This window comes from Colossoma macropomum, unplaced genomic scaffold (genome assembly GCF_904425465.1).
Source record: "Colossoma macropomum unplaced genomic scaffold, Colossoma_macropomum, whole genome shotgun sequence".
Taxonomy (NCBI): Eukaryota; Metazoa; Chordata; class Actinopteri; order Characiformes; family Serrasalmidae; genus Colossoma; species Colossoma macropomum.
Window position 1 is genome coordinate 8,447,337 of NW_023494788.1, and position 125,000 is coordinate 8,572,336.

General features: G+C 39.1%; 1 protein-coding gene across 1 annotated transcript; it reads right to left on the reverse strand.

The window, feature by feature from the left end:
• Positions 1 to 31,514: 31,514 nt before the first annotated feature.
• si:dkey-106n21.1 (solute carrier family 23 member 1) lies at positions 31,515 to 91,915 on the reverse strand. Its single transcript, XM_036568245.1, has 12 exons — positions 91,797 to 91,915; positions 84,885 to 85,040; positions 72,086 to 72,243; positions 71,771 to 71,942; positions 67,734 to 67,915; positions 62,342 to 62,459; positions 60,845 to 61,001; positions 50,365 to 50,618; positions 47,750 to 47,914; positions 36,695 to 36,803; positions 32,856 to 32,951; positions 31,515 to 32,569 (listed from the first exon to the last, which is right to left on the reverse strand). Exons 1-12 carry the CDS (start codon positions 91,869 to 91,871, stop codon positions 32,382 to 32,384), a joined length of 1,830 nt encoding a protein of 609 aa, XP_036424138.1. The 5' UTR covers positions 91,872 to 91,915; the 3' UTR covers positions 31,515 to 32,381.
• Between the last annotated feature and the right edge of the window lie 33,085 nt (positions 91,916 to 125,000).

The following is a 125,000-nucleotide window of genomic DNA, read 5'->3' on the forward strand; positions in this document are numbered from 1 at the left end:
GACAGACAGACAGATAGTCAGACAGAAAGATAGATAGATAGATAGATAGATAGATAGATAGATAGATAGATAGATAGATAGATAGATAGATTAATAACTACAAATGCATCACTGGTGAAAACATTGACCTCTACAGAAAATATGAACACTGTTTGTAACTTATAAAGGCTAGAAAAGAGCCTGTAAACATTTGAAATAAAAGAGAGAAAGAAATACAAAACAAACAGCAAACAAAAGCAAAAATGGGAGGCGTATCATAACAGAAACAGTATGGTCTCTCTGTTTGTCCACTGTTCAGCACCCAAGTGAAAAAAGAGCCACAGGAAAAAGGAGCATCTGTGTTTAATGTGGATGTGAGTTTCTCTCAGAGCACTTTTTTCATTTTACTTAACTGACTTTACTACAAAAGGCAGAGAGCTTGTTCTCTTCATCACTTGATCCCTACAGAGGAAAATCAGAGCACTACATACAGCACTATGACCAATTCACCAATCCACATTAATGATTCAAGTAAATGATGAGGTTCGCTCATCCCTCAGTGACACTCTGACAAATACAGCAGAGCATCGTGGGTATCTGTTTTGTAAGGTAGGTTATGTCTGCCTATTTATTTTGTGGGACTGTAAGAGTGCAGAACTGTGAGAAAAGTTTTCAGACACAAATTACAAAGTGGCAATTTAAAAAATATGCACTGAATTTTTTTTTTTAATTTATTTTCATATTTTATCAATTCAGTAGGGCCTGTTTATCCAACACACATTGTTCAAATGAAATGAGAGCTTTAGGATTATTATTATTTTTATTTATTTTCATTTGTCTTCCCTTCTTTCGTTCCTGTTTTTGTTATCTCTGTGCTCACTGTTGGCTGCTGTTCTCTATTGTTGATACTTTGTAAACTAGCTTGAGCTTTGGAAAGGGACTACATGAACGAATTTTATCATTATTATTATTATTATTATTATTATTATTATTATTGCCACCAAGAAAAACAAAGGCCTGTGACACAAAGCCTATAAACAACCTAAAGAGAATGAAAGGGGGAGCGAGAGACCAAGCAAAGGTAGCAGTCAGCCTGGGATATTAGTGGAAATGCAGTGCGCAGATACACCAGTTCAATATAAGGGACTTTTGTGTAGTTTATCCTGTATGGATGTTTAATAAATTGTGGCATAAAGAAAATAATAAATGAAACAACAACAGTTAAAAGCACAGTCTATGACTGTTAAGTCCTTAAAATTCCACGCTTATTGCATCTTAAGTCTTATTATTCAGCAACTATGTGGAAAACAATGCAAACTGAGGTATTTTAAGGTTATAGCAATGAGGAACGTTAGAATGACCCCACTGGCGGCTGCTTATGGGGTACTGTGTAATTTAAAATAACAGTACACTTAATAAACAGTTAATGAGTCAACTGTGCACTTCAAATGCATGAGTGATTTACAGTATGCGGAACTGGGCTTATATGGGTTTATGCTGTACTTTCTGTCCATGTAATGTTTCATATTTATATTCTACAAGGGTTTGATCTGGGTGACATACGCTGGTAGACTTTTTAACTCATTCGGAGCCTGAATCTAGCTACAAAGAGATGAGTAGGGCAACGTGGGGGGAAGAAGCCCCCCTTGGATTTATTCTCCTGGAAAGTGTGGTCAGTTGATCTAACTTTAGTGATTGGATAGTAGTGATCTATGCATTTCTATGAAGTTAAACAAGATAAATAGTTCAGATATATACACTCGCAGAAATAAAGGTAGTAAACTGTCACTGGGGCAGTACCCCTCTTGTCACTGGGGTGGTCCCCTCGAGGGTACATCTCAGTAGTTTTACTCAGGGAACATAATTGTACTATAATCCACTGAAATTGTATTTTCTAAGCTGTACTGACTCCACACACCCCGTCTCCTCTCCAGGCTTTTTATTTTATTGTTCTGTTTTAAAACATCAGGTTATGAAAATGTGGAAATATGGAAATATGTACTTTTCACCTGGAAAAAACATATTTAAGGTACATAATTGGACCTTAAAGCCACTGTTTTACCTTTGAGGGAACATTTACATTGTTTGTACCTTGATGAATGAAAAATGTACCTGCACAGAACCTTTATTTCTAACAGTGTACGTTTATGAAGGGATGTGGAAAGAGAACATTTAGTTCTGAGAGAAATCTTTTTTTCTTTAAAGTGGAAGTGTAAAATTAGACCTTTGGGGCAAGGAGTCCCTCCAGATGCTGGGCTAAAGCCCGTCTTCAGCATACAATTTTATATTATTTACTTTTTTTCATAAACCCAAAGTTGTTCTCTGGGGTTTCACTGGCTAGCTAGCATTAGCATTACATGGTGGCTGTAGTGAAGTCGAGTCACATGGTCAATTGAATGAATGCTACTGTTTTGATTAACTTGATATTGTTTATTGTTGATATCGCTGCTGTTGGAAGAAAACCTCTCCATTTTTCAGGGTTTAAAATAATGTGAAAGTACCTGTCGTCCTTTACATTGTGTGTAAATTTCGTGATGAATGTTTCTTATAAATTGTATCAGTAATCTTGTATATTTCACAGTTGAGTTTTCATGTTTTACAAGCTGCGTGTTTCTACACGTTCTACAAGTTACCAGCTCACTTGGTGGCCTCTGGTTTACTGATTAGCCAGCTAGCTAGTCAGCCTCAGGCTAGCTGTACGACATCCAGTGTTGACCAGAGGAGGATGGGTTCCCCTTTTGAGTCTGGCTGCTCTCGAGGTTTCTTCCTCCTGTTGAGGGAGTTTTTCCTTGCCACTCTCGCCAAGGCTTGCTCACTGGGGGCGTGGACCCGGATTCTCTGTAAAGCTGCTTTGTGACAACATCTGTTGTAAAAGGTGCTATATAAATAAATTTGACTTGACCTGACTTGATCTGTAGCCAATTTTTGCTAGACACTGGAGTTGACTTGTTGGGTAGGTATTAAATCATTTTACAGAAGACTAACATGATTAGCTTTATTTAGCCAGCTAGGTGAATCTTCCAGCACGGACAGGTGGCTCATTTACAAACAGACAACCCTCAACCCCAGTACATGCTGCCTCCACTGTGGAGCCCAGGACTTCTACCAACACAGAGTGAGGCATTACTGCCTCAGTGTCAGAGTCAGTAAACTTCCGTCCTCCACAAAATCCTGACACACTATCCTCCAGCTCTGCCATGTTCACTGCTGACTTAAGTATAGCCCACCCCAGACAATTTTAAGGAGTTATCCCAAGTGCCCATATGGACAAACTGTGAGAAGCCCTGGCGCAGACTGCTACCAGTCTTGACCATGGCTAATATAATCTGTCTCACGTGATGCCTGCTTTTGCTTTGCCTGTTGCAAATTTCCAATTCCGACCAGGAGGACATTCACAAAACTTGGATACATTTGGAAGAGACTGCAAATGTCATTCAAAATGAAATAAGTGAAACTCTTGCCCAAGTGGTTTTAAAAGAAATCAGGAAGCTGACTCACCTGAACCAAACTGTCTCTCATCTCTCTGACCTGGGATACAACGCTGACAATTTAGTGTCTCAGTATTGAACGCTTCTCTATGATGGTGTTTCTGTGATGTCTGGGGTGAGGGGCAGTGTAGAGACTTTGCTGCGACAAAAAGTAGGCAAGGACATTCCGTATGTACACTGCTATAGCCACCAACTCCACTTGGCAGTGGTACATGCAGTGCAATTAGAACCTCTTGCCAAGAATCCTCTGAATGGTCCAATTCAGTCCAGATCTCAATACGGTGGCAGGTGGTCTTTTGACACAACTAAATAGACAAAATTTCTTTGAAATTTCTCCTCTACTTGCTTCATGCGCTGAAGCCAGCCAATTCTATTCTGCAGTCACAAACAGTGGACTTGTGCACTGAAGGGGAGGTGGTGACCGCTACACTGGAGGCACTGAAGCAGATGAGATGTGGCTCATTTTGGAAGGAGCATTTTTCTTAATGTGGAAATACAATTCCTCCTAAGAGGAGAATTACAGTGAACTTCCAGCTTGATGGTAATGTTGTCTTGTCATCTACTGGGCATGGTGACTCTGAAGGCCAAACTAAGAGTCCAAATCAGTCTTTTAAAGGAGCTGTGCATTTAGCATTCTTGATAGAGCTATTGTGGAGGTGGAGACAAGAATCTCTCAAAGAAATGTTGTTTTAATGAGGGCCACATCATTTCTCCTGCCAAAATCAGCAACTTTACTTGACTACTCTCTTTTGAAGCCAATTCAGGTGCTTGCAGGCATAGAACAAAGTAGCGTGAGCTTGCACAATGAAACTGCTGTGGTGAAAGTAATGCTGCTCAATAAAATAGCCGCTTATTAAGACATTTTTGCAGTATGCACTTGCATTCAGGAGCACAAAGAGGCTCTCTGCAGATCAATGATGTATTTAAGAAAAGGTATTTAGTCATATTGGCACATGAGAAAACCATTACAAAAAATCTGGACGTGGATCAGTTTGTCGGAATCTGCCAAAGCCAACCGCAGACTGGCCCTGTAATTACTTTCTATACACAAGAAACTGGCACCCTAGCGTCACATAGAAATAACTGCATTGAGCTTTATTTTATTGCTCCCTCATTGTCTTCATATGTTATATGTGGTGAACCCATCATTTACTTCACATCATCTTAGAGCTAAACGCAACATTCAGCAAGTAGCCTGTGTGATTTAATTGTACTCACTAGGCCAGAGGTCGGCAACCCAAATGTTAAGAAGAGTCATTTTGTCCTTTCAACAAAAATCAATCAGCCTTGGGAGCCACAACATTTTATGTTCATTTTATTGAAGTAACGTTTTACCATCTTGGCTGAAAATACGTCTTAATATGTGCTAGCTTAGGTAGTATAGTAGTAGTATAGTATAGGCTAAATAATAGAAATGAAAATGCAGAATTACTTTGCTCTGCTTGAAGCTCTCTCTAAGCTCTTTAAGCTTATTTTGCTCTGCTTCAAGGTCAGCTATAGCTGCTTTTTTTCACATCTCTGGCAGGAAACTTTTCCTCAATTTTCCACCTTCTCATTCTCCAACTTCTTGTTCAAATTTTCCTGTTCCACCTTAAAAGGTGCCTGAGGTGCCAGAAGGCAATTACTGCAGCATTTAACATGGGACTGGAAAATTCAAACAAGAAGCTGGTGAATGAGAGTTCAGCTTCCCGTTTTTAGTGTTTGACAGTTTCTTTATGCAGATTAAGCATATCAGGAAACCAGCTGAGTGCTTATAAATGCAAATAAGTCAATTCAGCTCCAAATTATCAATATTCATCTTAAATCTTCCTCTTTGCCTTTTCTTTAGCTACTAGCTAAGCGAGATTGTTGTCTGCGTTGCTATGTGACCAGCAGTCTGTGTGCCAACCTTCAGGGTTAAAGGGTGAATTAGCAGTTATACATTAACTCTAGCATTTCAGACCATTTATTGTTAAACAATATTAGAACGATCAGCAGCTTTATTTTACTGCAAAGGAGGATTATTTTATTTTTAGCTACAAATCTAATTCTGCTGTGGAGCTGCAACAGTGTGGTAAAAGAGCTGCATGTGGCTCTGGATCCCTGTACTACCCAAACAGAACATTTCTTTATACTGTCTTCATTCTTGCTTACTCACCTTTGTTTTTTTTTTACCGTTTGATGTTTACCCTAGCTAGCTCTCAATTCTAGATTCCTTTATGCACACACACAAATAAAAATACAAATTGTAAAAAAATCTATAATAACAATGTTTGATTGCATCTGCTAGTCACATAGGGCCTGGACATTGTTCTGTCCTTGAAAGAAATATTTTAGTTCTTCATACTAATGTTCATCATTTAGGCACTGCTGCCTGACCCTGTGCATTCTATTCTATTCATAGTATTCGAAAGCGTCACTAAGAAGACCACGTCGCCATGTTGGTAGGCATGCTGTAACTCTGACTGTGCTCTGATAGAGCTCGTCTCATCACCTTCACGTGGCTGACGACCAAAAACAAAATAGATCAGAATGACCATGGAAAACATGAAAACATATGTGCCCACTTTAGATCGGTGGACAAGATCCATTTAGCCTGCACATTTCATTTGCTATCAGCAACAAATCAAATTAAATCAAGGCAATACACTCAAATATAGCAGTTAATACGCTTATTTAGAAAAAGCAACATTTTTGTTGTTGCTCACCTGAATAGTTCAAATGGCCACTGAAGATGACATACCAGTATCACTGTTAACATATGTGAAAATGAGGATTAATGTGAAAGAGTAAAAGTGATGAGTGTATACAACAGTATTAGTATTGCACATTAGGTATGTATAACATAGCAGCAGTCATGTTCGATAGTCCTGGTTCAATAGCAGCAATCATGGTTGATGTGTCTGGTGGTACGTGCAGTCATTCTCCTGTATCATCTGCCAGATGGTAACAATGAGAACAGCCTGTGTGCTGGGTGGCTGTGGTCCTTGATGATGCTGTGTGCTTTCTGCTGGCTTCACTGGTGGAAAATATCCTGAATGGCCTGGAGTCTGTTGCCAGTCATTCACTGCACCACCTCCATTACTCTCTGTAGTGATTTCTGGCTGTGGGCAGGGCAGGCTGCTCTTAATGGTTCACCTGTAGAGGTACATGAGGATGCCAGTGTTCATGCCAATCTTCGTCAACCTCCTCAGGAAACATAGCCACTGATGAGCTTTCTTGACCATGGTGTCCATGTGTAGTGTTCAAGAGATGTCCTCTGTATTGTGTACAATGTACAAGTACTTGAAGCTGCTGAACATCACCGACGTGGATGGGGAGGTGTTCACCCCCTTGCTGTCTCCTGTGGTCCACAATCATCTCTTAGTTTTACTGACGTTGAGAAGTTCTTGTCCTGGCACCAGCTGGTTAATGACTTCACTTCAGGCCCAGGACGCTCGTGTCATCAGCAGACTTCATGATGATGTTGAAGCTGTGCAGCACAGTGGTAAGTGAACAGGCAGTACAGAAGGGGGCTCAGCACACAGCACTGTGTTAAGGATCAGTGGGGAGAAGGTGTGGCTGCTGATTCTCTTCTCACCACCTGGGGCCTGCCCATCAGGTCAAGTATCAGCTGCATATTTAATACAATCCAGTACAGTCCAAGATCAATGAGTTTAGAGGCGAGTTCTGGGAATGATGGTATTGAATGTATTGAATGCCAAGCTGTAATCAATGAAGAGCGTTCTCCCAAATGTATTCCCTTTGTCCAGGTGGGTAAGTGCATCATCCATGGCCCTGTTTGGTCTGTATGCAGACTGTAACTGCTGTCAAGGTCAGTTGTGCAATTTGAGTTCATAATCTAATTCTGTTGGTTGACATAAATATAGGTATATAACAGTATCATGCGCCTGTCCCCCGGGCCCCGATGATGTCCGTGAGAACCTGTAGGAAGGTGGGGCCCGAACAGCGAGCGGTGACGAACCCCGGCGAGGATGGCGGGGAGAGAGCCACGAGTGAGTAGGGGGCGGTGTGCAAATTCCGACTCCCCACTGTTCATTACTGCTCAGTGTTTGGGCCCCACCTTCTTGCAGGCTCTCACGGTCATCACTGGGGCCCGGGGGACGAGCGCATGCCGCAATAACATATGTCTAAAAGGCACTTTTATAAGCTGTAGTGGAACCAGTATTCTTGTATCATAGATTTGGGTTGGACTCTTTAAGTTGGCATGCATTATGATGAGAAGCAGAGCACATGTTAAGCCTAAGGAGGATATTTTAAGTTATGCTGGACTTAAGTGAAGATTTGTAAAAGTGTGAAGTTTCTCCTTTTCCCACTTTGAGTTAATGCGGCCAATGAGGTAGGCAAGGTTATATGTGCATTTCCATATTATGTTTATAGGTATGGGTTAGCCTGCAGCTAAAATGCTAGCGGAGTTCATATAGTAATGGCATATTCACGTTTTCACGAATGTTCAACAAGCTAATTTTCCATAAGTTTATCGGCTTATAGCTTTCAGTTTAATGGATTATGTGAGCTGTATTTGTGTTAAAATGTGAGATGTTTTTTAATGATTATCATTTTATGATTTGTGTTTTTGTTTATTTAGTTCTCACGGAATTGTTTGACGGCAAGGAGCTGATATATGTTATTTTCTTCAGTACCACTTTACAATAAGGATACATTCCTCTATTCTTTGTCTTAATCTTTGTTTTTTCCATCAGTCAGCATTAAATATGTCAGCTTCGTGACAAATTCATATTCATCAGATATGACATCTCACTGCTGCCCTTTTTATTAATGTGTTACAACTGCTTATTATTGATTTTTCTGCGGCGTTTATGACCCAATAAACTCATTTTAAACCATTTATTAACTTTTAATGGTAGTCTTATTTTAAAATGGTGCCTTTTTGTCTTAAAATCGTTCTGAGAACACATCTCTCCTGAATAACCCTTCAGTGCAGAGGCAAAACAATTTTATTGTTTCTGCCTTTTCCCATATTATATGAGTAGAAGGACATGTTCTTCAGATTTACCGCTAACCAAATTGAGCAATGGAGGGGGATCCTGGCTCTCTCGCCGAGGGGAATATTTGTTTTTGAAGTGGGTGTTTCCTTTCTGAGATTTTCTGAGTTTCCTCAGAACATGGAGTGACACATAGATTACACTGGGCTACAGGGTTTATCATAGGATAGTGATTAACTGCTTTCTATTAACGTGATATCTGATATATGAGTAACTCCAAATGGGAGACTGAAAGGATGCAGAAATTTTATGGGTTTTCACTATTCCTCAGAATCAGCCTCACAGAATGAGTTCTGGCATGCACTAAAGTCATTGTTTTCACTGTAAAACAGGTCGACCAGAGATAAGCGGGAACTGGGCGAGCGTTCACTCGGAGACCACGCTGGCACAGCTGGGTGTCTGATTTCACACACTTGTTAACCCCTTAAATGGCCAGTGACCACCAGCAGGCTTAAGGTTTTCTTACACACTTCTATAACCTAAGAACAGCTCAGCTAGTTTGCACTGAAGTCCCTGTAGTTACTGAATAATAAGCCTTAGTGTGTAATAGGCCTGGGATTTTAAGGGGTTAAAAATGTCAGTTGACATGATGGACAGTAAAGAACTCTGGTGATGTAAGACAACCTCACATTGTAACCATCACCATAATAAATACACCCCACCTAAAACTAAAGTGCTTAATCTTGTGAACCTGACGTAACTTTTACAGATGTTAGCCTGAAGGAATATTTATTTATTTATTTATTTGTCACAGTACATAATTTCCAATGCTTTTTACACAACCCTTCATTTATATAACTTTCTGTCAAAATGGCCATGAAGTACGTTATTCATTTTTCATGAGATATTTCTGAGGAGATATAAGACAATCCACTTACATAAGGAAGGAAAACGTCAATGTCAGTGGAAAAAACAGGAGTTTTCAAAACTGAAGGATAAAATCTGATTCTCATCTTTGAGAGAGAGGAGAAAATCAAGCTGCAGTCTGAACACAGCTGTAGTGTTGAGTTGTCTTCTCACAGTGGAAGGATGGACAGAAACACCTGTGGATGTTTTCAAAAGCAGCTTTATTTTCTCGTCTTTCTCAAAGATGAGAATCATATTTTGTCCTTCAGTTTTGAAAACTCCTGTTTTTTTCCACTGCATAGGTTGCTGTAGCAGCAGCGTAGGCATCAGTAACTACGTAGCTGCGCTGGTGATGCGAATTTCAAAAACGGGTTCAGGAGAGATGGAGATGCATCATCTCGCCCTCCAAACTCTACAAAAAGAGTGATACAACAGACACTTTAAAAAACGATTTGAGTGTCCAGAGCGTCCAGACTGAGACACGTCTTTTAAAATCTGATTAGAACCGCATTTCAAACCAGCTCCAAATGTGGTTTAGATCTGATTTGAAACAAATGGATTTCATGTGGTTTTCTGCTGTCCAAACTACACTGTAAAAAGTTACAAAAAGTACTTAAAAATTACTTAATGTCATATTTATGTAGGTTGAATAAAACCGGTTCAATTGCTTGTTACCACATGAAGTAATTTTTTTAAGTAGATCTGACAAGCCACTTTTTACAGTGTATCAAAAATCGATCTGGATACAATCTGGATATGGCAAAAAGGATTTAGGCTGGCAGTCTGAACATAGCTTATGGGTCTGAAAGGATGTGTAGCTGTCAAGAAACCTTAAAGGAAATGGACAAAAGAGAAGAACATTTGCACTAGAACACCAAAACTGGACATCTAAGCTGTGGTGTATGTTTTTATTGACTGATGAGTCCAAATTTGGGAAAATACTGAAAAATGTCATTTATATTTAGTTGTGTTCCAAAAAACAAAAAAAACAAAAAACCAAGCATCTCCAAAAACATAGATTTACAAGAAAAGGCAAAATGTGGTTTACTTTTAATGTAAGTGAAAGTAATCAGTTTTTTCCAGATAATTTTAGAGCATTTCTATTGGTCCATTCATCATAAATTTTTTGACACAACGTACACAATGTAAAGGGCAGCTGCTGTGTTCAAATAATAGAGAACAATAAAAATTGAAAAAATTCGACATTATTTTTTTCAGCTTTTTGTTCTTGAAACTGAAAAAAGAATAACTTGCCTAATAACTGTTTGGGAAGTGTCTGACTTTTGCACAGTACTGTATAAACCATTTATAAAAAGCTTCATATTTGCAGGATTGAGCTTGTTGCAGTTAACTCTGCTCTTTTATCTAATTACTCAAGGGTGGCGTTTTATGAGGAGAGTAAATAAGAGTGATGAGACAGGACAGTCCTGCCCCACAAGTCACTGAGAGTGATTTATTGTGAATGATCACAGTCACCTGTCTCTGATAAGGCTTGTAAGAAAGATCTTGATGGAATACCTTGCTAAAAAGGCAGGTACGTGCTTTAGGCTTAAAGATTGTTATCTCTTTAAACTATTTGATGTATTTTGTAAGTCATTTAAAAAGCACTAAGAGGTCACTGCAAATGTATAGGTGTCCTTAACTGAGCACTCTTAAAATAAAAGTACCACACAGGGTTTTTTTTGTGTGATACCATAGATGAACCATAAATATGTTCCTGAGTGTGAAGAACTTTTTAAAGGTTTTAAGGAAACTTCACATGATGTTAAGGTTCCATACCAGGGTTGCCAAATCCTGTTCCTGGAGGCCTACCACCTTGGAGAGTTTCAGATCCAACACAGCTGGCTCTAATTTTCAGATGTTCCTGAAGGCCTTCATTAACTGGATGAGGTGTGCTAGATAGGGCGTTGAAGCTAAAATCTGCAGGGTGGTAGGTCTCCAGGACCACCATAAGGGCAGCTCTAATTTATACTAGTTTAAGGGGGTCTCCCTAGAAACTTTACAATGTGTGGAGGTTCTTTATACAACCTCATTTCCAAAAAAACTGGCATGCTGTGCAGAATGTAAATAAAATTAGAATGCAATGATGCGTAAATCATGTAAACCATATTTTAAAGGAAAATACTACAAAGACAACATATCAAATGTTGAAACTGAGAAATTTTATTGTTTTTTGAAAAATATATACCTATTTTTAATTTGATGCCAACAACACGTTCCAAAAAAGTTGGGACAGGGGCATGTTTACCACTGTGTTTCATCACCTCACTCCATAAGCTTTTGGAAACTGAGGAGACACTGCTGTAGTTTTGAAAGTGAAATGTTTTCCCATTCTGGTTTGATATAGGACTTCAGCTGCTCAACAGTTCACAGTCTCCTTTGTTGTATTTTACATTTCATAATGCTCCAAATGTTATCAGTCAGTGACAGATCTAGATTGCAGGCAGGCCAGTTTGGTACCCGGACTCTTTTAATACAGAGCAATGCTGTTGTAATACATGCAGAATGTGGTTTGACATTGTCTTGCTGAAATAATCAAGGCCTTCCCTGAAAAAGACGTCATCTGGATGGCAGCATATGTTGCCAAAACATGTATATATCGTTCAGCATTAATGGTGCCTTCACAGATGTGCACGGGACCCATGCCATGTGCACTAATGCCGCCCTATACGAACATGAAAATTGGCTTTTGAACTGTGCACTGATAAAAACAAAGTGGTCTTTAGCCTAGAGGACAGTGTCCATGATTTCCAAAAAGAAATTCAAATGTTGATTCGACTGACCATAGGACACTTTTCCACTTCCCCTCAGGCCATTTTAAATGAGCTCAGACCCAGAGAAGCTGGTGGCATTTCTGGATCCTGTTTATGTACAGTTTCTTCTTTGCGTTTGAGTTTTAATTAGCATTTGTCGATGCAGCGATGAGTGGTTTTCACAGATAGTGGTTTTCAAAAGTGTTTCTGAGCCCACGCAGTGATTTCCTCTAGAGAATTGTGTCTTTTTTTAATGCAGTGCTGTCTGAGGGCCCAAAGATCACGGCCAGCAAATACTGCTTTTTGGTCTTGTCCCTTGCATACAGAGATTTCTCTGGATTCCCTGAATCTTTTAATGTTATTATGTACCGTAGATGATGACAAGCAAAAGTTCTTTGCTATTTTATGTTGAGAAACGTTATTCTTGAATTGTTGCACTATTTGATCATGCAGTCTTTCACAGAGTGATGAACCCCTCCTCATCTTTACTTCTGAAAGACTCAGCCTCTCTGGGATGCCTTTTTATACCCAATCATGTTACTGACCGTTGTCAATCAACCGCTAAGTATTCAAGTGTTTTTTTAGCATTATACAACTTTACCAGCCTTTTGTTGCCCCATCCCAACTTTTGTTGGAGTGTGTTGTTGGCATCAAATTTAAAATGGGCAAATCTTTTTCAAAAAACAATACAATTTCTCAGTTTAAACATTTGATATGTTGTCTTTGTACTATTTTCAGTGACATATAGGATTTAAATGATTTGCACATCATTGCATTTCATTTCTATTTACATTTTGCACAGCATCCCAACTTTTTTGGAAATGGGGTTCTTTCAAAAAGGTTCTTTGCAAAAATGTCCATTGAAAGGAACCAAAAGTGATTCATCTATGGTACTGCAGAAAGAACCCTTGCTGGGACCTTCATTTGTAAGAGTGTACTCTCTCCTGCTGCCCATCCTCTCAAATGTGTGGAAAATCCATGAAAACAGAAAAAACGAACAGCCTAATTGAGAGAATAACAACACTCTTGCCACATCTGGAGAGCTTTACGACTCTTTACACCTTTAGGAAAACATCAGACCTTCTGTTTGTGTACTTAGTAATTTATCGAGGCCTCACTTTCCAAACAGATTAAATCTGGTCTAGACTAAGAAGGATTCCTTTAACTCTGAGCATTGTCTGCATTTCGCTCTGCTAAATCAGATATACCATGTGAGTGAGCTTTGAGCTTTGAGTAATGTAAGCTGTAAACACGAGAGTGATATCTCGCCTGCTCCATCTCTCTGGCATGAGCGAGACATTAGCAGCTACAAGTTGGGGTCTGTGGGGTCATTTCTGGCAGGAGAAGTGTGCAGGAAAGGCCCGCCCCACTGTGTGCTGCACATGCTGTTATACTTGGCTACAACTTTAAGTAAATCTGTAAAACAGACAGATAGAAAAAAAGAACATAGAAAGCCACACCTTAAATACGTTCTTAAAAAAGATTCTATAGTAAATACAGGGGTTCTATATAGAACCATGAACACTGCTTAAAGTGTTCTTTGCGTGTTGTATATGGTTCTATGTAGCACCAAAAATGGTTCTGCTGTTATGATGTCAAGCTTGTAACAATAAAAGAACCATTTTTGGTGATGTAGAACCCTTTTCAAAAAGGTTCTATATAGAACCGTATACAAGATGTTTTAGATTTTAGATCTGAAAATTTCTACAGGTGTTTCTGTCCATCCTTCCACTGTGACAAGACAACTCAGAACTATGGCTCTGAAAGGATGTGTAGCTGTGAAGAAGCTGTTACTGAGAAAAGAACATAGACAAAAAAAGAGGAAAATTTGCACCAGAACACAGAAAACTGGACATCTGAGATGCGGAATTAGGTGGAGTGTAAATATATCATTGGGATCTTCTTGGATTGTGAGAAGCAGAAAATGCTAAACCAACTTCTATGACCGAACTTTTGAGGTTCTGATGCCTTGAGACTCGACTTGTCAAAATCAAAAAAAGACTCGCAACTCGACTTTGACTTGGACACCAATGACTCGGACTTTGAATTGGACTTAAGCCTCATAACTCGGAAAGACTCGAGACCCAAAGTGGAAGAGACTGCAGACGGGACTCTGCACAGCTGCCTGCTTTTCATGTGCATGGCTTATGATGAGCTTATGTCAGAGGACAAGTGAAGCGTTAGATTTTAAATTCACCTCCATAAGAAACAAGAGAAGCATAAACAGCATCAATAAGCCCAGCTCAGCACTTAAACTCTTACAGGAAAAACTTACCAGGCTAACGAACCATTTCCCTTATGGTAGCGAAACAAAAGAAACACAGCTCTCTTTGTTTGATCAATTTTAACAGCTTCTGCAGGTAAAACAAGCGCAGTATTCAACATGAGGCTGACTTTTTATTCACCAGCTTCTTATTCAATTTTTCTGTATCACCTTAATTGGTGCAGCAGTTGTAATTCCTGCACCTTTTAAGGTGAAACGGGAAATTTGAATAAGAAGTTTGCAAATAAAAGACAATTCCAGTTTCATACATTCATCATCATTTTGCTGTCTTTTCAGTAAACTTTGTTCAGTTTGGCCATTTTGGTTTCTGTTGTCGTCTAAATTTATTTCAAACTAGTGGTTGTTTTTAGTGTTAGTGCTAGTTTTAGTGTTGAGCTAGTTTTAGTTTTAATCCAACACTCCCAAATTTCCCAAAATTCATAAAAAAATATTAGCTTCAAATATAAAGTTATTAAGTTCAATTGTACTTTGGGTACCACTTTAAAATGAGACTACCCTTATAAAGGTTTATGAATGGTTTAACCCATTAGCTTGTTCATGGTTGTTAGTTAAGTCGCAAACACTTTAAAAATCATTAATAAGCAGTTATAACACATTAATAAAAATGGCAATTGTGAGCTGTAATATCTGATGAATATGAATATGTGATTAAAAGGACAGGTTTAATGCTGACTGATAAAGAAGGTAAAGTAAGATCAGTAAAGATCTAAATCTGAGGTTTAACAGAATAAATAAGTGAGCGCTCACTATTAGGCAAACAACAGGCCTCTGTGGTTCTTTTTATATATGTGTTGAAAATGCTTATTAACGATTTTAAGGTCTTTATGACCTAATTAATAACCATTATTGAACTCGACTTGCTTGTTACTAGCACCTTAGTGACTTTGAAAAACTGAACACAAGCCTCCTGAAAAGAATGGAAGCTGCAATAAAAGCAAAGAGTGAACTCACTGACAAACGTGTTATTAGCTGTTGAGGCTTCTGTGCAATTTTCTTGTCAATGTTTTCTGCTTTTTGTTCCTGACATTAAAATATGTAACTTGTACTTCAAGGGGAATTCCACAGATTTTTCACATTTTCTACATTACATCTTTAAGACGTAAACACTCATTCATAGAGGTTTAGTGTGAAAAGCTTCATTCTAGAGAAACATGCTGAGTCAGCATTGTTGACAGTGGTCGTGATGGGAACCAGACATCTGAAACATTTAATTCCTGTAAAATCTCCTTCACACAAAATGGTTATGAATGTGCTGCCTGATGTCTGACACATTGTGTTATGATACCTTTGGCCTAAAATATATTATTTAAAATCTATTCATGGTGGAGAAACACATGCAGCGTGGGTGTAAGGTAAAATAGTCCCCAAAGAAAACTTAACTTTTCAGATTTTTCCATCACCAACATTACATACAAAAACTCAGAAGACACACGCAGGTTCACTGGTCAATTCAGATAGTACAGAAAATACCTTTAATTGTGTGACATCGTGACCCCTGGTTCCTGTCACCACCACTGTAAAGAAGGCTGTGTCAGTAAGTTTCCCTACAATTAACCATTTCACATCAAACCACTCTGAATGACATTGTTTACATCTTAATGACTGTGAAATATCAATGGAATTTCTCTTTAATGACTGTTTTGACTGGACATTATATACAATGCACAGTACTGTATATTTGTAGCACAGTTTTAATGAGTACTTCAGTCAAAAAAATGAGTATTTTCATGAATATTTTTGTAGTGTGATATTTGTTTTTTTTTTAATGCATTTTATAATTATGTATTTCAGCTACTGCCCATCACATTGACCTCTATTATAACTGAGTTTCAAGCTAATGGATTCTCTGTTCTCTTTGTGCAGGGAGCCGCATTGTCCATACGATACAGATGCAGCAGATAGACGTTAGGCTGAAGAACTGAACACTGCTGTGCTGTTGAAAAACAGGGACTGGGTCAGTAAGTACAGTGGACTGCACTGTACATGTGATACAAGTTCAAATGTCCACATATATTAGTGTGTGGTTAGATTCGCTTGTGAAACAGGTAGGTTCCACTCACTGCTTGATTTTTTTCTCCCACAGGACGGTGTTGATTGTGCCTCCCCGCCTTGACTCCTGCATTCCTTCCTTCAATTCCAGATGTTGTGCGCGGATGTCCTCTTTATGAACTAACGCCCTGCTTTATCTCTCTGATCACAATTTCATTTATTATTTCAGTTGCCTCCTCTTTCACCTCTTCACACCAGGCTGCTGTGGGTTACTCCTTTCCCAGTGCGTGTGGGGATGTGAGTGGAACTGACTGAAGTGGCCCCCTCTCTTGTGGATTGCTTGGCACTGCAGAGAGTTTGTCTATTCACTCCATGGTGCACTGCACTACAATAGCAGTGCGATCAGTGAACAGGGAATATTTCAGATATGTGTAATTCAGACATGTGGTTTGCAGTCTAAAACAGGCCTGGTATGGGTTTGTATGGATTTATACTGTCTCCACATATTTCATATTTTATGTTATGTATTTATATTCTGAATATGTAATATCTGAGATCCAGCAATTTTATCCAGCTACAGTGAAACAGATACTTTCTAACATTTTGTGGTAACATTTTCTCATGTGGTTCTGTAATAGACTACTATTGTGGAATATATACTAGAAACAGATCAAATATATCAAACAGGACAATCAGGTTCAATATAACAAAATTAAAATTGCTTTTGTAATATGTTCAATATGCACTGAGCTCAAAGCAAGGCAGACATTCAGAGGGGCAGAAGTGCAAAACAACAGAAAAATGACCCCCTCTCCCCACCCACACCAATACACTAGTTTAGGCTGAAGATTTTTAGACTTAGATCTTTTTGTTATTTAAAATGAACTCACCATTCGACAGCATAAAAGGTGGGTGGGGGGCTTTCCCTTCTATATGATTCAAAGAAAACCCCCGAAAACTTCACTGTGAACCTCATCCAGGAATGTTTCCCAATCCAGCAACTATATTTTGCTCCAGGAGACTCGTCAAAGGGCTCAGATCGAGTAACTGCTTGCGAAACCGTGTTTTCTATTGGACAGATTGAAAATGATGCATGGATGCGTCTACATGGACATATGGATAGCCAATCAGCATGCAACTGACAAAATATTGATAGTTGTGGCCAGCTGTAGCGATAGATACCCAACACTTCGGAGGCTGAGCACTTCACACAGGTGACCTAAATCCATATTGATTTGCATACATGGGCAGGATCACACTTGTCTGATAAAACAACCAAAGGAACAACAGCAACATGAATAATAATAATAATAATAATAATAATAATAATGCAAGCAAATGTTGGTTTGTAGCTCAAACAGGTGCAGACAGCCTTTTACTAAACTCAGGTCGAGTTGGTGGTTTGCTGATAGATGGGCCTGATATCCCTGCTAGAAAAAACAGCCTACACCAGCATATCAGCGCATGTTGTGATTTGGATGCTGTTATGCTGGTCAGCAGCAATAGAAGGTGCTATGCTAATTACCACCAAAACCAGCACATGTTGTATTTTGGACACCAACCAGAATGACCAGCCAAACCAGCACCAGACAAGCATAAACCAGCATGGAATTCATGCTAAATTCATGCTAAAGCAGCCTGCAGGGTTGAAGCTGTGGCTGTAGCATTAGCCTCCACTTCTGATGCCGTCTCTATCCAGCAAGGTCAGCGAGGGTGTTGATGCTCCAAGACCTGGACCGAGGACAGGGCCTGCGCAATAGAATATTTAATTTCTACTGAATAGCTATCATTCAACTTATAAAATTCCATTGAGGATATAAAAAATTGTCCTCCCTCACTCTTTCCTCCTGAGTCTTTCTGGCAGAACTCCCAGATCTCCACCACTATGGACTTCTTGCACATGTTGTTGCATGACAGATACACTATTGCCAAAAGTATTCACTCACCCATCCAAATCATTGAATTCAGGTGTTCCAATCACTTCCATGGCCACAGGTGTATGAAACCAAGCACCTAGGCATGCAGACTGCTTCTACAAACATTTGTGAAAGAATGGGTTGCTCTCAGGAGCTCAGTGAACTCCAGCGTGGTACTGTGATAGGATGCCACCTGTGCATCAAGTCCAGTTGTGAAATTTCCTCGCTACAAAATATTACACAGTCAACAGTCAGTGGTATTATAACAAAATGGAAGCGATTGGGAACGACAGCAACTCAGCCACAAAGTGGTAGGCCAAGTAAAATGACAGAGCGGGGTCAGCGGATCCTGAGGCGCATAGCGCGCAGAGGTCACCAACTTTCTGCAGAGTCAATCGCTACAGACCTCCAAACTTCATGTGGCCTTCAGATTAGCTCAAGAACAGCGTAGAGAGCTTCATGCAATGGGTTTCCATGTCCGAGCAGCTGCATCCAAGTCTTACATCACCAAGCACAATGCAAAGCATCGAATGCAGTGGTGTAGAGAGCCGCCACTGGACTCAGCAGTGGAGACGTGTTCTCTGGAATGATGAATCACGCTTCTCCGTCTGGCAATCCGATGGATGAGTCTGGGTTTGGCGGTTGCCAGGAGAACAATACTTGTCTGACTGCATTGTGCCAAGTTTGGTGGAGGGGGGATTATGGTGTGGGGTTGTTTTTCAGGAGTTGGGCTCGGCCCCTTAGTTCCAGTGAAAGGAACTCTTAATGCTTCAGCAGACCAAGAGAGTTTGGACAATTTCATGCTCCCAACTTTGTGGGAACAGTTTGCGGACGGACCCTTCCTGTTCCAACATGACTGTGCATCAGTGCACAAAGCAAGGTCCATAAAGACATGGATGAGCGAGTTTGGTGTGGAAGAACTTGACTGGCCTGCACAGAGTCCTGACCTCAACCCGATAGAACACCTTTGGGATGAATTAGAGCAGAGACTGCGAGCCAGGCCTTCTCGTCCAACATCAGTGTCTGACCTCACAAATGCTCTTCTGGAAGAATGGTCAACAATTCGCTAAACACACTCCTAAACCTTGTGGAAAGCTTTCCCAGAAGAGTTGAAGCAAAGGATGGGACGACATCATATTAAACCCTATGGGTTAAGAATGGGATGTCACTCAAGTTCATATGTGTGTGAAGGCAGACGAGCAAATACTTTCGGCAATAAAGTGTATAAACGCCTTTTAAAACAACACATTTGTTCACTTCAACCTGTCAACTGCTATCTTCTCAAATCTGTCATCTCCTCACTTGTTTCCATTCCTGGTTACCTTTTTAGTCATTTTGTACAGATTTTTCTTTATTTTTTCTTTGTTTTTGCATGTAGTATGTTAACTACCTTAGTAATTTCAGATGTTCAACTTTATTCCAAGAGTGACGTTAGACAGCCTATCCAGTGTTAGCCTGATTAACAGATTAAGCATAGCTCTTTTTCAAGGCTTTCTCAAACAGCAATGTTGGAGCTTTACTGCTCGCTTTTGCTAGACACTAACTCTCATGTTTGGCAACTGCTGCAAGCACTGTGTATAAAAAAGAGCCATGATTTATCTGAGTCAGGCTAACGGTGGTGCTACATGCAGTAACAGACATGTATCGGGGATGTACATCACGCTAGGTTGGGCAAGTAGTCTGTTAGCAATATGATGCTCTCTTGCTTTTGGTCTTTTTAAAGGCATTTTCCTGAATGGTCAAAGTAAATCTACTGTTGTTCAAGCGAGCTTCCACTGACATTCATGCTAATATTGTCTTGGGTAGCTTGCGGGAGCATGGTAAGATCATTTTCTCTTTCTTAACAAGAGGAGTTCGGTTGACCGACTTATTTACTCCATTTTTTTGACTGCACAAAGTTTTTTTGTCATAAAACACATCAGACTTTGTTTTTCTGTTTATGAACAGAGATTTGGTTGGGCTTTTTTATTGGCCTATGTCCAGGCTAACCTGCTGCTGCTAATGGCCAGTACAAAAAGTGTGCTGTTTTTTTTATCTATTTGCCCAATCGCAGCCCATTTCAGTAAACCTGAAAAAAGGAAAGAAAACAGAATCACACTCTCCTGTCACAATGCTTTACATAAAATTGAAGCAGACTTCAGAGACCTAATGCCTCCAGAAGATCCTCACTAGCACATTTCAGTGGTCTGATAATAGATGAACACAGGAACTGGGGAAGACAGAGGGATGATAAGCAGACCCACTCTAATCCTCTACACAGCTTGAAATATATTGCCAAAGGTAAAGAGGAAATCTTGTAATGTAAGGACTGCAGTGGTGAAGAAGGAGCTGAGCGATAAGGCAAAGCTCTCTGTTTACTGGTCGGTTTACATCCCGACCCTCACCTGTGGTCATGAGCTGTGGGTAATGACCAAAGACTGAGATCGCAAATACAAGTGGTGGAAATGTGCTTTCTTCAGAGGGTGGTGGGCCACACTCTACTTGATAGGACAAGGAGCTCGTTCATCCAGGAGGAGCTCAGAGTAGAGCTGCTACTCCTCCACATTGAGAGGAGCCAGTTGAGGTGGTTTGGGCATCTGATCAGGATGGCCCCTGGATGCTTCCCGGTGGGAGTTTACCATGCACGGCCTATATCCTAGGACCCACTGGAGGGATTATATCACCAAGTTGGCCTGGGAGCAGGTTGGGGTCCCCTGGAATGAGCTGGAGGAAGCTGTGGTGGACAGGCTTGTCTGGGATTCTCTGCTGTCCCAACTGCTACCATAACCCTGTCTATTTGGGTGACTGTGGGAACTTGTGTAAATGAGATTTTTGGCTAAATATTCCTTTAAATAGGATACATGATTTCCAGTTTGTTGTTGAAAATGGTGGATCAGAAAGGGATACTGCTTACTACCTATTTTTAACATGGACTCACTTAGCCTCACCGTTTCCCCTTAGAAGAATACCCAACAGCATCTCAAAGGCCATTCCTTTACTTTATTAGCTCAAGTGAAGTTTGTTAGATGAGCCCTCGAGAGGGGTGAAGGATTAAATACAGTTGCTGATTTCACCAGCAACATTTGCCTGGAAATCATTATGAAAGGATGTATTTCCCTTTTCAAACCTAAAAAAAAATGCTGACCAAGCTGTTTCTAGCAGTAAAATACTTAAAAATGCTCATAATTTCAAAACTATAACATTCAACTTCTTAGGTTTCAGCAAACTTCTCCATCTGTAATACAACTGCTGATACAACTTCGCTATTTTACCCTGCTAGCTAGCAGGTTAGCAAGCTAAAGCCTACACAGCTAGCAAGAACAAAAAATTAACAAAAAATAAAAAAATAAAGGCAATGTGCAGCAGTTTTAAGCCAAACCTTAAACCAGACAAAGCAAGCAAAGAAGCATTTTGCACTACAAAGTTTTCATGGCTGATTAACTCACTGAGGATGACCTAGCAGAGGGCAAGTGCATTCAAATTCAGAAATCCGATCCTCGCTGTCGTCTCCTCCCCTTGCGCTGCTAAAAGGTACTCATGTAACATAGGTGTGACACAGTTCCGAGTGGTTCCAAAGTTGGTGAGGAATTGTTAAAAACAGTTCTGTAACGGGGCTCTACATTTCTTTGCCACCTTTAAAAAACAGTGAGCAGGTGGATCCCAAATCTAAGAGTCCCAGTAACTTTATGACCAGTTTCAGTCCAAATAAATACCACGATAAATAACGCTCCCCACCCCACAGAGGTATCCTAGATGAAAACAAACCGTAATTGAAAGCGGGGTGGCAAACAGGAATGCAACTTTTTCCAGTCAGAATTTGTCACTATTTAACTCCTCACAAGCACAGGTCAGGGCTTGGCTCTTTGTTTCTTGATAAATATGCTTGTTTAAAAGAGCGTAGCCTTAATGTGAGCTACTGGCGCATGTTCCTAATAATGCAGGCTGATTTATTACAATAAGCAATACCACATGTCTGGTGGGGGAATAAGTGGGGTGCCCTGGAGAAAACAGGACAGGAGAAGGCAAGGCATGCTAATTGAAACAGCAGGCAACCCCAAATAGTACAAAATGTTAATACAAGCTAAAAGAGGTCCATTTACTCCACATTACTTTTGAGAAAACTTCTGAAAAGTCACTTAAGTGTTTTTCTTTTCAGACCTCCCAAATAACAATCATCCATTTGGCGGCTCCTGAGGTCCTCACAAAGTCAATAGGGCACTGTTTCGGTTAACCACATTGGGTCAGCTTCCAGTTTGCAAACTCTTAGATAGCAGACTGGAAGAGGACAGTGAAAACAACATTTCTCATTCATATCATGAAATGAAAGGGGGAGAAACACCATAACAAGAGGCCTTTTGTCACCTCCTGGAACAAGTTCCAATGAATTTCCTTGAAATTACTTGAATTTAAACTTCACTTGGGTCAGGCTATAAGGGAAGATTGACAAGATAAGATATTTGGAAAGAGCAAAACAGAGAAGCTCCTCATCAAAATAGCAGCAGTTTTATCAGCGTTTGCCACATGCCAATGCAAAATGTCACTAGGTTGTCTGGCCATTAGGACATACAATTGCACTGTGTGGAAGATGTGCTTGTGCTCACTTGCTTTTTTGGACAGCATGACTGGAAGTAAGATTAGATCCTCAGATGATTGGAATAAGAGATGGGCGCCATGCATTAATCAGTCTGGGTTTCTAGTCAGCTAACAACTCCGTCTGACAGGAATACTTTTTTGAGGGAAGCCAGTTTTTTACCAGCATTAAGCAGTTAATACGGCACTTTGGCACGATTCATTAAATGTAAACAATATCGCTTTCTGAGCTACTTTTTAGTATCTCTGTTACAATACTTTTTGAGGTTCATTGAAGTAGCTAGCAAATAGAGAGTTCTAAGCTGTAAGTGAGAGCGTGGTGGAAACAAACCAATCATAGACCAACCACAGACTATCCCATCATGACTATCCATAGACTAACCCTTCACAGGCAGCTTATCATAAGTTGATTAACTAGCTAACTAATCATAGGATAACCAAAACTAGACTCCTGAATAATATGCTTCATAAGCTAACCAATCATAGACTAACCAGTGAAAGGTTAAAAATCACAGGCTAACCAATTGTAGAGTAACCAATCATGGGCTCAAATAATCCAGGCTAACCAGTCATAGACTCATCAATCATTGACTAACCATCCATAGGGTAGCAAATCTAAGATTTACGAATCCTAGACTAACCAATCATAGGCTCATATTAACAAGTAAAGACTAACAAATTATAGACTAAAATGTCATAGGTTAACCAATCAAAGGCTAACCAAAGAAAAGTTACAGCAATGATATACTTACCAATCACAGTCTAACTAAATATAGATGAACCAATCTTGGCCTAACTAATCATAGACTAACCAACCATAGAGTAAAGGTAAAGTAAACTTCAGGTAAACCAGTCACATTTTCTAGCTTGTTTTACCATTTACAGCCAAAACATTGTCTAAGAAGAGACAAAATTATCAACATATTTGTAATTTGTAATTAAAAACACAAACATTTCAAAGATTAAATTGATAATGACCAATTACCTGAGTTTCAAGACCAATCTTTGAGGGTTGGCAACCTTAATCTCTAGCTTTCTGTTTCCCTAAAGTACTATAGCACAAATATTAGCATTAGGCAACAGGTTTTCAGGACACCAAAGCAATGGCATACACACGCTGACCGATTAAATTAATAACCTCAGACTGGCATTCATCGGTTTTTCCAAACCCTAAACCAACACTTCAGTGAAAAGATTCTGTCAGACAAACTGACAGAGAGAGGAGGTTCTTTTGCAATGTGAAAGACGCTGTGCAGAGACAAGAAATATTTGACCTTCCTTTTAACCTGTGGCTACTTTGGCAGAGGCACGTTCATCCTGCAGATGATGATCTTCACATGTTAATTTATTGGCTGATGCAAAAATCTACTGCACTTCATTCATAACTCAAATCGTAACTCATCAGTTACAATATAAGGGCCTCACTGGAAGGCGGAGAAGGTTAGTTATCTCTTAACTCTCGCTAGAATGGAACGATGGAGGAGAAGATTCGGCTAACTGGATCACTTACTGGCAGTGTAACCCGTGACAAATGTGCTGACCCATTTGGGGATGCAAAACACCAGCTGGCAGGCCGCAGGTCCGCTGGTGATAATGCAATACAGTGTACCCTGGACTAAAGCTGGATAAAGGTTCTTATTAGGCCTGAGACAGAAGAACCGGTGGCAGCTGTCCAGCTCAAGACTTTCAGCCCTCAGGAGACTCAGGCGGTGGAGATAGTGGCCCTATGGCGCAGCATTGGCTATATTTTGCTTATCACTTTGAGTTCCTGCAGAGAAGAGAGACCAGACAGATAAGATAGCTGTTGGGGGCAGAGGTCAGATAGCACCTCTCAAGGCAATGCAGGTCCTTTTGAAGTCTGTTTCATTATAGAGTGTCCGCAGCTTTGGAAACTTGGTAATATTGCGTCATGCATCTGGCAGAGATGAAAAAGCACTGACATGTGCACAGCTATGCTAGTGTCTGCGCTACCGCAGTAGCATGTGTGACACGTCCCACGCATTCTCCAGTTGATTTGACCGTTGAATATTCTTGGTGCCACATGAAGAATTTGATATTCTGATGACTTGATAAATGAGCCCATTTAGAAATACCTCAATTCACGACACTCTGCCTGTGTGATAGTGGAGGCAGTGCACAGTGGCATGCTTGAGGGTAGCGTAAAGCTCTTGACAGGTGGGGTCAGACATACTTTCCCTAATGCCTCACGTTCCGTACACCATGATTGGGTCTCACCGGGAGATCTGTCACTTCGTTAGCCAATACATCTGCTAATGCAGCCCCATCCTGTCAGTCTAATTCAGATTAGAAGGTTGAAGCTGAATGCTGTTACATTTACGCCATCCAGCAGCTGCCGTCCGTTTCACTTGCGAAGGTGATACGATTAGTTGTACGTTAAAGTAAGTAACAAACAACTGTACTGTATTTCAGTTACTATCAACTAATTCAATAAAGCAGGTATTCCTTGACTTACTGCTATTATGAAACCTCAACAAAATACAAATCGCTGCTGTCGGGACAAAACCTTGCATCTCCATTTTTGTCATTTTTCAGTTTTTGACATAATTTGAAAATGCCTGTTGCTCTTTACATAGAGTGTAAATTTGGTGAATGGACCAAAACAAATGGCTCAGAATTACTTGGAAATAGGTCTGGTTCCATTGACTTACATTAAAAGTACAGCATGTTTTTTCCTTCTCCTGTAAAGTTGACAGCAATGATATAATACGATAGACATATGTTTGATGAATAAATTAAATGGTGAATGCTTGTAACATTCTCAGATTGATTTGATCCATTTTTTTATTTATTTGAAACATATATTTAACAGAAAATTATACAGAAGCCTAAACAACAAAATATAACTTTTATAATATAAAAGTATAATCTTTTTCAGCTTTTGGTGTGTCCACTCTTTTCAGGAGACTTGCTTTCATTTTTTTTCAAAGAAATCTGCAGGGATGTTTTTCCACACCTCCAAAGTTAGTTGTGTTTTCTGATTCTCACAATCCAAGTATTCCCAATAACATATTTAAACTCAACAGGCCATTAAACCTCACTCCACATCTCCACAAGTCCAGTTTTGGTTTTCTAGCGCAAACTGTCTTTTTTGTCTGTTTCCTTTTCTCAGTAAGAGCTTCTTGGCAGCTACATGTCCTTTCAGACCCATAGCACTGAGTTGCGGTATCTGGACCTGATCATTTTTCAATACAGCAAATAAGTGGCTGATAATGCACCTTATGTTAAAATGTTCATGTTTTATTGTGCTTTATACCCCCAAACTAACACACTGGCCACAAGTCAACATACTAGTCATGATATAACCAGTCCAGTACAAATTACTAATCACTTCTCTCAAACTGTAGTGGGATTACTTTACTTATTATGCCCTGTAAAGTACTCTCATTACTCTATATTACTCCTACATCACTCAGACCCACTGGGATTTTGTGGTCATTTTTTGTAATTGTTATGGACTGAAATGTTTGATTTTGGTCTGACATTTTTCAAAATTTGCTGCAATATTTTTAAGTTAAGGTTCTTTTGGGGGTGAGGTGGTTGCAATGTAGATATTTGTGAAAGGTCATTGTCAAAACAAACTGGGAATTGTACCTCTGAGAATCAAGAACATGCAAGGCAACAGACTGAAGATGAAAATATTTAAAAAATGTTGGACAGGCATGGATAATCTATACAGAGGAAATGTATGATTTAACTGCATCATGTGAAATGAATATTGTTCTAATGAAACCCTTATTAAGTCATTAACTTTAATGCAATTACAAAAATTACAGCTGTAAAGCGTTAGACTGCTTTCTTTCAGGAAAAAGTAACCATGCTCCAACAATCCAACACTGGATATTACGATATGCTGCAGTTAAATTTGTTCCAGTACAATATATTGTATTCTTACATCCCTACCACTTCTATAACTCAAGAACAACTCAGTTTGCAGATATTCTTATTCAGTTTGCATTGATGCCCAGGTAGTTACTGAATAATAAGGCTGTAACAAGATTGAAATAAGCCTGTAATAAGCCTGGGGTTTGAAGGGGTAAATGTAATCAATTATTAATAATAATAATCAGTGCAATAATAATTTTTTTCACCAATGTAGTTTGTTAACAGTAGGATTAAGATTGCCAAGCAACACTTTGAGATCTTGATTGATGTGTCCTCTGTGTATTTTTTTTATCTTTTATTATATCAGATTGTGCTTTTTTGAAATAGTTTATTCACTCTTCATTACTCAGCCTTGGCCTCAGGCTAACCCGACTCTCAAAATCTTACTTTATCCTCAGTATTATGGCTCCCTTCTGTCTGAGCCTCCTCATTGGCTGAACCTGTTAGATTGAACTCACCTTGAGGTGAATTAAGCAGGCTTTATAAGCTTGCCGCAGGCCTCTGAAAAGCCTCATTTGGCTGCGGGACAGCCAGACAGTGAGAGCTCTGCGGCTCTGTCCTTTGCTTTCCCAGAGGAGAAATGGCCCCGTTACTTACTTCACAGCATGCATTCCCCTGCTAATATAATATTCCCTTTTTCCCTCAGAAGCATTTTCTGGGAAAAAGACAGTATCTTAACAAGGCAAACTATTTAATATCACTGACGTCTCCCTCTGGTCCACCCGTCATCAGCTGAGAGAGCACATGAATAGGCCCGCCGAGTGGAATCTTGTGTAGAGTGACTTTGTTTTTATGGCCAACGTCACTCTTATCTGGCAATTACACGATATCCTTTCAGACAAATGCAGATGTGTGAGTGGAAGGGGGTGGCAAAACTGTTTATCAGTGCTCTACAAATGCTACTTAAGTTAGACACGCACACAGAAATACACACACGAAGAAAGAACCAGGCAAAGCAGCTGGATTTCTACAGTGCCGTTTCATACTGAAAGACTGCAGCGTTATAATTGGAACTGGTGTCCTTCCAGTTACACGTGTTGGATGAAGTTCATACAATACATACAAAAAGAAACCAAAATGTTCTTCTTAAAAACTTTTATTGTAGGTGTGATAGAAAGAGGTCAGCAGCATCATGGCTGACCCCTCCTAAACATCAACAAACTATTAGGTCATCATTGCCTGGCACCATGGACAGCAGTCACCACACCCTCTACTGCACCTTGTTTCATGACTAGCACACAGACAGATGGTGGAGTCTTAGAATCAGAATAATCTGTTTAATACTAACAGCAATAATAATAATAATAATAATAATGATAATTATAATAATAATACCAATAACACCACCACCGCCACTACTACTACTACTACTAATAATAATAAAAATAATAGCAATAACAACAATACTACTACTACAAATAACAATAATAAATATAATAGCAATAACGACAATATTACTACTACTACTACTACTAATAATAATAATAATTATTATTATTATAATTATTATGCTTCTGATGATACAAATAATCTGACAAATTTAGACTTTTCATCTCCTTTTTTATTTTATTTTTATTTTTTTCCACCAGCTGCTGTTTAGAATCTCTGAACATTTCATGATGAACAGACCAACAGTAATGGACTAAAATTACTTCTTATTAAAATCTCATTACATTAACATGCATTACAAATAAGAATGCTTTTCCCTTCTCCTATAAAGCTGCCATGCTAAAGATTAAGAAGTTTTCATTGATGATTTTAGTGATGATTTGCACAACATGTGCAGTTAAAGATTACAGACAAGGATGAGGCTTTCATTCAGGTGGAATATGACCTGGAGTTCACATTATCTACACTGCAATATTATCTACACTGCAATATGAGCAAAAGTGCTATAAAAACCACTCTGCACAAAGTGGAAGTGGAGAAGCTGGTAGAGAACCAGTCGGCAGGTCTAGGCTTTGGTTTCTCTCTCTCAAAACTGTTAGTTTCATAGTAGTTACTGGATACTGTATAATAGTTACTAGATAATAAGCCCTAAGATCTTTAACTGAACAAACAGACCTGCTGTTTATACAGACTAACTGGAAGATCTCATGCAGCCCTGACCCCAGATCCATCTCTTGACTGATTGACCGAATCACCATCCAGCTCCACCACCACTGCACACATCTGAACCATAAGAATAGCTCAGCCAGTTTGCATCGAAGTCCATGTAGTTACTAAATAATAGGCCTTCGTATGTAATAAGCCTGGAATATTAAGGGGTTAAACAGCCCTCCACAGGGCTTCAGAGGAACGCTGAAACAGCTGCCTATTGGCTTCTGTTATAGTTCTGCTCTTACGTTTTTATTTTATTTTATTCTTTTACTCTAAGATGATTTTTTTCAGATTTACCACTATTTTAGCATTGCAGTTCATGTAATTACTGCATATTTAACCTTAGTATGTAATAAGCTTGGGATATAAATAAATACATTGATTAATAACAGTAGAATCAGCTGTTTTGTGTAAATTAAGAAAGTATGTAGCAGTAAATATAAAGGTTCGTGAACAATATATGCCTTGAATGAATTGTTGTAGGACCCTTACATTACTTTTAAAAAGGCTCTTCACAGCCACATATCTCGTTTACATAAATATTTCTTTATAAGCCCATTCATTAAAAGGTTCTTAAGAGAACTGAATGTGGTTCTTCTGTGAAACAGAATCATATTTGGCACTTGTGTTTTTAGGAGAATTTCACAGATGTCTTTAAAAAGTTATGAATATGTTGAATGGTGCTTGAAGAAAAGGCAAAATAGAATCTAAAGAAAATGCATTTTTTCAGATTTTTCACTATTTAATCATTATGAACATCACATATAAAAACTGAGAAGACTCGTGCACGTTCATAGTTGGTTTTAGATAGTAAATAAAATGACTAGGTTCGTGTTCTAGACACTGTGACTCCTATCACCATCCCTGTAAACAAACCTGAGTTGCTAAGCTTCTCTACAATGAAACATTTCAAACCAGCCTGAATGCCTTTGTTTACATCTCTATGATTGAGTTATGCAGACATGTTGAATAATCATCAAACTTAAAATGGCCTGTTTGTATGAAATGATGCCACAGAAGCATCTGATCTTCAACTGCAGACACATTTAAAACCTATTGTGGTTAATTGAAAGTGGTTTGCGTTTCATGTTCTGATTTAGTCCCGAATATTCTCAAGCAACACAAGCATGACTAAAGCTATTCCCACATGTCCAAAAACAAATGTTATTGCAGAAATTCCTTCAAGGGGAATCAGAACTGGCAGTGGCATAATTTCATTTGGCATGAGTAAAATGTCATGCCAGTCCCTGTCCGTCTATTTGCTGTTGCTTTGACGCAAATGCCTCTGAAAAACAGAGCGGCCTTAGGTAAACGAAATGAGTGCTGTGGAGCCATCGTGTCCACTCCTCCACCTCGCCTCAACTTTCTAAACAGAATTTCTTTTCAGCCTCTAAAATGGATTAAGGTTACGATTATTTTTAGATGTGCATTTATAGCACCAGGAGTTTTCTTAATCTAATTTGCAGAGCTCTGGGGGCCAGTTCAGCATGTTTCAGAATGTTATCATATGTCTGATTTGAGTATAGATGAAAATGTATAGAGATTTGGTCTCAATGGGAGTAAACAGTGCATGTGAATGGAGTCTCTGGATGTGTCATATGAGATAAGGGTTCCTCTATTGGGAAATATACAGAACATTCGGAGATAATTTGAACTTTAATTTAATTTTACAAATGTGACACTATCTACACCTTCAGTCAAATACAGTACAAAGATAAGTCTGATTTAATAAGAATTAAAGCCACTCAAAAAACAGATTTTCAAAAGAATGTTGGTACGTTGTCATCTATCAAAAGTGTCCATTCTGAGACAAAATAGTGAAAATTATTTCCTTTAAAAATAATGAATTCTTCTAAAAACAGTAAAGTAATTAACAGGTGTGACTGGTGTGTTATAGTATATACAGTACAGTGCAAAAGTCAAAGACCACCCTTAATTATTTAATTTCTATTAAAAATAGTCATTAACTAAATATAATATCAGCATTTTCAGTGTTCAGTGTGCCATCATTTGCCTTTATTACAGCTTCCATTCTTTTCGGTAGACTTGTTTTCAATTTTTTAATTGCAGTGATATTTTTCACAATTGGTTGCATTTTCTGCTTCTGACAATCAAAGTAATCCCAAACACATTCAGTGATGTTGAGGTTAGAAACTTCTGTTTCTTCACTTATGCCCAACTCCATTTCTTATTTTCACCCCTACGCCTTGTCTACCCCTACCCCACCTCTAATTCTTCAGTGATATGAAGCTGAAGTCAGCTATTCGCCAGCTTCTCATTCGAATTTCCCCATTCCACCTTAAATGGAGCAGCAGTTACATTCTGTCACTTCAGGCATCAGTACTGCTGGACTATTTAAAGTGGAGTGGGAAATTTAGCTAGCTAGCTACTGAGACATCAGCACACTATTGGCGAATTTCTATGCTTGGTATGAAGAAAAGGACCATAATACATGAAATGACTTTAAACTAAGACAATACAATGGTTTTCGTCATTTTTAACAGTAAATTCTCACATTTGTGGTTTTTATTGGTCGCTTGCACAGCCATTTTGACGTTTTTTCTTTTTTTCTCATAACACTTCACTTGGAGTGAGACTCTGAAAAACCTCCGTTTGGAGGGCCATGTAGCCGTAACACTTAACCCTACCCCTCTATCTCAACAAAAATCGGGACACACTACCCCTAGACGTGAATGTGCAAAGCGAAGGGCTAAGGGCTAAGTGGTAGGCGCAAGGGTTCAAATGGGATTGGCCCTTGGTTTCCTTTGACTTTCCCCTTTCTTATGCAAGTGGATTACCTTATATATAATCTCCTTAGAAATGTCTCCGGAAATATGAATGAAAACCTTGTACTTAAAGGATATCCTGACTGGAAATTATATAAATGAAAGGTGGTCTCTGACTTTCGCACAGTATTTTAACTGCTCCAGGCAAAGGCGCAAATGTTATTTGCACAATGCAAATACTTGACTGAAGCAACACTGCAAGAGGTCTGATATCTCAGCAAACCGCTCAAAAACAACAGCATTAAACAGAATCATGTGCCTAATTCAGCACCGACGGTGTATAGCAGCAGGCCATAAAAATAAACCCAGGTGAAATTTTTTCTGAAGGACAAGTTTATGGATGTGGGAGACGTTTGAAATCTTACATGTAGTTGTTGGCTAGGGGCATGTTTGGATTGAGCTATCTGAGTCATTAGGTATTGCAAGACTGCAAGAAGTATCCTGGAATTTATTTCTTATCTCTGGATAACAGCTTCAACAGAAACTGTAAACTGAGAAACCTCCCTTTCTAGACCTCGGGATCTTTTCTAAATTGTTACCTCACCATTAGGTCTAGCTTTAATGATGTTGGATTGGTTTCCCAAACATGACTTAAGCTTGGCCATAAATCAATGACCACATTCACATGTTTTCATACCGCAGGGCCATGCAGAAAACAGTATGGTTATAAAAAATGTCTGTACATTAACGGCCTAATAAATTAGGCCTATACTACAGTAAATTGTTAATGTGTCCAGAACACTTTTTGGAATCTGTAACGAGTTTAATCTGAAGCTTCAGGTTTTAAAGGTGTGTCCCCTGGTCCTGGGACTTCAGGTGAGGAAGGAAGGGAAGGTGCTGAAGGAATCTGAATCTGTGGAGGAAGTTCATGCAGAAGGGCAGATTGTAACAGGACTGATCGCTGAAGTATGCGCTGTTAATGCCGTGGACTGTCTTCCTCCAGCTCTTTATTCCTCTCTCCTCGTCTGTCCCTACACAAAGAGAACGAGAGGAAAAGAAGGCACATGTAAAACTGGCAGGTGTCCAGAGTTGTACTGTATGTTGATTTATCACTGAAAATGATTTATGGCCAAGCTTAAGCCTTGTTTGGGAAACCGATCCAACATCATTAAATCTACACTTAACGATGAAGTAACAATTTAGAAAATGTCTCAAGGTCTCAAAAGGGAGGCTTTCCTTTAGGGCCTGTCAACAGAGATTTCTCAGTTTACAGTACAGTTTCTGTTTCTTTCACAGTCCGTCAGATATGGGAGTTACCTGGAATCGTGTTGTCTAGAACAAATCCAAAGAAACCACCAATGAACATGTGGGTGGTGAAAAGCACCATGATTAGTTGATCCAATTCTGTTATGCCTGTTAAAAATACATCCCATGGTCAATAAAACAGTCATATAAAATGGTCATACAGATATACTAAGCATAGAGTAAGACATGGAAGTGTGCAGGGCCATATAATGCATGTGTGCGTAACAAAAAGATTGGCTATGGATGTTCCCTGGCTGATTACTGTCCATCTGACAAATGCTACGATGAGCTCACTTGGTCAGGAGTTCAATGTGCCAGCTTAGGGCGCTAAGGCCAAAAGACTGTCTGTAATATGCTTAAGGGTGCCTAATATAGGACACTTTTGTTTATGGTAAAGCTCGGCACTTTGAGCACTGTTTACCATGCAATGGGAGAAAGATTAGGGCAAAGGTCAGTCTGAGGTCAGGTGGGAGTGATGTTGAAAAAAGGCGCTATTCGGAGAAGGTCCATTCCTAAATGAAGTGAGGAGATTACCGTAAAACAGAGACTTCTAAAGAGGATTGGCAGATAAGTAGGCCTTGCCTTAAGAGCCCAGACAATGCTCCTCACCCCTAACGCTAAGCCTTTGTGGCATGGGCTACTTGCACCGAATGACCCATGATGGCTGTGAGCACATCTCAGGCCTCTTAAATGAGAATCTCTTCAACATTTCTGCATAATTCAGTTGTTAAGACCCTTTGTTGAGCACAAAAAGTCATTAATTATCTTTACAGTGGCTGGTGAACCAGGGACTACAATATCTAAAACACAAATATAGCCATTTTCTTTACTATCCAAAATGACCAGAGAACCTACACAAGTCTTCTGAGTTTTTACATGTGATGCTATAATAGTTAAATAGTGGTAAATATGAAAAAATGCATTTTCTTTAGGTTCTATTTTGCCTTGCACCCTGAATGTACCTCCACACTATAAATGTCTTTTTTAAACTATGTTTTAGACCAAAACCTCTTCTTCAAGCACCATTCAATATATTCATAACCTTTCAGAGACATCTGAGGAATTCTCCTTTAAAAATGTAGGTGCCAACTATGGTTCTATTTCACAGAAGAACCACATTTTTTCTCTTAAGAACCTTTTAATGAATGGGCAAATAAAGAATTGTTTTTTGTAAATGTGATTTAGTTGTGAAGAGCCTTTTCAAAGGTTAGAGAACCTGCACATAATGTAAAGGGCCTACAACAATTTAAATTTTTCCCACAAGCACACATTCAAGACACAAACTGTTCAGGAACCTTTATATTTACCGCTACAACCTTAATTTACACAAAACAGCTGATTCTAATCATTTTTTAATTATTTTACAAAACTAAAAGCAAACTAATTTTTTCTCATTTACAAACATGTCAACATTTATGCAAGTGCTCTTATTGTGCTGTCCATTTTTATTTTCCCAACTTTGTGAAAAGATTGGAATTGTTTCCAGTAATGTGTTCTCACCTCTCCCTTCACCCCTCACTGCTTGCTAGCAGCTCAATACAGAGTCACAACATTTCCCACAAAGCATTAACTAGCATCCTAGTTAATCTGAGAACAATTTTTCAGCGAAGAAAATATGTTATTTATATAAAAAAAATATATGAGTCCATTTCCATTCTGCTGGCAGAATAGCCACTAGGGGGACTGCTGAGAAAGGCTACGAGTAGAAGCACATTTTCATTCCCAGAAAAGTTGGAAGTTCAAAAGTTCAAAACTCCAGTTGATGTCCAACATGTTCTACATGCACATGTAAAGAACACACTATCCATATCTGCACATTCTTCTCTTTTTTGTGTAAATGATAAAAAAAAAGGTTTTTATGTATAATAAACCAGCTGTAAAAGATAAATATAATTACTAAGGCTCACACGATACAGCACACTAATATAGGAACATATGGACATACTGGACAGCTTTAGAAAATGCACATCACACATGAACCGGCAAAGATCGAGGCAAGCTCTGCCTCTGAAATAACATTCCCATGTTTCCATACCATATCTACTGATTCTTGAAAGCTCAACGTGCACTTGGCCATGTAAAGATTTTGAAAATTAAAAACAGGTGTGCCACTGTCAACATTATAACTCCTTACATGGCCAGAGTCCGCTGATGGGCCCAAGTGTTATTACACAATTCTATAAGCTAAGAATAGCTCAGTCAGTTTGCACTGTAGGCCATGCAGTCACTGAACAATAAGTCTTAGTCTGCCGTAAGCCTGATTTTAAGGGGTTAATTGTCTTTTTTGGTATTTATTACTAATACAGTACAAGCCTGAAGTGGTGAAATTAGCAGATTAGTTACAATACTGTGCAGGTTAGTTACAAGTACAAGTTATTATAACAATATGAATTATTAAGTACAAATTATTTGTTTTTCAATGTCAGGAAAAAAACATAAAACATATATTCAACACAAAATTACACAGAAGCCTTAACTAAACATATGAATTTGTATGAATATATGAAAAATCTAAAATTTTAGGGCATTTAACATATCCCTTTGCCAGCTTCGATTCTTTTAAGGAGACTTGCTTTCAGTATTTTTTAGGCTCTGGTCCGTGAAACTTTCCTTGGCATCTCAGAAATCCAGCTTTAGGTGTTCTAGTGTAAATGTAATTTTTAAAACTATTTTCTTTTCTCAGTAACAGCTTCTTTCAGCATTCTTTCAAACTGAGTTGTCTTTGTACAGTTGAAGCATATGTGAATTTTTCATACCTTGATTTTCTTCCTATCTCTCCCTTAAATTTGTATGTATTTTTTTTTATTTGTGTGTTATTTATTTTCCTTCCTTATACAAGTGGATTATCTAATATCTAATTATCTAATCTAATAACAATGTCAACACCTTTTGTTGGGAGGACAAAGCTGTAACTCATTGGTTATAAGAGAAAGCAATGAAGAGTTAAAGCGGCAGCAAGGCGCACAAAAGTGGAGTGGACAATATAAATACTGATAGATTTGACATTTTACCTAGTTAAAAATGAACTTGTACTTAAAGGCTAGTCTTTTGAATCATATCTTGCTTCCTAGCTCTCTTAACATGTTACAGCACCAGTCAGAACTTAGTTCAGACCCATGATGCATCTCAAACAATGCACATTCTGCTTTCTTTTACTTACATGTATTTACCACAATTTAAATGATAAAATCATCCAACTCACATTGTTTGTTGAAATGTAAACACATGATTATGAAAGCTAACAACTGCGGAAAATAGTTAAATAATCATGATCAGGCGATTGTTTTAGAATTGTAACAGCAAATGATACTGTAAGACCACAGTACTGCATTTGTGTTGTCTTTCTCTGCGTTGTCTCTACATCCCTGATTCAGCTAATGAAAGACTTCTTCATGAGCTGATGATCAAGTGTATTAAAGCATGAACAACTGGCTGGGGGTGCTGCCTCAGTTTATCTAGGCCCTTTAACAGACTTCCTCCTGTGCTAATGCAGAAGTGTCCTAACTTATCCATAAAGAGCCAGTGTTACTGTAGAGTTTCAGTCCAAACAAGCTGATTCTATGAGTTTAATCATCTGGTCTCTGCCTTTAAACTGATCATGTGATCCTGCTTTATGGGAATGAAAACCTGCAGCCACACTGGCCCTGTGCAGGTAAGACTGGTCACCTCTGTGCTAGTAGGACAACTCTGTGGATATTTGGCCCCCAAGATCTTTAGCCATGGTGATGCACATACCAATGTTCTCCAATGAGACAACAAAGTACATTCAATTCAATTCAATACAGTAACTGGATTTCAGGAATTTAGATTCTATAGACTTTCTTAGTGCTTTGAAAGCAGACATTTCTTACCTGTGTTAATCATGTCTGGGTTTGAATGAAACCACGTCGGCAGGACAAGGCCACTGAAGGTTGAAAAACCAAGGATCAGCAGATTTCTGGAAGAGTTCAAGTCCACATACTACAAGAAAACAGACATTTAAAAAAATATTATTTTAAATGTGGTTTTACACCCAGTGGCATGAAGCATCGACACCCTTTTGGTTACCCCAGTTAAACAAAGTGAGACAGTCAGCCATCACCAATAAAGCAGTCATCATAGAAAGGTTGTTCTACCTGCCCCTTGTGAACAGTTACTCCTATGGTGAAACCCTGTCATCAAAACAGTTACTGATCACCTGTCTGTTCACGCTACACTCAATAATTCTTACATGATTGACTGCTTCATAGTGCAAACAGGAGAGAACATGTCAAAACTGATTGTTCATGTTGCTTAATGAGGCAGTAAACATTGTTTTCAGTACAGTAACAAACAGTTGAAAGCATCTAAATAAATTTCTACATTGATTTTGTACAGTACTTTTGTTTGGTTGTCATGCTCTGTATGGATCACAAGGTTTTAACCAATTTCATTTATATTGTTCAGCAGTAAAAATGATACAAGAAATCACACAAATTCTGCCTGGTACATTCATTTCCACCGTGCACTGTGTCCCTTCAGCAGAGCTGCTCTGTGAGCTACAGTATATGAAGTATATTTACTAAGTAAGATGTGTTGGTGACTATATTACAATTTCTCAGCATTAATCATTTGTCATGTTAAATAATTACTTGTTACAGTTAAGTGTGTGTGAGTTGTAGACTGGACTCCATCTGAGAAGAATCCAGTGCTAAGTTGAATATGTTTGTGCTGAACACAGGTCAGCTCTTCGTCCAGCCAAGGATTGTTCGCCTATAATGTTACCCTGTACTTTGCCGTCTGGCTAGCTTTATCATTAGACTCATGAGTAACCTGTAATGAGGGCAGCCTAAATGAGCAACATCTATGGCCTAAAACAAGTGACGCATTTAATTTACTTGATTCAACTGTGTACATAATTTCAACATATTCTATATTATTTTAATAGTGTCGTCCTATTATACGCACAGAGGAACGTTATTAACCTCTCCTTTTATTTTTTCCTTTGCCACCCCTGTAAAATCACTGGGTCTAACCTGGCTGCCTCTAGAATCAGTGTATGAGTGTGTGAACAACTGAAAGCTGGTTCTTTTTCTGTAAATGGTAAATTATATAGGATAGCAAAGGGCTGGTCACTGATCAATGGGAATGAAGTGAAATTTTGGCCACAGAAAAAATAGCACTTTTGGTTTTTGACCAATTTTGACCAAAAATATAAAGATTAAATATGCCTACGACGAAAGGTCAATTCATGACATGAAATGTCAAAGCATGAATTCTGTTGGATGACCAACTGTTCACTGTTAAAGATGTTACATTTCGTGGCACATACTACAGCCTTCATACTATAATCATTTTAGTAAGTTTATTTTATGTGAACTGTTTTTATTTGTCAGCTTTTTTCAGCTTTCAGTTTCGGTTTTTGACTGAATGTATCTTGAATTTTAGTTTCTGTTTTGGCCAAGAATTTCCATTCAGTGCATCATTTCTGATCAGTGTTATACATTAAATCACATGTCAAGCACCAGTCCTCGCAGGCCAAAACACTGCAGACTTCAGCACGGTGCCTCATTAAAAACACCTGATTCAGCTCATTGGCTAATTAGCAAGGCCTTCATGAACTGAATTCAGAGCCTTAGATGATTAAATTGATAACTACCACAGTGGCCCATTTTGTGCTTGATGCTGGTCCCACCCCAGCAGATACACTCTCAGTCCAACTTTGCGCCCTGACTGCTTCTTTCTGAGCCAATGAGTGCAGATAAAACACATTTTGCCAACTGCTGTGTTCTGTGGATCTGCAGACTTGCTCTGTGTTTCTCTTCACTCTCACATGCCTGATTCATGAAGGGCTCTTTAATTAGCTGAGGGGTTGGGTTAGGGACTATGAACTAGGGCAGGATATTACATAGCTGTAATTATTGCTAATCAATATCATGATATCAGCTTTTACAACACTGATACTGCAGATGTCTGTGCATTTAAGTCTGTAACCATTCAGTGAAGGTTTTAATGTGCGCTGACTAGGTCTGGTTGATATGGCTTAAAAAAAATACTGATATTATTTAATCTCATGCACTCTTTCTGAAATGACAGAGTGGTTGTGAGATCTGCAAACTTGGATGTAAACAAATTCTTTACTGCAATGAGAAGTAAAAAAACAGTAAAAAATGTGAAAAATAATTAAGGCCTCTATAGCACTTCATGAACAACCACTGGTTGCAATTTTTAAGTACTAAATATTTATCCGCCCTGTCTTTCTCAGAATGCATTTATATTTTTATCACTCTTATACAGGCTAATTGTGATGGGCGAAATGCAACATTATGAGTCTTTCCTGTACTAATGGTGCAACTGCTTGAACTGGGTATTGAACCTGGCTCTTCCATGGGGAATGGGTGTTATACACTATGCTATCCTACCAATGTATGTGTTGCATTATCGTTTGCTCCATTTTGCTCTGAGGCTAAACACGTTCATACTTGCAAGACAAGGAGGGACAGCAAGACCACTACAACTACCACGGTGTTCAGGAGACACACACAAAATGTGTATTAAAATCATAGTGATATTCACAATGTTGCCTAATTATGTATCCCCTAAAATAAATATTTGATACATTGCCTAGCCCTGAGTATTGTGAGGATGTTTGGATAAAAATGATTTATCCAAACATCCTCTTTGGAAATCATTTTTTCAAAGCATCACAGGCTGATCTTCAATTATGTCACATCAAAGGTTGACTAATGTGTTTCTAATACATTACCAGCCGTATCACAAACACAATATGTAGGATTATAATTGTAATATGGGTGTTTCGTCCATTTTGTTCATTATGAGCAAACAGTGCTTTTGGGCAACAAGAAACAAACATCTCTAGTGCTCACTGCCAGAGCGGATATACAGAAGAAGGCAAGCTGGTAAATCTGGTTTCAGCCCAAACTAATAAAGTGCCTGGAAGGCTGGAGGGGAAATGTTTGACAATATTTTTCTTTCAGTAGCACCTGCGCACTATGTACGCAGAACAACTCTACTATCTAGGCTGTACAAAATGGTGTCAGTTTCATTAATCTATTTCTTTAAGGTGTCATATGTAGACTGAAGGTTTTGCTTACACTAGGATCAATGTTGGTCACTGGTTTATTTTGCTAATCTTTCCTCTGTATGATCCCAGTGCCACTATAATATACTGAGTTATCCTACTTGTATCCTAACAGCACTGACGTGACCCAGAGGAGGATGGGTTCTGTTTCTAAGTTGGGTTCCTCTCAGTGTTTCTTCCTCATGCTTTTATGGAGATGCTTTCTTTTGCGTCTTGGTTCTTCTGAGTCGTTCTTCCTCACGTTTTCAGGGAATTTCTCATTTTGAGTCCTGGTTCTTCTGAGTCGTTCTTCCTCATGTTTTCAGGGAATTTCTCATTTTGAGTCCTGGTTCTTCTGAGTCGTTCTTCCTCACGTTTTCAGGGAATTTCTCATTTTGAGTCCTGGTTCTTCTGAGTCGTTCTTCCTCACGTTTTCAGGGAATTTCTCCTTTTGAGTCTTGGTTCTTCTGAGTCGTTCTTCCTCACATTTTCAGGGAATTTCTCCTTTTGAGTCTTGGTTCTTCTGAGTTGTTCTTCCTCACCTTCTCAGGGAGATGTTTTCTTTTGAGTCTTGGATCCTCTCAATCCTTCTCCCTCATGCTCTTTCCTTTTTCCTTTCACGTCTTTGTTCCTCTCAGTGTTTCGTCTTTATGCTTCTAAGAAGTTTCGCACGCTCTTAAGGACTTTTTCCTTTTGAGTCTCAGTTCTTCCCAGTGGTTCTTCATGCTCTTAGGGAGTTTTACTTTGAGTCTCGGTTCTTCTCAGTGGTTCTTCATGCTCTTAGGGAGTTTTCCTTTATGGTCTCGGTTCTTCTCAGTGGTTCTTCATGCTCTTTGGGAGTTTTCCTTTTGAGCCTCGGTTCTTCTCAGTGGTTCTTCATGCTCTTAGGGAGTTTTCCTTTTGAGCCTCGTTCTCTCATGGTTCTTCATGCTCTAGGGATTTTACTTTGAGTCTCGGTTCTTCTCAGTGGTTCTTCATGCTCTTAGGGAGTTTTCCTTTATGGTCTCGTTCTTCTCAGTGGTTCTTCATGCTCTTTGGGAGTTTTCCTTTTGAGCCTCGGTTCTTCTCAGTGGTTCTTCATGCTCTTAGGGAGTTTTCCTTTTGAGCCTCGGTTCTTCTCAGTGGTTCTTCAGGCTCTTAGGGAGTTTTCCTTTTGAGTCTCGGTTCTTCTCAGTGGTTCTTCATGCTCTTAGGGAGTTTTCTTTTGGGTCTCGGTTCTTCTCAGTGGTTCTTCATGCTCTTAGGGAGTTTTCCTTTAGGGTCTCGGTTCTTCTCAGTGGTTCTTCATGCTCTTTGGGAGTTTTACTTTGAGTCTCGGTTCTTCTCAGTGGTTCTTCATGCTCTTAGGGAGTTTTCCTTTTGAGCCTCGGTTCTTCTCAGTGGTTCTTCATGCTCTTAGGGAGTTTTCCTTTTGAGTCTCGGTTCTTCTCAGTGGTTCTTCAGGCTCTTAGGGAGTTTTCCTTTTGAGCCTCGGTTCTTCTCAGTGGTTCTTCATGCTCTTAGGGAGTTTTCCTTTTGAGCCTCGGTTCTTCTCAGTGGTTCTTCATGCTCTTAGGGAGTTTTCCTTTTGAGTCTCGGTTCTTCTCAGTGGTTCTTCATGCTCTTTGGGAGTTTTCCTTTTGAGCCTCGGTTCTTCTCAGTGGTTCTTCATGCTCTTAGGGAGTTTTCCTTTTGAGTCTCGGTTCTTCCCAGTGGTTCTTCATGCTCTTAGGGAGTTTTTTCTTTTGAGTCTCCGTTCTTCTCAGTGGTTCTTCATGCTCTTAGGGAGTTTTCTTTTGAGTCTCGGTTCTTCTCAGTGGTTCTTCATGCTCTTAGGGAGTTTTCCTTTAGAGTCTTGGTTCTTCTCAGTGGTTCTTCATGCTCTTTGGGAGTTTTCCTTTAGGGTAACGATTCTTCTCAGTGGTTCTCCCTCATGCTTTCAGGGAGTCTTGGTTTCTCTCAGTGATGGGGGCCTCATTCAGGGGCCACTCTCACATTTCTGTAATGCTTCTCTGGAACAATGTTTGCTGTAAAAAGTGCTATAAAAATAAAACTGTAAATGAACTTCACTATATGTAATGTGGGACTGCTCTGGGGCCATGAGGAGTAAGCCTGAGTATTTCAAAAGGAGGTTAGGTCAAGGTTGTAATACTGATGCGTTTTCAGCACAGGGGCCTTGTCTTCTTTGTTCTTTTAACAATACTTAATCCTTTCTAGGCACTAAGTACTCACTTTACTTTTCTAAGCAAAGTAATCACAGTGACCTAGGTCACATATAAGCCCCTAAGTCAGGCACAAGAGCATGTAAACATAATGTGAACATAATGTCCCCACTGGTGACGGACTAGCTGACCACTTACAGGTTGGTCAGGAGTTCAAAGGGTCAGCTTAGGGTGATAAGGTAAAATGCTTGGCAATAATATGCTTAAGGGGTCTATAGTACACTCTGGATAAACAGGTCAAAAGGTGACAGGACCATGGTGGAGAATGAATTCTGTTTGAATGTTTTAATTAATATACTTTCAGTGTACCAAATTTATTTAGCACCAAATTTATTTATAATGTTTGCTAGTAAATGTTTTATTTTGTGCTCTGTTTTTGTTTGACCATTAAGCCCTTTGAGCTACAAGATCATGATTCAATATTTACATAGACTATTAACCAATATTTATTATTTTTTTATTACTGTATCCATATCATACATTAATATTTTTATTATTATTATTATTTTTATTATTTCTTTGTTTCATTAAACAGGAAACTGAAACTGTGCTTTTTCCAATTAGTCCAATGCAGAAGGTTCCAGAGGTGTCATATGACTTGGGCTCGAGTCCGACTCGAGTCACGAATTTGATGACTTGAGACTCGACTCGGGAAAATCTAGAAAGACTTGCGACTCGACTTTGACTTGAACACCAATGACTCTGACTCGGACTTCATCGTTAAGACTCGGAAAGACTCTAGAAAGCAGAAGAAACGTGGAGGCAGTCTGACTGCAGACGGCTACACATGCTCAGTTTATTTTGTTTCAGAAGACAAGCGAAGCATTTAGAGTTCAACTTCACCTCCATTAGCTGGAAACAGGTGAAGCATCAACAGCGTCAATACGTCCTCACTTAGAACTTAACTCTTACTAGAGAAACTCACCAGGCGAACTGACCGTTTTCCTCATGACAGCAAAACAAAAGAAACACAGCTCTCTCAAATTGACCGATCAATGGCGCAACAGTGAGGCGGGGGAACGTAACTGCTGCACCATTTAAGGTGGAACAAAAAATTCGACCAAGAAGCTGCTGGCGAAAAACGTCAACTTCAGCTTCGTACATTCAGCATTATTTTGCTGTCTTTTCTGTAAACTTTGTTCAGCTCGGTCGTTTTGGTTTCTGTTTTCATTTAAATTCTATTCAAACGCCATTGTTTTTAGTTTGCTGAGCTAGTTTAATGCTGAGCTAGTTTTAGTGCTGAGTTGGTTTTTATTTTAATCCTGTGCGCCCAGTGTTCACAAAAAGCATCAAAAATTATCTTCAAATATAAAGTTTTTAAATTAAGTTCAATAGTACTTTTACTCTTTGTGTATACCAGTAAATAAAAAAAAGTTCTAAAAAGAACCACGAACACTCAAGGAACAGTTTGCATTATTATAGGGTAGAACCTTTTTAAGAGAGTGGTTATCTGTGTACCATGGATTTTGTTGGAAGGGTAAAAAAAAATTATGAAACATCAATGTACAGCCACACACTACTTACAAGCTGCCATTAAAGGGTTATAGTACTGTTACCATTATTCGATGTTGTGGCCTTAAATTAGCTGAAGACTGCAGACTGACTTGTTTAGGACTCGAAGATTAGGACTCTTGACTTGGGACTCCACTTGAGACTTGCCTGTACTGACTTGGGAATTTAATCAAGACTCGACTATCTTGACTTGCGACTTGACTCGGGACTTGAGTCTTACTTGTTACTTGCAACTTAGTGACTTGTTCCCACCTCTGGATGGTTTTTGGTACCTGCTCAAGATTAGTACAAATAGGACCTAACAGTTCTCGAGAGTGCTCTCTTCTTTGTTTGGTAACACCACAAGAGCGTACACAACTATGGTAATTTGTCAAAAGCAATTCATTGAACGATTACTTTGTAAAGAGTTCACAAAAGTAACATAGGCTAGGTAGGAAGTTAATGCTAACATTAATAGCATTTATGCAAGCAAACAAGATATTTGCCAAATTAGATGCTTTAGAATGATATAAAATGACCAAAAGGCAACTTTAATCATTAACTGCAGTTATTATGGCATTTCCTCAACTAGGTGGATGAACCAGACCTAGAATGACAAGTTCTGTTGGCTCCCTTTTGGCTGAATCTAATATATTTTCAATGTGTAATGGAAAAACACCCATCATGCTACACCTAGAATCAGACCACTGATTAATAACTTGGCAGCTCCGAAAATGAAAGTTCATTTAGTCTTACGTACCATCCAATCTTGTGGTGAGCACACTTTTGCCAAAATGCAAATGTGATCTTTTAGCATAAACAGCATTAACGTTTGGCAGCACAAAAAACACTTTCTCATAATTACTGTTTTCACAAAACCTGTTCTACAGTGCACCTTAAAGCCTGAATGTCTGACCACAAAATGCTATGAATTTCAGTAACACGTTACAGTTCTGGTCCACAAAAAACCATTTATTAATACTTAACTAATGATTTCATCACAGTGAATTAATGCATAGACCAATAATTAAAACATCAGGAAAAAATGAAGTGTATACATTAATTAAAAATAGCATCAGATATAAATATGATAAATTTGCAAATTTATGGCATTATAACATATTTATGCATCATTCACATTATAGGCTTATAACCAATGTCAAAAAAGGTAGTAAACATACTCAGAATATTAAAGAATGTATAATTTGTCGTAATTGTTGTGTTAATATATATGAATGATACATTATGTTAATTGGTTGATATTTATATTGTTTAATTAGAAAAGCATTCATATCCATTAGCTTACCAATAATGTAATCTGCTAAAGGTATATCAATACATCATATGACATATAACCCTTTTCTAACAGCATTAAAAAATTTGTTTATTATATTTAATTAAATAATTGAGGTAATCATTTTGCATGACAGTGACAGTTAAATTTTAAGTCATTATTTAGTATATTTAAATATCATTAGTTAATATATTAATATAGTCTATTTGATCTACATTCAGCATTATGTAATTATAAAGTCACAATGTAAATATATGTTAACAAGTCACTGGTTAATATATTAATATATCATTAATTAATTATGGACAGACTGTAACCAGAAATAGTGTCTATGCTAATTCAGTCCCATCCAACTTTATTTACTGTTATTCTCTTGTTATCAGTCATCACTTCTATCACTGAACTAAAATTTTCCCAAAGGCTAAAATCACATTAACCAATGGTAAAAACACTGGAAGGTTTAACGGATTAACACCGATGCTAATGTGAAACACTTTGTTGCAGAACGCATGCGCCGCAAGCCCTCTGCGTGTGACTGAAATTATGCCTGGACAATACTCTGTTGGCTATGTAGCCTTAGTGATGTGAACCTGATGTGCGCTGAGACAACTGGAACAATATTTAAGGATGGACAGAATTAAAACACTCTGTATATCCTTTCATCTCACAAAACTCAGATTAATTTTAGCCTAGGTTTGTCCGGCAGCATTATGGACCCTCCTGCCTTGTACGTCCCTGAGTAAGACAGAAAGGGGGGAAAAACAAAAACAGTGTAAGCTCATCTGTCTCTGAGCCTGATCTTGCTAATACGCGCCCGTAATCATCTTAGATTAAAACCAAACAAAAAAGGCCGTACATTTGGAAGAAAAACGTCTGGTATCATTTTAAACACATCCACAAAAATAAGGCTGAGCAAACTTCTCTTCTGTTTCAGCAGCGCTAATTTGACCTGAAACGCATCATATTTTATGCTGCAAGACACGTTTTGTTTGTGTGTTTTAATAAATGCTCTTCACTGATAACGCTGTGTAGTGTTTTTCAGTGAATTCACTGAGAAATAATTTACTTCTTGTACACAGTAAATTAATGACATATGAATGTATTAACTGATCATTTTTAAATACATATTTACATCATGACTACTTGGGGGGACAACATATTGAATTAATGATAAATTTAGACAAGTTACATGATATATAAATATGATGACTAATGATGTGCAGACATGTCAAGCAATGAATTGTATCATGTATCATTATCAAATGTATCATTACATACTGTCTTCTCTCCAGGCATATCTTTACTGATTTAATTAATCGGTATCACATTGCGAGTGTGTGAAACTAAGTCCAGCCCTTGTCATGTAAATGTAATTAAAACTGTTTACAAAATGTTAAAGGCATCAAAAGGACAATGTAAAGAATATCATAAAAAACAAAACTTTTGTAAGACAGCGACGCCATTGAGTTTCCTGCCAATTACTGTATTGGTTATTAGCAAATAATTTGTGTTAACCTACATCAACTCTATTAGACATTATGCATTATACAAAGGGTCTTAAAGGGTTTTAAAAGTTACTCATATTTGATTCAGTTCTTTATTAACATTTACACTTCATTTTTTCCTGATGTGTTAAGTACTAGTCTAGGTATTAATTCACTGTGATGAAAGCATTTGTTAAGTATTAATACATGCATATTTGTGGTATTGTACAGTGATACCCAAATCGTCTTCCAGGAGGCAGGTTCACCATAGCTCCAGTTGTTTTAATTACTCATCTAACAGTGGATATGGGCAACATGTCTCTGACTTTAGCACAGTACTGTAGATTGAAAAAGGGCTGTCTAATGGCAGTTTGAGAAAAGGTGGGTTTGTTTTGATCACTCTACAACTTAGTATGATGAAGTATATTTCAGAGTGCAGGTTTAATCTGCCTCCTCAATAAAAGCCTCTGCCCTGCCCTCCTCGGCTTCACTGCGTGCATGACTAATGTTTTGACAGGTGTTTTGACAACGGCTTCCTTCTCATTTTTCACTAAGTTTCAATCTATTATCCAGCCTTAATCCTAAATTCCCACCATACTTGAAGTTCCTCTGTCACAGCAGTATACCGTGTTTTTTCCCTCAGGAATTTGTCAATTGCAATTTTTAGAATGATTACTTTGTAAAGAGTTCACAAAAGTGACACAGGCTAGATAGGGGGCTAATGCTAACATTATTAGCATTTATGTTAACGCAGCCTTAAGCTAACTAGCAAGCAAACTATTAGCCAAATTAGATGCTTTAGAGTGATATAAAATGACCAAAAGGCAACTTCAATCATTAACTGCAGTTATTACGACATTTCCTCAACCAGGTGGATGAATTAGATCTAGAATGACAAGCTAACTTTGCAATTCGAAAAACAGAAGGTCATCTTGTTTTACATGCCAACTGATCTTGTGGTCTCATATCATCAAATTATTGTTCTAGCATGGATGACACCAACATCGAGAGGCACAAAAAAACACTACCTGATAATAACTATTTTCACAAAACCTGTTCTACAGTGCGCATTAAAGCCTGAACATTTTGAACTTAGATGGTCTCAAACGTCAGCTAGCAATTAGACCACGATTATTGGATATTTTATGGCCTTTGTTTTGATTTCACTTTATTCTTTGTTGATAAAAAGTTGGATGAATAAACATCTAAATCTCTTGAAGTGCACCAATGCAACAACAGATATATGTAATATAGCTAAGCTAACTAGAGAGCTACTGCATTTTGATATAGTTTCCCAAACTAAACGCTCAGTTGTTGACAGAACCATTCTCTTGCGCGCATCAACCAACCAGGGAGGCAAAATCCTCCCCAAAATACTGCAAATCAGCTGCGTTTACCTGCAGGTTTGATATTCCCACAGCTGCAATCATTCCAAACATGACCAGGAACATGCCTCCGATGACCGGGTCTGGGATCGTGATGAACACGGCACTGAACTTCCCGAAGAGTCCCAGGAAGACCATGAGGAGGCCAGCTGTCTGCAACACCAGCCTGCTGCCAACCTGGCACACATAGGGGGTGCCAGCCATCACTAATCATACTGAAAGTTACTGGTCAAACTTGTCTCTCTGGCTGTGCAGACATTTGTAGAATTAGTACAGTAAATGCACATGCAGAACTATGAATTTTCATTAATAATACATATACCCATGAATGGTTTCCGATATTATACATATTTAAATCCTGATAGTGCCAACTTTTTTACAACCCTGTTTCCACAGAAAACTGGGATGCTGTGTAAAATGTAAATAAAAACAGAATGCAATGATGTGCACATCATTTAAGCCCTATAATTATTTTAATAAAGTACAAAAACAACACATCAAATGTTGAAATTGAAAAATGTTATTGTTTTTGAAAAATATATGCCCATTTTGAATTTGATGCCAGCAACATGATTCAAAAAAGTTGGGACAGGGCAACAAAAGACTGGTAAAGTTGTGTAATGCTAAAAAACACTTGGTGGAACATCTCACAACAAACTAAATTAACTGACAGAAAAAACAACATCCCAGAGAGGCTAAATCTTTCAGAAGTAAAGATGGGGAGTGGTTTCCTACTCAGTGAAACACTGCACAATCAAATAGTGCACCAATTTAAAATTACATTTATTAATATTTTATCATCTATGGTACATAAGGTTCAGATAATCTTTTAATGATATTATTAAAAGATTCAGAGAATCTGGAGAAATCTCTCATGCAAAGGGCAAATCTGAAAACCAATATTGGATGTCTGTAATCTTCGAGCCCTCAGGTGGCACTGCATTAGAAACAGACATGATTCTGTAGTGCAAATCACTGCACGGGCTCAGGAACACATCTGAAAACCAAACGCAAGTTAAAACTCCACCATGCAAAGAAGAAACCATATAAAAACAGGATCTAGACATGCCGCCGCCTTCTTTGCGCCTTCCTAGTCCTGTTCGAGCTCATTCAAGATGGACTGAGGTGAAGTGGAAAAGTGTCCTGTGGTCCGACAGATCAAAATTCGGAAATCACGGATGCATCTGGCTTGTTAACAGTGCACAGTTGAAAAGCCGGCATTCATGAGGGTATAGGGGTGCATTAGTGCACATGGCAAGGGTGACTTACATGTTTTTGAAAACACTATTAATGCTGAATAATATATACAGGTTTTGGAGTGACCTATGCTGCCATCCAGATGATGTCTTTTTCAGGAAAGGCCTTGTTTATTTCAGCAAAACAATGCCAAACTACATTCTGCACATATTACAAGAGTATGGCTACATAGCAAAAGAGTAGCTAAAACTGGCCAGACCTGTCACCCATTAAAAGCATCTGACATAATATGAAAAGAAAAATGCAACAATGAAGACCCCAAACTGTTGAGCTGCTGAAATCCTATATCAAACAAGAATGGGAAAATATTTCACTTTCAAAACCACAGCATTGTCTCTTCAGTTCCTGAACGCTTACAGAGTGTTGTTAAAAGAAGAGGTAATGCAACACAGTGGTAAACGTGTTAACACAACTTTTGCCTATAGGTTGTAATGACCTGTGGTCTGATATCAAGACTATAGACTAACACTGTCCAGCTGGGAAAAAAATATCTGGTTTTGGTCTCATTTGACCTGTCAAAGTTCCTGTAGCTTCTTGTGAACTCCAGGCAATTGCATTTGTAGCTATATGAAAGAAAAGGCTCTATTCTGGCCTGCCTTTCAAAGACTTTGTTGGCATGGCGGTGATGCTTGGAAATCCTTGGAACCATCCTCAATGTGCACGCAAGTGAAATAAACATGCATCCTCTTTCAGGAGGCAGGTTCACTATAGCTCCAGTTGCTTTAATTACTCATCTAACAGTGGATATGGGCAACATGTCTCTGACTTTAGCCCAGTGCTGTAGTTTGAAAAAAGGCAGTCTAATGGTAGTTTAAGAAAAGGTGGGTTTGTTTTGGTCACGCAATAACTCAGTATGATGAAGTCTATTTCAGAGTGCAGGTTTAATCTGCCTCCTCAGTCAAAGCCTCTGCCTTGACCTCCTCCAGCTCACTGTGTGCATGACAAATGTTTTTTCTGCGGTTTTCAAAGTAGTGAAACAGCTTCCTTCTCATTTTTTACTTTTTTGTAAGTTACCATCTATTATCTGAATTCCTACCATACTTAAGGTTACTCTTGTCATAGCAGCGTACCATGTTTTTTTCCCTTTGGGTACTGGACTACACCTCTCATGCACTTGTCTGAGAACTTGACTTTGCTGTAGTAGTCAGTAATGCTTACAACACATACATATTTTGCCTTTACAGCATTACATCTGTGCTTAAACAAGCAAAAAGCATACGATTATTGGCTGAAATGCCCACATGTTTAAGTTGCAAAACAAGATAACAACAACAGTAACAGTCTTGTCTGTCTATCTGACTAAACCCAAGATGTGTATTTGACTAGACGTGTCTGAACTGGTGACTTACAGCGAATGACATCACACCTACCCTGGTGATTCCAAGGGCAGCAATGTTCTGGCTGTACGAAGTTGTTCCGTTGCCGGTGCCCCACAGAGCAGCCAAAATGCAGCCCAGACCCTCCACAGCGATCCCCCGATTAATGGCATGTGTGGGTGGAGGGGGAGCACCAGAGAGCCTTGCACAGGCATAATAATCCCCGATGGACTCCATGGTGGAGGCCAGCACCCCTGCCACCATGCCAAGGACAGAGGAGAAGCTCACTGTCGGGAGACCCCACTGCCCTAGGATAGAGGGGGATGAAGAGGACAGAACAGACAATCTGAAAAATTGTGAGGTGATTACCAAATCAATTAAAGTGGACATTTACTGAAAATTATCTTTGAGAGTTGTCCATATGAATGAACTATACAGGCCAGTGTTTTTTAACAATCGGCCTCATTCACCAACCATTTTCAAGAAGAAACTCCTTAAAACCCACTTATGCAGTTTTCATGAAGACTGACATTCACCAATGTTTTCTTATCTGGGATTTGTAGGTAAGATTTTCTGGGATTTTCAGGTAAGAACAGAATCTACACACACTTAAAAGTACAAAGGTTAAAATAATTCTGTGCTTTAAGAACACATCATGAATCTGACATAGACTTTTTCTTAGGACCTTCCTCAAGAACACATTTAAGATAAAACTTAGGAAGGCATTGGTTTCTGTAAAAAATCCAACTAAAAGCTACATTATGTAAGTTTTAGAAACCTCTCTGGTAGAAATATGTAATGCAATGTGCGAAAGACCATTTTCTAACAGTGGTTACACTTTGGACTCCTTCCTTGAGCGGATGAATGTGCTGATTGTCAGCTTTCTTTTAGAGCCTGAGCGTGTGACTTTAATACATGAAGACGTATGACATGGTCCAAAAAAAACACCTGTGAATCTGACCCAACACCTCTAACTTTTATATTATTATTTCAGGTTTCACATGGTGACTCAGTAGCACACACACACACACACACACATACACACCATATTTTAGCAAGTTTTATTTTCCCTCCTGACTCAGCAATACTACTTCTGTCAATCATAACAAAGACGTCTTACACAGTGTAGATTTAAATATGTTGGCCAAAGTAGCTTTTCTGCTACTTAACCAAACAAATTTAAAAATGTTAACATGTTAATTTTAGTCCAACAAAATCTGCTTCAGTATTAGGAACATATAGAATGTTTAGATAGAAGAACGTAAGTGTCCAGGTTTCGTAATTTAATTTGTGGCTGAATTAATTAAACATCAAATAGTAACTTAACAAAACATCAAGTTCTGTCTTACATTCTGTTATGTTACATTTATTGAACTTAAAATTTAAAGTCTTACTTTTTAAAGTAAGATAACTAATCAGGAAGCAGATGTTTAAATAATTTCTGTGACTCCCAAGTGGCACAACTGACAGAGTATTCACCAGCTCATCAACAGATGTTAAGTTTGAATAATGCCAGCAATGCCACAGTCATCTAGAACTGGGAGTCCGAGAGGAGGAAACAAGTACATGACCCTTTCCTCCAAGCCTGACAGCTCCGCGATAGAGTGAGTACCAGCTGGTGGGGAAACTGTGTAAAAATAAAACAAGTATTCTATAATGTTTACTTAACTGAGATATAGCACTAAAAAGCACGAGTTAGCAGAACTTCTGACCAGACCTAGAATTTTAAGGTCTTTTTGTTCATAGATTTATTTCATTTTTTTCAGTATACTTTTGTGCATTTATATTGATAACAATATCTCATATAGCAATAAAAACCACTCAAGCAAGTCGGTTTGATATTACTTAACAACTCAACAGCTGCTTCATGAAGTTCGTATGATGCGAACTGGTTTGACTTACTTGTTATAAAGTACTATAGTCTTGTGGCACTAGTCCAAAACTAAAGAAGCAAACTTCAGACACCAAATGTATCTTGGCTGATCGACTGCATTTGGAGTAAGGGCTATAAACTATAAATCTCTTTAACTGCTGAAAGCACCTGAGTGTAGGGAGCTGGCTTCAGCGTAAATGTCTGATGGTTTCCACCTAACTAGTTAAGCTAACCATTGTGCCAAGACAAAAGTGCTGACAGAACTCCCCACATCAAAAATGAACTAAAATAAATCTGTTGTAGTGCAGCACCAACAACGTTATTATAAAACAACTGAATCTACTGCATGTAGAAAACACTGTAAAGAGTTTTCTCAAGCCACATATGACCAGATCCAGCATGTGAAAGGGGAATTCCATGGATTTTTCTATGAATTCTGCATAATAAAGTGGCTGGGATGTAAAAAAAGTAATTCAAAGTGTAAATGTGTTATATGTAATGCTGACAATGGTAAAATTGTGTTTCTTTTTAGGTACTCTTTTGCCTCATAACGCCCTGCACGTACCGCTCTGCCATGAATGAATTAAAAAGAAATAAGTTTCAGGGCAAAACCTTCTCAAAACTATGGTAAAACAATGTTTCAGGCATCAAGCAACATATTCGTAACAGTGGTGTCTCTACATTAGGGGCCTGGCCCCACCAGTCGCTGTCGAGCAGTACACAACATGATCAATAATTCAGAACAACAACTAACATATATATTTTTCTTCGTAACTAACGTTGTTGTGGTAATGGTGTCGGATACAGTCCAAATATCTTCCTGTACCTGTTGTACAAAATGCCAGTAGGCTACTTGTTTCTCCTAGCAGTCTTGGTTTAGTGCGCGTGGGGCCGGCCCATCAGCGCTCGTCTAACCAAGTGAGGAGTTAAAAATCACTGCGCATGTTCAATGTGCTTTCAATAACCCGCTGTGAGGCACGATCATGTTGGCCCCATGCTGAGTGCGGCAAAAAAAAACAAACAAACAAACAATAGATGTAAATACGTCCAGATGTTTAGTAAGCGTTGTTTACGGTATGGGTGTTGCTACACAGCTAGTAATTGTTCCTCATCAGATGTGGCAGCTGCTCCTAATAGCAAGGCAATATAATGAGTCAAGTCACAAAATGTTTAATTAATAAAAGTTAAATTGGGTACCAGCCATTAGAGCAGAAACTAGGGATTAAACGTTTGGGACCAGACCAGCCAGCGGATTTCAACATTGTTCGGTCTGGAAAGGACAAAAACTGCTCCTTCAGTTCAGAGAGGTTCAAGAGAAACACATGGCTAACTGTGAGTGTAACTCTTCTAATTCCTTGCTTGCCTTTGCTATGCTATCACCTGAATTCATTCATGGATTGGTGGACTTCGAGAGAGAGAAGTTTGCCCAGATGAAAGATTATGAAGATGGAAATTGGTTGGGGTATTTTAATTAATATAATCTATAAAATATTTTTCCCTGGAAGTCTGTTTTCAGATTAACTGTTGGCTCTCTGTGTGCGTAATGTGACTCTGTGTTCAGGCACTAGTGAGCAATGAGGATGAAAGGGAAGGGGTGAGAACTCCCTGCTGTGAAAACAATTCACACATCTCCACAAAGACGGCTGTGCCAAGACAAAATGGACAGCACAAGTGACAAAAATCATACACATTTCCAATTAAATATACTCCATAAATTTAGCTGAAAAAAAATGCACAGTGAAAAAATTAAGGGACCACCAAAATTGATGGCAACTACATTGTAAGGCTACTGTAAAGAGGGTTAGCTTAAACAAGTTAACTTAGATTCACTTATCAAGGCCAACATGTGCAGACAAGCTGACAAACTGTCAAGAGAACAGTTATCATAATAAACCTGCATACATAACCAGGAAATGTTTTGGTGAAACTAGCGGACTTGCGCTATTCTGATCAGGAAAAACTGTTCCTCCGAACATGAGTCTGTGCCAGGCTGGAGACACTGGTTACGAAATTCAGAGACACATGAGATGTTTTTGTTTTTATACGCTATTGCTCTTACCCTTAAATCATTGGGTTTGGCAACTGACTGCGCAACCATTACAGCATTAAGATGTAAAAATAGTCTGCTACCATAACATTTGGTCACAAATGCTAAAAGAGGTCACATGGGCCAGTGATTTAATTAAATCAAAAAAGTCCACAAGACCTGCTTCAGGTTAAGTTAGACTTTACTGGGGAGGGAATGCTGTGAAAGGAATGTGGTAATGCTGTCTGATAATTATTATTTTCTTTCAGCATGCAAGTTCTCTGGAAATTGACAGTCTGAACAAATCCTGTTATTTTAGGCTCCCCTCCCACGCTCTCGCACAGATCATTCACCGCTGGCTCCACTGAGAGGGTTTATCCTGTCATGTCCACGCAAGGGGAGTATTCACAACACTGAAATTCAGAGCTGTCATAAGCTTAAAGGAAGTTTAGAGAATTTACACTATTTTCTATCTTATCCCAAACGTAGCTGATCAGCCAAGACACGTTTGGCTGCTTCTTTAATGTTGCACTGGGGCTAATGCAGCTAACAAGCAATCCATACTTAAGTCTACCAATTAGCAGTGTGCAAATCGCATGCCTTAAGCATCATCACACTTGCCTCAACCTGCGTTAAGTCAAGCAATAGCGAACAGACTTGTTTATGTGACTTCTGACACTGTATGACCTTCTCTAATCTACAAAAGGATCAACGACAAATAAGGCTTTTAAAATTTAAAAAGCCTTGTTCCAAAAAGGATATGAATCTTTGTATCTGCAAAAATCTATTTAATGTATTGATTTCTGTGTTTATAGGCGTATAAATTGATTTTTAAACAGAATCATCAATTTTACCAGCCAGAAAATGTCAGGTGTAATAAAAATAAATAACAATTATATTTTTTTAATTACTTATGACTACTGAAAACATGTATAAACTAGTCTTAGTAGTAAACCTTTGTCCATGAAATCAAGGTAAAACATTCATTTTGTTTCCCAAATATATAAACATTATTAAAATAATAGGCCACACCACCTGACTTAGTAAACCGAATCAGTATATCCATGATTTACAAATGTCTACTTTTTCTACATTGGCAAAAGAGCTATTTACCTTGGCATTGTACGAAGAAGATCACTTGGAGTCATCTTTATGTTGCAATGCCTTGCCCACTCTTTTGCTGTCGGCTGTGCCGCATGACATTTAAGAAATCAGAAAATTTTTCAATGAGTTAAATACTTTTAAAACTGTCCTACATTTCATTATGTGATGATTTAAAGGTTTCAAACATTAAATCAAGCTAAACTATTTCCTTTAGAATTTTATGACAAAATGCACCACCTGACATTTCTAGAATTTAGGAGGCATAAATCAGTAAAACATATTTTTGAAAAAATGTTTTAAAATTGCTTCACCTAAAGAGGTTATTATAAAAAAAATGTTATACAACCCCAATTCCAAAAAAAGGTTGGGTAAAAGTTGTGCAAAATTCTGTCTATTTCTTGCCGAAATATGCAAGGCCTTCCCTGAAAGATTTGGATGGAAGCATATGTTGTTCTAAACCTCTATATTCTGTTCAGCGTTGATAGTGCCTTTCCAGATGTGTAAGCTGCTCATGCTACAGGCACTAATGCAACCCCATATTGTCAGAGATGAGGTCCCTCTCATCTTGAGTCTGCAGGACACAGCGTCCGTGGTTTCCAAAAAGAATTTCACATTTTGATTAATCTGACCACAGAACAGTTTTCCATTTTGCCTCAGTCCATATTAAATGAGCCTTGGCCCAGAGAAGATGGCGGCATTTCTGGATCATGTTGACATACGGCTTCTTCTTTGCATGATACAGCTTTAACTTGCATTTGTGGATTGCACGGCGAACTGTGTTCACAGACAATGATTTCTGGAAGTGTTCCTGAGACCACGCAGTGATTTCCAGTACAGAATCTTGCCTGTTTTAATGCAGTGCCACCTGAGGGCCCAAAGATCACGAGCATCCAATATTGACCGTTGGCTTTGTCCCTTGCCTACAGGGATTTTTTCCAGATTCTCTGAATCTTTTGATGATATTATATTCTATAGACGGTGGAATATCCAGTCTTTGCAATTTTACGTTTAGGAACATTTTTCTGTTCCACAATTTTTAGATGCAGTTTTTTGCAGATTGGTCTTTGCTTCTGAGAGACTCTGCCTCTTTTTTTATACCCAGTCATGTGAGTCAAATCTATTTGTAGACTGTGGACCCAATGTGGTTTGAAGCAGGTATGAGATGTTGCGGCATTCAGTTTGCACAATGCCAACTTTCATTATTTGTTAGTTACATTTTCATCGTATTCCCAGTGTAAAACTAAGGAAGCAAACTCCAAACATGTCTGGACAGATTGACTACATTTAGGTAAGAGAGAAACTATGTGAAATTGATATATTGTACAATTATTTCTTTAAACCACAGTATTGTGTCCCTCATGAACACTAACAAATAATACATCTTCATTTTCATCACCAGTTTTCTCTCTTCCTCCATGAAGTGCTTGCAGCAATGAAGAACATGGCGGGTGACCAGCGCTTTCAGAAAACTGGCGAACTATGAAGTGTGGGTCACACCTCTTTAACATGAGGCTTTACAAGGTAGCTTCACACAGTAATTATATACATTATTTTATTTTACTCTTGTATTAGAAGCACGAAACAAAGGCTTGATAGTGACAGGACCCAGGTCAGCATGTCTACAATGCAAATTAGGGCTGCACGATATTGACAAAATGCGATGTTTGATAAAGTTGTGAGATATCACAATGACGACACCTCAACAGCTTTTTCTATAAAGGCTGCAAAACCATATGTATATATACACACATGCATTATATATATATATAATATATATATATATATAAATACACAGTGGTGTGAAAAAGTGTTTGCCCCTTCCTGATTTCTTTTGCATGTTTGTCACACTTAAATGTTTCAGATCACCAAACAAATATAATATTAGACAAAGATAACACAAGTAAACACAAAATGCAGTTTATAAATGAAGATCTTTATTATTAAGGGAAAAAGAAATCCAAACCTACAGGGCCCTGTGTGAAAAAGTGATTGCCCCCTTGTTAAAACATAAATTAACTGTGGTTTATCACATCTTTGGAAAGAGTTCAATTTCCCTAGCCGCACCCAGGCCTGATTATTGCCACACCTGTTCTAATTCAAGAAATCATTTAAATAGGACCTGCCTGACAAAGTGAAGTAGACCAAAAGATCCTCAAAAGCTAGACATCATGCTGCGATCCAAAGAAATTCAGGAACAAATGAGAAACAAAGTAATTGAGATCTATCAGTCTGGAAAAGGTTATAAAGCCATTTCTAAAGCTTTGGGACTCCAGCAAACCACAGTGAGAGCCATTATCCACAAATGGCGAAAACATGGAACAGTGGTGAACCTTCCCAGGAGTGGCCGGCCGACCAAAATTACCTCAAGAGCGCAACGACGACGCATCCAAGAGGTCACAAAAGACCCCACAACAACATCCAAAGAACCGCAGGCCTCACTTGCCTAAGTTAAGGTCAGTGTTCATGACTCCACCATAAGAAAGAGACTGGGCAAAAATGGCCTGCATGGCAGAGTTCCAAGACGAAAACCACTGCTGAGCAAAAAGTACACAAAGACTCATCTCAGTTTTACCGGAAAACATCTTGATGATCCCCAAGACTTTTGGGAGAATACTCTGTGGACTGACGAGACAAAAGTTGATCTTTTTGGAAGGTGTATGTCCCATTACAGCTGACGTAGAAGTAACACAGCATTTCAGAAAAGGAACATCATACCAACAGTAAAATGTGGTGGTGGTAGTGTGATGGTCTGGGGCTGTTTTGCTGCTTCAGGACCTGGAAGACTTGCTGTGGTAAATGGAACCATGAATTCTGCTGTCTACCAAAAAATCCTGAAGGAGAATGTCCGGCCATCTGTTCTTGACCTCAAGCTGAAGCGCACTTGGGTTCTGCAGCAGGACAATGATCCAAAACACACCAGCAAGTCCACCTCTGAATGGCTTAAGAAAAACAAAATTAACACTTTGGAGTGGCCTAGTCAAAGTCCTGACCTGAATCTGATTGAGATGCTGTGGCATGACCTTAAAAAGGCGGTTCATGCTCAGAAACCCTCCAATGTGGCTGAATTACAACAATTCTGCAAAGATGAGTGGGCCAAAATTACTCCACAGCCCACATTGCCAGTTATCGCAAACGCTTGATTGCAGTTGTTGCTGCTAAGGGTGGCCCAAACAGTTATTAGGTTTAGGGGGGCAATCACTTTTTCACACAGGGCCCTGTAGGTTTGGATTTCTTTTTCCCTTAATAATAAAGATCTTCATTTATAAACTGCATTTTGTGTTTACTTGTGTTATCTTTGTCTAATATTATATTTGTTCGGTGATCTGAAACATTTAAGTGTGACAAACATGCAAAAGAATAAGAAATCAGGAAGGGGGCAAACATTTTTTCACACCACTGTGTGTGTGTGTGTGTGTGTGTATATATATATATATAAACACACACAACCAAAAAAGTTGGACGCTGCAGAATGTAAATAAAAACAAAATGCAATGATATGCAAATCATTTAAACCGCATATTTTATTGAAAATAGTACAAAGACAACATATCAATGGTTGAAACCGAGAAATTGTATTGTTTTTTGAAAAATATATGCCCATTTAAATTTGATGCCAACAACATGTTCCAAAAAAGTTGGGACGGGAGCAACAAAAGGCTGGTAAATTTGTGTAATGCTAAAAAAAAAACACCTGGTGGATAATTGGCCACAGGTCAGTAACATGATTGGGTATAAAAGAGTATCCCAGAGAGGATCCAGAATGCTGCCACCCTCTCTGGGCTCGAGCTCAGTTAAAATGGACTGAGGGGAAGTGGAAAAGTGTTCTGAGGTCCGATGAATCAAAAGTTAAAATTCTTTTTGGAAATCATTACAGCAGCATGGCTCCATATTAAAAGCGTCCAGGTGCTAAACTGGCCTGCCTGCAGTCCAGACCTGTCACCACTGATAACATTTGGCGCATCATGAAATGAAAAATGCGACAAAGGAGACTCCGAACTGTTGAGCAGCTGAAATCCTATATCAAACAAGAATGAGAAAACATTTCACTTTCATTTCAAAACCACAGCAGTGTCTCCTCAGTTCCCAAATGCTTACAGAGTGTTGGTAAAAGAAGAGGTGACGAAACGCAGTGGTAAAGATGCCCCCATCCCAACTTTTTTGGAATGTGTTGTTGGCATCAAATTCAAAATGGGCATATATTTTTCAAAAAAACAATAAAATTTATCAGTTTCAACATTTGATATGTTGTCTTTGTAGTATTTCCCTTTGAATATGGTTTACATAATTTGCATATCATTGCATTCTATTTTTATCTACAGTCTGCACAGTGTCCCAATTTTTTAGAAATGGGTTGTATTTTTTATATATAGAGGCGCACAAGAACAAATACATATTCTTGTTTCATTTTATTTTTTTTTGTTTAGTTATTAAATATTGTGGGGTCAGACACACTGGGTTATATTTAGTTTAAAAATAACGTTCTTGTTTTTTGGTTGAGCGTAGTCGGGCACCATGTTCTTATTTGGTCCAGGATTCTTATTTTGAAGGACTCTGGGGGGCGTAAGGTAGCACGCTTCAGTAGCCTAGATGGCTAGCAGCAAAACAGGAGAACCTGAGCTAGCCTGTATGCTGCGTGTTTTCCCCTTTGACAGAGGCTGTTTTGAGTTAAATTTCCTTTAAAGCTGAGTTACTGGCTGAGATTCAAGTGTGTGTTTTGTAATTGGCTGTTTGGCCGAATGGTCAAGTTACTCGTCTCCCGCGTGGGAGAGCAGGTTCAGTTGCAGCGCAGAGAAGCAGGCTTGTAACGGTTTGTAATGCTAATGTAATGACGTCTCTCTGGCGCTGCAGGTATGAGGTAATTCGTCCTGTCTGTCCTGTCATTGCTGCTCTAACGATGTGTTTATCGTGGAAGCTCATATCACGATAACGATAAAAATATGATTTATTGTGCAGCCCTAATGCAAATACAGCCATTTTATTCACTAAACGGCCAGTGAACCTACAAGTGTCTTCTCAGTTTTATATGTCAAATTGAAAACAGTAGAAAATCCAAAATAAAAAGAACAAAACAAGTTTTCTAGGGAATTATTTTGCCTCACAAAACTCTGTATGTACCTCTCCACCTTAAAAGGATTTTAAAAAATATGTTTAGGTCAAAACCTTCTCAAACTGTTGAAAAACAATGTATCAATGTATCCGGTAGCATATTCACAACCATTTCATATAATGTCCTTCTTTGAATGAGCTTTTAGAGTGATTAAACTCTTCAGACGTCTGGTTCCTATCACCACCACTGTTGTATAATTCTGACTTGGTAGTTTTCTCTAGAATGGAGCATTTCACATCAAACCACACGGATGTTGTTTACATCTTAACCATTTAATTATTCAGAAATGTTGAAAATATGTGGAATTCCTCTTTTAAACTCTCAAATTTGCCCTTTCGCTGTTCAATATGCAATTTCTGCACATATTCTTTTCTTATTCATCTGTACAGAATGTTTCACGTGAGGCGCTTCTGCACACACCCACCTGGGTAGGGCACAAAGAACCATGCAGCGCTGCTTACTGCATCCAGGTTGATGTCTGTCCTGGCCTTGTAGCCGTACTCATCCGGCGATGTGGGCAAAGCATTGAAGTATGTCAGGAAGAAGCAGACCAGCCAGGCTCCACACATCCCAAACAGGGCCTGCAGAAAGAGCCAAAACAAGGACAGCTGTCTGCATTCTTTCATATCTCCTCTGAACTCGAACGAGTTAACAGGAACTTTTCTGAGTCTACTATTTCCCCAGGTAGTGATTACACCACTGTTGTGAAATCTGCCCCCATTTACATGCAAATCACCTCTCTGTTCAGTAGATGGGACTGAAAGGAATGGAGTCCTTCGTAGCTTGCCCTGCAGCCCAAACCAAAAACATCAGTCTTCCTAATGTAAACTGTACCATGTAAAATGCGGCATGCATAGCACAAGTCAATGGCCTCGGGTGTTTAGGGCTTTTAGTCAACACTCGTACCAACAAAAAGTCCTGAAGAGAGTTGACAGAGATCAGCAAAGGTTCCTCCGAAGCCTGACAGACGGGTTCAGTTATAAAAGGCATTGTGGGAGAATTCCAGAAGGGCTATTTTTTTTAAAAACCAAACTCTTTATACTTTACTCCTGACAGGGTGCAGTTACAAAACACAACCCCTTATTACATGCAATACTTTCTGAATGCCTTTTATCCACTGATTATATTAGCTGCTTCATTCGCTGACACTGAAACCCAAACTGTCCCATTACTGTCAACATTTGTAACAATTAGATGATGAGAAGTGAACATAATGGCCTTTGACTATACATTATTCAGTCTGACAGTGCTGAGGCTAGTGTTATTATACTTCACAACAACTAGATGTTATTGAATTTCAGTTTCACTTAAAACAATGCAGTTAGAGACCAGATTCCACAGCATATTAGAAGAAACATTGAAGTGACACCCCGGCCAAAATGAAAAGTGTAACCATTGCTACATCAATGATTGCAATGCCTACTTGCCTCCCATGGCAGGGTCACAACAGTCTGAAGAGAGAGATTTTTGGTTAAGAGATGAGGTAAGTCTCTTTCTTATGATGTATCTTGTGACAGGAATGTTTGAAACTAGTTTTTTAGGCTTGGCTGTTTTTTTGGTTTGGGCTTGGCTGATTTTTTTTTCTCTTGATAACTAATACAGAAGAAAGCCTGATAGCTACTATTATTGCTATGAAGCCAAATAACACATTCGAATAAAAAGCTTCTTGGCAGCTATGCCAGCAGTCAGGTTTTCTTTATCACTACGGGGGATTTCCAGTGGTTGTATAATGCATTTTCATAAAATGCCAGAAGTGTACAAAAATTGTGACTTCCATCAAACCAATAAGGAAGAGCGATGCAAATACTACAGAATACTAAATAACACCACAAATAACATTATCACATTGATATTAACATATTATTCAAGTTTCTAGCATGCACTGCCCCTATAAAGAACAATTAAACAGAAAAGGTCTCACCGAAAAGAGCTTAAAAAGCGGGTACTGAAAGACCTTCCACTTTTTGTCCTTGTAAGCAATGAGCGGAACATCGACCTTGCTGAGATACTGGGAGAAGAGCAGAATAAGACACACTGTCCTGTAAAAAAAACAGATCAAATACATTGTCACTAAAAGGTTGTTCCTCTCTTAATACGCCACTTTAAATGTGAACGACCTGACCTTAGACCAAAGAAACAAAGAGAATTTCTATGTGGACTACTTTCTGAAATGTATTATGGGAAAAGTCTTAAAAACAGGCTGCTCATTAATGCTTAAACATGCTCAGAGGCATTTGCTAAATGCAAATCGTTAAGAGTAATGTGTTTAATTACACAAAGCAATCCAAAGGACATTAGCGGTTTTGATGACAGTAGGCTATGGCTTAAGTTGAGCTTAAGCACAAGCCACAGAACAATGGCGCACGTTCAAGCATGTTCCAGTCCATAAAGGGAAAATCGCTTTTTCTACTCGCATGCTAAGCAGGCTGGAGAGATGGATTGGAGCATTTAGTCTAATGAATGGAGCTCAATGATGCACCTCAGGCTGTAGTCTACAACCACTGAACACACACACACGCATGTGCACCCACACAGGCACATACATGCATAAGCACACACACAGAAGCACATGGACAGGCAGGCTAATGGTCTGCGTAATGGAGATGTTGAAGCTGCTATTGAGATGTAAGTGCTTCAGACAGTACTGCTCTGTGATACACCTGGCCTTTAAGTGTACTCTTAGAGCTCATTAACGGAACAGGTTAGACTGGAGGCACTGGAGGTCATCCTATCTCTCTCTATCTCTCTCTTTATATCTGATCCAGCCATGTTTTTAGGTTAGCAGTGCTGCTCTGCAGAAAACAGGATGGTAAACTCAGTAACATTTTTGAGCAACAAGTTCTTCCTCAAGCAATAATGCAATGTTACTGGACAGATTAACTTGCATTTGAACATTTATTAACACCATAAACTGCAGTCTTCAGTTATCAGTTTATTAGTCTTATTGGGCCAATTTCCTAGATATAAATTAGGCATACTACATATAAATTAGGCTTGGACTACATTGCAGTGGCAATGCACGGTCTAGAAAATTGCTTCTGTACTAATAAACCCTAGAGAAAATAAGTAAGTAAGTACATTTTATTTAGATGGCACACTTAAATCAATGTATGTTGACCAAAGTGCTGTATAAAGTGCTATTTGCAACAAGCATTTCCACTCATTATTGTCTACTGCTCTAAACCACTGACATACAGAATTACACATCTACAGTTCTGTGCAGAATTTCAAGTCAAAATATTCATTAAGTATCGCGACAGTGGAGAGGCGCAGTTGCTGCCTATTCCTGAGCACATGACATGCTCTTCCTCTGATCAAGGACAGCTGTATGGAATCAGAGAAGCAAACACTCTTTAAAAACGGGCTCTCTGTGGTATGGAGGACAGAGGACACTCGTCTGCACGCCACAGAGAGAGAGAGAAAAAGGGACAGAATAGTGAACAATGAACTCTTTACAGAAAAGGCTAAGTAAGCTAATTTTATTTTTGTTGATTTCACTTAGAAATGTGTAAATAAAGTACTTTGGTTTACTCGCACTGGTGTTTGTGCCCTTGTTGGGTTTCCCAGTCAGTGTGCGTTGGCCCCTCCCCAGGCCAGCACCACAATTCGTCATTAATTTTTCAGGAAATATTTCTTACATCTGTTTCTTTGGATGTAAGAAAATCCACTTGGATAAAAAAGGACAACATCAAAGGAATGTAGTTAAAAAAACAGGAATTTCTAAAACTGGAATTCAAAAATGATTAAAAGATCTTGAGAAAATGGGACTTAAGCAGTACTTAAAGTACTTAAAGATTTTGTATTTGAGAAACAGAAGAACATCATGCTTCAAATCTGAAAATATCTAGAGGCACTTCTGTCCATCTCCACTGTGAGAATATATTGGTGTTCTCAGAACAATGTTGAGTTCTCAGAACAATAGACTGGCCATCCCTTGAATGTGTAGTGTATTTCATTGTATATCATTGTATGGGTTTGCGAGTACTTGCGAGAAGCCGAAGGCGCAACCAACTTCTAAGACTGAGCTTTGGAGGTATGAAAACATATCCCTGCAGATTTCTTCGAAAAATGGAAAGCAATTCTGACAAAAAGAATGGTAGCTATAATAAAAGCAAAGAATCAACATGCTGTATTATATTTAGTTGTGGAGGCTTCTGTGTAACTTTCTGTCAAATATATGTTTTCTACTTCTTTGTTGCTGCTGAAAAAATCTTGTACCTAAGGTTTGTTTTGACAGGAAATTAAATAAATCAAAATATGTCAAGACAAATGTTGTAAAACATAGATGTTAAATGTTAATGTTGGATTTGAAATCCACATATTTAACAAATATGCTAATTGTCTATGCCCCCTGTGATTATGTTTTCCTCTTTGCATAGAAGTGGGGTGGTTCAGTCCTCAGCAGCATCTGGCAGCAGGAAGGGCTGTTCAGTTGGCCACTCCACTATTGGGAAAATAGTATGTATCAGGATGCGCCACTTCATGAAAGTTGCCTGCCATCAGTACCAGTTAATAAGTGACACTCACCACTTACAACATTTGTTAGTGGTGCTTAACAGTGGCTCCTGACATTCAGAAAAGCACTACAGAAATAATGAACCCATCTGTATTATACATACTTATTACCTGTAAGTATGTATTTGTAAAAATAATTCTGTATGATGCATTTAAAGGGGAATTCAGCTGAATCTTTTCTTTTTTTACTGCATAACTGAATGGTTGAGATGTAAACAAAGTCATTTAGAGTGGTCCATTCTAGAGAAACTTGCTGAGTCAGAATTGTTCACAGTGGTGGTGAAGGAATATGCTGCCTGCTGTGTGAGACATTGTTTTATGATAGTTTTGAGATAAAGTTCTGGCCTAAAACATATTTTGTAAACATTAAAGCAGAATACTAAAACTTATTTTTTCAGGTTTTCCACTATTTTTCCATCATTAGTATTAAATATAAACTTTCAGAGGACAGTGTGTAGGTGTGTAGGTTCACTGGTGGTTTCGGATAGTAAATAAAATGGTTATACTTGTGTTGCATACATTGTGACCCCTGGTTTCTATCACAGTCAGTAAGTCAGTAAGCTTCTCTACAATGAACCATTTCACGTCAAACCACTCTGAATGAGTGTTTACAGCTCAAACACTAAATTATGTAGAACTTTGAAGTTCCTCCTTTAATTAAACTGAGATTATTTTACTTGGAAAGCTAGCATTGTCAGCCTATTTGTTAAACGTAAAAAAATCAAATCCAACATTTAGTTTAACAATTAACATTTACATTTGGCATTAACATATACACTGAACATTTATATTTACATTTAACCTGTACATTTACAATTAACATTGAAGTAGACATTTAACACTTCTGTTTAACTTTCACATTTGTCAGTTTGAAAAGAGTAATAAGTAGGGATGCACCAATAACATTTTTGAGTACATGTTTTGTAGAACTCGTCAATACAGATTATGATGCCATACTGAGTAAACTACTTAGAATTAAGTAGTTGTTCATGTAAATGAGTGTAATGTACCTTGAAATTAAATCATTAAAGTATGATGTGCATTAGCTAGCTATGCTACATTAGTTACCTTGGGTCGAGTAGCATTGCGGGGGAGAAGAGCCAGTTTTGTTCCATGTCAGAATAGCACTTTTGTGCAACTGTAAGTAAAGTAGTTTTGATCCTCATCTGTTTCTTTGAACAACAGTCTTAAGAGAGCAGGAATCACAACCGAGGCTAATCCGAGGAGCTCACATTTAGCGTTTAAGTCTTGTTTTGTTTGGCTGGTTGAGCTGTAGTTGAATGTCCTTTAAAGCCAGACACTCAGTGTGCCATTATAGAAATCTTGTTCTTTGGTGACTCACACTATTTGTTTGAATAGTCCATCCTGTACGGACAAAGCTAACAATTTATATATTCACGGTGTACGAAAACGCCCAGCAAATGCTACGTGAAATGCATCCCCTACAGACAGCTCTGCCTATGAACAATTTCAAAATAAAGCTGTTTCTTTCAAAAAAACACGATGTATCCGTGAGTACTGAGCCAACACGTTGAGAAACTGTGGTACAGAAGTTTAGCTAAATTGTACCACACTATGCACTGAAACTAAAAAAATGTGATGTACACGGTATGAGAATATGGTCTTTCAGCAACCTACTTTACAAAGACAGTTAAAAAATTACTATTTTAATGTTTTTATCTTGCTATTCTATTCAGTCAGACATATCAACTTTTTTTTTCGCCTCTGTTTTACTAGCCTATGTGTCTCCACCTGTACTGGGGAAACTGATTGTGCTTATGTGTTTAAAAATGGCCTAAAATCATACAGTACATGCCTGGCACTTTGCTGTATGAGCAAATCTTTTCTCACCGCCAGCTTGAATTGTTTGTTCATTAGTGCAGCAGTGTATGCTAGGCTTATGTCACATGCTATCAGGTGATATTGGATCTTGGTATCAGTGCATTTTTATGAGCACACGTATGAGTAAATGAGCATGGTATCCATGCATCCCTAGTTCACAAACGTAAAACAAATGAAAATATAAAAAAATGCCAAAATTGTATCTAAAAATGTTGCTAAACAATGTTTCAGAAATCTGGCAGCAATGTAATAACTTTCCATGATTCGAAGTTTAGAGGCAATTAAACTCTATGTTCCGATCACCACCATTGTGACTAATTCTAAAACTTGAGTTTCTATAGAATTAGTCACATCAAACCAGTCTGAATGACAATGTTTAGTTGTAAATAGTAAAAAAAGTAATAAAATAGATGGAATTCCTCTTTTATTTTGAGTTCACTGAACAACAAATAGTAAGTTAACAGAACAATAACAACAAAATGTTAAAGCAATGAAGGAATCCATTGATGTGTGTCGTGTTTAGTGCTGTGTTATACATTATTATATGCAGTATCATGTGTGCATGTGCTGTGGTTGTATTTGGAACATTCTGTTTTGCCTATTTTTTGTTTATCCCTACATGGTCACGTCTGTCACACCTGCCACTTGTTATGTATAGGCTGGGCCTAATCTTGGCATCAGACAACTATTAAACTGTGTCAGTCCATTGTTTTACGGGCTGGCTAGGTGTCTGGTACCTGCGCGCAAGAAAAAAACTCTCCAGACATACGGCTAGCACTTCCTTTTTTGAGTTACAACACCAAATCATTTTTACATTGTAAGAGTAGTACGTGCACGCCTGTTTGCATTAACGCTGCCCTCCAGCTGTTTTTTACTTCGCCTTAGCTAAGCTATTTCAGCACTGCTACAGCCTTGGTTCAATACTGCCTCAGTTGGATGTGCACGAGGTGACTCACAGAGCTGAAATTCCCCAGTGTGCTCCTGACTTCTGCCCAGCCTCTCTGAACAGTGCCAACCCGATCAGGTTGATGGTGGGTGCGATGGCCAGTGGCCCGATGAACTTCAGCACCAGCCCCACCAGACCAGACAGCCCAAGCACAACCTGCAGCACCGATGCCACCAGAATGGCCCCCTGGATCTGAGAGAAAAGTGCACATCAAAGACAAGCTAATCTGAGGCAGTGCAAGGCCTGCAAACCAAGTGCAATGGACATCATGATGATCACTGACAAGCAATTTATTTTAAAATTTTATCTTAGGTTCTCAAAATTTGCATGAGAATAATTTGTGAAACACAATATTCATGAATCACACACTCTAATGCCTGTAGCACACAGGCACAACCAGTCTGAGATATCTGTACATCAGGTTAGAAACTTGGGTTCGTCTATGTATAGTTTCACATATATTTCATGGTTTATACATCAGTACTTCAATGTGAATTTATGCGTAAAATGTATATGGTTTATGCACCAAAACAGTTGTAATTCTTTTTTATATTGTTATTTTTCCATCTCTCTTTACCCCTAAATTTAACAGGCTGTTTTTTTTACTGTGCCTTAATGTTCTGATTGGCTGCCCTGTACTGTGCCTCACTCAGTAAGCAGTGCAGGCTGAAATATCCTTATATCTTTAGTGTGAGTAGGCGGAGCTAAACTGCTATAGGCTAAATATGTAAGATATGTAAATATGTAAAAATGTAAGTGTGCTGGTTTTTGTGATAATACAAAAGCTTAGCTTTCTATATGTGGACTGTATGTACTTGGGAGTGAATGACACATTTGAAAACAATGTTTACACACTGCATCAAATCTGTTTATTTTAAAAAGTCAAGAAAAATTCACTTTTCCATAATATGGGCTCTTTTAGACTGAATGCTTTAAAAATTAGGCCCCTGGTTCTCAAACCATACCAGAAAAAATGCTTTTGATGAATAAACAAATGACAACACATTCTATTCCTGCTTCGAACACACCTGAACTAGGTTATAAGGAATATTCATGTTTGCTGGGAGGTGGACCATCTAGACCAGTAGTTCCCAATCCTGGTCCTGGAGAACCCCTCTCCAGTATACTGTGGTGTGTTCCCTACTTTAGCAAATCTGATCGAACTAGTAAGCTAATGAACAAAGCCTTTCCAGAATTTAAATAAGTGTTAGAACACTAAAATAAGCAGGACAGTGGTACTTAAGAACCAGGGGTGGGAACCCCAAAAATAAAGCAGAGGTTCTCAACCCATTCTGGTACATCTTCAGTTCTAGTTCACCTCCCCACAAACTCGTGTTTTATCTTTTATTTATGATGATCCTCTTAGTTCTCAAGGTTTTTTTTCCTGAGTCAAAACAAGCTTGTCCTTAGGATCAGGATTACTTTCTACAAGTGATCTGACTTTCAAATTACATTTTTGAGAAATCAAAATCATTTGAGAAAGTACGATTAGAATTCATAAACGCCAATATAACTGAATGCCAAGAGTGTATAAAGCTGCATTAAAGCAAATGAGGGCTAATTTTTAAAATAACCTAAAATAGAAGATAGTTTGATTTGTTTAAAGGATCCATATCCTACATTTTTCCTATATTCTGTTTTTCCCTTTGAGGTCAAGTTATTATGTTTGTGTGGTTTTAGACTATAGAAACGGTTGTATTTCATATCTACATAATTTCTTAAAGCCTTTTGTGTTTTTGTTACCGTGCTTTTCAGACTGATAGATGCAAATGAGCACTGTTCTGATTAGCGGCCCTGTATTGTGCCTCATTCAAAAAGCAGTCTGGGCTGAAACACTCCTTACCACTTCAGTGTAAATAGGCGGGGCTAAATTGCTAAATTGGTGGATATATGTAAAAACACTGGACTTTCCGAAAGCAATGAATTCAAAACAGGCTGTTTTGGCAACTTTTTTTCAATATATGGGATGCGTGGACTTTGGAGAGAACAGTTGTTTTGCATTTTTTTACATACTGAAAATATTTACATGTTTGCATTAATTCTTTAATTTCAAAAAAGTGAAGAAAATTGGTTTTACTGTGATATAGGCCCTTTAACAGTTGTTCGCTCACTGCATAAAAGCATGTGTTATTTCATAATTTTGATGTCTTTACTATTGTTCTTATTTGTGGAAAATAACAAAAGTAAGGAAAACTCTTCTATGAGTAGGTGTGTCCAAACCTTTGACTAGTAGTGTACATGTGTGTGCTGTGGAACTTTTATGGTTGTAAGATAGGGTTCTTAGTCTAAAGTGTTATAGGCCCGGGGTGGTCTAGTGGAATATCTGAAGAATTCGGTTTGGTTTTTACATTTTAAAATTCTGGTGAAAGTGAAATGTTTACAGAAATGTTAAGATTGTAGGCAAAGGTGTGGGTAACTGACTGTGTGCAAACAGATGAAAGTTCAAGAGCCAGATTTTCACGCAGTTTTAGTCAATGAGTGACTGATAATGAGGTAGTCTGAACACAGTCTGACAAATGATTGACATCTAATAAAACCTTTGCTGATTCTGACATGATAATAACTAAAGCCAGACAGTGTGTGTCTCATTACACAGTCGGTGAATTTTTATTTTTGTCTTACTGCTGATAAACCACAAAGTAATTATGAAGTAATAAAGTGTTGGGCAGTAGCTCGTACAATAAGAGCACAACACTTTTGGGATAATGTCAGTACTTTTTATTCTAATAAATTATTTTATGTCAATTCACTGTAATAGGACTGGACGCTACTGGCCATCACATTTTTTGATGTGGCTCTATTTAGTAATTTTCTGAAACAACTGGTCTCTTAGGGGTCTTCGATGACGGTTTAGAGGGTTAAAAACGGGTCTGTTTTCAAACTCCCACAGTGTCAGTTGTGCACAAATGTTTCTGAAATGTTTTTATGACCTGACAGCTGACAATAAATGAACTATGTATTATCAGGAAAGTGCTATATTTTTCCAGCTCACAAAGACATGTGAGACAGGTCTAGTTTTTAGTGTAACTGGAGTCTCACAGTTGGGGTATATTACAAAAAACAAACAAATAAAGAATAACATGGATGACATCCTATTATGACTCAGTTAACTGGAAGCCTTTGTTGCTTTGAAAAACACAAACTTATACTTCTCTATTTCACTCTCTGTTCTTCTAAACAGAATGGATCTTTTGGAAAAATTCTGAATGCGATACAAATTACTGAAATAAGTGTCAAGGGTGACCGACAGCACGCCAATACTGTGAATAATAAGCTTGTGGTGAAAACATTCTGGTATTTTCCTTAAAGGAAAAAATGTTGATGTTGGAATTGGATGTATACCTCTTAGCTGTATTTCTTTTTAGAGGCATTTTAGGCATGCTTAAGCAGCCAAACCTGACCAGAAATCATTTTGATCTGATGCGAGGTGTATGAAATGCAGGTGTGATGCACTTCCAAGTGGTGAGTCGAAGCTGACGAGGACATGCTAAAATAGTATTGAAGCAATATTGAGTCTCCCTGCTCTGCACATTTAAGTGTTTTCCTGCTCTATGACACCCACTTCAACCCAGAAAAGCCTTGTTGTAGCAAATCAGTTATGGTAGGAAGCAGGGAAAAACATCAAAGGGCCTATATCATGGAAAACTTTGCCTTTTTGTAAACAGGAGACTTTGATGTAATATGTAAACAATGTGATGTCAAGAAAATCCTTCTATTTAACCAACAGCAGTTCACACTGAAGTTATAAGTAGTGTTTCAACTCTGAGTGCTTTTTAAATAAGGCATGACACAGGGCAGCCAATCAGAACAGAGATCATTTACATATTACATTTGAGTTATAGAGAGGTTGGAAACCAGTCATGTTAACAAACTATTTATGGCTGCTTTTAACACAACCGCACAAATGACATAAGCTGACCTCAATAACATACAAGAAGAATGAAGGATATGGGCCCTTTAAATGTGCAAGCGGGGGCCTTCCATGACCAGGGCTGGGAAACACTTTTGTGAAGTACTCAGCTTGTGAATGCAGTGCACTGGCTGTACCTCACGCATGCGCACTTTCCAAACCTCCTCAGGGTCTGTGAGTGAGACGGACTCTGCCGTGGCATTGAGGTCAGCGTTTGCGGCAACTTCTGGGCACTTCCACTTGGGCAGAGCCAGGACGGCCAGTGTTGGCGTGATGAAGGTGAACGTTCCACCTTGCAGGATTGGCAACCTAGGCAGACAGTAGAGGACACTGTTTAGAAACGTTTGGTTATTATTAGTGATAAATGTTTTATTTCAGGCTTAACACTGAAACAACACAATCTTCACCTGATTGGTCTAAATGTGTTACAGTGAATAAAGTATTTGGGTTACCTGGTCCCAATAGTCGTCTGCAGCACAGTGCAAATGCCTGACACGAAGAAGATGGTGGAGATGAGCTGGCTCTTGGCTCCATTGTTGTCCTTAATGCACAGTGGCTCAGCGAGAATGAGAGGGATAGCCAAGATGCCACCAAATGCCAGTATGTAATGCTTCAGAAGGAGACAGAGAGGGAGAGTGAACAGGAAAGGGAAATGTGGATGGAACTAAGCAGACGTTTGTCGAAAAACAAACTGCGACTAAGCCAAGCCAGCAGACGGATGATCACAAAAAGATGTAGCTAAGACTTAAGTGCTACTCGACTCAGCCAGAAAAACGTGATGAAAGACAGATGTTGAGTTATCTGTTGTGAATTGATAGTCCTTTTTCTCTCGACAACAAGCTTCATAAATTTGTTGAGCTGAAGGGAAAAAAATAGAAACCTTTGGCTAAGGCCTCAACTTGGATACTCCAATAATACAGCAAAGAAAGTTTACATACCAAGCAAGGGAGGAATGCAATTACACCCTTTGGCTAGCACTGACCACCGTAGCCCTGTTTTCAGTATTAATACTGTACTCTGGGAGCTCTGCTCCCTCTGGACCACTACATCATGCATGTTTTTCGAACAGCGAAGCAACTTGGCTTCGGCCTATTTTTCATTGCTGGTGGGACATGGTGTAGAATCAACACATTACTGCTAAAAGCAAAAGAGAAGCAGCTAGCATTATTCTCTTTGGGAATTCTCAATAACATGAAATACCTACTCTCTTTCTGCCTTATCCTACCCTCTGTGTTGCTGTAGAGATAAAAGTGAGGGGGTCTTGAGGAGTAAGGCCCCCCTTGTCGTGCTCCTCTATACACCCTGCACATCTCCTTGTCTCACACGTCGGCGCAGGTATCCCATGTACTCCTCTCTCCTCTTGCTCCTCCTCAAGTTCCCTTTGATCTTGCTGTCTTCGCAGCCCGAGTGAGTGAGAAGCTCTGGCTCATGTTCTATTCCCCTCAGACTGGAGAAATAATGGGGAATAACACGCTCTGTAGTGGACCGAAAGGATTTGCTTTCATCTTTCCATTCTGAGAGTTAAGAAAGCAGATACCCTAAAAACCCTGACACCGTACGACAAGTTATGACACAGTAATAAAAGTCTTGTTAAGGTACAGCTGAGTGGTGAATTCTGCTTTTTTTTGCCCCCCAATCATTTTCGCCTGCAATATTTTTGTTTATTTATTTCATTTTGTTCCCGTCTGAACTCGAGCCAGTTCCCAGGGCGTTTCTCCCAAAGTACGCCGCTCCTCAAATGTTTGGGGACAGCTGACTTTTAAGAATGTCTTTAAAAACAAACAAGCATTTTTTCTTTGTTAGTTTGCAATAACTTAACAAATTAAAAGTTTACTTTGTTGAAGACAATATCAAACGTGTAAGTATAAGTGACAGCATTTGTGACAAAGCTACTTTAGGAGTAATGCCGAAGGCCACACATTGTATCCCCTTGTTGTGATGTCAGCACTCATCACAACTCATGCTGGTCTTTAAGCTAGGAGAGGGTGATATGGCAAAAATATCATATCACAAATCATTTTCATGATGCAAAGTATTGCAATATTTTCACACACAGATACATTGTATTAGCAGAGCTACATTTAAGAACTGCCATCAAAAACAACTGTACAGCACTAAATCGAATTACACAAGAAATTATGCTCTCTTTTTTTAGAAACATGTAGCTGGTCATTGTTCTGTAAGTATTGACATTTTCCATTATATGCTCAAAAACATATTCTGTTTATCACAAAAACAAATATTTTCATGATGAAATATGACCCCACCTCTAGTTTAAACAACGTTTGGGCAAAAATGCACCGTGAAATATTACCGCAATTTCTCCAGTAATTCAGTTTTTTTCAGAAGAGTATTCATATAACATACTCATAATATTAATGCACCTGTATTATAAAATGACAGCGCTCTATTCTCTATTCTATTTCTGTGCTATTTCTATTATAGAGCTCATAGGAGCTCTAATGTGTGCTAACAGCTGTATGTTCACCAGTTTTGCTATGGTATGTAAACATGTAAATGTTTAATGTTTAAATAACGCAACATGTATAATATTGTGGAGTCAGCATAGAAGAAGCAAAAAAAGCTGCTGAATGACAGTGAGAATAGTGGAAAAGGTCATCAATAGCCACACGACTCACTTTGAGGTAGACAATAAATCCACACTAACTAACCTGCAGCCCTACACAAAGAAACAATTAAACTGCGCCCCTAAAACCCCTTCTGAAACGTGAAGTGTGTGGCGGATGCCACATAGCCCCCACACCCTGAGGGGCAGCTGTCCCAGGTGGCCCACACAGTCCAAAGACAGTCTCTGAGGTGTGTGGGGTATGTCTCCTCTGGCACAGAATTTCGGGATGTCCATTGTCCTGTATAGGTGCAAGCCAGAACTTGTGCGCTTGGCTTAGGCCCCCACCACGACCAGGAACCGCCTCCACCTTCTCACATCAGCTTGTCCACTGGTGACGGACTTGGGTTCGATGGCCGTCGCTTCCCAGTTCACAGGTGTGCTGCTCTCAGTGTGAGGGAGCGCGCCTGGATGTAGCGGCGACACTGATGAGCCAGTAAAGTCTGTGGTGACAGCTGATCTTCCTGGCTGCTTTTCGTGTACCTGCCAGCTCAGGTATGTCTGGTGCAGTCTCTTATTCCTGCATCTCCAGCACACTATTTGTTTCTCAGCCGCTCGCTCGGATGCCTTCCGACACACCGTCTCCTCCTCGAGCTCCTCCACCGCGTAATACTGCGTTGCGCTAACTCCTCCTGCACAGCCTTCTCAAATGGCGGATATGCCTGCTGAGCCATTGTGCTCAGCTCTGCTGCCAGCACACTCTTCAGCCTCCACTGCTCCAGGAGCAGCTGTCTGGCCACCTACGCAGCTGATGCCTGCCCGAAGCATTTGCTTGAGGGCCATGGTCAATGCCGCTAGGTCATTTTGTTGTTCTGGCATCAGATTCATTAGCACCCATAGTGCTTTCAAGCACAGTTGCATTGCAGTGATGGCCGCTGTCCAGCAATGATGCCAGGTAACCACTTGCAGATGTGCAGAGTACGGCTTCAAGGTGTCCTTGCTCTTGAAGTGTGCACCGTCTCCTTTTCACTAGCCTCCACCTAGGCTCCACGGCTTGGCTTTTTTTCTTTTTCTTTACCATCTTCCTCACCCAACCCATCTTGCTCTCGGCTAGCTGGACCCATCCGGGAGAGGGTAGACGTAGTGCTCAGTACCCCCTTTTGCCAGGCTGTCTTTCTTCGCTGTCCACCTTTGAGTTCATTGAAGTGGTGCCTGACTTCTCACTGCTTAGTGTCGCTATCCCACTTCTGATACCACTGTGGTGGCGTAGAAAAAGATGCGTAAAACACTGCGCATATGGGCAAATGTTCTTTTATTGAACAGGCACTTCAACAGGCAGCAAGAAATGCTCAGTCCAGCACTACTGGATAACAGCGAGAATAGCGGGGAAGGTCACCAACAGCCATACAATTTCATTTCATGGTAGACACTAACCCCACAGTCCAACACAATGAAACAGTCAACAAATGTCAACACATAAATAAAAAATGTCCTATTAACGTAGGAGGGGAGGCACAGGTGGCGCAGCTTTGCATGCCACATCCTTAAATTCCCTCCTGAAATGTGGAATTTGTGGTGGACGCCACAGTATACAACAGAGCTTGATATTAAGCTTTTTCAATTACTTGCCCTATGGACAAGTTAATCCACATTTTACTTGTCCTAAGGCCAAAATAGCTGGACCACAGAAGAAGTCAATAATAACATTTGCTAATGACTGCTGCATTACATAGTTTAACTTACCAATTAGCACTGAACAATTTATAACATGAGTGTGAGAAAGAGAGGAAAATTATTATTTTAGCCTACTCAATTTAAATGGTGTGACTTTCTCAGTGTTTACTTCTTTTCATTAGCCTCAGTCTGTTGTTACTCTTACCTCTCTCGCTCACAAGTTCAGGCTAGTGATGGGAATAACGGCTCTTTAATCCCTAAGATAATGAAAGGGTACGATTTGGATCAGATTTAAACTTAGACATCTCACCAATAATTTTATTTCACAGGTGTGGAATAGGTTTAGCAGAACTAAATTACTCATATCACCAGACCTAATGTCAATGATCTGCATCGTAAATATTACACAAGGTGACGCCACATCCCTCTGCTGCATAAGTTTACACCTGAATTTACCCTCTGTGTGAAATGTGGTTCTCACTGTTCGCATAGGGAGTGGTACGGAATTAGGACAGGCAGTGAAATGTGGTCAAAACGATACAAAGAACGGCTCTCATGTACGACTCGGATCCCTTCGTTCTTACCAGAACCGTTAAAAAGAACCAGATAGTTAGCTAACCTAGGTTAGCTAGCTAGAGCTTAGTTAGCATTCTAAGTGGAATGCTAACTAGCTAACTTAACGTTTAGTTTAAACACACCAATTAGCCACTGAGTCGTGCTTCTTATCTCTATATAAAATTAATCCCATCAACAAGCCACACATATCGAGTGAGCAAGCTGTGTATTTTGACAGTTAATTTGAAAGTTAGCTAACATAGCCTTCTGGCTAACGTTACTTAACGCTAACTTACTTCTCAGCCAAAGAGGGCTGTAAAGGGCTTCTTTGTCGTAGTTCGCTCTGTCTGTTTATCCTTCTAAGTCGGTATAAATCCTCATTTCCTCTTAGACTCGGTCATGTCAGCGTTAGCCCTTTAGCTGAGTCGTTTCTGAGCTTGTTCTGACCCCTCGTCAGGTTGTGAATGTCTGAAATTCATGGGGACTGATTAGCTAGCTAGCTTGACGTTAGCGGCTGCCGCTGAAGTGAAGCCCTCATCTCTGATAAAGATAGAAACCTATTCGCTGTTTTCGCGCCTCGGTGGGAAACTGTACTGAAAAACCTGCACGCTGAAGGTTTATGATTAAGTTATTGTTCTCAAAGAAAAATGATCATTTTGCGAATAATTTGCTGGTCCGTTTGTTATTTTTACCTTCCATTCCCCTACATAAACCTGCAACTAGGATATTTTTAATAGCGTAAATGACTTAATTTACTCAGTAAAGAATTATACCAGCATTAAAACTGTTGGTGGGTAGGTTATTAGGTAGGTTGTTTCATCGCCTTATCGGAGAGTAAATAATAATGTTAGGCTGCGTCTGTATAATACATTTGAAATAATGCTGAATTAACATTAAAAACGTAATAAAACGTTGTAAAAACGAAGTTACTGCGCATGCGCTGTAGGACCACTTGCTGGGTATGAAAAAAGTCCTGCTTGGAAAAATTGTTATCAACCAGCATTGATGTCTCTGTAGAATCCATACAATAAAAAAATAATATTAAATACCCTATAATTATATTATTAAGCAAAAGAACACGAGAGGGAGTGTGTTATTGAGAAATAACATCATAGCTGTGATTTAGTCGCAGGCACATTAGCGATAACACACAACCTCGAGTGTTCTACTGCTTTTATACAACAGTTAAATAAATAAAGTAAGAAATTAATAAATTGGGTCGTGAACGTGGCATTTAATATGTTTTAATGTTAGCAGTTCTTTCCGCCAAATTATAGTTCCGTAATAAGCTGCTACGTCAGAGTAACGAGCTCCGCTCACTCGCTGCTCAGTCTGCTGTAAGCCTCGTCAGTTGAAGTACAGACTGAGCCATAAAACTGCCGCAATATCAAGTTCAGCTCAGTTTTGTCAGTTTTTGCCAGATCAATATTAATGTTGTTTTGTTCCAGCCAGTCTGTAAAGCGTCTTACAGTCTGTAAAGCATCTTTTGTTTGGCGAATGGTATTCGGTTAATTTCTGTCTGATTCCAGGTTGTTTAGCTGTTCTTCTGTCACAGCTGCCAACTGAAAAACTGCTCAGTGGTGATGACAGTTTGAAAATTTAGTGTAGTCTCATCTTCAGAGTCTGACCAAATCGGCCGTCGGTCAAATGGGATCTTAAAAGTATCCATTTTCTGTTTGTGCGCAAAGTAAGAAGTAAAAACGTTCAAATAGCTTAGCAACGGCATATCCTTGTTAGCCCCCTTTTACCCTGTTCTTCAGTGGTCAGGACCCTCAGAGGACCCCCACAGAGCAGAAATTATTTGGGTGGTGGGTCATTCTCAGCACTGCAATGACACTGATGTGGTGGTGGTGTGTTGCACACTACATGTTTTGTTGATGTTCTAAGTGAAAGTAAGTTACCACATCATCTACACAGAACACGCATTTCTTCTTCTGCACATTTTAATGCAGTTACTGTTTATTTGCTGAATGTAAAATGAGGCCTGTGCAAACGTTACAGCACATTACGCTATGGATAAACTAGCTGACTGCAACACAAAACACCATCACGGTTGGATGCTAAAATTTAAAAAGCTTTTAAAACATATTTTTAAGCACATTGACAAAAACAACGACCTCCATCATTCCGATATTAAGAGTCAGGTTGGTCAAGATGTGACAAAGTACCTGTCACTTTCTCAGTATGCTTAGCTACATGCTAAGGTGTATTTTTTTTTAAAGCTAACTGCTGTAAAATCTGGCATTTTAACAACTTTCAGAAAAAACCTGACTTGTTTCTCTCGGAATGCACATTTTTGGCAGGAGCTATATATTTAAGGATCACAGTAGATTACTGCAGAGTTCCAGGTAAGAATTTCCACAGTAAATTTACTTCAGTTCTTTACAGTGAAGGAAGACACGTTGATACTGAGGTTAAATCTACTCAAAGGACTAGCACAGATGTTCTATATCGAGAGAACCACTGCAGGTATTTTTATTCTTACACTGACAATCATTATTCAGATGGAGCTGTTTCCAAATGTGATGGACACACTCTCAGAAATAAAGGTTCTGAACTGTCGCTGGTTCAGTACCCCTGTTGTCACTGGGGTGGTACCCTCAATGTTTTAAAACATTAGGTTATGAAAAGCTACAAATACATACTTTTCACCTGGAAAAACTTATTGAAGGTGCACAATGAAACATTAAAACCACTGTTGTACCTTTGAGGGAACATTTACATTGTTTGTACCTTGATGAATGAAAAATGTACCTGCACAGAACCTTTATTTCTAACAGTGCAGAGTATATGACAGGACTCTCAGCCTGGGATAGGAAAGTCCAGCAGATGCCACCTCCAGCTCAGACAGTGCACACCTCATCTTTCATACTTTTGGCACCCAAGGCTGCATTATTTGCCCAATTCTTATTAAACCACCAACACCTGCTCAAATGCTGTTGATCAAAATAATCACTTCTCTCTTCAAAAGCAGGAGTCCGTACCTGGGGTCAGTGCCTCCCATAAAAGCCCATAAGAGGAGGGAGATAAATGTGTAAGAAGTGAAATCTTCTCTGCAGTAACATACTTTAAACAGATGTTTTGTTTCAGCAGAGATCTAATATTGTGTTTCCCTGGTAGCCTACAGACAAATAGGAAACATTCTACTGGGCAAAAGACAATTCCTCAACACTGAAAAGTCAGGGATGTTTTGTAGAAAAACAGCCCATCAGCTGTCAGTGTATGATCGAACCAAACCAAAACACGTCATTATTCCAGCTCCACTTCAAGGAATTCTTTCTGGTGAATGTTCAGAATCTACCAAGAAGAGATTTGTCTGCCTATATTGTCTGATGTTGAGTGTTGAGACATTTTTCAGTTGCCACAGAAAATATGCAGCCATAAAGGAGTCTTTAAAAACCACTTTGTCATTGAATTCTCAAGCCTTTCATCAAAGAAAGAAGTTTTATGCCACCCTAACCACTTCATCTTCTCTTACTAAGGATTCAGATCTGTGACGTTGAGACCCCTGGGTAAGCAGGTCATGCTAATCATGGGCTCAAATGAGCTCCATTGGCAAAAGTTCAATAAATGTGCAATTTTCTAAATGAGCCTTGCTGTGTAGTGATTAATAGTCTAGTCCGAATTCACCGCCTATCGGCTGTTATGCTTACTTAAAGTGCCCACTGCTAAGAGCTCATAGTGTCTGACAATTACTCACAGTATGTTTTCATCATACTGAATTCATTTTGTTGCACACTATTATGTGAACTATGCAGTACCAGACCGAAACAATCATACTTAATTCAAGCCACAACTTGTCCCATGATTGCATGTGTTTATATTAAGCGATTGATTCATTACACTGGTCACATGAAGCGAGCTTCATGCTGGGAAGATTACCCTCATTTCCAGAAGTATATAGAGCAATTGCACTCAACAAAACAACTAAAGCTGGAGTATTTGGTCTGAACAGTATGTAAGCTGGAACATCAGATGTTGATGTTTCTATTGTTTTTGTGGATTTATTAACTCAAATCCATGCTGCCTTCATTTCTGTCTAGAATGCGTCCTAAAATCAGTCAATAAATCTTGTGTTTACATGTGTCTTGTTCCAAAACTGCGTTTATACAGAAGTAGGCTGTGTTTCTCTTTCCAAGCTCTTCTTAGAGCTTAGCCTGTCAAAAATCACTTTCGTAATGCGACAGGGTGGATGTAGTTTGACAATATATATTGCCGGCGTGTTTTATAAGGTGAAATATGCAGTACTGTGCAAAAGTCAGAGATCCTTCTATTGTTTAATTTCCTGTCGAAATGAACATTAAGCACAAGTTCAGTTTTCAGTGTTGGGGAAAAAAGCAGAAAACATAACAGAAAATTACACAGAAGACTCCTAAACTTATTAATAACATCATTTGTTTCAATATTTACCACGCTTTGCTTTCACATGCTTTCAGTTTTTCAAAGAAATCTGCAGGGATATTTTTTTTCCACACCTACAAAGTTCAGTTTTATAAGTTGGTTGCATTTTATCATGATCCAAGAGATCCCTAACATACTCAGTGATGTTGAGGACTCTGGGGTGGCCAGTCCATTGTCTATCTCCTCAGAAATGACCTGCTGAAAAACACCTGTACATAATGCCTATTTTGGATTGAGGACTAGACTTAATCCTTTTGTAGAGAAGTGACACTAATTATTATTATGTCCAAAGGTTTGTAGACACCTGCTCGTCCAACCCCCTGAGGCTCTTAATAGGGAGTTTGTTCCCAGTTTGCTGCAGTAACAGCCTCTACCCTTCTGGAAAGACTTTACGCTAGATGTTGGAACATTGCTGTGAGGATCGCAGAAACAAGAGCATTAGTGAGATCAGGTACTGATGTTGGATGTTTAGTTCTGGATCACTCCAGCTTATCTCAAAGATATTGGATGGGCTGCATTGTTTAAGTGTTTAATTGTTAAAAATGAATATAAAAAAGGAACTTATAATTTTTTTTTTATTTTATGCTTTATTGATTTGTTTTCAAAGCCTGCTGTTGAACATAAAAGTTCAATTTTCATTATGGCAAGCTGACTCAATTCCCTTTCTAGTCGTTTGCTTTGTGGGTGTGTAAAATATGTGCAGGGCCTTTTACTGAGCACTGTAGAGGCCTAATATCTTTTTTAATGTAAAAAAGATCAATAATATCCCACTTTCTCAATATATTAGTTGTTTTTTCAAGCATTAGCCTATATCTTCATGTGCAGCATGTTGACAAAGACTGTGACATTACTGTGCCTGATGACATCACATTGGTTGCTGCTCAACTTATTTGCATAAAGTCAGTGCAGAAAAGAGTGATTCACCTCTTGCCACATGATAGTAGCACATTATGAGATGAAGAAACAGAAAAATATGAAAACAAAAAAAAGAAAAACTGGCGTATATAGTTTTACATGACATCACTGTATTTGTCATATACAGCCTATACTGCTTAAAATTTCAGCACCCCCAACTTAAAACGCCTTCACGTGTCCCCAACCTGAAATTTATAATTCTTACAAGTGAAAGTTAGAAGTATTCTAGTACTCTAGAATACATAAACAGGACAGGTTCACCTCCTACAGCTTCAGAAGTTCTTTACTTACACAGCTAGTGAAGCAAAACATCCTTATTCTCAAGAACCTCTGTGTAGTTTACCAGACCCTTTCTGTTAATTGTAGCGCACAATTTCTATTTATTTGCTGAGTTTAACGTATTGGAAAAAAACATAAAACATAGAAAATGTGCCATAACTTTTGCACAGGCCTCATTTTGTGTTGTTTTTTTCCAAGTATGTTAAATTCAACAAATAAACAGTAGTTGTGCATTAATATGAGCAGAGGTGTGTTCTCTGTAGAGGATGCATACCTATTTTCATTAAGAACAGAGGTTCCCAACCTTTACTAACTCATGGCCCACACAAACAACCGCAAAATCTTCTGTAGCCCACAAAATTTTACCAACCAGATTATTTAAAATGCAAACAAATATGATATCATAATCAGTGTAGCCTGTCAGTTTTTCTTGATTTTATATTATTACTCAAAAAAAAAAAATAGCTCACCTAAGCTGATGCTGTTAGGCAGTTAGGTGCTGTTCAGTTCAAAAGGTTTAGATGTGTATTTGCTATGTTAAGCTTCCAGTTGACGGTGTAATTTATTTGCCCTGAAAGCTTCATTTGAATAGACCTCTGAACATACAGCACAGCAAGGTAGTTGCTTGTTTTCAGTTCTCAGACACCTGAAGCTGAAGGCCTTCAAATGCTTAATTCGGGCAGTTTTTTGGTAAATTAAACCAAGCATGTGTATAACTGATGATATCTTGCATACCAAATGTGATTTTCAGAATGACGAAAATGCAACGATATTTTATTTTCGCTCTGTTAGATTTTTGTGAACTTTTACCAGCGACAAAAATTCACTGACCGATCATGGTCACCTCTCTTTAAAATGTTCACTTTACTTATTGTTACATTATCTTATTTTACTATTTATTTTACTATTTATTTATTAATTTATATGTAAATATACCAGCAATATATGCCCGAGAATACTGATATGTACTACATTTGTATGTGCTTTTAATGTATTAATATGGGCAGTTGATCACAGTAGTTTAACGGTGATCTGCTGGAAACCACAGCTGCCAGACATTTCGCTGTTTTTTTTACGGAATTTTTTTTACAGTGTGCTGTTGGCAATGATGACAGCCAAGCTGACGGAGCAGCTGTGTCCCAGCAACCAGAACTTTTTGACGAACCTTAGAAAAAATTTGTTTGCCTTCTGCTTCCTCGCGGATGCTGTTAGTTCTAAAAGCAGCTCAAACTGAGTTACAGAGCGAGCTGTATCAGAAGACTCTCATAAAGTTCCACTTTCTGAATGAGGTGGTGAAGCGCTACGTGCTCCTTTTACTTTTCCAATTTGGACAGAAGGCTGCTCAGTGCCAGTTTGTCCATTTTGTGAGAAGCAAGAGAAATCTTCGCCACCTGGAGACATTCTGTCTGTTTTTTGTTTTTGTTGCAGAGCCACAAAACACGATACTCACTGCTGTATTTTAGGTTATATCTTTCTGGCCTACAGGTTAAAAAATCAACAAAACATGGAATTTGACTAGAGTGCCCAAACTTTTACATACAACCGTACTACTGAAATACACTGCAGTTACTCTGTCTTTAGACTTGAAGGATGACAAACAGGTTTCGCAGTTAAGGCAAGACACAGGGTGGTCTAAGCGTCACTCAGGTTGCAATTCTGCACTAACCTCCTACCAGTCCGTCATGAACTGCACTGCAGTTTGAGGCTCCAGAGCTCTCTTGAGAACATTCTTCTCTTTAAGACATTCTTCTCTTTGAGACATTCTTCTCTTTGATCTGCTCCAGCTACGGGAGCAGCAATCCAGCTGCCCAAGCCACTGCAGTAGTTCGTCGAGAGATTATGGAGCGAACATCTCCTACCACATTCTTGGAAGGCAACCCTCCCATTCATTCCAACCATAATCTAACACACCTTGCACAAGTATTCAGATGCTTCTGAGATTTAGACTAACTGGATCAGGTGTGCTGGATCAGGCATGGAAATAAGTTTAAGGGAGGGGGAGAGGCGGAGAAATGGACTTCTTGAGAGAAGGTCAGGTTTATGAGGTACACTTACCTTGTAACTACATGCGTTTTTCATTTTATCAAACCCAAATATTTCACTCTTCAATAGTTACATTAACTGCTGGGCTAACAAAATCCAGGACACTGGACGCATTTGTAGGCATGCAGTATGAGAAGGGCTCATAAACTGTGCAACAACAAATGGAGGACAGTCAGTAAGTGCAACATAGTACCTACAGTACTATGCAAAAGTCAGAGACCACCCATAATTTCCAGTCAAAATGTCCATTAAGTACAAGTTATTCATTTTTCAGGGGATATTTCTGAGGAGATATAACATATACTACATATAAAACAATCCTCTTACATGAGGAAGGGAAAAGCAAAAGGAAAATACATGAAAAACTGGAGTTTTTAAAACTAAAGTTCAAAAAATGATTAAAGATACAGAGAAAATAAGACTCCCTGACAACCATGCTGAAACTTGTAGACCAGCAAAACTGTCTCCATCAGATAAACAGCACTTAAAGCTTTCATCTTTGAGAAAAGGAAATAGACATTTTCAAATCAAACGAAGCGAAAAGCGATGGACTGACCACTCCAGAACAAAGACTGGAAGCTGTGGAAGAGTGGAAGCTGTGATAAGGGCAAAGAGTGGACACACTAGATACTGAAAAAAATTACATTAAGTTTAGTTGTTGAGGCTTCTGTGTAAATCCTGTTTTTCCTGATGCTGAAAATGAAGGTGGTCTTTTGCACAGTGCTGTATATGATAGGTGTTTCTTATAAAATGTCCAATGTGTGTAGGTACAGGGTAGGTTGACCTCACTGGAAAGCTAAAAACGATACTTTCCCTACCTGGAAGCCGAGGAGAACACAGAGGTACCAAGGTGGACGGTCATTGATGGAGTAGATAAGGGTATTCCCAGGCCTGTGGTCAAGGCTCTCGTCTAAGCTGTCACTCCTTGGTTCTGTTATGACCATGTGGTCTGGCTGGTGGCTGTTTCCTGAAGTCTGTGGGAAAATGATTAAATGTGACATTTAAATGACCAAAAATAGGATGAGATATTTAAACATAAGCTAGGTTTTGGCAAATTGACTAAATAAATTCAGCTTTTCAATGCAACGGTCGCACTTTTCAAGAACATGGGAAAAGTTATGATTGCAAAAATCATCAAAAACATGTTGCCACATTTTGCAGTCATGCGCCAAAACCAACAATGCTGGGTTTTAGAGTCAATGAGTCGTTTCCTCCTTATCTTATTTGTCACAAACTGCTTTCTTGTCCCAAGTGTTTCTTTTCTTTCTCTTTTGATTCAGGCCTCTTTGTTTGTTTCTGAGTCACCTGTGTCTTCACCACGCATGACCAATGGGTTGCCACTTTTCCCAAAGGTCCACTGTTGGTAAAAATGAGGGCTTTAAACGGCGCTAATTCAGTGAATAAACTGCTATGATGTTAAACTAGGCCAGCATTGCTCACTGGGAAAACAGGATAGTCTATCAGGAAACTGGTGACTCATTTTAATACAGAGAGGTCAGGCATGAAAGTACAAGTCCCTGAGGACAGCGTTTAAGAGAGTGTCCTCTGTGCATGTTCTCTTTTTCCCCAAACTCAATAGAACGAGTCTCTTTTGAGAATGACTGACAAGAGATGAGGACATGATTACAGTCCTCTTGCTAGTTTGTGATTTATGGGGCCTGAAGTGGAAGGCCCCTTTTTGAGGAGCCGTTCTGCACTTTTAAACTTGTTCATTCTTTTGTGCTTACTGGCCCGTAGAAAGAAGTAATGAAACATTTTCGTTTTGGAATAATAATTCAAACCTAATGCTCTGCACTCCTACACACTCATCCACACATGTGCATGGCCTGACATCTTCAACACATCATTCATTGCGCAAATAAAGGGCTACTTAGGATGTACTGCCACCTGCTGGTAAAAAGTGAAGATGTACATCTAGAAAGGATTCCACAATTCTAGTGCATGTTCCCTGCATGTTAGAGGAGCTGAACAGTTAAAGAAAGAGTTTGAACATTGTGTAAAATTACATGGTTCAATTGAGCATGATTTTAAAAATTATAATAAAAAAATGGAAAAAGCGGTTCAGTTTGTTTCACTGATTAATTTTAAAGAGGCATGCCGAAAACTAGCACCAATGTGTTATTTGTCGGGTTACATGATAGTAATACTGCAGCATTGCATCCCTCAGCCGCATCATGTTTTCATATCCATTTTTTAATTTCGTCCATCAATGTTCTTGCACTACAGTACTCAGCATACATTACACAAAAACATCATGCGAACACTGGGAACCTTCCCCCAGTGATAAAGAAATCCTGACTGCTATCATAGCCACTGCTGCAGAGGCTAGTTTGCCCTGAAAGTTTGACTCAAACCTTCAGTGCAAAGTCAGGCCTTCAGTACAGAGTCAAACTAATAGTGTACAGTCTGGCTTTCACTCCGTACTGATGGTCCAACTTTGCACTGAAGGCTTAATTCTGCACTGAAGTCTTGAATCTTGAGTCTTGAATCCAACTTGATACTTAAGGCTTAACTTTGTTGACTTTGTATTGAGGACCTGACTCTATACTAAAGGCTTAACTCTGCACTGAAGGCCTGACTCTGCACTGAAGGCCCAACTCTGCACTGAAGGCCTGAATCTGTACTGGAGACTCAATTCTGTACTGAGGGCCTGACTGTCCTGAAGGCTTGTTTCTATACTGAGGGCCCGACTCTGCACTGAGGGCCCGACTCTGCACGGAGGGCCCGACTCTGCACTGAAGGCTCAATTCTGTACTGAGGGTCTGACTCTGCACTGAAGGCTTGACTCTGTACTGAAGGCTTGATTCTGTACTGAGGGTCTGACTCTGCACTGAAGGCTTGATTCTCTACTGAGGGCCTGACTCTGCACTGAAGACCCGACTCTGCACTGAAAGCCCAGCTGGAGCTTGACTAATTGAGAACAAGTCTATAAATCCTCTCAGCTCCAGGCCTTTGTCGTGTTCCCAGATGACTGTGCCCAGAGAACACACAGCAGCAGGCTGGACCAGGACACCACAGCTCTGTCCAATACCCAGTGGGATTCCCCTCATTCAGCTGATATTTGTTATTCTAAAACTCCAGTCGTCATAGAGAAAAGCACTACAGCTGGTCAAGTCCAAGATCCTGTTGTTGTGATTGTCCAGGTGTCCATGTGCTAGAAATGGCCTACAGGTGATGTTTCGACCACAACTGGAGTTTATGACTTTTATTTTTCTAATATTTTAATGGTTGAAGCAAAAAGTGGACCTTAGGCAGGGCCATAAAAAGCTCTGCGCAAAACAACTCAGGACAAATGTTGGCCGGTAGCTTTTTAAATGGTTGGAACCAATTTATTATGATCTCCTGGAGTTACTTTAACTGACATCCTACCCCCTATACCTTTAAAACAGTTAGTTTATGGACGCTCATATATAAACTTTAGAGAGCGGTTTAAATGGGGAAAAGAAATTCCCAGCTGTAGGAGAGATTCCTCCTTGACTTCACTGCTGATTATGTTCCAGCACAGCCCAGAGGAGCTGATTTCAGTTTGCATTTGCGCATTTGCTAGATGAATTCCACTCACCTAATGACTTTATTGAGCCAGGTAAGCTTAGCATAGTGCTAATACCCAGTGTAAGAGCACCAGTGGACTATCTGAGGTAGTTTAATAAGATTGGCACAATCAAGGAGTAAAATATAAGTATCATCTTAAGGAATGTATCAGTTTAAGACTGGGTTATATGACCAAAAGAATAACATGATGCATGATGAGACATAGAGTGAGTTTACATGCACTCAATAATCCGATCGTAATCAGATTTCTGCAGTTATCATATTGTTCAAATGGTCATGTTAACAGCATACTCTGATTTCTTAGATTAGAGTATAGTCTAGAAATGTGATTAAGAAATCCGATAAAGAGAGCTGGATTTTAGCTCAGTAATCAGATTTCTCAGTACATGTGTACTCTTACTCTGATTTCTTTCAGAGTCCGTCTGCTCATGTGGGAAAACAGACCACAAAACGGAAAAATAAGGCAGCAGCATTGCTGCGAGATGCAGCAAAACACTTTTGGAGTGGCACTAAAACCAACTACATTCTTGACAAAATGAAGGATTTAAATGTTCTTCATATGCTAGATGATGTATGTTCATATTTTCAGGTAAAGTGGCACAATGTTTAAATAAAAAAGCCACAGCATAGAGTTTGAGTTTTACATTACATTTATGTCACGTCTTCTGTGTGTTTATTGGCTGGTTACAGAGCAGAAATCCTATTACTGCCTGACTCATGTAGACCTGGAGTTTCCCCATTATCTGATTACTCAAGTGCATATAAACATGTTGATTGGTTTACTGACAAAATTTTCTCCAATTTTGTTTTTCATATATTTGAGTATAAATTTTAAGTTCATTAATTTTTAAGAAAATAACATAACTGCAGGAAACACAATTTATCAGACACAATGTCTCCTAAATCCAAAAGTGAGTGCTCAAATACAGCTGTACACAAAAGTTTGTGTCAAATTAAATGTTTGGATTTTCTAATTGAGAATAAGTGAACACATCCTCTACAGAGAACACACTTCTGCACATTTTAACACACAGTTACTGTTTATTTTCTGAATTTAACATATTGTGGAAAATAAAACTGACAAATTAAATGAGGCCTGTGCAAAAGTCATTTTATGTGTTATTTTCTTCCACTAAAATTTGCACTTAAAGTTCATCATGATGGAACTGGAATGACCTAAATGAGATGAATCTGTTCAGTTGCTGACAACACAGTATCATTCACTACCCTTAGCATATTGACCTCAGATGTGCAGCCCTGAAGACAAAGCTTTCTTGACACGCTAAGATGGATGAAGTGCTCAGAGGTGCTTTTAAAACACTCTTTAGGTCATATGGACACATTTAATACAAAAATTGCAGACTTACATTATATAACTGGCAGCTTTGAAAGTGATAATGTATCTGAAACAGGTGGCATAACATAACAGCTGCTTTACATTTATGGTTATGGGATAATGCCACTCTTCTGGGAAGGCTTTCCACTAGATTTTGGAGTGTGTCTGAGAGACTTTCTGCCCGTTCAATCGAAAGAGCATTTGTGAGGTCAGGCACTGATGTTGAATGAGAAGGCCTGGCTCTCAATAAACATTTCAGTTCATCCCAAAGGTGTTTATTGGGGTTGAGGTCAGGGTCCTGTGCAGGCCACTGGAGTTCCTCCACACCAAACTCGTCAAACCGTATCTTTATGGAGCTCACTTTGTGCACAGGGGCTCAGTCATGCTGGAACAGGAAAGGGCACAGTTGGAAGTAGATGACTGTCTAAAATGTCTTTGTATGCTGTAGCAGTTAATGTTACCCTTCATTGCAACCAAAGGGCTGAGTCCAAACCCTGAAAATCAGACCCCACCACACCATTTTCCTCCCTCTACCAAACTTGACTGTTGGCACTAAGCGTTCCAGTAGGTAACGTTCTCCTGGCATCTGCCAAACCTAGATTTGTCCATCAGACTGCCAGATAGTGAAGTTTGATTCATCACAGAGAACATGTTTCCACAGCTCCAGAGTCCCATGGCAGTGTGGTTTACACCACTCCAGCTGACACTTGGCGTTGCGCATAATAATCTTGGCCTCATGCACATTTCTTGTGTTGGTGTTTCTTGACATGGTTTGAAACTCTGTAGTGAGTGATGGTCAATGTTTAGGTACTATGCACTTCGGCACTCTGTAGTTTTGCTCTGTGAATTTGCGTGTTCTACTACTTTGTGGCTGAGTTGTTGTTGCTCCTAGACACTAGTATTTCACAATAATAGTACTTACAGTTGACCAGGGCAGATTTAGCAGGGCAATTTCACAAACTGGCTTGTAGCAAAGGTTGCATCCTATTACATGTGGCAATTTTGGTGTGCCTGGTCAAATCACACATTTAGTTTGTTTTCTAAGTGAAAAAAATCAACACATCCTCTAGAGAGAACACACTTCTGCACATTTTAATGCTGTTTAAAGCTGTTAAAAGTTGTAAATAGTCCCTATATTAAAATACACTGGGCCAAATGAATATGGAGGACAAATGACACTTCACTAAAGGACTGTCACATTTGTTTCTGTAAAATTTTGTTTTCTGTAAAAAGATGATTAGACTTTTAATGGGAAAACAACATTAAATTTTAATATGTACATTTTTATGTTAGCTAGTAATATACATTTGGAAGAGCAAAACCCTGTACAGGCTTTTGTAGGTTTACTAATGCCTCACATATTCTAGCCTGTTTTTTTCCTGCCATGTTTTGAATAAAAAATCATATCTGAGCAGAAATTATAGCTTCTCCTGACTCTTCTTCTGTATGATGATTCAGTATAAAGTAAATGGCAGCATAATAACTGTAATGTGATTTGTAAGAAAAATCCCTCCGGGATCTAGTGAGAGATGTGTTCTTTGATTTGTTCCGAAAAGGGCCTAAAGCCGCATTTAGTCCTGGTACTTATATGCAACCTTACCCCAGAGTATGAAAATAGACCTTGTTATCTTGAAGGGAAACTTCCTATCCATTGTAATTAGCCCTATTTTCTTGAATGGAATTAGGAGATTCCTTAATGCTCAATGTAATCTGAGAAAAATCAAGTTTGAGATGAAAAAACACGACTGAAGCTTCCCAAACCTTTTGGAAGCAGGGTTGTAAAAAAAAGTCATTCAGAGTGGTTTGAAGTGAAATGCTCTGTTCTAGAGAAACTTACTGAGCCAGAAATGTTCACAGTGGTGATGATAGGAACCAGACGTCCAAGGCATTTAATGAGAAAAGTTACCTCACAGAAAGTTATACAAAATACAAAAAGTTATACAAAATGCACTGCCTGATGCTTTTTAATTCAGGGCTTAAAATGTATATATTTAAAAAGAGATTCATGGCGAGGTGGTCTATGCAGGTTGTTGCAAGGCAAAATAGAAGCCAATGGTTTTATTTTTTGCATGGTCCACTATTTCACCATTATAAATATTAAATACTGTACAACACTGGGAAGAGACTGACTGTTTTAGATACAATAAAATCGCTATGAGGTGTGTGTTATGGACTCCTGGTTCCTATTTGCACCACTGCACTGCAAAAAATAGCATCTTGTCAAGTGAAATTATCTTAATTCTAGTCAATACATCTAATACGTCTTATTTTGAGATGGTTGTGCACTTATTATAAGATTATTTCACTATTTCCAAACATTTTTACTTGTTTGAAGTAATTTTATTAAGTAAAATGATCTTATTATACTGGTACATTTCTTAAAACAAGCTAAATTATCTGCCAATATAGTGAGATAATTTTAAAATAATCTTAAATTAAGCTTACAACAATCTCAACAGGAGAAATATTGGATACATTGACTAGATTTAAGATAATTTTATTTGACAAGATACCATTTTTTGCAGTGTGTCAAAAATTCTAACTTGGTAAGTTTCTCTACAATGTACTGTTTCACATTAATTATTTTGAATTAATAATAATTAATAATAATTGCATAATAATATAATTATGCAGACATTTTTTTAAAAATCATGGGAATTATTCCTTCCAAAATCTGCAAAATTTTAATCCACCTTCAGCACAGAAAACAGCCAGTGGACAGAGCATGTGCTAAACCATGTGATGCTGAAACAACAAGCAAGTGATTAAAAAATTGCATTTACGTGCTCATGCAGGGCGGCATGAGTGTGCAGTTTTGGTCCGACATGACTGCTGCACTTACTTCAAATGATGTTCCTGTGGCTTCTTCCTCCTTCAGTACAATCTCTACCTTTCCGTCCTCTTGAGAGAGATGCATGGCTGATCTGGCCTGAGGAGGAGGCAGAGGAGCACTGAGCTGCGAGAACTCCACTCATATGAGAAGTTCTGAGCAAGACTGGCCTTTGGAGCTTACAGGGGCTACGTCAGGCTGGTTGTCAAGGTTACCAGAGCCACATATTACTGGAGGCTTCGCTAAGCATCTGTATAATCACCACCCGCACTGGGTTCTGTGTTGTGTTCTTTTTTGTTTTCTTAAGTCATGTGCCTGCCTAGGAATGCTCAGTGGACTCAGGGTGCACATGGGGAATGACTGAGTTTCATACAGTTTAATATGGGGCTGCTTGATTGTAATAAGAAAGAAAAGGAAAACATAACAGCACAGACAAAATAATACGTGTTACATTATTACTATATATATATATATATATATATATATATATATGTATGTATATATATATATGTATATATATATATATACATCCTGTAGGAACACATCCTACAGCTCAAAGACTACTTGGTAAACCTGTTGTACAAGCAGCAATACAATATCAGCTTTGAGATGTTTGGGGTTCACAGCACCTTAAGAAAAGTATCAAACCCACAAATGTCTTACCCTGTCCTGACCCAGAAGCCTTTAAAGTTGAACTCAAGGTCACTTAGCCCTTGGGAACAGCTATAAAAAAGTCCAAGCATGATGTTAACTGAAACTCTTGGTCGGAGCCTTCATATTGGCTTGCATGTTATTGAGAATGTTTCAGCTCACTTACATTTATGTTGAAGAAAAGGACTTACTAGAATATACACATTTAATATGAGTCCCTTTGGTCACTGATATCATCATCAGTCTGTTTTATTATCTGTTCCTTTCTTATCTCTTGCTAATGCGAGTGGTCAAGCACGTGTCTATATTGAAATAGCTTCAGTGTTGTCCTTAAACAGCTGTTCATACAGACAGCGGGGTGTCTCATCATGTGAAAGTGTTCCATGTCTGAGAACAGGGCAAACCAAACGCTAACTACACATTAGCAACAACTAAACAGTTAATTTTGATTAGCTTGTTTGGCATATGACAATGTTTTTTCATATTGTGATAAATTATCTCACAGTACACTGTTCTGATATAGTCAGATACAGACTTTTGGGAGTTAAACCACATGCATGTCTCCACTGGCAACAATAAAACAGTTTTATCAATTTCAGCTAGTAGAACCAGAGCTTTCTGTGTGCTACTGTGTTTTTTATCACTGTATAAAAGATGCACAGGGCTGCCTTTATTGTTGGATGCTCTGTTTTTTTCTGAATAATGAGCTCATTCAGAGTGTGAATTGGATTAGTAGGAGCTTATTATTGATTGATTGTTTAACCAAAGCAATGAAAAAGCATGACTTACAGTCGTATTTATGCGTTTGCTAGCTCAAAATGGCATTTTATGACACAACCTGAATAAAAATCCAATCTGTTAGATGACATTCTCTACATATTAAAAAGCAGCATTGAGATATTGTGTTATTAATGAAGAGTGAATATGAAACAGCAGAAATAGCCACTTTTTTTGTGTTGGCCTTAAGGACTACTCCAGGTAAGTGGATTTACTATTGCATACACATTTCTAACAATGTAGTATGCATAAGCTGTTCAAGCTGACCAAACCTTGGAAAAAAGAAATGATAGGTATCACGTATCGATATTATATTGTCACCACATTGCCCATTTTTAGCTTTGACATACATCACCGTTTCATCACCTTATTTATCTGAACAGTCTTAGCTTGCTAGCATGTGTTGGCATTTCATCATGATTCCCTGCTGTGACCTTGCTGTGACCCTATGGCCCATATTCCATTTCACAGTATTACATACAGTACTAAAAGGCTATTTATATACCATTTGATTAACCAGTTAATGGAACTAAGTATATGAAACTGCCTGCATATCATTCATGCTATCTATGCAGGGCATTTCTGGAGAGCATGTCCTGGAATTGTAGCTGCCATTGAGTGTGCGCTCTCACATAACATGTACATTCTTTTATCTTTGGATAATGCGTGTTTGACACCAGAGAACTGATGCAGGGTTATAAGGTTCAAACTGTTACATTATGTGGGCTTGATTTAATTTGTGTTCTTTTCCTCTGGTAATCTGGATGTTTGTGTTTTCAGCCTTTGGTTCAAGTGGCCTTTGTCTCACGGGCACTCGCCCCCCAACTCAAACAGCTGGTTTTAAACTAAACATGCTGCATATATTTGCTCATCTTTTACAGTGTAACCAGTAAACGTTTCCTCATTGACTCACATTCATTGAAAAGGGTTTCCTTTGAAAAATAACTGTTTGACTGTGACATTAATATGAATTTCAAGCTTATTTTTCTATGGCTTATTTTTCTTGAGAGGTGCTGCTCTTTTAAACAATGAACCCAAATCTCTTTTTATTTCAGTCAATGATGTATATTAGCCGGAGTTAATAGTCTTATGGAGACTTGTAAAAACCCTTAACTGATAGTTCAGCAGTGGTTGTGCACGAGGTCTACGTTATGCTCTCGTGAGGGATATTTTTCTTTAGAGCGAAAGACACAAAGCATAGAATCATCGCAGTGGCTTGTGGGTGGCCTACATTCAAAACCCAAATCACCAAAAAATCCATTCTCATCCTGACTTAGACATGGACAGGAGTGTATCATGCAGAACTGCATGGGTGTGATTTTCAGAAATAGCATATCAGCTATGCCTTGATGTGGATTAGATGTACACTGGGTCACACAAATCTGATTTCACACTGAAAATGTAACATGAAAGTCACAAATCATGTCAGAAGAGGTAAAATACAATGTTTCTGAAGTACTAGTGATTGAAAAAAAATTCTGTGTCACATAAAGACACTATTTTGCATAAAATTTTATCTTCTGCATAATCCTGATATAACGATGGTAGCAGGCAAGCTAGATACCACTGTATCACTGTCAGGACCTAAGTCACACCTTACTTTACCCTACTTACATCAGTCATATTCTTTTGCATGTTAGAAAACAAAAAAAAACTAAATTTCTTGATGCAAAATATTGAATATATTTTTAAAAAGTACAGACTCAGGACCCCCCGGTGACTTATATATGTGCTGATGACCCCAGTAATTTTAACTGACAACAAACTTTGTTTTCACAAAGCTAACAGTTCATAGTTAATGAAGAAATGTAAAGGAAAGAGATGCTGAGTTGGTGAAGTGACTATATTAACTTAACAATTACTATAATGAGATGCTTATACTTTTTTGATGCTACGCAATTATGCTAGTTACCTCAGTGGGAGTTAGCCAGCAATCAGAGGCACAGTATGGGGTGGGGGAAAGGTAGGATGATTCTGAGGTCCTGTGACTGATAAGGGCCCTAAAAATTTATTAGAACCTTAGGCATTTTTTTAATATTACATTACTAACCTATCATCATTTATAGAATAATTGTATCATCATTAATAGAATATTTTAAACATCCAGAGAGCCTCTGTATTGCCAATTTACATGTAATGGTACGGTGGATTGAATTCCAAGTGAGGAGTGCTGGTTGAGCATCATATTTCCGCTTCCTAAAGAAAACTTTGGCTTCTGAAAACGAAAAGACAGAAAAAAAAGACTGGAGAGAGAAAAGAAAGGCTGACAGTATTTCACCCAGTTTTTTTTACAAAGAAAGGTGGGGGTAGTCAGTGAGTGGTGGACATTAATCTGTTAGCTTAGTCCATAGTGAAATAGGCCACTTCTGCTCTCCTAACATCAGTTACTTACTATCTTCACAGAAAAATCTGACTGTTTACATTTTGATCATCTATATCCTACATTTAATCATTGCAGGCAAACTTTAGCCAGCAGTTCATACTAAATGAATTGTCCCTGCCCCTACCTGGTACCAGGCCTAACAGATCCCTGTACCCCAACCATAAACCAGCACTACTCCCAACTGAGAAAGGAGGTAAGCAGCATTGTGTTGAATGACATATCAGTTGGCCTAATCGCAAGGAGCTTGTGAGAATTCATTTTTTTTATTATTATGAAAAAAAATAAAAATGATTAAATATTTGATAAGAATTCAAACACTTAGCATGTTTCTTATGGAGGGTATCAGTCGTGCATCAAGTAGTGAATTCCACTGTATACAGAATGCTGTATGCACATCTGCACAGTGTTATATTTTCAGGGTTGATGTGATGTGGTGGTGGATATTACATGCATGTTTTTATAAATGTGTTGGATATTATATGCATATTTTTAAAAAACTAATACAATGAAGTAACATCCTTCAACATATGTGCTACCATTTCCATTATTCTTTTTTATCCTCTTAAAAAGCTGTCAAATGGGACCAAAAAGGGTCATAAAAGAACCACTTTTGCTTGGTTCCACAAAAAGTTTAGGCTTATGCATTTGCTAGCAAGTGCAGCAGCTAACTAACACTTGATAACAGCTTAAACCTTTTCTTGGCATTTGAGCTTACATTGTGTAGTCTGTACTATGTACATTGTTTTCAAAAGCTCAAAAGCAAAGAAAAAAGTTTAATTGATGTTTATCAATTGTTATTTAGTTGCTGCACTAGCTGCCATCAGAATGTTAACCAGCTTATTAGCCAATGAGCTAACTTAGCATGGTAATTAGCTACCTGGTTAACTTACTAGTGTAGTTTTTAGTTTTCTGATCAAAAAGGTGAATGTGTATGTCTGTCTGCCCTGCGATGGACTGGCAACCTGTCCCAGGTGTTCCCTGCCTTCTACCCAATGACCACTGGGATAGGCTTCAGCTCCCCCCACGACCGAGAAGGATAAGCGGCTTTGAAAATGTGTGTGTATGTGTGTGTGTGTGTGTGTGTGTGTGTGTGAGATCAAAAAGGTTTGCCTGCATAGGCAAAAGATTCACAAACCTGAAGCCAGAGAAAACCTTGATGTGTTCTTTTCTTTACTGTTCATTTTGGAATAGGGTCTTAAACTTTATGTTGGATGACAGAAAAAATACAAAACTGCTTATGAGGGACCTTATAGCTAAATGTCTCATGTACAAAATGTCAAAACATCAGTTCTGTGTAGATATGAAGAGCTGGGAGTATAAAATAAATGAATATATAAATAAATAAATAAGTAAATAAATAAAACATAACCTTAAAGCGAACCAGGTAATCTGCCAAAATTCATAAAGCTCAAGGTTTTAGGGCTGACAAAGTGGCCAAAGTTGATCTGTGAAGAAGCTACCCTGACCCCACTCCCTCATCCCAGTGAGAGAACAAACATTTATATATTACATATTTATATACTGTTCACCGACCAGCCAGCTCACTAAGTACGCCTCCTTGTTTCTAGACTCATTGTCCATTTTATCAGCTCCACTTACCATATAGGAGCACTTTGTAGTTCTACAATTACAGACTGTGGTCCATCTGTTTCTCTGCATACTTTGTTACTCTGTTCTTTAATGGTCAGGACCCCCGCAGGACCACCACAGAGCAGGTATTACTTGGGTGGTGGATCATTCTCAGCACTGCAGTGACACTGACATAGTGTGTTAGTGTGTTTTGAGCTGGTACAAGTGGATCAGACACAGCAGTGCTGCTGCAAAGTTGGAGTATGTATATTATTAAATTGTATGCGTGAAGTATTTTAGTAACAAAATATAGTGTCATGTTATATAAAAAAAACATTTTTTAAAAACTCAGTTTGAAACCTATCTACCTTCTTTCTTGTATATTGTTTAGTCTTCTTGGCCCTTTGCACTATGGCCCCCCAAGACAAAAAGATTGGGCATCCCTGTTTTAGAGAATACAAATATTCTATGAAGCCTCATGTAAACACTATGGAGCCAGAGCACATCGAAATAGTTCAGTTCTTGTTTAAAGGAATCTGATTTAAGAGACTTTTCCACCATTTGAGTGTTTTCATGAGTACAGTACAAGATTTTCTGAAAGCACTCACTGTGAACCACACAGTCAACATCTTTGCTCCAGAAGTGTTTGGTGTTCTCATGTCAAGCACAGAAGCTTATCCAAATGCCACAGAGCTGAATAATCCTTCATAATAAAAGCCTGAGCAAACAATATTATCAAATGTACTAAGCTTTATTTCAAGCAGTGCTGCCTTTGGTAGAACATCTTGTAAGGCAAACGATTAGAGGTTATGCTGACCGTGTTGCTGTGTTAGGTCATACTGTCTGTTCTACTGTGGTAAAAGATGACTAACAGCCAACAGTGAGGAGAGATAATGAACAGTGTGAAGAAAGCAGTGATACATTAAAGAAGATCTTTTCTGGCAGTGATTGAGACAAAGGCATAAAGTAGGCCTCACTGCTTCAAATGTGAATGACAGCACAACAAAGAACCAGACCATTATCAGTTATATGTGATCTACAAAGAATTTTTGTATTGTTAACACTATTGTGAAAGTGTGATTGAGTCTAATGGGTTTAAAAGCTATTCAAATGTCTTTCTGCCCCAGAATTAAAATGAGTGCAATTTGAAAGGCCAGTTTCACCCGAAACCCAAACAGCAGATGGCAGTATTGTACTGCTCATGGTGCTCCTCAGTAATCGATCCTATTCTTGTCTGTTATAAAGCTTCAACTTGAAGCCAAATCATACCCACAAATGCAGTCACTGTCCAGGGAACAACAAGGTCACCAAGAAAAAGGAAAGTATTATTTCAACAGCATCTACTACGGAAGATTGCTTGTTTAATATTTTACAGATATTTTGCAATGAGACACCATGAAACGCTCAACCATGACACTGTGTGGAAAAACTGTGCTTGCCATCTGTGTGGAATCACTCAAACAGAAAGGGTTATTTAGAGCAACACCTTTGAGAAACTCTAAAGAACCTTTCAGTGAATGGCTCCACCTTTAAAAAATAAAGGTGCCAGGAAAGGTTCTAGAGAAGAACCACTTTAGGTTCCCTAAAGAATCTTTCAGTGGATGGCTCAATTCTTAAAATTAAGACAAGCCAGAAAGGATTCTCTGCACCATGCCATAGAATACCCACTTTTGCTTCCCTAAAGAACCTTTTAGTGGATGGCTCTTTAGTGCACCATTTTTGTAAAGGAGATGTGTGAATGTGAAAAATCTTTTTAAAGTTTTAAATAACCTGCACATTATATAAAAGTGCAAGGAAGAACCCTCAAACTGGTAAACATTTATATTATACAGAAGATCTTTAAGCCTTTGAAAGGTTTTTAACACCAACAAATCTTTTTCAAACATGGTTCTTGGGAAACAAAAGTGGTTCTTCCAAGGCCCATGTGTCAAACACAAGGCCTGAGGGCCAGATCAGGCCCATGATGCAATCCTACCTGGCCTGCAAAAGTATTTTAGTTTTCTATCAATATTGGCCTGTTTCACTACAGTCCCCAGCATGCCCTGCAACATAATGTGTGCTCTGACTCTCCTACCCCAGCAAAAATCTATGGGACTGCGGTTACACCTCAGTTCTACACAATTCCACACCAGTCATATCACCAAACACACTAGCTGCATTTCAGCTGCAGTTCAACCAATATAAACACTTAACATCAGCTCAGCAGCTCAGAGATTTAGCCCAAGTATAAAGGAACTTGCAGCAAAGAAAGGATGTCAGGTGTCTAGTTCAAGCAAGGGTATGTTCAAGCATAGGTAGGTTTAAAAGGCTAAGCTCCTGGGGGCATTAAAATTTTTAATATTTCAAGTATTCATGTAATATTTCAAGGTCTATTATAACTGCCTATATTTTAATGCTGAAGTTTTTGTGTAAGTTTTTGAGTAAACAATGGCCAGTTCAGGTTATAGCACAAAATGAATTCAAATGAAATAAAAACATTTTTTCTCCGGCCCACAGATTTGATTAGATTTTTTTAATATGGCCCTTTTAGTGGTTGAGTTTGACACCCCTGTTCTGAGGCATTGCTCAAAGAACGCTTTATGGCAAGAGTATCTTTAAAGAACCATTTTTTAAATGTGAGAGATGTGAGAAGTTAAAACTGAAAGAATTAAAGAATTAAAGAACCGTACACAATCTGTGAGAAGCCATTTAGAAACCTTTCAGGTTCTTACTTGTTCTCTGCCCTTATTTCAATCAACAAACAAAGTGAGTTTATCTCATATTGTACATCCGCCATCTATTCAGGCACTAGCTCTTCCAGTCTGTGTTGCTGCTCGGCATGTATGAATCATTCTGAGGATGGATGAATGTTTCTGTCTAGGCCACACTTGCAAAATACTCCAGTAAATTTAGTCTAAAAGGTCTTTTTATAGTGAATCATTAAACGGATTCGGACTGTCCGTAGCTTAGTGTTTAGATCTCAGTGCAGTGCCATGCCTGCTCGACAAAATTAGGTCACTTAACTTCCTGTGAACACAGAGGGACCAGTCAATAGTGACTTTGGAAGGGAGGGGGGTGTTGGGTCACAGAGGGCAGTCAATTTAGACCACTCGGGCCACTCACTGTTAGGAGCATTTAGTAAGGTAATAGAATAGAACAGGGCAGTGATGTCATTCCTGCGTGAGGCCTTTTTAAAAGAGCTGTGATTGGCTTTGCAATGACTTTACGCAAGTCAGCTGCAAGAGAAACAATTTAGGCTGGAACCTAACCTTAACCTCAGGAGCCAAAAGATGCTTTTGACTCTTTTACTTTTACAAATGTTATCATTAAAAACGATCTAGAAAGGTTTTTCATCATGTATGCATGATGCAAAGCCCTCTCAGAGTTGCTGAGTTCTTGCATCCTCCTGCCTTTATTTTCACCTTAAACAAATAAAAGTGAGCACTATAGCTCTCCTTTAATATTATTGAATTACATTAATGCAAAGCTGCAAAAGCAGCCCATTTTGAATTCATTGTTTCTGTGATGTCATGAAAACTAACTCATTTATGTACATATATGAGTGGCACCCCAGTCAGCCTACAGCAGTTTATCCTCAACCATTCATACTGAAGTTATAAAGAGTGTTTCAGCCTGGGCTGCTTTTTGAATGAGGCACAATACAGGGCAGCCAAACAGAACAGAGCTCATTTACATATATCAGTCTTAAAGGCAACTAAAACAGCATGTTTAATTCTAAGGGATAAAGAGAGGTTGGCAAATGGTCATGTGAAAATGAATTATTACCATTTTCGGTACATAAAACTAAACAAATGTTATAAGTGGTCCTAATGGGGGGAAATAAAATGTAAGAAAAATGTATGATATTGGCCAGAATTCTGTATGCAGTTGTCCTGACTGTGGGAACATGTGAATGGTGAGCAGTGCTGGTTCCCTGCATAGGCTACTACTTACATAGTAAGTGGTGAAATTGACATGGGAAAAAATTACGAACATATTCAAAACTTTGCCCATGACATCTACTCACAGTACTGCAAAAGGTATGACTCGAGTAACTAGGCAGGTAAATGTGAGGTCAGTCAACAGCAATAATGTGTTGTGTTTGTGGTTATAGTAATAAGGGGATACTGTTCTAACAACTTAGCTAAAATGAAGTTGGCTAGTTGTTGGTTGTCACCCTCACTGTAGCAATGTCTCTGGGACATAATGCTACCCTCCAACCTGTAACCACACAGTGGACTTTCACAGTTTATATCGCTCTCTGTAGTCTCCCCCTTTTCTGCACAATTAATAATTAATTTTCTGCATAATTAAATATAATTTATTATTATTATTATTATATATTGTAATATTACATACTGGACATTTCTGACTTGTCCAAACAGAGAATTGTGACTTTGTAAAAGCCCCCTTAGGTCTTGCCTCTCTGATGATACTGATTAGCCTGGTTAAGGTCATAGCCTGTGTTACACTCTTCATTTCTCTGCCCATCCTGTATGAAGCCCCTCATTTCAGCTCTACAGCTGTGTGCTGTGTGTGTAGTGGGTCACGTTGCTGTGCACGCCTCAGATCCCTCTGCATGAGTGAACAGAGCTGCAGCCCAGTAGAGGTGATGTCTCTCTGCATGTCAGAGTGGACACTCTGACCCACAGAGTAGCCCCAGCTGTACCTCTATACTAAGTCACATGGTTTATACACAAAATAAAATAATCTTTCCTAACTCCTGTTATCTTTTCAGAGATATGAGGGTTTTTTACAGTAGCAATGACATGATTTTTGCTTATTATCAGAATTGATGTTGTCCTTGTAGATTTTGTTCTTTGAGAATAAGAAGGGGCTTCTGATTCAGAGCTCACTGTGCAGCCACAATGGTGGTCTGAAGGGTGGATTTCATTCAGTAGGCAAGCATATGTTACACATGGCTTTGTGTGCATCAGATCTGGTCTCTGATCTAACATCTGATTGTCATGTTCAATCAGGTGTGATGCACACTGAAAAATAAAGGTTCTTTACTGGTTCTTAGCTTAGACACATGGGCCTGGGCAAAACCTTTATTTGATTTGGAGCCATTTTGATCAGGAAAAAAATTAAAACACTAAAACAATCATTAACTATATACGGATAAGTACCATCTACTGAATTGTACATTTTAAATAAGTAAGAAATAAAAATTGAACAAAATAAATCATATAAGTATTTATTATACAGAGGCTCAGGAGTTGTGTGTGACTGCTTGTACTGCTTGCAGCCAGAAATGGCCCTGACACTCACACATTTCATTTACAGAAACGGTTCTTTCAAGAATTAGTCTGGATTAAGCTCAGGACAGGCCTGCACACTAATCAGAAACTCTTATAAACAGTTAAAGTATCTTTGATAGAGAAAAAAAAACTGTGCAAACGTTTCAGTCACACAAGAGCTACTGAAGTGCATGAACACTTAAACCAGCATGGTGGTTTTATAGTCATGTGCAAAAAAATATACATTTAAGCTTTTTCTTTTGCGTTTTTTGGTTCCAGATGCATTTGAGACATGATCGACCAGACCACATGATAGCAATTAATAACCCAGAAGTTGTTAGGGCAGCTGCTTATTTCGCTTATCAGGTACAGCCGGCATCTTTCTGTACATATTTGCCGAACGTTGGTAGTATGTACAATGTTTGCATTAGTTCTTCCACTCGCAAGCTGCTTTGATGCCCTCGTGTATATATATATATATATATATATATATATATATATATATATATATATATATATATATGTACATATGTATATATATATATATATATATATATATATATATATATATATATATGTACATATCTACACACATGTCTAGTTAGTGTCCTGGTACCTTCTGCACTTCTTGTGCTGTGTGCTGTAAAAGGTGACGTTAAAATGAAGCACTTTGGTGCAGAATGTGCTCATGTTCTTAGTGTGAGTGATTATGCTGGTAATATCTCTCTCTCTCTCTCTCTCTCTCTCTCTCTCTCTCTCTCTCTCTCTCTCTCTTACACACACACTGCAGTACAGCACCCCTCCCCCATTTTTTCTCAATGGATGCTGAGACACAAGCTTGCTTTCTCTACTTTCTGCTTGATGGACGGACGTAGAGATAGATAGATAGATAGAGAGAGAGAGAGAGAGATGCTGGCGGTATTAGTGGCTGCTGTTGCCATGACATAAGCAAGCCTGAAACATCCGGCCTCCCTTTGGAAACGGAAGAAAAAAAGCAGATCTGTGTCATTCACACCCTGCCTGAGGATTACAGCCCATAATCTGCACGGCAACAGCCCCCACATCTCTCTCTCTCTTTCTCTCTCTCTCTCTTTCCTCATCCCTGTATGAGAGAAGGAGACAGAGGAAAGAGAGAAAGGGAGGACTAATATGAAAGGGCTAGTGAGGGTGAAGTGAAAGAAGCAGGGAGAGAGAAAGAGAGAGAGAGATAGAGAGAGAGGGAGATGAGATTAAGAATGGCTGCTGATTCATTCATAATTCCCCCCCTCCCCATTCACTTTCTCCGCCAGCTTTCATTGGAGCTCAGTGAAATCACCCTTTTAGCCTGAGCGTATGAAGACGGACGGGGCGGGTATGTGTGTGGGGCCTCCACATCCCACCCCCCCACCCCAACCACCTTCACCAGCACTGAGGATGAGGAGGGTGATGATGTCACCGCTCCACTGTGGTAAATGCAGCACAGTGTAACGCAGGAGATGGACTCTGCAGGCTAGAACAGAGCTGCAATAGCGACAATAGGAAAAGAGTGCTAGCCTGTAAATGAGCAGGCAGAATGACATGTATGAGTGTCGATGCACTTTCATTGAAATCAGCTGTAAAGCCATGCATGTTTACAAACTGAACAAAATGGGTGCAAATATGAACCAACTGAATAGAGTCATACAAAACTAGAGCGCTAAATGATCTAGCTTTGGGAAAGGCGTGTGGTAAAGACGAGCTCACACTGAAAGCAGGACAGCACTGCTGTGTTAGCTGAGGTTTGGGCTTGACGTAAGATGGATGATGTCATCGGTTCAGAGGCACAGAGAACAAGGTGCAGTCAGACAAAACCGGTGAGCTGCAGGACAGAGACAGCGAATATACAGCAAGAAAGCAAATCTTAGAGCAGTTCCAAATGTGTCCGAGTGATTTTACTACAAATACAACGTTTCAATGCATGCAGATGAGTGTATATACAAGCACATTTCTATGAAGGAACAAATCTTAAAAAGTCCTTTGGAAAAAGCGTATTGTTTAATCACACAGTGAAGACAGCTTGTGTGCATTAAGGACAGGAAGTGGTGCCTATAATTGGCAACACATTAGTCACTGAGCAAAACAGAAGTAAGACAAACAGCACTGGAGCAGAAGTCATTCTGTAGAGGAAACTATGGAGGGAATGCAATGCTTCCATTCTATAAATTATGCCCTTCAGGGTATGAATGCTGTCACTGTGGTGGTCCCCTTAAAGGTACATCTTCAGCATCTTTAGGGTAAGGGGACTTCCACCAATTTTTCTAAATTTCTGCATAATGATATGGTTAGGATGCAAACAAAGTGATTCAAAGTTGTCTCAGAATTATTTGCAGGAACCAGATATCTGAAGAGTTTAATGCCTCTGAAAGCTTCCTCAAAGAAAGCTACTGTATGAAATGGTTAAATATGAGACATTGTTTTTTGATACTTTTCAGATCGGATTTTGACCTAAAAATGTATTTTTAAACATCCATTGATTATTTTGGATAGAAAATAAAATGGATATATTTGTCCTTTCATAACCCCTGGTTCCTCTCACCACCACTGTGAAGAAACTGAAATCGGTAAATTTCTCTACAATGAACCATTTCATATCAAACCACTCCAAATTATACATTTTAATCAGTCAAATTACCCTTTCTATAGCACACTTGTGCCATGTACTGTTACAGTTATAGTCAATTTGGAATTGATTCCACGTACCCTGTCCACATTTCTTTGTTTATCTTAGTAAAATGCCTTGTCTCATGGAAAGAGAATATTTTTAATACTCAGTGACATAATTGGACCTCAAGGACATTATTGTACCTTTGAGGGTACATTTACATATTTTGTATCTTGGGGCACAAAATGTACCTGGACAATACCCTGTTTTTCTGAAATGCTAATTTCTTAGGAGGAGGAAATAATGTTTTTAACCTCTGTTAACATCGCATATGAAAATAAAATGTTCATTTTTGTATTTTATACACACACACACACACACACACATATATATATATATATACATATGTATGTATGTACATGCTGGAGTGCTGGAGTCTATCCCAGCGCTCACACACACTCATATTGAAATACACAGTGCTGCAAAACAGTCCACCTTTCATTTCTTTAATTTCCGAGGTGATGCTGGTGTTCTCAGAACAATGGACAGTCCGTTAAGAGTCCACACCCCAACACCATTGAAAGTGTTTGGTATTACTTGGATCATGACAAGTACAAAATGCAACTTCTAAGACTGAACTATGGAGGTGTGGAAAAACAACTCAGATTTCTTTGAAAAACTGAAAAAAAAGAAAAAGAAAAAGCAAGTCTCTGATAACCATGGAAGCTGTAATAAAGGCAAAGAGTGGACACACTAAACACACACACACATCATCTAAACTGCTTATACACACTATTAAATTAAAGTTAAATGTTTTTGAGTAGTTTTCCGCTACTGTATTATATATTTAATCACTGAATTTTTTTTTGAGAGTGTAACCTTAAAAAAAAGGAAAAAACGGAGCTGTGGTTCTCTCGTATGGCAGTGATGGTATGTAGGTTATGCAGTATGTAGAGAGCCGTGTGGACTACTTTAGTTGCAGCATAGGTCATGGTCATGCTGCAGCACTGGGGAGAAGATATATTTGCATCCCCTCGTCCCACTCTTAATGTCCTGAGTGTCATTTCAGCACTCGCTGATTTACTCACACTGGCTTAATGCTCTCTCCTGAGTTTTCAATGGACAGTTTCTAAGCTTATTCTTCTCTGACCCAGAATAGCATCCTCACTCACTCTTGAAAAAGAGGTCAGCACCCCCTTCATCTCCAGCCCGAGAACTGGAGGAAGACATGGAATGGGAGAGGGAGAGCGAGAAGAGAGAGAAAGAGAGAGAGAGAGAGAGAGAGATAAAATGAATCATGCCAGGATGACTAATGTCTTACATAACTGCCGAGAATCCATCCCAGTGTTCATCAATGGGCGGCAGGCGACGGGCTGCGTTTCGTAACCCTCCCACTTCCCCTCCGAAAAGATCAAAACCTGTGAACATTCGCGGGCCGCCAATCATTACGAGCCATAGGTAAACATCGCAGCAGGACCGCAAGCAGATGGATTCTGTATTTAGATCAGAAAAAGGAGAGAAAGAAAAAGAGATAGAGAGAAATTAGTGCATGTGATTGGTAATGGCTGACTAATGAGGATAGATGTGGAAGCGAGAATGGTCAGCCTGGTCCCGTTTGGTTTGCAATGGTCAGAGAATCCTCTCAGGTCATAGGTCAGCATCATGTTTTTCTTGCTCAAAGTCATTTACAGTGAAATTCCACAGATCTTTCTGAAATTCTGCATAAGTAAATCATTAAGATGTAAACATGTGGTGTTCAGAGTAGTCTGATGTGAAAAGCTCTGTTCTAGGGAAACTTACCAAGTCAGAATCGTTCACAGCGGTGCTGATGGGAACCAGACGTCCAAAGAGTTTAATATGAAGCTATGTCACAGAAAGTTATGGCTTGGTTTAAAACGTTTGGAGCCTATCCCAGCAGACTGGAGCCTATCCCAGCAGTCATTGGGTGGAAGGCAGGATACACCCTGGACAGGTCACCAGTCCATCGCAGGGCAGTTTTGTAATGGTACCGACCAAATGGAATGTTCAGTCATCTATTTTAATAAAACAAACATAATTAAGTGAAAGCGCCATTGAGAACAAAAGGATTTTAGTCAGTCAAAGTCCAAGTCCGTTAAAAGTCCAAAATCTATACAATTGAGTTGCAACCTTTAGATCAATGCACCTCTACTCAGCACAATGCAGTGGTCACATGTCCTGTGGAACATCAGGCTGAACTCAGTGCACTCATGACTCCCCTACTGATTCTTCTCTTTGTCGTGTGATTGACAGAGTAGGCAGGTTGTACAGGAAAGGCCAGATTAGCAGCAGTGTAAAAATACATCAGTCTAAAGGTAAAGGTTCAACTGCGTTGTTTTGAATCAGTTACAGTCGATCATAACACAGCTTAGTCCATTGTTTGCATTGTCTATTTTTCACTACAGTGTTAGTCATTCCTGTGGCCACATGTACGTATCCATGATTCATTTTCTCAATCAATTCTAATGGAGTCCAACTTAAGTGCCTGGCAGGGTGGGAGTGGGCCGAAGTTGGGGTCAGAGGTCAGCTGAATGTTGCTGAGTATTCATATAGTTGTCATCCTTATGTAATCCAGCTCCCGTCCTACTTCCATCCCTGGTGTTCCACTTTGTGGAGCGGTGGAGACTCCTGCCTGCATCACGGTAGACGTCACCCACCTCCTCTAGCCCCGCCCCCCACCCACCCAGGAGTTTGTTGTCTCAGTGAACCGAAATAAATTGCCTATGGAAGTGGATGAATCAGTCATCCCCCCCGCCTCTCTTCTCCAGCGCATTGCGCTGCATGCAGGACGTTTCTGAAGGGGGCTTCCGTGCTTTTCTCTCCATTCTTCTCTTTCTTTCTTTTTTCCTCCAGTAGGGCGTTTCTCCCAGCACCCACGCCGCTCATCTCCTCTATGCACGGCAGTAGGCCTGTCGAATCGCATTTTGAGTCATACGCAGCAACAGCAGGCTTGCACTCCTAACAATAAACGTTTCTCAATGGTTCTTGGTTTGTACAGTTCCTGAAAAAAACTTTAATTGGGATAGAACCTTTACATTATATGGAAATTCTTTACACTTTGTAAGGTTCTTTACAGTTTCACCTTTTACAAAATCCATTTGGTTCTTTGGGGAACCAAAAGTGGTTCTGTGGCATTGCGCAAAGAACCCATTTTTGGCATCTTTATTTTTAGGAATGTGTTAGCAGCTGGGCTTTGGGTGGAATGTTTTATCATATTAGCAAGTACTGCTAGGAGGGCTAATATACTGTTGTAGCTGTGTAACTGTAATGACTTCAAATAGTCTTCAAATCATCTTTACAGTGGAGAGAATGAATTACTCAAATGACAGAAATGACCCTTTAGATGAGAAGGAAAACAAACTAAAAGCAAAAGTTAGCAGGCTGGCTATCTAGTTACCTTACCTCAGTTTGGCTATTTCTTTGGTGTCCGTTGTGTGCTGAATAAAGAATCAATGAGTGCGTTTACATGCACCCAATAATCCGATCATTTCTGCAGTTATCTGATTATTCAAATGATCAGAGTAAGGTCTAGAAATCAGACAGCAGTACCGGAAATAAGCAAGCAGTGTTGCTTCGAGATGGTAGCAAAACACTTTTGGAGTGGCGCTGACACCAACTATATTCTCGACGAAATAAAGGATTTAAATTTTCTTCATCTTCTAGATGATGTATGTTCATGTTTTCAGGTAAAGTGGGGCGATGTTTCTAAAAAAGCCGCGGCATGAAGTTTGAGTTTTACATAATGTTTATGTCACGTCTTCTTCTGTGAGTTAATCGGCTAGGTGCAAAGCAGAAATCTGATTACTATCTGACTTGCAGACCTGGAGTTTTCCCATTGTCTGATTACTCAAGTGCACATGGACGTGTTGATCAGATTACTGACAAAATCTGATTTTCTGGAGTTGTCGGATTATTAAGCGCATGTAAACGCACTCACTGTCTTCTTCAGGATTTTGTTTGGGTTGTTTTTGCTTCTTCAGGATTTTGATGTTTCCTGGGTTGTATTTAGCCTGAAGCTCGGCGGCTACGCTAACAGTCAGGATTGGGTGACAGTAATTTGCAATGGTTATGTGTGACGTATTTGCAGGATGCATGCTGGGTATTGTAGTGAAAGAACGTTGATGAAGGCCAACATGAAAAATTGATATAATTGTGAATTCTGCCAAACCAATGAGGCTGAGGAATAGCACAGAATCCTGCACAACACGCTATCAGGTCACACTGCACATAGTGTCTTAACTTCTTTCTTAGCAAAGAACATACTCACCATGTGAAAACATGAACAACACACATCTGAAACTGTTTTCCACAATCAAACCCAGTGGTCTTCCATGCCCACCTCTTCTACTATGCATGCTAGCATATTTGTTTGTTAGCATGTTCTGATGTACAAGCTGATAATTCTGGCCAAAAGCTTACAGAACACACAGTACACCCACTCTGCTTTGCATTCCTATGAGAATAACATGCATGTTAGAGGAAACGTCAGGTTCTGGGGAGGTTCTCAGTAAGGCGTATGTCCCAGCAGCAGTGTGGAGGGGTCAGGGTGAGTGTGGAGGGGTCGGGATGTGTTCCGGAGTCAGTGTCCTGGGACAGGCCGGACCGTGTTTGAGTGTTTGATGCAGGTTTGCTAGAGAGGTGAGATATTTCTCTCACACAACCACTCCAGCAGTCTGCAGAGACAGCCTGACGCCTGGCGAGCCTTTTTACCCCCCTATTCCCAGAACAGGAGTGGGGACTGTAGATAGGACAGCTGTAGTCCTGTAAGCAATCTGATGGTTTGAAGCTGAAAGCAGAGAAGCCATAAATAGTTTTGGCTACTTCACAATGTGTTTTTGAGAAGGAGTATTTGTATGTTTGGGTAGATAGAACAAAAACGGAAATAGAAATTATAATAAAAATAAAAGAAATGCAATGATAAACACAACAATAGGAACAGCAATAATATCATTATCATCATCATCATTATCATCAGCAGCATTCTTCTTATTATTATTGCTATTACTTTTATTATTATTACCGCAAACCCGTCTGGAATACATGGTTAAAGGTAATGATAATGATGAGGATGAGGATTATTATTAGTAGTAGTAGTAATAACAGTTCTAACAGTTACTGTGTCTTTAAGGCTGATATACACCGATCAGGCACAACATTATGACCACCTCCTTGTTTCTACACTCATTGTCCACTTTATCAGCTCCACTTACTATATAGGTGCACTTTGTAGTTCTACAATTACAGACTGTAGTCCATCTGTTTCTCTGCATACTTTGTTAGCCCCATTTTACCTTGTTCTTTAGTGGTCAGGACCCCCATGGACCCTCACAGAGCAGGTACAGGCACAGCAGTGCTGCTGGAGTTTTTAAACACTGTGTCCACTCACTGTCCACTCTAGTAGACACTCCTGCCTTGTCAGTCCACCTTGTAGATGTAAAATCAGAGCCGATAGCTCATCTGCTGCTGCACATTTTGTGTTGGTCATCCTCTAGTCCTTCATCAGTGGTCACAGGACGCCGCCCACAGGACGCTGTTGGCTGGATATTTTTGGTTGGTGGACTATTCTCAGTCTAGCAGTGACAATGAGGTGTTTAAAAACTCCAGCAGCACTGCTGTGTCTGATCCACTCAGACCAGCACAACACACACTAACACACCACCACCACTTCAGTGTTACTGACTGCAGTGATGAGAATGATCCACCACCCAAATAGTACCTGTTCTGTGAGGGTCCATGGGGGTCCTGACCACTGAAGAACAGGGTAAAAGGGGGTTAACAAAGTATGCAGAGAAACAGATGGACTACAGTCTGTAACTGTAGAACTACAAAGTGCACCTATATAGTAAGTGGAGCTGATAAAATGGACAATGAGCATAGAAACAAGGAGGTGGTCATAATGTTATGCCGATCGGTGTATATATATATATATATATATTCACAAAGGAAAATTCAGTTGTCCATGAATAACATCCACTGCCTAGGAAGTGATCAAGACTGTTGATCAAACTACTTCTGTCTAACTGTCTTCATAGAGATCTGAAAGATTGTAAACCGTGTCCAGATCAGCACTCTTATTCCGAGGAGTTAAGTATGACCTCCAGACTGATATTATAGTCAGGCTGAAGTAGATTTCACATAGTGCCTTCAGCTCTTCCAGCACAGCTTCTGACAGGAACACACAGAGCACGCTAAGAATAACCCCTCACACTCACAGGCTCTCAGCCTAATCTAACAAGTTTCAGGACGTGGTGATGTGTGTCCAGAACAGGCAGTAATAAGACTGCAGGCACCAGGGTCTGAGCGTATGTGTGCATGAAAAAGAGATGATTTGGACAAAATTAGAAACTAGATGACCGTCTGAAGGCTTACTTTCTAACTTTAGCATATTTCAGCACAATTTCTGATTTTAGCATATTCGTTAATGAGACTACTTTTTAAAATAGCGGCCTATGTTTTCTTTCTTTTTCTTTAGGCCTGCTTACCCAGCATTGTTCCTTCAGCATGTAAACTAAAGGTTTAAATAAAAAGCACAGGCATGTTAGTCTGAATGATTTTAGAGCAAAACTCTCACACAACAGAGACAGTACAGGAAAGGAAGTATTACACTATTACAGCATGATGTCATTCAGTGTTCACTCACACTGACTAAAGACATGACGTGAGGTCTGCTCATAAAATATGCGAGGATGCGTTCATTTCATTAAAAATGAAAAGCATGGCGTGGCTTCACAAACCGCTCCCCTGCTTATGAGGTCAGAATGTTCAAAAGAGAGAGAGAGAGAGAGAGAGAGAGAGAGAGAGAGACCCAGTAGTATGGTAAAATATTCATCAGTATATTATAATATTGATAAATGTGGCTGCAGGTCTGTAATATTTATAGTGTGTTTTCATTGTTGCTATTCACTCATTCTGCAGGCTGAGATCAGTCACAGTGAGGAGTGTGTCATAGCTGGCCTTTTTATTCAGCTTTTGGCTGAATGACTAACTCTCTCTCTCTCTCTCTCTCTCTCTCTCAAACTTTAGTTCTCCTCTAACTTTTCCTCTCTATCACTCGCTCCTCTAATTCACTCTCACTTTCTCCTCTTTCTCCCTCTCTCTTACTTTCTCTCTCTCTCTCTCTCTCTCTCTCTGTCTCCTCTAACTCACACTCACTTTCTATTCTCTTTCTTTCTATCTTTATCTGCTCTATCTCTGTCCTCTAATTCACTTTCTCCTCCCTCTCTCTCTTCCTCCTCTCTCTCTCTTTGTCTCTATCTTTGTCCTCTCTTTCTCTCTCTGTTTCTCGCTCTCTTTCCTTTATTTCTCTCTTTTTCTCCCTTTCAACTTTTTCTCCTTCTCTCTCTCACTTTCTCTCTCTCTCTCCTCCTTTTCTTTCTCTCTCTCTCTCCTCTGATTCTTTGTTTCAATCTCTTTTTACTCCTCTAACTCTACCTAACTCTCTCTTTCTCATGCCAGCTCTTTGTAGCTCTCTCTCACTGCCTCTCTCTAAAATTCCATTTCTCTCTTTCTCCCCATCTCTCTCTTTTTGCTGTAACTCTGTCTAACTCTCTCCAACTCTCTCTTGTTCAGATCTTCTCTCTCTCTCTCTCTCTCTCTCTCTCTGTTCGAACACTTCCTGAGTGAGTATTGAGGGCTGGATCTGTGTAAATAAACAAGCAAATAAATAACGAAAGCAGTGATGGCCCAGCGTGGTCTGCTGCTGGAGTGGCCATTAATTGATTCTTTCCTTTTCAGGATATTTTCCTATTGAGCTCCAGGCAGCAGCTGCTGTTACTCCAGCATTTAACCATGATGTTTCCATCCAGGTTGCATAATGACCGGTCAAACAGCTGTCCGGCAGATCACTGATCTCTACTTGACACAGTAAACACACACACAAGCACGTAAACTCAGACACGCACGCCATGATGTAACATTCCGTAACACCTGAGTTCAAACCTGCCGGTCAGACTCCACTGAGTCAGAGTGAGCCGGTCAGTGAAAACAGCAGCGTCTTCACCGCCAACATAAACAGCCCATGACATCATCTGTGATTCTTCCTCGAATCTTCATCTGAGAGGGAAACAGACCATTATTCTGATCTGGTGATCATCGGAATTAAATACGATTCCAAAATAACATCTTCGTTTATTACTCGTTTATTTGTTACGTCTAATCTAGTCTTTTTTTCTTTTGCAACAAGGGAGCAGCTGTGACAGTGACAGTTAAAAAAGAACCATCTTTTTTAAGTGTGTGGCAAATGCGGTGGTGTTTATATAGACTACAGTCTTAGAAACGATGGTGTTTCAAGGGTTCTTTAATAAAGAAAATGGTTCTATATAGAACCATGAATACAAAGAGCCCTTTGCATGATTAAAGGGTTCTTTGCAACATGAAAGCGTTCTTCAGATTGATGGAAAGTGTGCATGACTGTGCTGTAGATGGTTTTATATAGAATATATTGTATATAGCTTTTTGAAAATGATTCTATATAGCACCCAAAAGAGCTTTTCTATTGTTACAAGCTTCACATCGTAACAATAGAAAAACCCTTTTTGGTTCTATATAGAATCATTTTCAAAAAGGTTCTATACAGAACCGTCTACAACACAGCCTCCACCAGTCTGAATAACCTTTTAATGATGCAAAGGGTTCCTTGAGTGTTCATGGTTCTATATAGAACCATTCCCTTTACTAAAGTACCCTTGAAGAACCATCTTTTTAAGAGTGTGGAGTACCTCGAGGAGCCTTAAAAGCCTTAAAAAATATTTGCAAATCCTCAAAAGTAGCATTTCCATTGATTTGGGATTTAAAAGAATAACAGTTAACCAGACTGCAGTGGTCAGCCCAACCTGCTAGCCTTAGCGTAATTGTTCTCAAGGTTGTAGTGAAATGACAGGAGCTTTAGTTTTATCCCTGTGCTGCATGTTGAGACGTCTGTGCTGTTGGACACAACTGGGGCAGTAATGACCATCATAAATCTCACCAAGTGGTTTCAGAGCAGTAATGGCACTGATTCAAGCTCTCAGGAATGTTATTGTTCAGATGATGAATCACGTATAACAGGAAGAGGAGAAACCTGAGCACCAGATACTGTGGCTTAAAAGCTGACTGGAGACTGTCTTACTGACTCTCCTCCTTCTTTGCTTCTATCGAGGTGTCAGTTGAGATGAGCTTTAGTGCTAATCTACTTATCAGGGTTTTTGTTTTGCTGCTGTTGTGATGGTAATGGTTGTAATTGGGTGGGATCAGATCAGCACATTAAGGCAGCCCCTGTCCAGAGTGGGGTAACAGAAACCCCTAGGTGCAGCTACACGGAGCAGCCACATGGGGTCATAGCATGCTGAGGGGCATGTTTTGAGCTTGACTCGTCCATTCTTTGTAGTAAATTGTTCAAAAGCCCCCTCAGTCCTCTCTCATTCTCGCTTCTGGCCTTCAACACCTTCCAGTTGATAATGCACAACATATCAAAGCACAATAAATACTCTAAAAACCTACACTCTTCAAGGGTTCTTTAGTAAAGGGAATGGTTCTGTTTAGAACCATTAGTTTCACATAGAACCATTTCATGCTTAAATGGTTTTTGCATGATCAAATGGTTCAGACTGATGGAGAATGTGTTGTATATTTTTGGGAATGGTTCTATATATCACTAAAAAGCGTTCTGCTATTGTTACAATATCAAGCTAGTAGGTTCCACAAAGAAACATATACAACACACTCTCCATCAATCTTAAGAAACCATTTCAACATGCAAAGAACCATTTAAGCATGAAATGGTTCTATGTAGAAGCTATGGTCTGAAACATAACCATTCCCTTTACTAACAAAGCCTTGAAGAACCAAGAATGTAGTTTCTCAGGACTTTCATTCTCCTTCACCATCTGTTCAGGTCTTTGTTTATTACCAACCTCCAATGTCTCCAAGGGTTCTTCAGTAAAGGGAATGGTTCTGTTTCAGTCATGAGTTCTATACAGAACCATTTCATGCTTTAATGGTCCTTTGCATGGTGAAATTGTTCTTAAGATTGATGGAGAGTGTGTTGTATATGGATCTACGTAGAACCTACAAGGTTGACAACAATAGCAGAGCCCTTTTTGGTGCTGCACAGAACCACTTTTAAAACATACAACACATTGTCCACGAGTCTGAACTATTTCACCATGCAAACAACCATTTTAGCATGAAATGGTTCTACATAGAACTCATGGTCCAAAACAGAACCATTCCCTTTACTAAAGAACCCTTGAAGACCTGAAGACCTGATTGATAATAAACAAAGACCTTATGAACAGATCAGTGAAAAAGAATGAAAGTGCTGAGAAAAGAGGAAGCCTTCACAGTTCTGTTCATGACGTCTTTGTTTATTATTTGGAAATTCCTGTTTTTTAATTTATTTTCCTTTGACTTTTATCTTCCTCATTTTATCCTTCCGTATTGTTCATCTGATCAGAAATACCTCCTGAAAAATGATTTGACTGGAAATGAAATAAATGAAGGGTCCAACTTTTGTAGAGTGTATAAAATATATGATGTATAAACTAAAATATAATGATGTGTACAGTATAATAGTAATAATGCATGGTGTATGTCAGAGGAGTGTGTGTCTGAACTGAAGTGGTGTGTGTGTCCCCGAGAGGCAGTGTGTGAGAATGTGGAGAAAAGCAGCAGTTTACTGACTGTGGCACGACTGTTTTCAGCTCATCAATATTTCAGCAGGCCTGCCCTTCCTTCCTTCCTCTATACACACTCCCCCTTCACCCTCCACCCTCCCCCCGGGCTTGAGAGGAGGTGATTCTTGCATAATTTGCCTTTAATGCAGTCTTAGCTCTTTAGCTTTAATGCATTCTTCGCTCAGTAACTGGAGAGCGGGCTAAGCTGCGCTGTTTGCTCGTCTCCAGCCACAGTCATCATGTAAACTGCGCCTGCTGCGCCGCTCGACACTTTCACAGGCGCAGATGTGTTATTGAAGTCTGATGCAATGGCAGTTTTACAGTGTCTCACAAAGTTGGCCATTTTCACAGAAATGGTTTTCATATTCTTGCACTTTCCTATAGGCCTGCAAAACGTATTAACCCTAAGGACTCATTTGTGAATCCGTGCTTCAGTTTCCTCCTCTTTATTAGCTACATAAATTATCGATTAACCCAATGGGCTTTCAGAGCTGCAGTGCAGGGCCTGACCACTAGGGGTCCCCCATGAACATGATTGCGAATAAAGTAATATTAAAAGCAACTGGAAATATGCCACACAAGATTAGCCTGTTTTGCTAATGATGTAGGCTGATAATTTAAACAGTTAAAACATTCAGTGACAAGAATTAATCCTTAAAATAAAAAAATACTAGTGTAATATTATCAAATATGTTCATAATCATAAATTAGTGTTCAGCAGTGACTCATTTCATGCCTCAGTCTTGAAAACATAAGCTAGAACTGAAAGACAGATGTTGTATGGCTGTGGGAATGAAATGTATAAGTTAGTTTTGTAGCAGTTACTGAAACATTTACAGTTGTTACTGAATAATAAGTCTTAAGATTAATAACTGAACAGTAAAAATGCAGTTTAAAGGAATGAGTCACATTTAGAAATTTTCCACTCACACCAGATATAGTCTGTCACCTGAGGCTACAAGGCTAAACACTATACTGCCTCTGTAAAGCTACCTTGGGTTTGAGAAAGGCGCTATAATAATTTAACTTATTATTACTATTATTAGTCAATAGTCACCGAAATCTTTTCTGTGAACACATCCCCAAACCTTCTCTCCACTCTCTCAAACCACATCCAGATCTTTTTTAAGGTCATGCAGGCTTGTTAATGTGGTTTAGAGCTCAATATTGCTAACTGCAAACTAAAAACCTGTCACTTTAGAGAGTTTATGTTGCACCAAAATTCAAGTCCCCTGCAGAATCCAACTACCCCTCGCATGCATGCACGTCACATAGGAACATGGATGCTGATATACATTGTCAATTTCTGTTTTCTTATTTATCTTCAGTTTAGTTAGAAGAAAACCAACAACAGATTTGCAAACGTATATTCGTTTGCATTAGAAGAATTGAAATTTAGCATAGCACTTGTTGTCTAAAATGCATTTATGCACACCGCGAAGTTCTGTTCATTTCTATAGTTCACAGTAAGTCATACTATATCTTAAACCACATCAACAAATCTGCTTGACCCTAAAGAAGGCCTGAATGTGGTTTGAGTGGGCTGAGATAAGTTTTAGGGATGTATTACCATAAAAGATTATGGGTGACTATTGACTTCTAGTGTTTGCTAGCAGCATTAGCAGCCTTGTAAAGAAGCCATGTTTGAACACCAAATCTTTCATGTCTGATCAGCTAAGTACAAAACTGTGCACATCTCATTTTTCACCAAACCATTCCTTTTCTCCGTTTTCACTTCACATTGCTTGACTCACTGTAAAAGTCTTTTGTCTGTACAGTGTAATGCAGCGTTTAGGCCTCTGTCCTGCAGTCCTGCAAAAAGCACCAACAAGTTAGTGCAAGTTCACTAAGAGGCACATGAAAAACACAGCAGTGTGTAATTACAATGCGTTTATTGAAGGCAGGCAGTGAAAACCCTGAAAACCCTTTCACTGACTCCAAACTACCTTCATTAAACAGAGCGGGGCGGTCAGACAGGACCACAGAGGCGCCATTCTAGTGCTCATCCTGTGTCACACTGTGTGGTCGTCAAGTGCAAATCCACTCTGCCTCTTCCCCTGTTGAAAAGGTTGAAAGCGGCCGGCGCTCCCTGCAGGGTGTAATCTCCTGCCTATCAGGTGTGGGCTTCTTCCTGCTCCTCCACGCTGACCTTCTGAACCTCCTCTCCAAAGTCAGACATTCAGCAGCCCACCAGCAGCCAGAGCGCTGTGGAATTTTTATAACTGGGGATAAAGAGCCGCTGGAAGAGGGAGTTAATGTGTTTGTGTGTGTTCGGGGGAGGGAGGAGGGGGAGTAGCGTTGTCGCTTCAGGCCAAAAGCTTTGACCCCTGATCTAATGGACAGAACGGGACAAATACTGCCAGTCCATTATGCTCAAAGATGGGGTCATCATACAAAAAAGCAGATGAATGAAAAAAAAAACAGGTATTTAGTTTGGACTTTATAGTATTGTTAGTGCATAATTATTTCCAGTGCTAATGAAATCATACTGTCATTTTATATGAATATTTCTCACTCATAGCTTATTAATACAAGCATTCTATGGAAATTCTATGGAAAATGCAGATACTAAACTGTCAAAACATTACCACGGTTGTGTTTGTAAATATAGGAGAAGATATTTTGTCATGATTATGATCTGATGACAGTTATTGTTGTGCCATCTTGTTTTCTGGAAAGGAACGTCGTGTTTTTGTTTGACATCAAAACAAACAGAAAAAGTGCAGATGCAAACCTGTCGGGCTCCGGTTGCAGCATGTAAATTAAATGCAAATATGTTTTATATACATTCATAACATAAACAATGAAGATTTAAATGTTAGAAACTGTTTGCCAAATTGTATTTTTAGATGTTCTATTCAGTATTTCAATTCTGTGAACAAGAAGTCAAATTATGAATAGTATACCATGATGATCTGTTTACATTGTTATTTATCAACTTATCTGCCTTGAAATTTGATCTGTACTTCAGAAATATGATGAATCATGGATATTATTTTTATTATATCTTAATTTATGATGCTATACAGTTTTTTCATTGAGTTTAGAACCTTTTTACAGCTCTGGACACATGTATTTTACCACTCCCTAATTTCTAATCATTCAAAACTTGTAAACAATAGGAACAGCATATTAGAATCATTTTTTACACTTGTCTGTGACCACATTGGTTTTTCTATTAATGAAAACATTGATTCCAAACATTCGAATGGCAATGATAAAGTAGTTATGTAATTATGTAATCATAATTATGTACCTACATAATAATAACAATGTAATTAGATAAAACATTCACATAATATAGCAAAATGGCAATAATAAATCATCCTAAGGGTTAATTTTGTAACAGGGTCTTTCCTGTTACAAAATTAATTAATAGATGGGCTCTCACAGGGTGTTTTAGGATGTGAATGAGGCCTCACTGGCCTCGCTCCTCTCTAAAGTGCTGAATCCAAGCCACAGCCAGCGGCACACTTCATTTCCCCTCTCTCTGTCAGCTCATGAATAGCCGTGTTTGTGCGGTAGTCATGTGGACCCAAACACAAAATAGTTACCGTTATAGCTGCCCTCCCCGCTTTCCCCTGTCCCATGACATCTTATGTGCAGACTGTGAGGAATTTGAGATGTCCAAAGACAACCGATTTCTGTGGCAAGGAGGTTTATTTTTAGCCTGTGTCAAAAAGTTTGTGGTGTTACTCGTCCAACTCCACCAACATGTAAGCATACTGAATGAAAAAGAGCTTGTTAAGTAGTCACATTCATGGGGCCTACAGTTTTTTCTGTTTTAATTTGAATGTTAGCCAGATGAATCTCGATGATAAAAACCCAATCTGGATGTGTAAACATGGAGTCATCTTATGTAACCTGCGTAAGAATTACATAAAAAAGAAAATAACAAGGTTATTGTTTGTGACACTTTGCATAGCTTCAAAGCCTCCATGGAAACTGTCCCAAAGTGTATAAACATGATTAGGTTTCTAATGAAAAAAACGAAAGCAATAAAGAAAGAAATGTCCGTTTTGTTTTTCATTTTCATTTCAAGTGAACCATAAAAGTCACAGACATTAAAAGAAAACAAAAGGAAAAGACACTGTCTTCCAGTGACCAAGCTGGTCTTTGGTTTCTCACCACTGTTTGTTCAAGTGTTGAGTCACGTGAGCGAGGTCACTGAGTTAAATTCCTACTCAGGAAAGTTCTAGCCCGTAGCATATCGTGACAACACCTGAGAGCAAGGGTGTGGCTCAGAGCAACGTGATAACATTGTTTGTGTTCTCAGAGAAAGAACACTTTCATTAGCATGGAAAAACACACCACCAGCATCACTCCCTGAAACCAAACCAGGCCTCAAACTGTAGGCCTGCATTTATCATAATCAACGAAGGAACCATGATGAAGACCTAAGGCTACTTTAGGATACTTTCAAGTCAAAGACTTACCTCAAATGTTCTTTGTAGGCAGCAGGGTTGAAACCAGAGCCCCCTTTCCATTGTTAATGGCATTAATGGTATTTTGTAACCTCAGTTACGCAACAGGGAAGTTGTTTTCTTGTAATTCTTACGTGGTGGATGCACTGCTACCATCTGTGATGGGTACAATCACAGAAATATCCTAGCTAAAGGAATTGTTAAAGGAATTGTTAGGCAAAATATCAAATACATGCAATTTTCCACTCAACCCAGATGTAGTTGATCAGCCAAGAAATGTTTGGAGTGCAAATTTTGCTTCTTCAGTTTAGTACTGGAACTGTAAGGCTAACACTGCTCACAAACACTGGAAGCCAGTAGTCACCCAAATCTTTTCTGCAAATACATCCCCCAAGCTTCTCTCCACCCACTGAAACCACATTCAGGTCTTCATAAATGTCATGCAGCCTTGTTGATGTGGTTTAGGAAACTGTGTGACCTACTATGAACTATAAAAATAAACAAAATGCCACTATGTAGCTGAACAGTGTGGGCAGACGGTTTTGACAGCAGTTGTTTTGTTTGTTTTGCTATCCAGTGTTGACTAGACGAGGATGGGTTCCCTTTTTGAGCCTTGGTTCCTCTCAAAGTTCCTTCCTCTTGCTCTTAGGGAGGTTTTTCTTTCTTACAATCTAACTCTCCTTCAGTTTCACTGGGTCACTGCATATGGAATCTAGATTATGTCTGCAATTTCTGTTGTTTTATTTGTGAAAATACATCTTCAGTTTGAAAATGAAAGATTAAGAATTCTTTATTAAAAAAGAGCAGAAATCAGAATTGTAACCTGTAGCATCCATGTGTCTACATGACAGGCGTGCGTGCAAAGGGGAGCCACAACTTGACATAACAGCGATTGTCTGAAGTGAATAACAGGTTTTGTTTATTTTCATAGTTAACAGTGTCATACCAAGTCTTAAACCACTTTGACAAGTCTGCACAACATTAATGAGGACATGGTTTGAACAGGTTGAGAGAGGTTTTCAGATTTGGGTGACTTGACTTCAATTGTTTATTAGCAACTTTAGCCTTGTAGCTCAGGTTTAGCACTAAAAAGCACCAAACATGTCTCTGATTGTTTAACTACATCTGGGGTAAGTGGAAAATTGTGTAAATTTAATTTTCACCAAATCACTCTTTTAATCCCTGCCCTGAAGGAGCCCTGCCAGCGTATCAATGCTTTCCTTGCTCTGACACAACCCAACAATCAGCTAATTATAAAGCCCTTTCTAAGCTGACATGTGTCGATTAGAGCAGGAATAACTGAGCAGGACTACTATAAGACCAGTGTTGAGAACGACTATCCTAAAGCTTAAATCCTTCATTAGAATGAAGTGCTTGGACCCCTATGATTGCCATGTCTGACAATAATAGCAGCTCAACTTTTTGGGCCCAGTTTCAAACCATGATGTAAAGTTTGAAAAGTAAACCTCATCTTAGATTATCTCAGAAGGACAACTTCAGGTAATCAAGTGGCAGCCATGCGAGAAGACAAGGAAGGAGGTTCCCAGCGACATGACAAACCGGTATTTAAAAATGGATGGGCTCTGAGGGTTCTCCTTGGCGCCACACCATGACCTCATCTCCATTGTCTCCACCTCTGCTAAGTGATAACACTCTGAGCGAAGACAGAGGCGCCAAGGCCACTGCTCGTCAATCATTCATTCACTCCTGTTTGAGTCACTGTTTCATGCGCTGCCGTTATCGGCCTAAAATTAGAAGGCCAATTGTTGTTTATTATTATATACAGAAAAGCCCACACAGGCCTTCATGTTCTCTCTATTGATCCAGAGCATGTTGTTGTCTACCTACTGAGGAGGCTAATTTAATGCCATTGGCCACAACACAGGCTCTGAGGTCACTTTGGTGTGGAGTTGGCCATATTGTTACTGTGTATATTAAGAATACACTGTTAAATAGTATAGTTTAAAAATATTAATGTGTCCAGAGCTGTAGTATTCATCAAATAGTAGATGAAAAGTACCTGGATGCTACTCTACGTCTGCTCAAAATCTGAACAGTGCTAACACTGGACACTGTTGGGGGCAGTCGTGGGCTGGAGGTTAGGGAACCAGCCTTGTTCCCGGAAGGTTGCCGGTTTGATCCCCTGAGCCGACAGTATGTAACTGAAGTGCCCTTGAGCAAGGCACCTAACCCCCAACTGCTCCCTGGGCGCCGTGGATAGGGCTGCCCACCGCTCTGGGCGAGTGTGCTCACTGCCCCCTAGTGTGTGTGTTTACTAGCGTGTATGTGGTGTTTCACTGCATGGATGGTGAAATGCGGAGGTGAAATTTGCCCGTTGTGGGACTAATAAGGGTCACTATTCAATACCATAAGCCCAGCTGCATTGAAAAGTGTGGCTTCTAAGGTGATGGGTCAACATCACATAGCTGTTGCCCCAGATATATTTGAGTTGATCAAGGAACGAACAAAGAAAATAAACCCTCAAAGGTACAACTATGTTATTAATGTATAATTGTGTACTGTAAATGTTTTAATAGTATATTACATTCACTTTCCCACTGTGAGAAGATGAGACTATGGGTCTGAAAGGATGTGTAGCTATCAAGAAGCTCTTACTGAGAAAAGGAAATGGATAAATGAAACAAGGAAGCTGCTGGTGTTCTCTAAACAATGGACTGACCAGATCCCAGAGAGAGCAAGGCCACAGATGGCTGTGATATCATCAGGGATCAAAATCATCTCCTAATAATAGTGCCAATGCTATCTTTCTGTTGTTCTACTAGCCTTTGTAGCACATGGCAACTTACTTAGTACGCTACTTTTTAATGCTAACATTATGCTGCACGCTGCATGTCTTTTATGAACTTGTTTAATCAGATTTGCTCTGTGACTGACAATCAGTGTCAGAGGCCAAAAACATCCCTGTTGAGCCAAAGCAACACAATGCAGAGAATGCACCACAACAGAGGCCCTCACTGTCATGACTGTTAACCACAGCTCTCCACCCGCCTCCACCTCATTAAAGTGGACCCATTCTGGGTTCAGACCGACAGGACCCCCTGTCAGACTGGTGCTCCCCCTGCTCCGCTTCCTTCCTCTCGTCTGTGATTAGCCGCGGACGCTAGTTTTTATAGAGACTGCTGCGAGCTAGCGGCAGCCGACACAGGCTCTCTCGCTCATTAGGATCTTGCACAAGGTAAACATTTTCCTCAAGGCCATGCTGAATGAGCGCCCCACTGGCCCCCCGCTGCTAACTGGGCTTCACTTTTATGATAGGCAAGGGTAATAAACGGAGGAGGTGCCAGGCCTGCTTCCTCCTCAGAGTGGCTGTAAAAGGAGCAGGCTTTATTGGCTGTGTTTGGTCAGACTCCAGACATGAGGGTCACACAGGAGCCATCACGACCCCTGCGGACCCCGGGTGAAGGTTGTTAGTTTTTCTCTTCTGCTGTGTGGGGGTGGGTGTGGGCGGGCGTGTGTGTTCGTGAGAGTGTAAGTGGTAGGTTGAATTATTGACGGCTTTAGAAAGCTCTCCTTTTTAAAAGCGTCTCGTTATAAAAAATAACCTCCCAGTGCCAATAGCGCTCGGGAGAAAAGAGCTCTCGTTCCTGCTCTCGTCGTTAATTATAGCACACTTACTGTAAGTGTCTTTGGAGTGTGAACGGCAGAAAAAAGACCCTCTGAACCCATTGTGTGAGAGCATGCAGGCAGCTGTATCTCTTAAAGTTGGGCCTGGGGTTGTGGGTACAGTAAATAGGGAACAAGCACAGCCACAACATGCCAGCCCTCCCCGGTTAACAGCCAAACCCCAGAGCTCTCTCTGCTGCTCCCTATGCCTGGGACAACACTCGATAGACTGTGGATATTTGAAGTGTTCGACATTAGTCACGGAGAATGGATGGTGGAGCGTGCTGGTCTTTTAGGCCTTTCTCTTGTTGTTGTACAGTGCTAATCTTCGTGGTTCATTGTGTCATCTTGATATCAGTTGCCCTTCAGAAGCATAAAAACCTCAATAAGTATTCCCTTCAAACATTGTGAGAACACATGACCCTGAGTGTTCCACTGCTTTCACACAATGATTTTGCCAAATAAGCTAAGAAACCTTGAACATTGTTATGAGCCAGTGTTATTGGCTTAAGAAAAAAGTAATGCTACTTAGCAGGTACAAGGTTAAATAACTTATTTTTAGGATTATAGATCGTTTTATTTTCCAGTGATCTACACTTATTCAGCTAGTAAAGGCAACTCAAACAGCTCAGTCATTTTATACACACTACCAGAAATACAGGTATGAAACTGTCACTGGGGTGGTACCCTCATGGGTACGTCTCAGTACCTTTAGTCAGGGAACATAATTGTACCACAATCCATTGAAATGATATTTTCTTGTATTGTAAGTTGTACTGACTCCACACACCCCGTCTCGTCTCCAGGCTTTTATTTTATTGTTCTGTTTTAAAACATTAGGTTATGAAAATGTACAAATACGTACTTTTCACTGGGAAAAACTTATTTAAGGTTCACAGTTGGACCTTAAAACCACTGTTGTACCTTTAATGGTACATTTACATTGTTTGTACCTTAACGAATGAAAAATGTACCTGAACAGAGCCTTTATTTCTAACAGTGATAGTTTCAACTGAGCTGGCAGAACTTAACTTTTATAGTTCTGTTTGCTCTTGATTTAGTTAGGTCAACCTCTCAGTTGTTGCAAATGTTTGACTGCATGCAATTCATCTGTTATTTTAACCCCTGAAAATCCCAGGCTTATTACATGCTACACTATTGTCTATGTTAAATAGGTTTTTCCAAGTGAAAAGTACATATTTGTATCTTTTCATAACCTCATGTTTTAAAACAGAACGATAAAATAAAAAGCCTGGAGACGAGACGGGGTGTGTGGAGT

Coding starts and splice junctions, on each gene's coding strand:
- si:dkey-106n21.1 (XM_036568245.1), bottom strand. CDS start 91,871: ATGCATCTCTCTCAAGAGGACGGAAAGGTAGAGATTGTACTGAAGGAG. Junction 72,244..84,884: donor GTGTTCTCCTCGGCTTCCAG/GTAGGGAAAGTA, acceptor CTCCTTCTGAAG/CATTACATACTGGCATTTGG. Junction 67,916..71,770: donor GGAAAGTGCGCATGCGTGAG/GTACAGCCAGTG, acceptor CTTTTCTCTCAG/ATCCAGGGGGCCATTCTGGT.